We start from the raw sequence: 144,179 nt of genomic DNA on the forward strand, positions 1-144,179 counted from the left end.
TAGCCATGAGCCTTTGATAATTCTTGGTGAATTGTATTATGGGAGAGTAGCCGGTTGAGTGAAACAAGCGGCGTGCCCCTCTTAAGTAAGAATAAAAATTAAACATGGAGAGTAGCCGACTGTTTGTCAGTAGGCATGTCCCTCTTAGGTAAAAATGAAAACTAAATATGGAGAGTAGCCGACTGTTTGTTAGTAAGCGTGCCCCTCTTAGTACAAAATTGAATGAAACAGCAAACTTTATTAAGTAGCCCTTGACTATTTACATCATTCAAAAGAAATATTTCTTAAGATTATCTACATTCCAAGTTCGAGGCAACGGTTGGTCGTCTGGTGTTTCCAGACGGTAGGTACCGTCCCTGACCTCTTCACTGATTCGGTAGGGTCCTTCCCAGTTGGGAGTTAGTTTGCCAGACTCATTAGCCCTACCAACTGCTTCCATTTTTCTAAGTACAAAGTCCCCCACTTTGAGTGGACGCCTGTGTACTTTTTTGTTGTATGATCTAGTCATTCTCAGGCGGTAAATTTCATGGCGCAAGACAGCATTGCCCCTCCTTTCAGGGAGTGAGTCTAATGCCAGGCGCATGGCTTCCCAGTTTGCCTCTTCGTCATATAGCATTACTCGAAGAGTCAGCTCGTAGTGTTCTATTGGAAGAACAGCTTCCGCACCATAAGTTAGGAGGAATGGAGTTTCTCCAGTCGCCCCTTTTTCAGTCGTCCTAATGGCCCAGAGAACATGTGGTAATTCATCCGCCCATAGGCCGCCTGCTCGTTCAATCTTTTTCTTGAGACCGTCTGAGATGATTTTATTAAAGGCTTCTACCTGGCCGTTTGCTTGTGGACGACCGACAGATGCAAAGTAGTGTGCAATTCCTTGGTCACCCAACCAGCTTTTGAGAACAAGCGTCTCAAATTGGGGACCATTATCAAAAACCATAGACATGGGAACCCCGAACCGAGTGATGACATTTTTCCAAATGAATGAAATTACATCCTTCGTCTTGATTCCCTTTACAGCCTCCTCCTCTACCCATTTAGTGAAGTAGTTGACTGCAACAAGTATGTACCTCCTTCCGCCTGTAGCAAGCGTATATGGACCCACAATATCCATGCCCCACTTAGCAAACGGTAGTGGGCTGTGAATGGTAGTGAGGTCAGTAGCCGGACGGTGAATTAGCTTGCCAAACCTTTGGCACTTGTCACATTTTTTCACCATCTCCATTGCATCTGCTTCTAAAGTAGGCCAAAAGTAGCCCTGCCGCCTTGCCCGTTGAGCAAGCGTCCTACCGCCTATATGGGAAGCACAGTAACCAGAGTGAAGATCGTCTAGTATCTCTCGCCCCTTTTCTGGAGTAACACACTTCAAGAAGGGTTGAAGGTACCCCCTTTTGTGAAGTTCTCCCTTTATCATTTCAAAACTGGTTGCTCGTTTTTTCAGTGCTGCCGCCTGTTGATGATCATCCGGCAGGGTATCGTTTGTCAGATATGCCCTGATTGGATCCATCCAGGTTGAGCTTCTGTCTAGGATTCCAATAGGATCTTCCTCGATGCTTCTCTTCTCCATTACTTCCCAAAAAACAGTTCGAGGAGTATCACAAGAAGCGGATGATGCTAATTTTGAAAGTGCATCCGCCTGGTTGTTTTCTGATCTCGGCACTTGAGTCAGACAAAAATCTTCAAGGGATCCGACCGCCTGTCGTACCGCCTGTAAATACTTGATCATGGCTGGATGGGTTGCTTCGTATTCGCCATTATACTGACTCACTATGAATTGTGAATCGGAACAGGCGTCTATCTTTCGTGCCCCTGCCGCCTTGCACATGCGGATTCCAGCTAGTAAAGCTTCATATTCTGCCTCATTGTTTGAGGCCTAAAAACTGAAACGTAGAGCATACTCGTACCTGTCGCCCTCTGGCGACTGACATATGACGCCTGCTCCACAACCATTTGATGTAGAGCTTCTATCCACATATACCTTCCAGACTTGGTCTGGATCTCGAGAATCAGGGGGACAAGTCATCTCAACAATAAAGTCAGCAAAGGCTTGCCCCTTCACTGCTTTTCTAGGCTCGAAAGTAACTTCGAGGCTCTGTATTTCTATGGCCCATTTGATCATTCGGCCTGACGACTCCATGGTGGTCAGTGGCCGCTTGATAGGTTGATCTGTATACACGATGACTGCATGTGCCAAAAAGTAGGGCTTCAATTTTTTAACAGCCATGAAGAGTGCAAGACCAAATTTCTCCACTAAGGGATACCTCAACTCGGCATTTTTCAGTACATGACTGACAAAGTAGACCGGGAGCTGACAATCGTCTCTTTCAGCAAGAAGAACAACGCTTAACGCATGATCAGAGACGGCCAGGTACATGTAAAGTACTTCTTTGGGTAAAGGGCTGACCAGCCTCGACAAAGAATGCAAGTGAACTTTCAATTTCTGGAAGGCCGCCTCAGCATCCGGCCCCCATTCAAACCTTGCCTTCTTCTTAATTGCCTGGAAAAAGTATAGACATTTGTCGCCTGATCGGCTTAGAAATCTTCCCAAGGCCGCCAGACAACCTGTTAACTTCTGAACCTCTCGGATTGTACGAGGCGACTGCATGTCGATGACCGCCTGCACCTTCTCAGGGTTCGCCTCTATTCCTCTCTGATTGATAAGGAATCCGAGAAATTTCCCAGACTCAACTCCAAAGACACATTTCTTGGGATTGAGCATGACATGGTGCCGCCTGAGTGTGGAGAAAGTTTCTTGGAGGTCCGACATATGATCTTTCTGAAGTTTAGACTTGACAATCATATCATCAATATATGCCTCGACATTTCTCCCAATCTGATCAAAGAACACAGTGTTTATCATTCGCTGGAAAGTGGCCGGGGCATTCTTAAGACCAAACGGCATGACCGTGTAACAGTATAACCCTTGATCAGTGACGAAGGCCGTCTTCTCCTGATCTTTCTTCCATAAAGGAATTTGATGGAAACTAGAGTAGGCGTCCATAAAGCTCATCAAAGCATGGTCGGCTGTTGAGTCGACCAGGTTATCAATTTTAGGCAGAGGGTAACTGTCTTTGGGGCACGCCTTGTTTAAGTCTGTGTAGTCTACACACATTCGCCAGGTGCCATTCGGCTTTTTAACAAGCACCACATTTGCAACCCAGTCTGGGAAGTAACATTGCCGGATGAACCCTGCATCAAGTAATTTTTTAACTTCGGCGGCTGCCGCCTGACTTCTTTCTTCGCCATGGTTCCGCTTCTTCTGCCTTACCGGCTTCTTTTTCGGATCCACGGCCAGTTTATGTACCGCCAGATCAGGACTGATGCCTGGCATTTCATGGACTTCGAATGCAAATATGTCCTTGTATTATTTCAATAGTTTGTGAAAGTCGTCACCCAGGACCCTTAGAGCAGTCGTCCCAACTTTGACTGCTCTGTCAGGACGCGAGTCATCTAAGATCAGGTCCGTATGCTCACCAGCTGGCTGAGGGCGGAATTCATCCGACCGCTCCTCTGCCAATGATTGCTATTTTCTGTCTTTTCTTGCGGCCCCCGACTGGGATGCCTTTCTCTTCTTGCAGCCTGCTTCTTGAGCAGGCGCACTCTCCTTGACATTGTCAAGGTCTATTTTTCCACCACTCGACCCGGCGGTCATAACGGTGGGCTTGACATCCGAGAGATAGCACTCTCGGGCCATCCTCTGATCTCCCCTTAGGGACCCGACTGTTCCATTATCCCTCTCAAACTTGAGCAACATAAGAGATGGGATTATAACAGCCTTGGAATTATTCAAGGTTGGTCGTCCCAGAATCATGTTGTAGGCCGAGAGTTCTTCTACTACCAGGAACCGGACTACCATGTGTCGTCCTTCCCCTTTTTCACCCAGGCGGATGGGTAAATCCACTCGTCCCACTGGGTGGACGACTCCTCCTCCAAACCCTACTAAAGGGTGGGATGCCGGATGTATGCAATCAGTCTGATATTTTAGTTTCGACAGACATTTGCTACTGATGAGATCTGAGGAGCTTCCAGTATCTATGAGGATTCGACCAACTCTCTGGTTGGCCACTTTACATTCAATAACGATAGGGTCGTCATGCGGCCCTCTTACCCCTCCTAGATCTTCTTCAGTGATGACAATCTCAGGAAATGAATATTTGGAGGGCCGTTCTTGGTGAACGGAATTTACATCTAGCCGTCTGATATTGTCTTTGTTGCCCCTAATAGTGGGGCCGCCTCCTGAGAAGCCGCCTGCAATCGTGTAGACGACTGCATCATCTGTATCGGAGCTGTCGGCCTGTTGATTCTTTTTGGTCGACTGCTTTTTCGAGGAAGTGTTCCCCGTAGATTTCTTGACATAAGTGTCAAGATCACCTTGCTCAGCCAGACGGTCCAGATACCGCATGAGACTGATGCATTCATTGGTGTGATGACCAACATCTTCATGATAATCACAGAATTTTTCTTGGTTCCGATTGTTTGCAGAACCCTTCATGGGGACCGGCTTCTCAATTGAGATCCGTCCCTTGATTTCCTTTAGGATAAATTGGCTATCCTTGTTAAACGCATACTTTGGGGAGTATGGTTTGTATTCTTTTTTCTTCTTCTGGGCCGGCTGTTTAGAGGAATCAGTTGCCCAGACCTCTTTTCTCTTCTCGTCTTTGTTTGACGACTGTTTTTGTCGTCCTTCTCTTTTGTCGGACCTTTTCCCGTCTGACTGTTTTACCGTACTACAAAGATCAGTCGCCTGTATATAGGCTTCCGCCTCAATCAAGGCCTCTTGAAGAGTCGCCACCCTCTTTCGGACCAAATCAAATTTGAAGGTCGACCCGTCTTTGAGACCTCTGAAAAAGTCAGTGTAGGCTACTTCATCCGGTAACCCTTAAATCTGTATTCTCATCAGGTTAAACCGCCTGATGTAAGAACGAAGCCCCTCCTTCTCGCCCTGCTGAATCGTTCCTAAATCAAGGGTCATCTTCTTCGCAGGGATGTTCATGGCGAAGTTGGAGGTGAATAAGTAAGCAAGCGTCCTGAAGTTATTTACACAACCAGTCGGCAGGTTGCCGAACCATTGTTGTGCGATTCCTTTGAGAGTCGCTGGGAAACACTTGCACCAAGTGGGATCATCCAACCCTTGAAGGTACATCAGGTTGGTGAATGCCATCAGATGGTCTTCTGGGTTAGTAGTGCCGTCATAGGCGCCTACTAATACATTTTTCACTTTGGCCGGCTGAGCGGCTTCAGTTATTTCCTTGGAGAAGGCCGACGGCTGTTCGCCCAGTCTAAGTAACCGTAGCTGCCAGTCCATAGGTTGGACATTTTTTGCTGCATGTCCACCAAACGGAGGTGGCTGCAAAAAATACTGTTGTTGCGGTACAAACGGTAAGTTTGGTACCGCCTGGTCTCTATGAAAGCCGGACTGACGGGAGGTGCCGCCTGACTGACTCTCATGATACGACTGAGTATGCCTCATCGAGGTATTGCGCAGACTGTCTTGGAAGTTTGAAGTAGAGGCCGACTCTGACAATTGGTCACTCTTCTTCTGCTCTAGCAGTAGCCGAGCATCTGCGTATGTTTTCCTCGACCCGTCCGCCTGAATATGACGAACATGTTTCCTCTTTCCTGGAGTAGGAAAATGGTATTTTGTGAAATCAAGGGCAGGTAGTTCCCACTTCCTAGATTTAGGATGAGGGGTCGCCTCTCGCCCTTGAACTGGCTTCCTCTTCCGTGAAGTGGAGGGTTTCTTAGCCGACTGCTCCTTGTCCAGAGCAGGCGGCTTCTTGTTGATCAACTCTTGAATTTCTCCCTTGAAGTCCCTCATGAAGGTCATGAGTTCGTTCCTTGTGATGGGAGCAGACCCATCAGTCAGCTGCTGCCGAACAGGCGGTGCGCCTGCTGGCTCACTTCCAGTTTGAAGATGTTCCCGTTCCCTCCTTTCGGTATGACGGGTACGTCGGGCCCTTAGGGTCCCATCTGAAGCTGTGTGAGCTTCAACTTCAAATTCATTCTCAGTATCGTGGTCCGACTGAACTAAAGGGTCGTCCAGGGGACGTCTCTCTTCAGGAGCCGGTACAAACGTGGATGCCATCTCAGAAGTACTCTCCCCACAGACGGCGCCAAAATCTTTCGGGGTTTTCTGATGTCCTGCGGGAGAGTTACAATTCCGAGACTGGAACCGGACGCCTGTACCTGCAAAACAAACGGATGCTCCGGATGATTGGAGATCCGCCTCCGACGGCCAAGTTAGTACTTGATTAAGGAGTAATTAATGTGGAAATTAAAGTGATTGGGTCTCTCTAGGTGAGAGTGTTTAATGTGTGTAACCTGCGTAATCTCCCTTAATGAGGATTAAGGGGGGTATTTATAACCTCGGGAAACGTGCCAATCCTAGGTTTAGGTTAACCTTGGGCTGATTGGGCTTCCCTCGGAAGTTGGGCCTAGGTGGCCGACTTCTCCATTAGGCATGGAGTATGCCACGTGTCATGACATAATAGGTCCAGGGTGGACGAATAAGCGTGTGCCACGTGGCAAGCCTTGAGAGGTCCAACTGGGGGACACTTGGCAGGACCTGATTGGCCCACGTGGCGCATTCCGATTGGTGGGAGCAAAATCCCGTAATCACCGGGGGTGGACGAGATAGGCGTGACCATATCTCTGAAAGGTAGCCATGCCCATATCTCGCACCCGCTCGACTTGTGCTCTGGGCGGCTCAGTTATGCCTGGAAGGACGTCCGACAGTGCGTCAACCATCGCCGTCATATCCAACGCCTGCAGTAATTAAGGATGAGTTAGTTGAATGATATACAAATTTAAAATTGATAAAAATAAGTTAATCAAATACACTTACATATCCCCTGATCACGTCAAAGGATGGATGGTAATGTGCGGATGGCGGTGTGTAGCTGGGGTTGATGAAACGCCGTGTAATTCGCATGTACCACTCCATGTATGGATCGTATGGATCCATAACGCCGTAGATGGGGTCACCAGTGACGACGAACTCCAACCGTTGATGCCACAAGTCAATGTACTGGGCATGCTCCGTCCGCCAGTTCCTGTCGCTCTTTCCCCGACGGTCAATGCCGTGCAGCCGGGCACTAGTGTCACACTGCTGGGGGACAGTCTGTCGTAGTCCAAACTGTCGCATGACTCGATCTGGTAGGTGACCCTCGACGACCTCAAAACAGATCAGGGGGACCCTAGAACGCCACTGCGCCTGATGATCTAGCAGATGTGGAGGCATGGCAGCAACTAAATCAGCTTCATACGGGTCCCATGTCATCTGCGATAACACATAAAAAGTAACATAACAAACAGGTTAGTGCATATTAAATATGTTAAGAGTATACATAATAAATAACAATTTCATAAACAAATTAAAGATTTCACCTGATCCTCGGTCAGTCGATCAAGGGCGTCTCGGTAGTACGGCAGGCCCCTCGCCGCATGCGCATATGTCAGCTTGGGGACCGCCCATCTGCAAGCGTACGCCTCGTCAGCGGAAGGCCGTGGTGGAGGAATGTACCGCTCATACTGCTGGTCCTGATCCTGCTGCCCCTGACGATGTATAGCAGGCCTACCTGGCCTGCCTACATGGATGTGCTCCCAAGACCAATACTGGACATCAAACACACAAAACTAGGTTAATTGTAACTAAGTAAGAACTTTCCGAATTAAATTGTTAACAGATAGGTAGGTTACCTGAAGCAAAAATAACGGTCCGCTGATCTCACGAGAACCCCGGCGGGATGCTCTAACCATGGCCTCCCCACCTTCCATGTCTGTAGGATCAACATCCATGTTATCCAGAATTGTTTCCTCCTCTTCGCTCTCAGCCTCATCATTTGTTTCCCGGAGCGCATCATACAGAGACAACTCGTTATTCACCATATGTTGTAGATTTTCAAGATGATTCACCAATGGTTGAGACGGAAATGTATGATCATCATGCTGCGTAGGTTAATAACTTTGGAGTTGCATGGGAGAAGATATAACTGTGTTCGATGTCGAAGGCCCAGATTGGCCAAACATTGTCGTGGATGTTCCACCATATACAGGTGAAGCTATATGTGAACTCAACGGCATCTGGAACCGATCGTCATGAAGCAGTCTGCTGAAGGACCCCATCCCATATTCAGTTGATGGAATGTCTTGTGAGGGCATTCGGAAGGACTCTGTGTAACCGGAAAAATTGGTAACTTGTTGATCTGGTCGAGTACTTTGTTGCGTACACGTATACACTATTTCTACATATATCTCATGTGGATAACCCCTCATTAAAACAACGCTCCTCAAAGCTTTCAAATGTCTATCGTTAGAACAAGGTAACACTTGAACCGCATTATTAGTCTCAAACCTCATTTGAATGTTAAGTTGTACATTCATTCAGTTTAAGCCAATAATGCTATGAACCTCGTTCATCAGATCGTTGAAAGTCATGTCTGGTCCAAGTGGCAATGGTTCCATATTTCCACCACTATACTGGACATTCGGTCCATCAGACACAAATTCACCCCCCCATCGGCATAACAAAGCTGCGTTTTGTGCAGCCATATTCTATACAACAACCAAAAACACATCTTAATTGCATGCAATCTCCACCAATTCGCACAATAACAACCAAGAAATTCACACTACAAACATAATTAACCATATTCACATAACAACCAAAACAAAGTACACAACGAACATATTCACACTAACAACCAACGTATTCTACATAACATAATTTTCGTAATTAAACGACAATTTAGGCTATTTTATCAAATTAAAACAACAATTTCATCAACAATATCAACAATTTCATCAACATTTTCAACATTTTTACCAAACATTCCCACAATTTCATCATAAACTTTCTTACTAAACTAACATCAATTTAGGGCTTTTATACTAAACTATTATCAAATTACAACAAACTAACTTAGAATTATCAACATAATTATCAATTTACATCAAACTAACTTAGAATAATCAACAACATTATCAAATTAAAACAATGTACTATATAATTATCAAACTAACCTAGGTTTTAAAATTTTAAAAACAAATAAGTGAGAAGTACCAAAAATGTGATTATAAAGAAGAGGAGAGGCGCGGCGGCAGCAGGCAGTAGGCGGCGGCGACGGTGGCAGGCAGCAGCGGCAGCGACGGCAACGGCAGAGCTTTGAGGAAGAGAGAGTTTGAGTTTTTAGTTTTGAGGAAGAGTGAATGCATTGCGTCTGCCTGGAAGAATATACCAGGCAAAACCGCTGACTGAGGCAGCGTGTTTCTAGTATTAATGAAACGCTGCCTGAGTCAGCGTTTTAAGGCCTGTTATAGCCTAACACAAAAACGCTGACTGAGGCAGCGTTTTTGTGTATTTCAGTTTTTTTTATTTTTTATTTTGTATTTCACAAAAGACATAATTCAAAACAAATTAAATAAATAAAAATGAGGAAAAACGCTGACCGAGGCAGCGTTTTACCTCAGAAGCCCAGTTTCGTAAATAGTTTGGCCACGCGTCTATATTCGTAAATAGTTTACCAATAACGCTTAGTTTCGTAAAACGTAGTTTAAGTGCTCAAAGTCAAAACGTTTTCCAACAGCAACTTCTTGAATCATCGCCCTAATTTTTTCCATCTTCCTCCTTACACTACTGACTACCCACTATTCTCTCTCCCCCTTCAAATTAGATTATCCCCAATTTTCAAACCCTAATTTCCCAAACCCTAAATTAATCCCACACTATTCTTAACCACATTCAATAGTTCCTGCAATTCAAATTCAGGCGATGTCGACGGTACCTTCATCGTCATCTGCGTCAATTTCTTCGCAGTTTACATACTCAAACGGATCGTATTTTCCGACGCCGTTTCATCTCCAACAAACTCAATACGCTGCGCCGCCGCAACCGCCGCTTCCTGCCGCCGTCCCCGTCATTCCTACGGCTGCTCCCGTCGTCCCTTCAGCGTATCCTGCCGCACCTGGGGTTTATACGCTCTCCCAATTTCAGCAGGTTGTTAAAGATTTTGATTTCAATCTTTTTTTTTTCTTGTGAATTTTTTATGATATTGCATGGTTTTGTTGTCAGTTTTTAGATATTATGTTAAATTGATAGGTTTTTAAGCTTTATTGTTATTTAAAAATTGAAATTTGATGAATTGTTCGGTGTTGAATGTTGTGGGTAGTTGATATTTTATGGAATTGGAACTTATTAAGGTTAGGATTCAATGTTAGGTTTTTCGGGTGGTGGTTATTTTTATTATGACCCGCGTAATTTACGGGTTTCTAAGTTTTTGTCGAGTAAATGTTGATTCAGTTGTGGTTGTCAAACCATTATTGAAACCAATTTATTGAGTAATTTAGTTTACACTCCTTGGGTTAGGCAGCTTAGCTGCATCCAAATTATCCAGCTTTGCATGGGTTTTGTTGTCAGTTTTTAGAATTATGCTAAATTGATAGGTTTTTAAGCTATTGTTATTTAAAAATTGAAATTTGATGAATTGTTCGGTGTTTAATGTTGTGGGTGGTTGATATTTTATGGAATTGGAACTGGTTAGGGTTAGGAAGGCTAGGTTGTTTCAGGTGGTGGTTGTTTTAATTATAAAATGTTAAATTGACGGGTTAGTGGTGGGTTACTAAGTTTTTTTTGTTGAGTAATTGTTGATTTTCCAGTCGAGGAGGATGGAAGAAATATTAGACGGTAGAAAAAATTGAATATTTGAGATGATAGAACGGTTTTGATTTCTGTTTTTGTGCTTTCCATGGCACAAATTAACATGGGAAGTGGTCTTGTATGGATCTTGTGTAGACATTAGAAAATATCGAATATTTGAGAGGGATAGAACAGGTTAGATTTCTGTTAAATTGTGCTTTCCAGGGCACCCATAATCATAGGAAGTGATCCTGTTTGGATTCGCTGTATCATCTACAACGGCTTGCTTGAAGTGCTTTGTGTTAATCATGGAAAGTCATTTGTTGTTTTCAGGTTAAGTTTTGTCTCTGGTCAACACACGTTAGTTTTGTTGATTCCTAATATATAAGGCTATACTTGATTCTTGCTTTCTTTTTTTTTTTTTTTTTTTTTTTTTTTAAAAACCATACGGCAAATCAGTTATTTCCTTATCCATCATATAATATGTGGTGGTTCTCAAACCATTACTGAAACCAATTATTGAGTAAGATAGTTTACACCTAGGAATGGCAACGGATCGGATTCGGGTCGGATGCGGCTAAATCCGAATCCGAAAAATCCGAATCCGAGTCCGATCCGACTCATAATTTTCAGATCCGAATCCGGTCCGTTTATTCGGACCTCCGAAATGATCCAAATATTTTTGTTCTTTTTTTTTAAATGTGTGATATAGCTATAATTGCGTGTATTGTCATACTGAGTAAAGTATAAACATAATATATTTTTTAAAATATGAACTAAGTTGCATAGCAAAATTTTGCTACAAAACAAGCAAGCAATTGTCAAAAGTTATAAAGCATGTGCTCATACTCTCAGACTCGGGTCGGACTTGGTTGGACTTTGCGTAGGGTTCAAGTCCGATCCACCTCCTATTCGGATTCAGATTATTTTATCGGATTCGGACTAATTTTAAACAGATTCAGATCGGATTTTTTTTCTTTGGATCGGATCGGATTCGAATCAAACTCGGATTAAATTGCCATCCTTATTTACACCCCTTGGGTTGGCAGCTTTGGAGCATCCAAATTTCCACTGGCACAACAAAGATAGAGAGGTTTTAGGGGCAGCAAGGGGGTGGATTGCTGCATTGCTTCCCATCCCTCTGTTGAACTCTGCCTTGCTGCTTTCTTCCCATTGCCACCTTGAATTTCTCCTAGCCAATCTTCCCAGCAGTCAACTATGCCATCCTAAATTTCAATGTAGGAATTTTTTATGGTTGGAAAGTTATTTGCTGTTGTTGTGAATTAAATAGAAGTTGAAATGGACAGAAATACAAGATATCGGGTATCCTACCAATAGCTTTAACGATAGATGTAAGCTGACATCTTATTTTGAGGTTATAATCAGACAGGTCACAATGGAAGTTGTTTGGTTGGTATATGAACTCATAGATTTGGGTTAGTTAATATGAAAGAAATGCAGGGATTATGATGAGTTCTTTTATTTTTAAGTAATTATGGTGGAATGACAAGCTAAATTAATGGAAATAGAATTACCTTTTTTACATGAAAAGAGAGAGAGAGAGAGAGCGAGAGAGAGAGTTTTATTATCCAGGAGAGGATGTTTTTTTTAAGAGATTGTGGATACGGTTGGGTTCAACAAGTGGGACATAATGGTAATATTCATATTTATTACTCCCTCCGTTTTTAAATACTTGCTCCATTTTCCATTTCTTGCCGATTTTAAATACTTGCTCCATTTCCTTATTTGAAAAGTTTTATAATATTTTTTCATTTCTCTCAACTAGTAGACCCAACATAAATTATGTTTTATTAATTTCATATTCTCTCTCCTCCAATTCTCTCAACTACTTTTGCTTTTTACAATTTTTTATTCTTCCACCTGCCCCACTACCTCCATATTTTATTACTGTATCTAATTTTTCCTAAAACTTCACGTATAGAGAAATGGAGCAAGTATTTAAAAACGAAGGGAGTAGAAAGAATAGGTCCAACAAACATATGGTATCTCGAACCAAGTTCCAAGAGAAATGGAGCAAGTATTTAAAAACGAAGGGAGTAGAAAGAATAGGTCCAACAAACATATGGTATCTCGAACCAAGTTCCAAAAGAATACTATTTTGGTCTTATTCCTAATTCCAAATGCATACCATTTGTGTTACTAAATGGCTTTTTTGTCTTTTGGGTGAGAAATAGGAGTTGTCTTCTGGTTGAGTGAGCTCTTAAATAGGCAATACTGAAGTAGTTTAAGAGGTTTTTTGTGACTTTTTAGTTGACCATGTATAGGTATATTATATTTGTCTGTTTTGAATGGGATACCAATTTTGGTGTGGATTCAAGGAGATGAGAGTGGACCCTCGTTTTTTGGAGCTCTTATATACAATATGAATGAATATAAATGGTATACTCTTTAATGTGGATGTAATGTCGTAATGTCAATGTTGTCAATGCCATTGATTTTAACTATTAGAAGTTGTATTAGAAAAATTGAAATTTTGGCGTGGCTTCCTCTCCTCTTTCTTCTTCTATGTAATTATGTAATGGTGGATGGGAAAGCCAACCTTTCCCCCTTTTTTTTTTTTATTTTTTAATTATTAATTTTTTTTACGGTAAGATAAGATTTATCGAAAAGTTATATATGTTTGGGTAGTTCAATCGCTTTGTTTGGTGACTTTGGTAGCCATGTCTTACGATGCTTCCTGTCTGGTACATTATTTTTGTGGAGCGATGTGAAAGGGTATCAATGCCTCATTATTATTTTAAACTTGAACCAAACAAAATCATGGTTGTTATTAGCTGCACTGCTGGAGAATCTTTGGGATATATGTTTATAGTATTATTACTTTTGTCACTGTATTTTATTTATAATGTTATTGGTTTATATTACAGGCACATCAGCTATTTCAAAAGGATGCACAAACTATCACTCCTGAAGCTCTAGAGAGTGTCAAAGCAGCTCTTGCAAGCAGTGACATTGAACATAAAGCGGAAACAAAGAAGAAAGCAGTGCCTCGTAGAGCAGCTGGTCAGGCATGGGAGGATCCAACACTTGCCGAATGGCCAGAAAGTATGTTTATTCTTTTCCTTTTCTGATATACCCTGTATTGGTCTAGTTGTATGTTTCTTGGAATCTTGTTTGGGCGCTACCAACCTGTAAATACAATAATCACTTTTGATTTTAATAATATAGAATTATTGTTGCTATGTCATAAAGAATTATTTTCTCCAACTCTACATCAGTGCCTCACCCTCAGACTATTAACCCTCTGAAATTTGGCAGCCCTTGCATTCTGATCTGGACCTGTACACTAATGAATCTTATGCTTATTTGGTTTTTGACTCGTGCATATTTTGGATGTGTTGTCCACAAATTACGACAAAAGAGTACTGTCAGCTGGGGAACGGCCAAATCTATTGAATATATGTTCAGACCATCGTGTAAGCTGATTTGTTGTCACAATTGTAATTGCATGTAGTTAGTATGTAATTATCACTCACATTGTTTTCACCGACTCGCCTACATCTCATTCTTTTGAAGTTTTTCTGTATCCTTATCAGTGAGGATTCATTGTACTTTAGTACCTTTTCTTGCTTAAATTACCATCTATTAGAATCATTTAAGAGCTGTATATTGGTGTGTTAACCAGGCAACAGCTGGGAATTAAACATGGTAGTCTGAAGCTGAGTGATGGTGAGTAAATTCCTGTAAATGCTACAGAGTTCTTGATGTAGCCAGTTCAATTGATGTCCAAAAAATTGGTTCTTTTATCTCTTCTTCCACAGGAAATTTAGGTTCATTCACTGCTGTCACAAGACTATCTTTTGCAGTTTTGCTTGATTGGGTAAATGTGATATTTCAGACTTCTTTGGTAATAGAGTAATCGTGCAAGGTCTGTGTATTCCAAGAAATCCAGAATTTTGAGTTCTTGTATTGCTAATTTGTCTTTGTGTCTCGTGTATGCAATCTTTTGACACATGTTTCTCATGCTGCTGTATTTGAATTTTGTCGCTGACTGATTTGTATTCTTCAGATGACTATCGCCTATTTTGTGGTGACCTTGGAAATGAGGTGAATGATGATGTCTTATCGAAAGCATTTTCACGCTTTCCTTCCTTTAACATGGCCAAAGTAAGCTACTGTATTTTGTGGTTTTTGTCTGATTTTTCCCATTCCCTTGTTTGTGGAAGCGATTAACTAGGTTTATTTTATTTTTTTTATAGGTGGTTAGAGATAAACGGACTGGTAAGACTAAGGGTTATGGATTTGTGAGCTTTGCCAACCCGACGGATCTTGCTGCCGCTCTAAAAGAAATGAATGGTATGTATATCTATATCTAAAATGGTGATGTGGTGTCAACCGTCTTTCACTGTTTATATTTTTTATTCTATTTAAAGAATGTCTAGCCAATTGTGTGATTGCCTGTTTTAAGATTTTCATTTAATTACATGCATTTAGTTTTTTTTTTTTATCTCATTGCTTCCCGTTCTTCGCCGCTCACCGTGCCTGTTGCTAGAATTTGCAGCCTTGCTGCCAGCTTACAATGGGTTTATTTGAATCCATTACTTGATTTGTTTGGCCGAATTGCATAATTGTGTGATCGTTGCATTCAATTCTTAGATATGTTGTGGTTTGATCATGTAGAAACATATTGTCTTTGAATATAGAGTGATGCATTCTGCTTCTTGCCAATAGTAGAGTTGTATTAGTTGGAAATAGTTTGGAATTGTATCTAATTTATCGACAAATTTTTAAGCTTTCACCCTTGTCAGTTTGTACATTGTTTATAGAATCTGTCTCACACAATTTTTTTTTAAAATTTTATAAAATTCCTGTTTGGCAGGTAAATATGTTGGAAACCGGCCAATTAAACTACGCAAAAGCAACTGGAAGGAGAGAATAGACCAGGAGGCTTTGGAAAGGCAAAAGGTAGTGCTTAATTCCTAAATGTTAGGCATTCTGCATTTGGCATTATTTTCTATTACTAACTTAAACTATAATTTATGTTTCAGCACCAATCCTACAAGAAGCCTAAGCTGGCTAAGAAGAGTGTATTGCACAAGTGACTACAAGCAGTATTTTGATGTAGTAAGTTGCTTCTTTTTACTGTTGCTTTGGGATATCTTACTAAGTAACTTAAGCACTACGTATTTGAACAGAATTAATATTGCTACGTTGCTTATTTTATCTTAATATGAAGTACTTTGTAAGTTCAAAGTTCTTTGGTCTCCCCACATTGTGGCTGAATTGTAGTCTACTCCATTTGCAACAACTTTGCTTCTATACCAGATCTTGTCATGTTTATAATTAGTTTAAATTGAATGCCATCAAGTAAATTTCAGATTCTAACATCCATTGAAGACTTGAAGTCCTAAGTGGTTGTGTGTAAGCTTTCTTGGTAGGTTAACACTCTTAGTAAATTAGATTGTTGTCCTTGATTTATTTTTATTACTGATGATCCTATGCCAAATTCTAAGCTAAAATAGATAAGCAAAATTAGTATGATCAATATTGGTTTGATCTGAACTCAGCAGGGTCGAAAAATAGTACTCTTATTTTTTAATAGAAGTCTCAATTTACCCAAAAAACTTGTCCTTCAATTAAAGTTTTGTTTAATCATCTTTTATTTTACCACCTCCGTTTCGTATTATCTGCAACAAACTTGGTTGCATAATCCCCAAAACAAAATTTCTTAAGCAAAGATTAGTAAAAAAGGGCATGTGATTAATTGGATGAGAGAGAAAATAAACACCACCAGTACCCACCTTGTAACCACCCTCTCACCACCACTAATATCTGAAACCCCACCACAACCACCCAAAACCCACCCAACCAACTCGCACCACCACCAATCGAAGCCCCACGTCATCGGTGACCACCAACGAACGTCACCAGCGACCACCAACGAACCGAAACAACCACCTTACCACCTCCAACAAACCGAAACCCCAACTAACCACCTCTAATTTAGATCTAAACCCCAACTTACCACCACCAAGGAAACGAATTGAAATTCCACCTCACCACTGAAACCCCACCTCACCACCACCAAGATCCGAAACACAGCACCGCCAATACCTCACCCCTTATTGGTTAAAAAAACCATCGAACTATACCTTTCCCAAATTGCGGGTCATAATATGATAAAAGTGTGAACGACGACTTTGAAAAGGGAAAAAGAGGCGGCGGCGGCGAACTGGCAAGGATGAGGTGAAAGGGCGGCGACTTGATCTGAGTGGTGGTGGTGGTTTGGTGGTTGTGAGAGAAGAGTGTTGGTGGTGGTGGTGGTTGAGAAGGAGGAGAGAAAAATTGGTGATGTTGGTGGTGGATGTGGTTGTGAGGGAGGAAAGAGAATGTGGGTTAGGGTTTTAATTATGGATAAATTAATTTGGGTTAAAGAGTTAATATGTTTATTGAAGTTAAGTAAAATTAAGTAAGGGTATGGTGGTAATTTTACACATAAAAAATTACTAAAAGAGGAAACTTTTGGTTTGTTGCAGATGTGTAGCATCCATTTTTGGAAAATGTAGATAATACAAAATTGAGGTAGTATTTTTTTTTTAATTTTTTTTTACTCACAACTTATCAACCAAAACCTCTTGTTTTTCGTATTCTCCTTTGTTCTATTAAACTCCAATATCCTTAAATATTGCACTATTTTTACCTTTAAGGAAGTTTCACAAATATTGTACCATACCCATTTTATAAAAACAAATACCCAATTACCATTTGCTTTGGAGTAATACCCAATGAAATGGGCAAGTTTGTATTTTTCATCTCTCTTTTCTTCCACTACCTAGAATGTCTTAATATTTAACCTTTCTTTGTTGGTGTGCAAAAGACAAACAAGATTTTAATTTGGGGATGGAGGGAGTATGACCAATATTTGATTGATTAATATTAAGCCAACTAGTTATGACAATTTCGTGACTTAAGGCGTGTTTTTTTCATTTTAAGAACATAAGCTTCATGCCCAATAAGTTCAAATAAGTTACAATCAGTTCCTATAAGTTCCCCTAAATTCTAATTAGATTGGGTATATTAAGTTCTAAGGGGCCGTTTGGTTCGCAGGGGGTAATCGGAATGGAATGAACAAAGGGAATAAAAGAGAATGGAATGAAAAACCTTTCCAAGTAGTATGTTGTTTGTTTTTAAAAAAAAAAGAAAAGGAATGAGCCACCAGTCCACCACCACACCACCACCACACAATCAACTCATTCCTTCAAATTTCCAGCCATCACCCAGCGAGCCCACCACCTAGTCACACTCGCCGCCCCTAGTCGCACCTCCCCCACCCATCGCCGCCGTTCTTCGCCACCCAAAAACCCTTCCCCTCCCCCCAAAAAACCGCCAACCTAGGGTTTCGAGGGTGGCCGACGGTTTTTACAGGGTGCAGGAGGGATTTCTAGGGTTTTTTGAGGGGAGGGGAAGGTTTTCGGGGGGAGGGGAAGGGTTTTTGGGCGGCGAAGAAGGGCGACGAGAGGAAGGAATGGTGGGGTTATTTGTGCGGTGGGGGAAGGCTTTTAGGGGAGGGGAGGCTTATTGGTGGGCGGCGATGGTTGGGGAAGGGGCGGCGACGGCGGTGGAGGTGCGATTGGGTGGTGGGGGTAAGGTAAAAGGGTGGTGGCTAGTGTGTGTGGTGGTGGTGGAGGGGTGGCTAGGGGAAAGTGAATGCAAAAGGTGGGGGGGGGGGTGGGGAATGACTTTAGAACAATTTTGGGTAAACCCAAAAATAAAAATGGAGAATGGGAATGACGAAACATGCAAAACAAACACTTACAAAGGGAATCATTTCCATTCCCTTTCCCCATTACAGCGAACCAAACGGCCCCTAATTAAATTTGATATGTAGTAATGTTTGAATATGACATTGCTTGCATGCTAATGTGCTTTTTTTTTTTTTTTTTGCTTTGCAGACAACTGGTGTCAATTGAAATTTGAGGAACCCTTATGTTCCTATGATTGGTTGGATATGAGAATAACAGCTGGTCGATGGATACTAAAAGAATAGCAAGATTCCTGTATTTTGTATCCTAGTTTATTTGAATGTATATGTTATGGATCTTGCATTTGAAATGATATAGAAATTGCCTGTTACGCTGATTGTCTGATTGACTCCTACAATTCAGTCTGAACTTTAAAGTTCTATTGTCAATGCTAATACTATGCTTGAATATTGTAGAATATCATTTTCTTGTCTGCCACTCAATAGTAATAACATTTACAATAATTGAAAGACCATTCTAACAGATTGGTTTATCTGCTACGTTTTTTTTTTTATTTGTTGTGTGCGTGTAAGCGTGTTTGCTTGTGTGTGCAAGGATTATTGCTGGTCCAAATTTGAAATGTTAAAAAATAAAAATAAAAATTCTGGTCACTGTCTCACAAGGCAAATCATCATCTATTGTTGTAATTTTTCTGGTCAGTGATTCTACTGTGAATTGTCAAGTCCACTTAACAATTTGAGAAAAAAAACTATACATCTATGAAGACCATTCTTAAGAATAGTAGTTGATAGAGGTGTCCACCGTACGGGTTGTGCGAGCTGGGTTAGGGTTAGGTGGGTTGGGGTTTCATGACCCGACACGACCCATGTAAGGTAGAGTGGGCCGGGTCGTGTTGGGATAGAGAAATTGGACACACCAGGGTTGGGTTCGTGGGTTTGATGGGTCGTGGATGGGTCGAGCTGGGTTCGTGGGTTAGACGAGTCGTGGGTGGGTCGAGCTGGGTTCGTGGGTTACGTGGGTTGGAGGGTGGGTCGAGATGGGTCGGAGGATGGGTCGAGCTGGGTGGGTTAGGGTCGGGTGGGTTCGTGGGTTAGGGTCGGATGGGCCAAATGGCTAAGTGGGTTGTGTGGGTCAAATATCTAAATATGTTTTTTTTAATAGTTTTGAACTTTTTTTTCTGAAATAATATTTTGCACATTTTTATTTTTAAGGTTGTTTAATTTTTACAAAATTAATAATTTGACGGCTTGCTCTTAATTAAGATGCCTACGTATCCTTGTATCACAAAATAAGGAATCAAAACCAACGTAATTCTTATAATTCTAAAAGATTTTCCAAACCTTCAGCTTTGACATCGGGGTCAAGAATAACAGTGATTCCATAAATAATTGGGAATTCACTAAAATAAGTATGTCACTTACATTTCATGCTATCAAGAATAGGATGAAGTCTATCAATTTTCATATGCTCTTCGATGGTGTGAACAACTTTAACACACTCCAATATGACTAAATGGATGTCAGGCTCATAGATATAAGAGAAAATATAAGTTGCATCATCAAAAGCATTTAAAACATCACGAACAAAAGAGGCATTAGTCCAATGACTTTCGAATATTAACTTACTAGGATCAACACAGGTCTCATTGTAAAGTTGGGTCAAAACGTCACGATACTTTATAGCATCATTCAACAAATTGAAAGTACAATTATATTCCAACGGGTAGGGGTATCAATAGATCATTGTCTTTTCTTAAGACCTCTCTCTTTACTCGTAGCCATGTACTTCCATCTAACTGAAAAAGTTTAATTCATTTTATAACAGTTTGATCTAATTGAGTTTAGCAATGGTTGCAACTCACCGAGACCCTCTTGAACAGACAAATTCAAAATATGTGCACAACATCTAACGTGCAAGAGATTACCACCCAACAACAGATTCAACTTAGAGGCATTTTTCAAATAGTCAATACACATTGTGATTGCAGTTATATTATCAAGAGACAAAGAAAAAACTTTACCATTCAAGTGAAATCCTCTTAAACAATCCATAATACGAACTTTGATGTTAAAACCGGTATGCCTTTCTTCCATTGCTTGAAAACAAAGTATATGTTTTTTAATAAACCAATCATCATCCACCCAATGAGCAGTAATGCAAAGAAAAGATTCGCTAAAACAAGAAGTTCATGTATCACTTGTAAAGCTAACACAACCATCAAAAGTACAAAATAATTCAATCAAACCACTCCTATACTTATAATAAGAAGTTTATGTGGGCCGTGCGGGTTGGGTGGGCATGCCATGTGGGTTAGGTGGGTCGTGCGTGCGGGTGGGCTGAGTTGTGGGCCGTGCGGGTTGGGCGTGCAAGGTGGGTTGGGTTGTGCAAGCTGGGTCGGGTTGGGTGGGTTCACAGGCTAGGTGTGTTGAATTAAATGGGTCAAAACAAATTGTGCGAGTTGGGCCGAATCAAACGGGTTAAAGCGAGTTGGGTTGAAATGGGTTGTGTCGAAAATTTTGGACCCACGACACAACCCTGGCTAAACTCGGGCTGTGCTGGGTTGGTACCGAGTTGAAACCGGGTCGGACCCACGTGACCACCAGCCGTGGGGTCAGGGTGGGCTGGGTCCAACTCGGCCCATTGACCACCTCTGGTAGTTGACAATGTGATTTATTTGAATATATTCCTTTCATCCCTTGTAAATAGCCCAATCACAATTGTTTAAGTTGAGTTTTAAGATTTTCCGTTTGATTCATAGAAAATGATATTGGAGATGGAATCTACTTTCTCCATTCAACAAATATTGGAACAACCGTTTTAGGAAATTTCATAATTATTGTAACATTTTCTTATTTGCACATGTATTCTTTCTCTCTCTTTTCATCACTAGTCTCTATCTTTATTCCTCTCTATCTCTCATCTTCTTATAATCCGTATCCCATCCACATGTTGCAATATTTTGGAAACGGAAGTATTATTTTAAGAAAAAATATACGAAGTATATATATACTTCAAACATAATGTGAATTTGGTTAGTTTTGCCTAGATGTTAAGCAACTAACAAAAGATTGATAATCAAAATAGTTTCTAAAGAACCCATGTAAACTTTGACAAGTAGCTCTAATCAAAGTTGAACAAAATTTGGAAGGGTTAATTCCAACTCTGACAGCAAGATTCAGTTATAATTTAAATTTTAATCTACTTTAATTTCATTTTTTCTTTTTTTAGAGGGAGAACTCAACTTTACTCGAGGATAAGAATGTGATCATTGCATGCATAAGTTGATGGTTTCCAACCCTCATTCCTATCTCCTCCACATCTACCTCTCTTTTTTTTTTTTGGTAGAATCTCCCTCTCTTCTACTCTCTTTGTTTCAAAATAATCCAACGTTAAATTTTTAAATAATTATTATACGGTTTTGTTGAAATTTGGCAACCGGACCGAAGTTGGATTGAGTAGAAGTCTATACCAAAAGTCTCCTGCCATTATAACAGAAAATCAAATGTAAAACCATTTTGTGGTCTACTAATTACCGGGTAAATTAATCAGCCAAACAAACAGTTATTAAGCGACTTGAAAACTGTTTACAATGTAGATGACAGCTAATCTGCCTCCTATCTTCAAGGCCTCAATGAAAGAAAAAGAAAACAAAGGGCCTTCATCTAAATAGAATGGACAATATTTGATATAAATTTTCTAAAAAAATTTCCTAATCACTATATTTAAAGCTTACTAGTATGTTGTATAATATTTAACCAACCTGTGTTAATGGGTGAAGATGATAGGCATATATACAGCAGCTATTGAAGAGACCAAAAAAAATGAAATCTTCCACCTTATGGATGCTTCTCAACAATCCCCCCCCTCAAAAAATCAAAAAGATTGTGCTTCCTCGAAAATTTATGTCATACCATTCGCAGAAAGCCACGGACTTCAACCAAGAATTCAAGAAGATTTTTTCTGAACCTTTGGTGATTAATACGATCCAGTGTGGAAGAAAGCTGGTTAGAGCTAGTAAGAGCATGTAATGCATTTGTTAGTCTGGTCTGGAACGCTGGATTTGTTTGTTTATCTATCAGCTCACTGCATAACCGCTGAAATAGCAGAAAGTTTTAAAGATTAGTAACAGCAAATACGTCCAAAGAAGATTTAGAAGAGTAGCTTTGCCTCAAAACAAATCAAGTAGCATAACACAAGTTTTTGAGCACCAATACAAAGATGATTTAACATGTGATAGGGGTAGAAAAACCATGTTCCCATCATGCAGAATCTAGTCCAAGCTGATTTAACACAATTTTCATTGTCCTCGCTCATAAAAATCCTCACCTAATTTACCACACAAACCACTAAATTATCATAATTTATACTCCTATTTGTTGTTTCTATTTGGAACATGGGTACAAACCAAGGAAAAGTGGATAGAGATTATATAAATTGTGTTAGTAGAACGGAAGGAGTATCAAAATAATGTAAAGTTAGTAGAGTTAGTGTCATAAGTAACTAGCAATTAAGATCATCGGTATCTTTTAATATTTATTTTCACTTTTCATCAGCCATTAAGACAGGTCATCATTTTGTGTTTGAGAAATGCAAAATTTTTCTGATAATTCAATATATCAATAGAGATCGAAGACAAAGCCCAGCCAGCAACTGGAATTATGCTTGTAGCAAGACAAGAGCTCTACATACCCCTTATGAGTTATGAACATATGAGACCAAGATATCTAGAATATATAAACTTCTATAGTACACAGCCACAACAAACAGACATCCAATATTTCAATACCTTAAATGGATGAAATGAATTGACGCCAAATTTGATCTCAAAAAAGGTACCAAATCCTTCAATAGTAATCTTAAAGTCTATAATTCATATTTCAAACTTGGCCTCAACTTTGAGTGATTTATGCCAACCACAAAATCTGCAGATATGCCGGGACAGAGTTCAATGTGCTATAAGATGAGATGGTTACCTGATATAGACTTGGCTCACAAAGAATTAAAGGAAGGAGAGCATCTGCTGCTGCACTCACCAAGTCAGTGCTAAAGTCCCCAAAAAAGGAAAAGAACAAAAAGAAAAAAGGTGAAGTTAGAAAGTCAATGAAATGCCCAAAACATGTCAGAAAAAGTAAAAAAAACAGCCTACAACAGGAGATTAGAACAGAGATTTATATGATACAATACCATTTACATATCCATACCATAAAAGTAAGTTTTGTAGTTACTACAATTCTTGTCATCCTTAAGCAGTTTTACTAATCAGTTGCCTGATTCTACAAGCTTCAACTCATGTAGGTCAATCTATTGTACACGGAGATCATTATGAGTTGCCTGAAGATCTCACCTCAAAGTGTTTGTTTCTTATATGGAGTGTGGGTAAGTCTATTAACTCCATGAGTAGCCTGAATTTAATGACGAAATCATATCTACTTTGCCTGGAGGCCCCTTACTACAAAATTACGTAGTGTTCATGATGAATGGAAGAAGGGAAAACCTTTATACCTAAATGATGCCCCCATAATAGGCCAGGATGGTAGGAGATTATATCCTTAGCCACGAAGATAGCAAAATTTAGAGTGGAGGCAACTGTTCTTAAAGGTTGCCTGATGCAAAAAAAAAAAAAAAAAAAAGAAGCTAAAATTATCAATTTATCGACAAACTTATACCTGTAATCCTCAAACAGAAGTAACTGCAGCAGGGAAGGAAGGAAGCGACTCAAAATTCCTTCCTGAACATTCTCCCCCGTATCCTTGACACCACTAGCAGCATGTGAGCCTAGACCCACGTTTCCAGCAATAGTTTCTTTATAATGAAATGAAGCAAGGGCTTTCAAAGCTCTCAGGCACTTGTAAAAAATTTCAGAATCCTGCACCACAACAACGTAGAGGAACAGATGCATCAATGCCTGGTATATTAATAAGAAAACAGAACTTTATCGGTGGTTCTCCAACTATACTGAAGCTAAAAATGACAGCCTCGCTAACAAAGTAACATCCAGTGGATATCTGATTCACCCAAAACTAATTGGACTGGAAGTCAATGATCCTTGATGGTTTTCTTTATTTTTTATTTTTATTGTACAAATCTATTGTTTTTCCTTTTGAAGACTGGGTTGAAAACAGATGTATATTTCACAAGTAGAACATGAATGAAGCTCCATCATTCATTCATTCATTCAATGTCGAATTTCTTTTGTTCTGCAGTCAACTGTGTAGTAAATTGCAACTTGATTATAGTTTAAAGATACTTATGGTGCATTTGAAAGTAAACATATAAGTAGAAGGCTAGGATCAATACCATCTTTATATTCCTTCTTTCTTACTCCCAACGTTTCATATTGTTCTTCTCACAAAGAATCTTTTTGTGAGACAAATTTGGTCAAAGTAGGAAGAACAACATGAAACAGAGGGAGTATTATTCAACCTTGAGATAAATAAAATGCACTTCCCTGACTTGGTAATACTTCCAAGAAAATAAAAACCCTTACCTGATGGCGAATGCCAAAGTCCAAGGTTCCAATTATATGCGCCAAAGCTTCTGCATTAAGTTGACCAACCATTTCTGGATAAACCTCCAACATGTGTGACATCAATGAGAAGTACTGCACAAGAGATCACTGAAATATCAAATTCCATAAGTAAATTCTAAAGCTTGCAATGTACACATGCAGAGTAAACAAACTTACATCATGACATAATTTAGGGTACTTCAAAAGGTCAATAGATATCAAAGGAGTGATTATGTGGAGACCAACAAAGACAACCTGCATCAAATTAGACACAAAAGTCATCGTCATTAATATCATCACAATTGTCAGTATGCTCATCCACTTTATGACGTGTCCAGTTCTATTATTAGTTAATTGACACTTGTCACAGCCAGTAAGGAGTAAAAATAGCTTTAGTTAAGTGGAGGTGAATATAAACCTGAGCAATGCTTATAGCCTCTGACTGGACAGAGTCAGTTGAGAAGTCAATCTGTAAATTATCAATACTCAGTCACAACTTGCAGAGAATGGGTATGTAATTAGATTCATTCTGACTTGCAGAAGCAATCATACCAGATCTTTTGTGCAGAGGCTTGCAAGTAGCTGAATTAAAGCACGCAGATCCTTATATTTCTCAGTATTTGCTTCGCTGGCTAAGGTCTTTGAATGACTAATGGAAATCTAAATCAACAGGAGGAAAAGTATGTGTTCAATACCAAGACAACAAAAATGCACAATTATAAAATATACATTGGGAGACCGTCACAACAGGATTCTGTGAGCATAGTAAATTGGATCCTAGTGAGCACAATAAATTGTTAGCTTATCAAAATCATAAGCAACAGGAAAGCCAGTAGGTTTCTAATTCTTTCTAAGTTACGAATCAACATTATGATCAAACAGGAAGCATACCAACCAAAACACTTTTGGATTGGAAATGACTAAAGAGGAAAGGAGTCAATTCTTGGCCTTTCTGACTAGTTTCATCTGTATTAAAAAAACACATGATAACAATTGAGGCAGGCTATAAATGTCAGGACTTGACCCAATGATAAGCGACTACAGTTAGTTTCTTTTGTAATTGGATGTACTAGAATTTGAATAAACACTCTCCTAAATAATTTGGTCCAGCTCCTTTTAAAATATACTAGCCCTTCAGAAAATGATTGGTTCCAGCAACCACTCGTGGTATTAGCAAATATTTATAATTTTTCTATCCAAAGGCATTGTCCATACAACAAACCTTCAGCTCACACCCAAGTTTATAACCTTTGATTTACAATAACCCCTCCTCGCCAACCAACCCCCCCCCCCCCCCGACGCAAAAAAATAAAAATAAAAAATAAAAAATCCCAGAAGACTCCCTTGACAACATCCATCCTAACAGTCGTGAAAAAAGCTTATGTCAAATCCAACAACTCATAAAATCACACAGCCCTTCAATCCTCCACCTCTTCAATACATTCATTTTAAACTAGTAAGATAATTTTAAAATTCAACGACAGCCAGCACAATAAAGATTCAATTTCAATCTACTATGGCACTAATCTTAAATCTATAAAAGTTATATTATAAAGAGTAATAGTATGCTGCACAAGAAAAACGGTAGTTACATTTCCAAGATAAAACCTTTCCTATATTGTATTCACCTCTTTGTCTCTACCTCCACTCTCCACAATTGTCATTGTTGACCATGACATGACTTGTCATCATCTCTCTTTCATAATCAAAAGCCATAAAATCTCAAATTCTCAATATAACATCTCGACAATTGGAGGCTTAAATAGTAATTCAAAGGAATTTTTTTATGTAAACCCTTGAACTGACATAGGCGGACTCTTTTAGCAGGAAAACAAAGTATGGACAGCAAGGTTGATTAAAGTTTGTGAAAAGAGCAGGTAAATAAGATTTATCCTGTCAGGCATCTTAGTCTGGTCTTACCCTTGCTGCTCCCATGTCCATATCCAGATCATCGCAGGTCATTGTGGATGTGGTATAACAGCAGATTCCAAGAATCAGATTTCAACCCCTTGATTTAACTATTCATACCGGGCATCCTTAAGGATACAAGAGTATTACTTGCACCATTTCAGCCTCACATTCTCACCCTTACTCATGGCCTCACCCTTTCGCCCAAAATTAATCGTCTAAGTCGATTGCAAAATGAATCACTCCACTTTGCAGGCTTTACGAATACACCAATTTCCATAAATCTCATCACTAGGTGCCAATACTTCTAGTTCATATTCTCATCTCTGTTATAACTAAACAACTTTGGTTTGTACTGGAGGCAATGCAACTGACATATGAGCAGCTCACCAAAATTGAATATAAGGGTGTTAGTACGTCAGGGGTGTTTTATGCTTGTTGTGGATTTAGAACCTTGGTTGTAGGTCTTTGGTCTTTGCACCACAAAATTGTGATTTTTCCAAAAAAAAGAGGATCGATTTAATGATCCAGCTACACCAATTAGCAATATAAGTTCAATGTCTCTTTTCAAAAACACATTTGTAAAGATAATAATAAAATATAAAAATGAAAAAGGAAGAGTGATGAATAAAGTGTTTTGTAATTCACACTTATTTTAATCACAGATATACGTTTAGGCAAAGAAAACTTGAATAATCTTTAATTAGATTTAAAAGTTAAAACACTGCACATACCCAAAAAAAAAAAAGGTTCACGGGGTAGCACAAGCACAAATAATATCATAAAGGGGAGCATAAACAGTTGCATCTATCTTTGTCACATGTCTTCCTTTATTTTGGCAATGTCAAAATATTAATTCATATAGTAGGACATAAACAATACTTACAGAGATATAATCCATTCGTAATGAATATTATTCACTATTGCATTTTCCAACATCTAACAAAAACAATTTAGGATAGATCATTGCTGAATTAGATTAGATTGCAGAAAGATAACATTAAGTGTCATCCCATTTTATTATAACTAATTTCCCTATTGCCAATAATTTCTTCTACTCTTCAGAGCACTGCCCCCCATGCAAATAAAGAGGAGTTTTAATTACCACAAAAATCTTGTTCATCATTCCTAAAACCAGGGTAATGCATTCATAAAGCCGAGGACAAACACAAGCTTTAGAAATTTACCTTGCCAATGTTGTGGGAGGAGTATATCTGAAGCAAACGCATACAGAAGTTGATGAGAGTAGCAGTTTCTTGAGCCTCCAGGTAACTAATTTGGCCACTTACCCACTGGACAACAAATTTGAGCAGCAAATAGACAACTGCAGGCTAAAGAAATACTAACATTAGCTCTGATAATAGAGCATGTAGAATTTTTTTTATACAAAAAAGTGAAATCTTAATAAGTGATTAATCTAAAACCAGTAGAAAGAGTCTCCTTCAAATGATGCAACCAACATAAATACTTATGTCTCCTAACAAAGGTTCACCAAATCCTTTCAAAGTTCCACCTTATTCATGCATCATATATTCCATTAGCATCATTATTATTTCAAACAGCAAGTTCCATCAGCTAAATATAATTACCACCTCAAACTTTCTATTTTGTCAAAGCTTGGCCAAGTACTACCAAAGAAAGAAAATCAAGAGCCTTTGTAATTTAATGCTCATATTTTAAACATTATGATTTTGCTTGAGAGTTTAGATGGTAGTATAAAGTAATGTGATAAGCAGTGCAGAACTGTAACAGGAATTAAGCAGTGCAGAAGGAAGCTGGCTTTCAAACCAGATCACAAGGATCACAAATCAATCAAGGTCCAATTAAGATCAATACCAAAACTGTAACAGGAATTAAGCAGTGCAGAAGGAAGCTGGCTTTCAAACCAGATCACAAGGATCACAAATCAATCAAGGTCCAATTAAGATCAATACCAAAACTGTAACAGGAATTAAGCAGTGCAGAAGGAAGCTGGCTTTCAAACCAGATCACAAGGATCACAAATCAATCAAGGTCCAATTAAGATGAAACCAAGGTTATAATAAGCAATTTTAATAAAATTAGAGGTCCAATCATCACAAAGAATAAGATTGAGGGGAATGATTGTAAGGTTATCACATAACTTTTTATTAACATTGCCTCTGTTATACACTATTATCTTTCTCCATATTTCTATATTCCAAACTGATTTGTCTTAAATGATCACAACCAATCTATATCTTTAACTCATTGGCCCGCCAAGCAATTCCATCCCAAAATAAAGAAAAAATTTACTACTGGCATGGGTATTAAGAGTGCTCATGTGACTAGAACTCTTTCCCTTCACTTACCTTAATCCAAACCTTTTTAAATTGGAGGGGCATAGTGAAGAAAGCATAACTTTAGCAACCTTGAAAAAGAAAGTGAAGGAAGTAACACTATTCTTTCACCCTAAAATTGGAAAAAAAAAAAAAGCTAAACAAATTATTACTAGATAAATATCATCATTACCTCATTCTTGTAAACTTCAAGAAGTTTTATAATAGAATCCATTACAGAAACTCCCATCTCATAAATTGCCCTTTGTGTCCGAGGTTCTGAGGCACTAGCAGATCCACGTAGCCGCTCCAGTAAGCAACACACCTGTGAATCCAAAAACAACATCAAAAAATTTACAAATCAGGAAAGTTCTCTTTCTCATAGGTGGTCACTTACCACCATGATAGTCTCTGGTTGCTGAGAGACATTCTTGATATCATGTTTTCCCGACAAATCCAGAAGATAAGCCGTCATATGATTCATGAGATCTCGAACATACCTTCAATATACCATACCATGTTATCACTATATGTCCAATTAATCATCCATCAGAGTTTAGAGTAAAAGGTGTCTTCTGAACCAAGGGCCTGAATTCTTAATTGTGTGACTCAAGATCTCCTTTGGATACAGACATCCCATGTGTGTCTTTCAAAATAAATATCTTCATTGCTTCAAAGAAAAGGAGTCTTACTGATTTGATGTCTCAAGATCTCTCAGTGCAGAAGCCGAAAGAACAAGAGTTCGTGCAAGGGATCGCTGCATAGATAATGTGGATATTACAATAATAGTCAGTATTCTTCAACATTTAGATAATAAGAAGCCCATAGGTTGGATACTTACTTGGTGAGGAGCACTCAGTGAGAACAAATTTCTTTCATTGACAAAACATTTTGCCAACTCACGCCATGAATCCTACAGTATACAAAATTAAAACTTAATTCCAGTTCTGTGTTTTGCCTCCAGAGAACAACAAAGGTAATTTAGTTTGTGTTTGTGTGTAATTCTCTATCTTCCTAGAAGCAAACCAGCCAGCTTCCCAAAGAGCTTAGAAGCTAATTTCAACAAGCAAGAACTTCAATGTAAAAGCTGTAGGGATATACACTTCAGATATAAACTTGCACAAGTTGAAGCAGCCTTTACTAAGTGAGATTCTTTCAATTTCGCCATCTCATTTCAACACAACAGTACTATGGTTGGAGCATATCAAATTTTATACCAGGCACTGAAAATTAAAACACTCTTTCCAATGAAACCTCCAGGGTTTAAAATCAAATCTTCATTCAATCCTAATAATATACTGTGCTACATATATTTTTACCTACATACATTTATTCCACTAGTAAGACACTTGGAGCAATTTTAAAAAAAAAATACATTAGTAAAAGAGAAGAGAACCAAAATCATATTAATAGTTAGAATTTCCAGATTCCCTGGTACACCCAGACATACAACAGACAAAAATGAATTCTCAAAACACCTGCAGCAGAAATCTTAATCCATACAAACCACTATGTGCATTTCTACAAATCTACCCTCCTCGTCCCACCCCCTCCATGCCACTCTGATAAAAAGAGAAGAAAATTCAGTCTGCCCTTAATACTTGAGAAATAGAGGGGGCTAGCAATACCAAATACACATGCACGAACTCTATGAATCAGGCGCTAAGTGAATTTGATATCACAAAAAAAATTAAATTTAGGTGGTCAATTGTTACATAGCAGCAAAGCAATAGACAGTAAAACAGTTAGAACTAGAAACTACCAGAATATCTTGATTCCCAGCAAACTCAAATCTTAGTCAATGCCAGTATGACAAAACCATCAAACATAATAAAAATGTCAAAGGGGTGCAAAGAAATAAATTTTGAGTTATGTAAATATAGAGTAGAGTGCTGCACATTACTCACCAAATAAACAAGGTGGGCACCAATATCCCGATACCCAACTAGTCCATTGAGTAGATGGCGACAGGTAAGCTCCTGAAAGTCAATGCGACATCAGATGTAAGATATGGCTGAAGAGTAGCAGTGAGAAAGCTGAATAGTAGCAGTGAGAAATTATATTTTGAATCTTTTTATGCACTATGATTCGATAGTGAATCCTTAAGTATTACAGGAAGGTGAATCAGATAACAAGATCACCTATTATCAAGGAAATTCAAACATCCTCACCACTACAAACAAAAGAAGGATATAAAGAATTTGATGTTGAAAGTCATAGAGAAATATGTAAATAGACACCAAAAAGGTGTCACTCACATACAAAAGGAGAGCTAAGGATCACCTACCCACCCCCTACCCCCACCCAAAAAAAAAATAAAAAAAAAAATCCCAGAACAGTTATGATTGCCAGATCAAGAAGCATCAAGAGTCAAAATTAACTCTAGGCAAAAGGCTTCACAACTTGCATACTGCTAATTTCTACATTTATTAATAAATCAGCAGCAAATCATTCGCCAATATGTATCCTAAATACAAGTTCATAAATCATTGAGGATTTCCAACATTAGTACAAATAAAATAAAAAATAATTAATCCAAACAACTACAGCTCAAGAAGGGTGAACAACTCAAAACTGAATAGATGGTTTTTGTTACAAAAATGCACTGAAATACAATCAGGCAGTATTTTTCCAGGGCTATGGATAAATGAAATCCAGAGAAGAATCCAGATGCAACACTTGAGGATGCCTAGAAATGCAATTAGATATTAGTGTACAGAGGATATTATTCATTAAAAAGAAAAGACCACAGTTAAAACAATTGTAAGGCAATTAGCAGCTCCCTCACTACCTGCAAATCCTTCTCCCCTGGATAAGAAATCAATGTCGTCATGGATATTCGAACAACAAGATCAAGGACAAGTTTTCCTTGATTAAGTTCTCCAAAAAAGTCCATCAATACTTTTTTAGAATGCTGAAGCTGCTCCGGAACATGAATATTAGCATTATTCCCACAACCTTCAGGTGACATCAGATACGTACGAGACCATCGGGCAAGGAACCATATTACTGCCTGAAAATACCGTCTGTTACTGCTCAAATAAACACTGAAAGACTTTACACGTATACAGCAAGGGAGGACCTTGTCTACTAAGTATATCCATGACAAGTTGACAACTACATGGATAATTTCCATACATCAAGGACATACATGCCATCACACTCAATTTATAAATGAAATTTCCAGTAATGAAGTTGCCCCTCTCCCTCTTCTTTCTCTTGAATTTATCATCAATTCCAGGCCAATCATTGATCATCAATAGCTAAAACTAAATAAAAAAGGAACATGTATGTGTGCATCATATTATGCGTAAATGCACCTGGACGTGTGAACAAATACTATTATACTGGAGTGTGACCTGTACACAGGTCATATTTATCATTTTGGACCAAAAAAACATGGATAATTTCCATATAAAATCTGAGTCTGACACTAAGCCAAATCCCCGTGTAGGACAAAGGTATGCACAATTTAAATAGAACAAATATATATACATAAGCAATTTTGTATGTATAAATCTATATTTGTAATGATTTAGAGATTAGATTTTTCAAGACAAATCATCAGGCACATTCAAACAACATAAAATACAAGTTGGGTTATTTTGATATGGCAGAGATTAGCTGTTCCTAAGCATAGATTTACAGCATAAATAGCCAATCAACATAGGCTACCTACTAAGGAGAGGTTATATAAAATTAGGGTTATCCAGATGATATTTGCCTCATTTGTAGGAATGCAACTGAAACTCGGAGTCACATGCTTTTTGATTGTCAGTGCAGCAAGAATTGCCTCATTAAGTGTTGCCATGGTATGGCTGAACATTAGACGACAATTTAAGAACTTTACAGGCCTGGTCAGATGGACCTGAAGGAGGCAGTGAGGGAATAAAAATAATCTTGAAAAGGGGTGATTCTCACTGGAATGCTAGCCATTGATTATTTTTTTGTGGGCCTCTGGAATCCCAAAATTCATAGAGGATATACTAGTAAAGCACAAGATACATGATAATTGAAATAGGGTAAATGGTATAATTAATCAGAAAATCAATCCTAGTGACAAAGCTTAATTTGCATCATTGTATTGTAGATAGTTTGTACAGGCTTTTTAGCTTGGTTGTTTTGTCCTGTATCCTGGTCCTTTCTAGAAGGTTTGAAAGATTGGTGAAGAGTATAAAAGCTAAAGCTTTCTTACCAGGGAACTTGGGGAACATGCCAATGAAGGCAAAATTAGAAAAGCTAGTATTTTTGGATTAAGTCAGGAGCTCAGGACATCATAATACTGAACTGACTACCTACATACACTTTGGTGCTCACCAGCGTAATACATCAGCAGTATACTATTGTAACAGGATGAACAAAAGGAAATGGCACATCATGACATCATGTTTAGTGTCTGCACATTAGTGTTAGAAGACAGACAGGCAAACAGGACCGATTATAATAGCAAAGTCTCAACACCAATCATCGCAGAAGAATTGTATCCCACAGGCCACAAGAAAGAAAACACCAAGGAAATTTTTTAAAACTCACAGCACATTGTTAGCATATGAAAGTTTTGTCATCAAGGTTGTACCTCCATAAGACGAGGGCTAAAAATCGATGCTCTAACTTCTGGATCAATACTCTGCTCAGCAAAACGTAAAATGGAACTGCATCAAACAACAAAGCCAACATGGATATATGATACACCAATAAAGATAAAACCAATGTCAAGCACATGTGACTCATCAGTTATCACAAAACATAAAATTAATTAGACTAGTCTCAAGTCAGAAGAATGTGGCACTAGAAGGCCAAAATAATGCAAGAAAGCACAGATGAACTCTGCAGGCTTTGGCCTTGGCATAACAAAAGAGGATGGAGTCAACAAAAGCAAGAATAAGAAATCCATCAAAGACACTATTGTCATCTTTCAAATCAAGGGTTTAAGGAAAACAGTTTCTTGGCAATTGTAGCTGTTAGGTGTAACACCCTTCCACATTGAGAGACTAAGAACAGAATATCTTATCCATCCAAGATCCAGCATCCAGCAAAAGTCCATAAGAGTTGCCTTTTCGAACTAAAGTGGTCCTTTTCTAAAGCATCTAATGTCGCAGGGGACTGATCTTCCCAGTTCTCACCAGTGAGATGTGTTGCCAAAGCTTAGTGTTTAATTATAATTAATACTGCCTCTTTAAAGGTTGGATAGAATTTGATGCTTTAGAACCAATGCCCAACAATGAATTAAGCATGCAAATTAGTTCAACTAATTAAAATTTGTCAAAAAATGTTTCTAGCCGAAAATTGTCATTTACACATGAAGGCAGCAATAAATTCCACAAAATTCCAAGTCTAACATGAGAAGTCACTAAAGAGACAGCCACCATCAATCAAATTCATGTGCAGTATAGGTTATATTGTGAATTGGCTAATTAATGATCTCTTATAACAATTCATAGCAATTCAAGCTCCAACGAATTTCAAAAATAGCATAGTAAGAATGAGTATAGCATATCTCAATATTAAAAATATAAAAAAAAAAAAAAAAAACTGAAAGTTTCATAGCATTATTTCCAAAGGACTTCTATAGTTAATCACCAACTAAATCTACCTTAGCAATCTCTTTCCCTCTTTATCCTCCGTTTCTCTTTCCTTTCTCTTTCCATAGCCCCTGATTGGCTCTTTTTTTTTTTTTTTTTTTTTCCCTTTGATAAACTCATTATGTACTTTGGTTTCAGCCAACCATCATTACAACTTCCCTCAAATGCCTTTCATGATCATATGATCAAAGCCAATTATCCAGCATGAAAAAATCTAGCACCATTTAAACAGCTGCTTACTTATTAACAATATACACATCTTCATCTACCAATGTTGTACCAAAACCCTGTGTGTCTAGACTGTCTACCTAGTACCTACCAACTTCATAGATAGCCATTACCAGTCCCTCACGTTTTGGATAAAACAAACAAAATGATCAGAGGTCAAAAGTTGAAAAAGATACATATTCACATAGATGTTCATCCCTAACACTTACTATTTCTACTTCCAAGCCAAGAAGACAACTATTAACAGAAGAGAAACAAAGGTTATGGATGAGGCTGGCTATTTATATGGCTTGACAAGAAGAAGATTAAGTTACAATTGCTATGTTGACTTGAGACTGCAGAAGCGGGATGGAGGAAAGCAAGCAGCTGGAATAAATAACCTACAGGGAAGGCAGAGCTGAAGCTTGGTTCTGCTACATGTATGAGGAATTGAGCACCAAATAATTCAGAAGTTTATGCATGATAGAGGCAAGAGGAGATAGATAGACCTTGAGTTATACGCAAACTTTAGTGTATAAAAGGGATGACTACATTGCACATATTGTCATAGATGCAAAAGGAGATGGATAAAACTTGAAATATACACTAGCTTTTACGTCATAATAGGACTATAGGAATAATCACATTGTACATTATATTCCTATTCCAGTTAAGATATCATCTACAACCAAATTCCAATCCACCAGCTAATTTCAGTAATTGTAATGACAAGCAGAATTTTAACCATCCTGTGTAAAAAGATGGAAGCACCACAAAAAATCTGCAAGAGTTTTACACGTTTACCTGGAAAGTATGACTACTGGATGCTTGTCACCTTCTACACTATCCAAAAAGTGTGTTTGTATGGCCTCTGGAACCTAATCACAACAAAGATTATGTGAAACAAATACAGAAAAATAGACAACATACGCTAATAACTATGAAGGAATAGCTTTTAGCACTGTCATTTTACTCAAAATTACTTCTGTATTTTTTTGATGCATTTATGAAACAAAGTACAACATATAACTCAGATTAAACGCTCCCCTCTCATTTTCATTCAGATCTTGGGAAGGGCAGGTGGCCACTCTGATTCAGTGGAACAATCCAATATGGTATATGATGATAATTACAAGCAACCATTTCAGCTATTGAAAAAATAACTATAGGCTCAAATATAACAATCCAATGCTTAAGAACTGCCTCTCTTTTTCATCAAAATTTTGGAAAGGGGAGGTGGCCACTGAGTTCAGCGGAACAATCCAATATGGTAACTAAAAGCAACCATTTCAGCCCTTTGAAAATACAACTATAGGCTGAAATACAACAATCCAATGCTTACTGTAAAAAAAAAAAAAATTAACTCTTCTGCCCTTGGGTTCTTTCTCTTGAGCTCTTATGACTAATAATTTGTTTAGGATGAGCTGTTGAGCCGTGTTGAACACCATCCATATGGCAACCGTCTATTAAATATTTTCAAGAAATGTTGTTCAAAATTTCAAATTGGCTTGATTAACATGATTAACCTCTCCTTCCTCTCTCATTGACCAGCCACAAAATATTATTAGGCAGCAGAAGATCAATAATAAAAAGATAAAGGCAACTTTTCAACTGCTGGAACATAAAAAAAAGCTATTAGCTACTTTATATACCCTTATGGTTGTCATTGACTAAAGGCACTGGATAAGTAAAACTGACAAATATAAGCCAATTTTTAGCAAAACGTGAACGGAAGGTCACCATGTAAATTGACATACAAATAGATTAAAATTGTCTACCATAAAAATGTCAAAAAACACAAGGAGCCATGTAGAATTTTCCGAAAGGAAGATAAAAACAAGAGAAGAAAAACAGGAAACTACCAAAGGTAACTCTCCTTCTCCCTCGTCGGCTAGGACTTGTCCAGTTATGAGTAAAAGAGAGTAAATTTCTTCCAAGATTGCAGTTGGATCAGATCTGCCTCTGACCTGAAACAAAAAGAATAAAGTTTAAAGTAAAAGGAATGGGAAGTTCAATAAGTAAACAAACTGCAGAGCTAATTTCATAAAAGTACTTAGCTTGTTTCCAGATTAAGACAATACATGCCAAATGCATACTACATAATTGTTCGTCTGGAAGGATTTTTTTTTTTTTAAATTTAACCTGTTCTTAAAACAGAAACATAAGGATTGGGTTATACAACCATGTATTAGTTATGTTGCTTCTATAATTCTGGTTATATATTATTTAAGTCCACTAGCTACAAATATACCTTAACTCTGCTGCCCTACTACTACAACAACAACAAAGCCTTAGTCCCAATATGATTTGGGGTCGGCTAACATGAATCGTCATACAGAATCGTACGATAAAAAGAAAAGGACATAACAAAATAATCAAAAAGTTACATCAAAATAATCAGACTCTATTGCCCTACTATTGTAGATAAATCATAAATGTTACATCAAAAACCAGACAAAGTCCATTAAAATAGGAAAAAGGGGGATTGGTAGGGTACATAATTGCAACATTGCAACAAACCACCAAGATGGCTGAGAAGTATATAAAAAGAAAAATTCCCACAAAAACTTTCACAGTGATTTAAGGCAGGAAAAAACAAATAAAATAACAATAAAATAAAATAAAAAAGAAGAGTTGTGTAAGCTGTTCAAAGGTAATAATGGAATAAGATGATTCAACACTGACCAACAATACAAATTGCAATACAAGCCACGCAACTATTATAAATCCAGGGTATAATAAAATAAGAACATATAATTCAATGATTAAGAACGTACCTTATAGAAGTATAAGAAAATAAACATAGAAAAAATATAAAGAACACACAGGGGTAATTAAAATCATATGCATGGCATTAAAATAACAAAAAAAAAACAAAAGGATATATGCTTTAAAGGATATGAGCATACATTATAAAGGTATGGTAAATGAATGTGGAAAACTTGAGCAAAGAAAATGTAGGCATAATGAAACGAATATGCAATGGACCAGAAGCGTCCAGAACGCAGATCACCCCCCAGGTCCATAAAACCAAGTAAGTCAACTACCTGCTGAAGTTGAGCGAGGCGTTCCAAAAAGACTTTTGTAAGAAAAGGAACTGAATACTCAATTGATGCCCTTGCAATAAGACCATAAGAATTCAACCTTTCATCCATGCCTGTAAAAGAAGTAAATTGACAGAAACTAAGCTGGAAAAGATGAAGATGACAGCAAGACAACATCAAACACCTGAGGAAGGCAAATGTAATGTGGAGATTTAACAGCTATCATGTGTACCAAAAATTGAAGCCTGGAGATAATCATTGCTATCATCATCATTGAATGCTGTTGCAGAGGCAGCTGCATTAAATATAGAACAGATATTAAACATAAAAACATTAACAGATGTACGAGGGATACAGACCAAAACATGATATTCTAGACATCATACTAACTCTTCAGTTCAGACTCCACAATCAATGCAAACAGAGAGGCAGCCGCACTAATTCCTTCTAATGGGATCGATGGAGCCCCATCACTACTGCCAGAAGGCTGCAAAGGAAACACAAAAACAATAAACAAAGTAACAAAATGCATAACAACAGTGAAAGTAGTGGTCACCAAGAAAAAAGAAAAACGCAATGAAATCATACATACGCAATCTTCGAAATCGAAAAGTGCAGCAGAAATGCTGAAGTTACACACAAACACACAGCAGTATAAACAAACTGAACTTTGAAAGGTCTAAAATCTAAATACAATGATGGGCGATTCGTTTGAATTTGCAATCAATATTTTCAGGCAAAGCAAAACAGTACAAGCCAAAAGCCTTAAACCAATGGTATAAATTTGATTCTGATGGAAAAAACCCTAACCTTATGGAAAGACATCAGAACTGCAAGAGCCCCTAGGACGCTAGGAGTGAAAATTCCAGTCATAAATTGAGATAATCAATGTGGTATATGTGTTTTACAGAACAAAAGAACCTCTGGATGATAAAGAACTTGATTGTAAGGTGCTTATCTTATTTGTTTAAGAAATTATTTAACCTTGCATTAGAGAGGCAAGTTAAGTCTCTAACTTTATAGCTAAAATTGAGCTTGACAAAAGCATTAACACATAACCCCAACTATAATATCAACACAACTCCTAGAAATTTCTCGAACATCAAGTAGGAAAAAAGAAACAGGGGGCGCTTGGTTCACATAGTAATATGGAGTTAAAATCATAAATGAAACTATGATGCATGGGTTTGGAACTTGATTCTTGATACCATGTGTTTGGTTGCTTTGATTCATTTCTAGAATGACTTTTTTTTTTTTTTTTTCATCTTTTATCTGATTCTTAATACCATGTGTTTTGGTTCATTAAAGGACTTTATTTTCATTTATAATACCTAAAGTATTGGTATGAGCCATACCCACCTCCCTCCAAGGTTCCTAAATTCCATACGTTGGGGATTTGAGGTATAGGTTTAAAACTTTTAAATCATCAACCAAACACATGGTATGTGTTTAGACCATTCTAAACCCATAACTCGTACCTAGGTTTCATAAACTAAACACCCCTAAGAGAGTTATTGGATAAGCTATCAGGTACCCAAAAATTCTAAAATGATAACTATACCGTACCCGACAGCTTAATTTTCGGATTGGGTACTGATGATATTTATAATGGTTTGAGTACCTTATTTTTTATTGAATAACAGATCAATTGGAATTTCTGATACTCTTGCGCGAGCCAGAATTTATCCCCATTTATAGGTTTGATTTGACAGCATTATTGCTAGCCTTTCTACTCTTATTATAATAGCAGATCAACCTAATCGAGAGGGGAGGAACCACATTACAAAGAAAGATACAGATTCATACCGTAAGAATTGCAGTCCAAGTATCTAACAAGATATCACGTGCTACCCAACCCCATGTTTCCTCATCAGTGCCAGTCGACATAAGTACTTTAACAACTTCACTCATCAAGCCAGATAACAGATTTATTGTTCCAAAAGGGCTGCAAAAAAAAAGCGAAAATATTATGAATAAAATAATAACTGTAAAGATAACCCTTTCCTAGAAAAGTAAACAAAACACAGTCAAGATCAGGAACTAACCATATGGATTTCAAGAGTTGGTCATACATAAATGGGGATGTTACAGTTGCTACAGCCAATAATGCTCGGCATCCATCAAGAAACTCACTAAACAAGCAACACAATAAGAAAATTTTATCTGAGATTTACATGTATCATATGATTACCTACGACCAAATTTCAAAGACAACAACAGTACAAAAAACAATTGTTACAGGTCAACAAATACTAGGACAAAAAGAACCAAGGGAGGGGTTTAAAAAGCATGTCCTTTAGACCTTTCACTTTTCCCAGATTCAATTGCCCTTGATATAACATCTGGGGGATGAATCCATTGTATGATTCCAGATAGCAATTGTACTAGGTGGTGTTCTCGCATTTGAACATTATCTGCATAGCATAAAATGTAGACGAAAAGAACAAGTCAGCAAGCCATGAAGATGCTTGTGAAACAAATATTAGATTCCGTACAATATGTAATTCCCTACCAATTTATTAAAAATGGGCCAAAAATTGCCACATTTTGCAGTATAATTTGCTCTTGTCAATATACAGTATGCGGGGAGTATAGAGTATTATTAGCCCTTTATAACTAAACAAAACCATAATGGTAAGTAAGAGCGAACAACAGTGGTTGCTTATGCCAAATTGCCATATCATGACCAGCAGACTGGCATGCTTTTAGTAATTCTGCTCTTTATTAATTCTTAGAGGTTTCCTTGTCCTCTAGTGGTAATCATACTTCTAAGTATATTGGTTACTATCTAACAAAATAACCTTTCTTTGGGGAGGTACAGTGAACTGAATTATCTATCTTAATAATACATTTTTTCATTCGTGGTGCATTTGCCACTAAAGAAAACGCATAGGTTAATTATAGGTAAAAGGTAATCCCTAAAAATATCATCAGGACAGCAAGAAAGATTTTCCCATATGATCACAGAATAAAATAGAATATAAACAGAATATAGAGACAGGTACCGACCATATATAATAAGGGCTAGGAGAAAAAACATTCCCACCATCAGATTAAAAAAAAACAACAAAATACCAACACCCACCAATCAAAGAAAATGACAAGTACTCACACAATAAATCACATTGCACCAAAATAGCCTCTAGGAAGGGTATATACTTTGTATATCCCTATTATTACCACATTGTGCCTTCTAAATAAATATGGGAAGCCCAAGAAATAGGCAGTTTTAGGCACTTTTTTATAGAGAAGTAGGTAATGCAATTGAAATTGCAAATGATGCAAAAATAATATGAAGCATACGAAAGGATTGACAGAATAGCAGTAGAAAGCAATATCATAAACAATAACAGTAGTAGTAAAACTGGTATTTGTAGTTGAAATAATGATAGTAGTACTAGTAGAAGTAATAGTATTAGTGACAAAAGTATGACACAGGAAGGGTAGAATTCATAGTAGAAGCTTGGCTGTGAAAGTTAATTTTCATATTTATGATGGAGATTTTATCCTTCCGGTCAGCAATTTTTTAAGAGCTTCAAGACCATAGTTTATAAAGTGCCCCTGAGATAGGCACCTAAGCAAGAGGCAAAGCTCACAAACCTTTTGGCAACATGGGCTACGGGTGAAGTTAAATAGGCACGGAAAAGTGCACCCTTCCAGCCACCTTCAACCAGGTGCAGCACCTTGGGCCCTATTTGTCTGGTGAAACATGTGCGCATGAGAGAGGAAGAGTGAGCTAGCAAAAGCTCTGGGTTAATTGTGAAGATTTTGCTTCAATTTGAACCCAATATCAAAAGCACTGATCACTGAAAACTCTTCTTTGTGAGTTAACTAGAAAGAATAAATATTGGCTGACAGCAGAGCTCTTTGATTTTATCTGTCTTTAATATTCTCCGTTACTCTCCCTAAACTCTTTCAATCTGTTTCTTCTGTGTCAATCATCGTTTTCATTCTTCCCTTTTTGTCCTTTCTCATCCTCTTTGATCTGCTATTAGCTCAAAAGCCCCCTGCTTGTGATGTGAAAATGCCAGGCAACAATTTTAATATTTTGTTCTTACTTTTTCCTCCCTTTTTCTTTTATTGTGTGCTAGGTAGGTAAGATCCCCAGTTCCCCACCCTCCTTGTCATTGAAACAATCACAAAACCCCTTTCTCTTTTTTTAAATTTACCAAATAGCAATTTATCATGGTTATACGTTTGTATTTGGGTGGCTCTTCTTCAGAGATTTAATGCCATAATAGCCAGAAATATTAAGGTGCACCCCCATGCAAGAGGTGCTTGCCTTTTTCCTTGCACCTATGCTCCAGGGACCCTTTGCACCTCATACAGTCATACAATTAAATTCTAATTTCGGACATGCCATAGTTCAAAATACACAATTTTTGTCACAATTGCGGGAACGGCATGCTGTCACGGTAACGAATTTTATATGTTAATCACACATCATGTCATGGTTGCCGCGATGCGAATTTGAATTCAAAGTCTTTTAGGTTTTATGATAGATGTAATTTGGGGAGAGATGAGGAATCTTTCACTGTATCTCCAAATAGCAAGTAACTTTTTGGTGAAACAAGGGATATCATGTTCAATGCAGCCAATGCAGGGTGATTTGGGGAATTGGGGTTGGAACATCTGATACAGACAAGATCTTGGGTTTTAGAAAAACACCGTGATTGATTTCGGTTTGGTTAATTGAAAATCCTTTACAATACGGCCCAGCCGAAACAATGTGGCCGTATTTTTGCATCATGAGACAAACACAACTTCAATCTGGCCATCCATATTAAAAGTGGTAAAACTGGTAAATTCAGGCTCTCCATTCTTATGATGATCAAATTTTTATGGCAGGTGTACAAAAATAAGTTCCAGTTCATACACCATAGCAGAAAATTACTCCTTCAAACTTTAACCACAATCCTCAAATCAACAAGATAGATAATATATTTCCAGTTAAAGAGCAAAGTTGCACAATAAAAAATGTGCTCCGTTAGCTGCCTATAAAAAATTACAACCTCAAAGCTACAAAACATACCTGATGGAAATATATTTCCAGTTAAAGAGCAAAGTTGCACAATAAGCTTCCGAGCAGAAACTGCAATTGGACAGTCAAGCCAGTAGCCTTTGAGTGAGAACTTATGCCTCAAAGCTCCGTAGAGATTCAAAACCCAGCTAACATGCCCACTTGAAAGCAAGATCTGCTGCCATGAAGGACCAGGCTACAGGAAGAATAAATGTAAACAATATGAGACAAGAGCCACGCCATGGTTATGAGCTTATTGGATTCTGATTTAATACCAATTCATAATCTAGTCAGCAGCATACACAACCCTGTTTAAGATCTTACTATGATAAAATTGATGAGAAAGTAGTATCCATAAAGGCAATGAAACAGATAAGCATACTACAATACAAGAGCCGGCAACAGATATCAGCAGAGTTATCGTTTTATGCAAAACAAACAAGGGACATAACCTCGATACCGACATACACAACCCTAGTTAACATGATCTTAGACTACATATGGGTTCCTTTTTTAATATGCTGTTCGGAATATGCTGTGCTAACAAGAAACAAAATGCATAGAAGTTCACAAAATCAAGTTCCTTTATAATAGTGCTGAAATAAAGTATGTCAAGAGATGCTTCAGTTATGATTATGAGAAAGAAATACCGCATAAAAAACAAGTGACAAATGAACTCCGTCAAATAAAAATAAAATTTATGAGGACAAACAGCATTACCTGTACTATAACACATTCAGACCGCCAAGAAAAGACCGCATCATTTCTAGCTTTCACAGAAAAGACATCTACATTCGTTTTAGCACTGTCATCGGAGCTGTAACGGAAGTCCCAATTCAAAATTTGAAGCATTAGACGCATGGAAGCTGTGCAAACTTTAACTTCAGGGACCTCGGAATCAGATTCCACTATTCTGTTTGTAACACTTGCAGCAGCTTCCTGTGCCCAACTATAGAAAATCTAAGTAAAAATAAATAAAAATAAAAAAGGTTAGAATAAAAGATCAGAAGAGAATATTAATGTGCAAATTTGGACATACACACATATGGGATCAAATTAGATGTAGCGTTAAATGTGAAGACTGCAACGGATTTCAAACCATGATTAATTACATCTATGGCTAAACCACTGAAGAGAAGCATGTGTGAGAAAGAAAACATATACTATACGTAAATAATAAGTTATTAAGTGTTTTTTGTTTATATGTACAATATGTTGCTTAGGCTTGGCTGGTAATGTTAGATATATGTATCAAGCCATATGAGTTAATTGATTCTTTATATAATGCATATTCTTGGTCCAAGATGAAAGAGTCCACAAACATGTTGGTATACTGAAAATCAGACTCTGGGAGTTGAAAGGAAATGTAGAATCTATGTAATATTACAGCAAGTATGAATGTATGTATAGGTGACCCAACATGCGTGAAGGGTTTAAGTTGATAAGGACCTCAAGCCATCAGATCTGAAATATTCAGTAGCTTGGATTATACGAAGTATTTGTGCAGTCCTTGGCATTTCCACTCAAATAATTTAAATGCACATATTTTCTTCAATTTAAGTCTACAATACATTCAGACTTCTTCTTCCTCCTATCAAATAAAATTCAAACCATCAACACACTTCTTCCTCCTACAATGACATACTCCCTCCATTTCACAATAACTGATAATAGTTTCAAATAAATAATTGCACTTTACTTTTTGTTTCTAACTTTATCCCACTTCCCTACCACTCAACATTTTCATTGTACTTTTCCCACTTCTCTCTCACTTAGCAATCTTTTTCTTGGTTCTTGTGGAAAGTGAAATACAAATATATAATTGAAAAGGAGGGAGTAAATGATTTCTAATTTTCTAGTGATTACTTGTCAAATTTCCTGCAAAATAAGTTGCTTCACATTTGCACATCTTGATGTCCTTTGCAACTCAAACCCCTAAAAGCTCCATTTCCTCTTTTTATTATATCTCTCCTCTCCTTCCTCTCCATTATCTTAGTTGGCAAGCAATCCATCAATCTACAGTTAAGCTAGATAATCCATAGCGCCTGTCCAGCCATACCCTCCATTAACAACGGTGACTCTACCAAACGACAGAGGCAAGCATAGGGCCATGCTGAGCAATTACTATTATAATATTCTATTGGTGTCTTATCTTCATAAAACTCCTAATTTTTTATATAATTTTGTTTATTGAAATTCCTGTAATTAACTCTGCAATTATGATGTAGGTTTCATGCTTGATCAGAGTTTGTAAGATATTGCCAAGTTTAATGTTATTAAGGATATGCTATATTGAATTATGGGCTTCTCCTATGCCTGCTTCTCTATTTTTTTGAAATGCTCCCCAATTGGACCAGAACTTAGGCTCTCTGCTCTTCATCTTTGTAAATGTAGACTAAATCCTTTTCATGAAAACTTTCCAATAACTTAGCCACCAGAATTAAGTCAATTTACAGAAGACCATAGCTAGACTTTAAAATAAGAGGAGATTTGGTGGGTTATAAACTCCGATGAAAAAAGAGAAAATTGATGCAGAAAAATGTTGAAAATTCTGAAAATATAGAAGAATTATGGAAAAACTAACACCGGACAAGTGGTTAAAAATTTGCTCAACTCCCAAGGCTCGGCAACCTCCAAGGCTCAAGTCTGGTCATGATGACTTAATAGCTTTAGGGTAACTTCCCATAGGAAGAAGTGAAAGGTGGGAGAGAGGGTTTTGCATACTTTTACCATCCCCAAATGAGGGAAAACAAGCACTCATACCTCTTATAAAACAAATAGTGCTGTTTACAAAATATTCCACTAGTGAGACTCTTATATCAGCCATCAGATTAACATATTGGCTCTTTTCAGTTTATCTTACATGCATATATTAGAGTGCATATGTTTGTATACTCATGCGCACATGTTTTTAGAGTGTGCACATATGTGTGTAATCACTACAATGTAAGGAAAGACAAGAATATTTCAAATAATAAAATGATAACCTTCAGGTAGTCCAGCTCCAGTGACATCCTGCACTGCTCATGGAACTCTCTAGGAAGGCCCATGGCAGTTGAAGTGGAAGGAGAAAATTCAGATACCTGAAAAGAAAATGTAAGTTCATATTATATGCTCATAATAGTTCCTTTCTTCAGAAGAAGGCCAAGGGGAAATTAAGAAAAGTGTCAGAATATAATAGATAGAATAGCAAGAATTACCAGAGATTCAAGGAAATTTATACCAGTGAATTGAACATCCACACCATGACAGCCAGTAATTGCCTGCTTTATCTGCAAAATCAACGTAAAACATGACATGAGTTTGTTTATGACCATCGACTAGGGCATAAAACTGAATATAAAGGGTGGGAATTGGGGATAGGATAGAGAACAATGGAAGGGGGGATGGACCCTGGTGGTAGCAAGGGAGGGTGATCACTAACCCCAAAAAAAAACATTGCCCGTATATCAAGTCAAAGGTCATAAGGACAAATATGAGAAGACACTCCCCATTGTTGGGCTTTATCCTAGCTAAAAAAAACATGGACAATTCAAAGAAGGGGCTAAAAAATCAATATTGGACTCCTCTGCAAAATTGCAAGTGCTAGCCAAACGCTTTACACAGATATATTAGACTACATCTGTTTCATAATATTCTAAATACATTCCTTATAGTCCATTTCAAATAGTTCTTAACACTTAACTTTTATTCCATTTTTGGCAAACTCCTTTTACTACCTTCCCCCTTTTACCTCACATTATTTACACCCTTGCACTCACCTTCTCTTATTTTATTTTATTTTATCTTACACCCACCATCATTTTTACACTTCCTCTCTTACTTTATACACCTTTTTCTAACACCACCCACATTTTTACCGACTCTTTCTTTTATTTTTTAATTTTTTTAATATATGTACAAATAGGAAATGTTAAGAACATTATAAAACAGAGTTAGTAGAACTTAAGCAGATTCATAACACGAAAATTATAAGAAAATAAAAAGGGGCAAAAAATGAGTACGAAAATCAAAACAAACTTAATAAAGCTAGCATATGTTACCATCAGTTGCCATCTCAGAGTCAATGAAATCAGTAGGATATGAGAAAAGGAGTTTGTATCAATGTTTTTTTTTTTTATTAAATTACATGGTACTAAAAAAGCAGGAGGACATATGAGCCATGTGCATTGTGCTTCCAGGAGCATAATATTATTCGCTAATAAAAACCTTCCAACATCTCAAAAGAGCTCAATGAGGGCAAATAAAACAAATCACTAACAAGCAAACCACTCAATGACTCCCAAACAATGAAGACAGCGTCGCCATAGTTCTTCAAGAAGCAACATGTCAATCTAAGAGTTATCATATGTTTCTATGTTTCCAAGAGACAGAGAGACTTCATAGAGAGCAGTAGTTGGTCAGCAGCTCACACATGTAGTAAGGGATCTAAGTCATCTAACAACTAACAAAGAAATTTTAAGTAAATCCCAACTAACTTCTAGCTAAGTGGAAAAAACTTAACTGAACACCAAACAATAATGGTATACAAGATATGTTTGAACCCCCTCTTTCCCTCTCACTCCGATGATAGGCATACCTTTTATCATACTAAGTTTAACGCAAGGAAAACAAGTTTAGAATAATACAAGTCTTAAGTAAAACCATTAATCATGTAACCCAAATAAAAATGCATTACAGTGATCAAACTAATCGGCATCGTATATCTCCTGCATATACAAAGTAAATGAGAATGACAAACAAAGAGAAAGGTAAAACATGTGTACTGATCACAGGGCTAAAACAGATAAAAGCTTGGAAATGAAAAATACAGAATATTTTGGTTCTTTCATAAAGTAAACATTCATAACAAATGCTAATATTGAGGAGTCGTCTATGCAGAAAAGAAAAGGAAGAAGAAATCCAGATCCATTTTAGATATAAAAAAGCTTTTAGCTGTACAAAAAAAAAAAGTGTTAGTTCAGTGGAAACAATCTTTTGTACCTGAAATAGAAATGCCTCCTTCTCAGAAGCCACAAACTCTAACCTGCACACAGAGCATTTTTCTTTAAGTTTAATCTAAATAGATAATGATTCAACTTAGCAAACTCACAAAATCAATTCAGTTAAGCAATTTGGTCCCTTAGAAAAAGTTCATATCTCACTTATGGCCAAAAAAAAAAAATGAAGCATAAGCTTCTGCAAAAGTATTGTTTAACTTAGTAGCATGCCTCTGCTCTCTCTATCTCTCACAAGGTTTCTTAAACTAAACAATCTACATCCCCAATTTATGCCGCCAGAGGCCAGATTCCTTTTGCACAACCTGCATTTTTCCTCAGGCTTGAATGTTTTGAAGGTCCAGTTTATCTTCTTATGCTGGCAAAATCATCTTCATGGTATTTTCATTTCTGACCCTTTTTCGCCAATTTCTGCTGTACAAAATTCTAACGTCAGGAAACTTGAGATTTCCTTTCTGTTGCTTAATGCATAAAGGGCCAAAGGGGCCATATGTCCCATTGTGATAATAGAACTATATTTTCCATCAAATGCTCTGCTTCCATTTCAATATTCTGAGCTCTCCCCTGTTTCCTCTATATGTCCCTTGCCTAGTGGCACTAAACTAAGTGCATTCTTGCGGCCAGTATCCCCGGTAACCCCTGCTAGTTTGTTGGTAAGAGGAAGAGCAACATACTTTTCAAGGTTAATGTAGCATTCTCAATGGAATAGGAACAAGAGTCGAGAACATCTAGCTTGATAGCAGGAATGATTCTCTAAATAAATTTTTTTAAAATAGAATTGAGAGTATCTACAAATATAAGTATATAAGCAAGTGTAAAAGCCTAAGTAAGCTTGGAATAGTATTAAAATAAGATTAAAGACAAAAAGGTAGTAGAATAATTGCTATCTGGTGATGTGACAAGAGTCACAAGACCCACACTGAGGATTGAAGACAAGTACACTCCCCATGGTCTGTACTCAAATAAGGTTAGTTTAGACTTAAAAGGTCAAGGTTATGTAGATGACATCAATAGTGGCAAAAATGACCTAAAAGACCATAAGAAAAAAAAAATCTTAGACCAATATTATGTCATAAGATTTTTTTAAAAAAAATATCTATGTTTTGTATATGGCACCTGTAATGATTTATCCGGCCTAAAAAACCATACAAAAATTAATAAAAAAGAAAAATAAAAATCAAGGTTCCAACCGCAACTGTAGCAATGTAGGGCCTGTTCTGTTCACCTTATTTTTACTTACCTCAAGAAAAGTAAGTTCAGATAAGATAAGTTCAAGAAAAATAAGTTCTAGTTAGGGTTGACAAGAGTTACCCAAGTTCAAATTACAACTAATAAGGTCTAATAAGGATAATAAGTGAAAATAAGCGAAAATTAGGTAAATAGAGCATGCCCATCCAATCATACATTGTGTTGTGTTACATTGCACAGTTAGCATGTTTCAGCCACTGCAGTGTGAATTAACAGGTTATAAAACTGCAGTTGTAATTTATTACTATCCTCCTCGAAATTCAATGTCAGTCATAGGTTTTTTAAGTATAAGCCGCAGATATCCTTGACCACGATATCCACCTTCTTGCAATGGCATATTTTCCTGTCACATCACCAGTCTTAAAAAAATTGAAAAAAAAAAAAAAAAAACAATGACCTACCTATTACAGTCAATCTCTAGGTAGAAATTAATGAATTCACACTGAGGCATTTCTTTCTTTCTTTCTTCTTTTTACTTTGGGCATGTTTGGACAGCTCAAAAGTGAAATACGCCAAAAACGAATAACTATAAAGAAGAAACTTCTGACTTAGCAGGTTATTAGTCTTCTTTAATCCACCTACAAAATGGTTTATATACCTTAGCCAAAATGCAGTCCCTCAATCAGTGAGTTTCTCTTTGTCTATGTGTTTAAGTGCCACAAAAAGTATATAAATTAATAAAAATAAAATAATCCTTGAAAATATGGAGACAAAAAGAGGGGAGGAGTTCGAATGTAAATTATCTAGTTATTCTACATTTAAATAACTACCCAGAGTAATTTACTGGACACATTTAAACCCTTGAGATTTAATTCACATCGCTTCTCCTAAAGGAAATTTAGCGTCTCATTTCACAATGCAAATACCCAAATACACCCTTATTAATAATTGACATGCCTTTTGTGGTCCCTATCACCTTTTACCCACTTTCTTAATTTCAGTGCCCACCCCACCCCCCAAATATAACAATTTATCTAGAACGGAAGAAGTATAAATTTCACAACAACAAAAAAATATTAATAATTTCAGTGGAGAAAAATAAAAGACCAAACTCAATACTCTTCAACTACTTTATACAATTTCCAATTTAAAAGATTTTTATAGCCTAAACAACCTTTTTTATTTTTGAGGTGATAAGGTTAAAAATGGAAAAACTACCAAATGCATAGGAAAGGTCAAAGGACAATATCTTGAAAATGGACAATATGAAAAACTGCCTTTCCACACAAAAACACATGCAAATTTCAAAGAAAAGGAAACAGTAAAGAGTTCACTCTTAGTCAATGTGGGTGCTCTCTCTTGTCCACGTAAGTTTCCATGTTTGTGCTCACTCTTAGTCCATGTGAGTTTGCACTTTCCACATCCAATCCCTCTTTTTACAACCAACAAACGAGAGAGAGAGAGAGAGAGAGAGAGAACTGGACAAAAGTCAGACAACCATAGAAACAAGTCGCCAACAAAATTCACATCACTGGCTCAAATTAACCTCCCAATAAAAAGCACAGCCACTAAACAAAACATTTGCCTCATTACAGGTTTTGCTACTCAAATCTAGATCTAGTAGCTATTGAATTGTTGTTCCCAACCTTACAATTAACCTATCAAATAAAGACAGAAAGTGACTAGTGTAATTTTGGTGTGACAAATTGGACGATCCAGCTCGCACACCATGAAAATTCATAGACCTTAAAACTCACCAGCCTCTTTTTAATAACTGAGCAGCCACAGAAGAAACCTTTGTTTGAACATAACCTTCAGACGAACTTGCATGCTGCATGACAAAGCACAAACAGAAACTGGAAGAAGGAAGAGAAAAGTAAGTAAAACAAAGGCCAAATTGTTCATCTGAACAAGATACATCAAGGTTAAGCAAAATTTTGCTATTTCAAGGAGGAAATACAATCAACAGTTTTATGACCAACAAGGTCTATTCAAGATGTTTCCTCATAATAAAGCTGTTTGATGATTAAAATAATTAATTATAAAAATTAAATAAACTAAATTAAATTCAAAGCAATGCCATATTCTTTACATAATCAACAAATTTGATAGAATGTTCAGACTTGGTAGTAACATGTCAATGTGTACAAGAAATGAAGTAAGTTAGCTTCAACCCATAAATTCAGACAACTGAACCTGATGCTGTTTATGTTCTGTAAGTCTCATGCTTATGGATTTATGGCAAAAGTTGATTGTCATGGGCCCATCCTAACTGAAAGTAGCATAGTCCAAATTTTAGAGATTTAAAACATATAAAAACCATCCTTGGTCAGAGAAAATTGTGAATGAAAGATTATACTGTAGCATATTGTCTCACTTTGCTGGTGTCTACTATAGCATATTGTAGCATAAAATATTAAAAATGATTTTTCACCATATACCCCTGAGTTTTTTGTTTATTCACCAAATAGCCCTGAGTTGTTACAAATATTCACCATATACCCCTAAACAAGATGAGTGGAATTTTGTTAATTATGCATTGAAACCACCTTAGATCTCTACCCCATCCCTGAAACCACTCCTCTTCTTTCTCCAACCCCCGAAACCACTCCAAATCTCCATAACCATATCCATATGATTGATTTTGAGGATGAGAAAAGGAAATTTGGGGTGGTTTTAGGGGTGGGAAAAAGGAATGTGGGTGGTTTCAGGGGTAGGGGAATATATTTAAGGTGGTTTCGGGTCATAATTAACCCTAATGACTGACGAAGTTAACAAATCATTAGACATCAAGGGTATATGGTGTATTTTTGTAAAAACTTGGGGGTATATGATGAATTTAAAAAAGTTCAGGGTTATATGGTGAATAAACAAAAAACTCAGGGGTATATGGTGAAAAAACCGTTTTAAAAAATTTGCATAATGTACTGTAGCATAAATTATAAAAAATTTGCATGTTCCAGACTTCCAGGTCCAAACTGAAGTGTCAAGTAACCATGGGAGTCACTGAGTCACAATACAAGTACTTTAGAAAAAATTCAAAGTTTCTAGCATACATCAAAATGTTTACAAAAAGCACAAAAACACGACTGGAAAAATGTTTTCGAACTCTAGCACAATCAAAAGTAGTCAAATTGCTAATTCAACAAATAAACTCACTTAATCAAGCTTCCTTTATCCACAGATGTGAGAATCCCCCATTCCCTAAGAGCTGCATCTCGAATTGCAGCAGCAGCCTGAAACCTTGCATTTGCCACTTGAGAATTCTCTGGTGTGAAGGGAAAAAAAGGGAAGTTTAGTATTAGACAAAAAATAAAAAGATAAACTGACAAAAACTTTGGCAAAAACACAGCCATTGCCAAAGCCCAGCCAAGGCTATAGATTATACTTAGTTTTTGGTTTCATTATAGGTGTATCCAGCTTAACAAAAAGGGTGAAAACGTTTGATTAATTATACTAGGTGCATGTAATCCAACTGCCCAATCAACCTTCTTCCATCCATACAATATCCTACAAGACTTTCACAATCACAAGTTCCCAAAAATTCTCCCAGTTTATATTTCCTCTATAGGGTACACCCAAGTAATCGGAAGGGTATTCAAATACCAATTAAACAGCAAGCTCTCCAACAAGTTGAAGACTTAAAATAAGAGATCAATGTTTGATCTTTTGATCTTGAAATCGACTCAATTCCGCAAATTCATGAACACCTTCTAATCCTAAAATAAATAGTATATCATACACATTCATCTGAAAGACAATTACGTTTCCTCTTACTCCCTAAAGTTTTAAATCCCTCCGTAGTACCCTCTAGTCACTCTGTTGCATCCTCTCAAGCAGGCATACTAACCACAATGGTAATAAAATATCACCCTCTTCAAAAGCACATTGGCATTGCAAAATGGTGTTAAATCTGAAAAGAACATCTCCTAACGGGTTATTTAGCACTTTGAAACCTTCATGTGGATCTTATAAACAGTGGTGAGCAAAATGACCTAAACTTACTTAGCCAATCCTTTTCAAGAAAAGAGTGATAAAATTGTAGTTATGATTTTCCCAATAGCAATAACCTAAGGTAACTCAACTAAAATGGCCATTAAAGCATCACATCCCAACCATCCTAGGCCAAGACATCCCAACTATTTCTCCGACCATCCTCCCACTAAATCTTCCTATCTAGGCCAATATCAAAATCTTGTACAATGACAAGATTTCTCTATTAACGGCATCATTATTTTATAATAGGTGAGTCAGTGACAACCTCCCCAAAAAAAAACTCCCTAACTCCTTAAGAACTCATATAAACGGCATCATTATTTTATAATAGGTGAGTCAGTGACAATCATAGTTCTTACTTCTCCTCCCATTTACTACAAATAATGAAATAAGTATACCCCTCTCTCGCCCATTAAACATTCAACATTTCACAACTTCATCTTCAAAGCTCATACTATGTTTTTCTCTCAAAAGCACCTCTTTCACTTCATTCTTAAGATCCATGGCATTAATTCTTTCTTCCTCAAAACATTAATGATCAACCCATGCAATCTCCCTCAAAAGTTAGACCCTTCATTCCCGAGATCCCAAAAACCCTCCTTTATAAATTCATTCTCATAATCATAAATCTTACTCAACCTAGCCTCCTCCAACCATCCAAATTAGAAGCCCACATTTTGAGGAATAGCCTCTTTGATATCGTGTGAAACTATTAACTTGCCCTGTCAACAAAATGGCTGGAAAAGGTACTTCAATAAGATGCAATACAGTTGTCAAGACACTGACATTCAATTCCATCACCAACAAGCATCACAATTCACAAGCATGCTCCTCCATCAAGAAATATATATTATTTCTTTCTACCAAAGAGCTAAACTGGACGGGGGCCAAAAACCAAATATAAATAAATCAACAAAACTTATGCTCACCAAGAATAAATTTGCAAGCTTGATATGGCTGAGGAGATTGACTGAGTGACAAAATAGTAGCCTCGGCGGCAGCAGGATTTACATGCATCTGAAAGAGATGCGAGGAAAGTGGCAACTATAATCATGTTCTATAGAATGAAGCAGTGCGAGGAGATAGTAGAAACACATTTAATCATGTGAGGCATGTACATTTCAGTTCAATCAAACAGCAGTGCATTAGAGAATCAAAACAAAGAGGGGAAATGTTCAATTGAATGTACAATTCCAAATTCTAATCAAACCAAAAATGGCATGAGCTTAGGCACTCAGTGCATAGTCGGAAAAATTTAGGCGAAAACAAAATTACAAACTATACTAACAATTCATACTCCAAACAAATACACAAAAAAAATGGGGATAACAAAAATCAGGCGAAAACAATGTTACAGATCATAACACAAAAATCCAATTACAATAATGCCAATAACAATTAGTACTCTACAAACAAAATGGGGGTGACAAAATTCAGTCGAAAACCGATATTACATATTAAACAGAGCTCCAAATTTCAAACTAAACTAAATTCACAAAAATAGCAGTAAAAGAAAAACCTGAATTGAACTGCAAGCAAGTTCAATAGTACGCATGATAGATTGAAGGCGACCCAAATCATTGCCATTATCTCCTTGCATACTTCAAAATTTGAATACCTTAACAAAAAAAAAAATTATTGAAGATTCAAATTCGATAAATTGTACGATGTAGGAATAAAATAAAAATGGTAGATGAACTAACCAATGATTGCAAAGAAATTGAAGAAATTAAAGAAGAAGAGTGAGCCGCTTCTAACGGCCGTGCGGTGGTACTATAATTGAAACAGTAGGCCGTGTTTGAAGCTCGAAGTGTTAAGACGACGATTTCCGGCGAGTGTTGGTTGCGTCTTCGACGGATGGCTTTTTCAGTGTTTTGGGGTTTGTGGTGGTGGTCGTATTTAGAAAGTGATTTAAAATTGGAAATTTTGTTAATTAATACTTCAACAACAGGCTTTGTGAATTATTACCCCTAAAACAAAAAAAATTTAATTAGTACCCCTAATTCACCTAAATAGGACCGATTATTACCCAATTGCACTTTTCGGTGATTTAACTCACCTTATGACGTCATTACTCCGATTAAACCACAGTTCACCCTTTCTGCGCCCGTGGCCTGGACACCCGCGCCCGCGGCTACCTGCAAACAAAGCCACGAAAACCCGCGCCCGCGGCCTTGTGTGCCGCGCCCGGATGACTTGGGAGAGCCCTCTCCAAGGGCGCGACCAGCCTTCTACAAGTTCAAAAGATGAGCTCCAATTCACTCTGTCCGCGCCTGCGGCCTGAACACCCGCGCACGCGGATGACTGGGAAGAGCCCTCCAAGGGCGCGACCAGCCTTCTACAGGTTCAAAAGATAAGCTCCAATTCACCATGTCCGCGCCCGCGGCCTGGACACCCACGCTCGCAGCTCCCTGCAAACAAAGCCACGAATAACTCTAATATAATTAAACTAACTAACCCAAAAAAATAATTAAAAAAAAAAAAAGAAGAAAGAAAAGGTAAATTCCCTCATCTCTCTCTCTCCTGTACTCTTCTTCTTCTGTTCTTCCCTAACAAAACCCATCTAAAACCCAGAATTCATGTTTGTGTTCGCAGTAATGCAATTGCATGCTTAAAATTTGCCCTAATTAACAAAGTTACTTGCTTGTAAACAACATTAGTCGTGTATTGAGCCAAAAATGGGGAAGAATAAAGGAATTGTCATTGGAGGAGAAACGAGAAAGGCCCCTGTAATAGTTGGTTCCAAGTAAGTAAAGTTATTGTCTTTATGCGCTTAACACTATTCAAATCGTTTTGCATAATTGAAATAGACGAGTAATTGGAATACGTGCTTAAACCTAGGTTTGAATTGATTTTCAATTGTATAATTGAGGTAGTTGTTGTTTATGGTGGTACTGTGAAATTACTTGTTTGATGCAATAGAATAGAAAAGTTGAAATGGATTCCTTCTTGTAGCTTGTTGAATGCTTTTAAAATTGTACAGGGTTGTTCAGAAAAAAAATTCCACCCTATATTGGTATTCAAATGTTTTATGGGGGGAATTTTAAGACCAGTAGGAGTGTGGTGTTTTGGAGTGGGGGTGAAATGTTGTTAGAGGCTCAGGTGTCTACAAGGACCATGAGCATTGGGTCTTTAAATAGGCTTGTAGTAGATAGGTTCAAAGTCAAAACTAGGGAGTACAAAATTTGGTACAGAAAATTTGGCAAGAGTTTGAACACTAGGAGAAAGGTGTTGCTTGACCAGTGGGACATTGATAATTTGTTGAAAGGTGTTGGGCAATCAGATGTAATTACTTTGTATGTTGTGTTTGAGTGTGATGAATGGCAAATGTTCAATGCAGGCCATATACAAAGTAATTCAATAATGGTAGTTGGTGCACAAAAAGATGATGTTTGCATTGAAAAAACAGCTCAAAAGATACCCCCACCTCAGAAAAACCCTTCCCCAAAACACCCTCCACTACTAACAGCTAAAATAGAAAGGGGTACCACTTCTTCAAACCCTCACCCAAACCCTTGTAAAGCCTACCTCTTCTCAATCCCACCGGTTCACAAGATCTAAACTACCTGTACTGAGAGGTATCCTTGGCAGTTGACAAGGATACCATGCCACCATGCATATGCTTGTATTTTGTACATGAGAGGGGATTTAGAGGATTATGTGGATGCAACTTATTCAAGGGACAAGTACCTAGCTGCCTATTCCCCTATATTGATGCCTATGCTAGGGCCTAAGCAATGGGAAAAGACCTCTTTCCCTGAGCCCTTTCCACCCTCATTTAAGGTCATGCCACGCAGGCCATCAAAGAAGAAAAGGAAGAAGGAAGTTGGAGAGGATGCTGAGAGGGTTGCTGACCTTGCAGAGAAGGCTGCAAGAATGGGTGGGAAGCCATACAAGTGTTCTAATTGCAAGCAATATGGACATAACATCAAGAGATGAAAGAACCCAACCCTTGACACCTCATCTGAACCCAAGAATAAGGGTAGGAAACCATTCTCTGATGACCCATGGGTGGTGCATAGCAGAGCAATGAGGGCTGCAAGGAAGGGAAAGAGGTCTAAAGACAAGGTACTTGTATATCTCTTTTGGTGTTTTTGGCCCCCCTTACAAAATTTTCTTTCTTAATTTGGTGGTGGATTGTAGGGTAACAACCAGCAGGCAACACAAGCTAAGGTTGGAGAGAGCTCATCCCAAGCATCAACTGTCATAGCAGTAGGGCAGTCACAGCAGCCTAGTAGTCCAACTGATGAAATGATAGGATAGTTGTTTGTTTAGGTTCAAAGTACAACTGTTATTTAGTGTGTTTGGTGTAAGGCTTCAACATTTAGCCAATTTAAGTCCTATTTTGTAGTACAATTATGGCGTGCATGCCTATTTTGCCAAGTTATGTTATGTTTTGACTATTTATGTTGGTCTTGGCAATTATAGTCAGGCTTTTGTTATTGTGTATTTATAAGTGTCATTTATGACACATTTTAGCCCTTCTTAGTAGTGTATTGATAATTGTTATTTAGGGAGTCGCGGGCGGGGGTGTCTAGGCCGCGGGCGCGGACAGGGTGAATTGGTGCTCATCTTTTGAACCTGTTGAAGGCTGGTCGCGCCCTTGGAGAGGGCTCTCCCCAGTCATCCGCGGGCGCGGGTGTTTAGGCCGCAGGCGCGGACAGGGTGAATTGGAGCTCATCTTTTGAACTTGTAGAAGGCTGGTCGCGCCCTTGGAGAAGGCTCTCCCAAGTCATCCGCGGGCGCGGGTTTTCGTGGCTTTGTTTGCAGGTAGCTTAGCCGCGGGCGCAAGTGTCCAGGCAGCGGGCGTGGAAAGGGAGAACTAAGGTTAAATCGGGTTAATGACGTCATAAGGTGAGTTAATTCACCGAAAAGTGCAATTGGGTAGTAATCGGTCCTATTTAGGTGAATTAGGGGTAGTAATTCACAAAGTCTCTGTTTTTGAGGTAGTAATTAACAAAATTTCCCTTAAAATTTTATGGTTTTAATATGTAGTACATATACAAAGTTAAATGAAAAAAATAAATAAATAAGGGTTCGTTTGACAGTGGTTTTCTGTTTTTTGGTTTTTTGATTTTCAAAATAATATGATACATGTCATATAATGAATAAAAAAATTAGTCAAACTTATTAAAATCCTGATAAATTAGAAAACTGACAAAAAAAAGTGGAAACACCTTTTTCTTGTTTCCTGTTTTTGGTTTTATAAAAAATAGAAAACTAAAAACAAAAAACAATGCCAAACAAGCCCTAAGTTTTGTGTTTTGTATGTGGTCAGTCACATGATGCGACCACATATGTTTATAAAATTTTTTAAAAAAAAATCAAGGGAAAATACAAGTTTCTCGCATGAGTGGGACCCGATTATATTTCCTTTAGTTAATTTGTTTTTAATTAAAAGTCACGACACACATTGTTGGAGTCTTCTTGCATAGGAGAGAGAAAGACAAAAGCCATTAATGGAGGTATACCTTTTGTATGCATCGGATGTACAGTAAAACATCCAAATATTCACACGTGTCTTTTGAGCACTTGCTATCATTACTCTCCTCACTCAGTTCTCTCACTCTGTTTAACCAATTTTTTTGAAATTAACCACAAATATTGCCATTAATTCAACCTTGAATATGTCGTCATAAACCAAATATTTACAAAACCAACAAACTCTATTCAATTTATGTAATAAGAAAACCTATTCATGGGTTTTCCAAAAATTTCGATGTCATTTGCTCAAATTGCTTCATTAATGGTAAATTGATTGTAAATTTGTTATAACTAACAATAATTTATAATTCTGGAAATCTGAAGTTTTTTTCACATTGAATTTGCATTTTTGCTCCAAATTATTGGGGTATTTCGTACAAATTTGATACCAAATACAGATCATGCTTTACTTATTGCTAATTGTTCGAATCTCTGGACATACTTCAGCAGCAACAAAAAATAATAGAGCAAATAAATATGATCTTAGACCGTCTACATTTCCTGTCATTAATAAAAGGAATCACATAAGTTACCCTTTTAATCACATAAGTTACCTTTAAACTCACAAAAGTTACCCATAAAATCACATAACTTACCTTTAAACTCACAAAAGTCACCCATAAAATCACATAAGTGACCTTTTGACTCACAAAAGTTACCCATAAAATCACTTAAGTTAACTTTTTACTCCCAAAAGTTACCCATAAAATCACACAAGTTACCCAATAACTCACAAATAATACTTGTAATTTCACAAAAATTGACCTTTTAAAACACTGAAAAATCAACAAAACTAATAAAAAAATATGAACAAAAAAAATAAAAAATAAACAGATCACAAATAAATTCAGAAAATATAAGTTCAATTTCGTCGTTCGAATTAGTAGAAATTAAAAATGCAATTGTCTTCTTCTTTCAATGCTTAACTTTCACTATTTTAATCAAAACTTTTTAAAAAAACTTAAAATAGGAAATGATAATAGAAAAATACATGAACATACCTCGAAGTTGATTAAAATGAAAAGATAAAGATTAAAACAGCAAGATCAATATAAATCAATGAAGAAAAAAGAGGAAGAAGGATAATAAAGTGTGCCCTGTTTCTTGTAAAAAAAAAAAGGAAGAAGGAGAGAGAAAAAGAAGAGTAGAGGAGAGAGGAAAAGAAAAAGAAGGAGAGAGAGAAAAAATTATCCATATAATTATTATAATATTACCATGAAAGAAGAGAGAGAGAAAGGAAGGTTGTAAATTGTATGGAGTAAATAGAAACTGAAAAAAGAGTTGCTCACACGTGTAAGAGAGCCCCAGTTGCTTAAGTTGGGCTGATTTACATTAATGTTACTGTGCGTCCGATTTTTTTAAATTTTTGTGTTAATGGAGAAATTTCACACGAGCAAGTACTACGTGTTTTTCCTTGCTTTTTTTTGCTTGCTTCACCATTAATGGAGAAAATTATATAATACTCCATCTTTGCTGCCATTATAGACTTTAATTAATTTACTTGCTTCACCATTAATGGAGAAATCTCACGAGCAAAGGAAAATTCGGCTTTATTGGAGAAATCAATGGAGGAGGGAAAACTCTCATACCCTTTTAGGATTAACCATGCCATTAATCCCTTTTATCTTAGGTTTTTTGTTTGAAAAGGTAATACCGATGTTGATGGTCAATGAAAATGTTGAGGTCGTTGGTCGGTAGTGAAGTCGAAGTTAGGGGACGAAGGTGAGTGGGAGAACGAAAGGCGTTGAAGAAGATGAAGCTAAGGGCGGATAGGATGATGAAGGTGAATAGCTTGGTCTTCTAAGGCCATTAAATGGACAACACAGTTACACAAATGTTATGGGTCATTATGTACGACCGTTGATCGACGTTGACGACTAAGACCAAGATACACAAGACCAAGTCAAGATGGTTACTAGTGTTTCCTGAATTCGTGGAAGGAATATTTGCCATGCACCAAGAATAAGTCATGAAAGATGTTATGATTTATGTGCACCTCAAATTAGTCCAAGTTCATCGGAAGACCTAATCAAAGAACTAACCGTCACTCCTACTTTCACGAAGGACACCCCCCCACTACTCTCCAACAACCTACCTAAATACCTTATAAATAGAAACACTTTTCTCTCACAAAGACCAATCCATTCCCACGTATAACATGTTCACTATGTAATTCCATACTACTCTTCATAAGCAAAAAAACCTTCTTTCTAGTTTCTACCTTTTATTATTAATTCTAATCCCACGGTTAACATGATCCACCTAAACCTCTCGCTAAAAGAATTCTCATTGAACTACTATATTTTATCCCTCAAATACACCTACAAGTATATGTTCCTACAAACCATGCTACGCCAAGAACTTTGTCCCATCTAATTAGCACATATATTCTTTTATACTATGCTCTTGTATATTTACGTCAAATATACAATGTAAATGTAATTAGCTTTATGTCCGTATTATAGTGGATTGGTGGACTCATAGCCACCCTGCGGTTTTTACCCATCTTCATCTGGGTTTTCCGCGTTACCACATCGTGTCTTCCCTCTCTCTCTTTATTTTCCGTCATTTACTTTTTGCATTTTCTTTCATTAAATAATCTTAGAGTCTTTTCTGTTCACCTTATTTTCACTTATTTCAGGTTTAATAAGTTCAAATAAGTTCAGATAAGAGTTAATAAGTTCAGGGTTAATAAGTTCTAAATTAATGTTCTTCTCCACTTATTATATTTATATATAATATTACTAATCAAGATCGCTTTTCACCTTCTTTTTTTCTTTTTCTTTTTTTTTAAATCATTTTTTCATATAAGAATAAAGTAACGTTTGCATAAAAAAAATAATAAATAAATAAATTAAAGTAACGTTATAATCAAAAGTTATGATAAGACTAACATGTCAATCATGTAAATTTTGCTTAAACAAAAGTCAAGCAAATAAACAAATTTACTTTTTTTGTAAAAAAAAAAACAAAAAACAAAGGGAAATTAATATTGATTAATGATAATGAAAGTCAAATCAACAAAAAAACCAAAGGAAGGTTTTTACTATTTCTAAACTATAAAATAGTAGTATCGTTAACCGTCAAGTTTTTACTTTTCCTAAGCTATAGAATAGTGCTTTTAGTTTCAGTTACCAGTAATATATATATATATATATATATATATATATATATGTATATATATATATATGTATATATATATATATGTATATATATATATATATATGTATATATATAGTCGAATAATAGGAACTAAAAACTAACGTGGACCGTCAGATCTAAGGAATGAGGCGCACGATTATCTAACGACCCAAATTCATTCAGACATTTCAAGTGTCATTTTCTCTCTCTCTCCTCCGCCATTTTTAACTGCTCAAAATCTTCGAAAAACCGCCATAACCGCCATTTTCAACTGCTTAATTACGCTATATAAGCATAATTCAAGTTCTATCATCTACATTTCTTCAGTTTCGGAACAAAAATCGCGAAAATTAGCAAAAATTGGCGAAAATTAGGTATTACTTCGAAACTTTGAAGTTCATACTCTTTCGTCTAATTTTGTTGCAATTTCTTACTTATTTTTGTGTTTTTTGCTTGAATTTGTTGAATTTGAAGTAGTAGAAGTTGAATTGGAGTAGTTCGAAGTTTAATTTTTGTGTTTTGAAGTTCAATTTGCTTGATATTCAGGTATTTTCGGAATTTTGTTTGTTTTTGTTCCAATTTCGTTTGATTTACTTTTAATTTTTGGTTATATTTGTTGTAATTTAGTTTACAATTGATTAGAAGTTAATTCGAAGTTGAATCAAAGGTTTTTTTTGTTTTTATTAATTTTTTTTACAAATTTTGCCATAAATTTAGAATAGTTTGTTTTTTTTTTTCAAATTTTGGTATAAATTTATATCAAATTTTTGTAAAGAATATTGATAAAAATTTAGATCTATTTATTTTTACGAATTTGAGTAATTTTTGTTCTACTGCTACTAATTTTGACTCATTTTAGTTAATTTTTGAGTAATTGTTGATAATAGTTAAAAGAAATCAAATAAAAGTTGATATAAAATAATTAAAAGTGAATAAAATAAAATTATTAATTTGGAGTAGTTTCCTTTGAGTTTCAGTAGTTTCCTTTAATTTTGAGTGGTTTATTTTTACAAGTAGATAGAAATTGGCTAAAAGTAACTTTAAATTGATTAAAAGTTAATAAATTATTGTATGATCTATAGCTATTATGGCTTGTGTATAAATCAAGAAATTGATGTGGTTGAAATGAGGATTGGTTTTTTGTTTCGAAATGTTGCATGTGTATAAATCATTTGTTGCTGTTATTATAATAACAAGAGTTAATTTGAAAGTATCTATATCAGGCAGTATAAAACCATCAAGTATAAATCGAGAAAGTATGATTCATTTTTGTTTTGTATTGCATGCAGATTAAAATGACGAAAAGTCCAAAGAAAAATGTTGCAAAAAAACCTCCAACACAACCTGATGCAGCAAAGAAACCTCAAAAGGAAGATCCTGCAGGGAAAAAAGCTCCTACAACACAGAAAATATCTCCAAAGAAACCTACAAATTCAAAGAAATCTCCAATTAAAGGTATATTATCTTGAAGTAAAATATTCAATTTATAAAGTGATGAGTCTATTTTATATATATTTTTATTCCCCGTTCCATGATCATATTTGTGTTTGTTTGAGCTCTACGGAGCCATTTTTATTACTAATATACGTTTTCTAATGTTTTTATAGAGTTGGTATTATTTTGTAGGAATCTGCAGATTTATGACGATTTCAGAGCTTATTGAGCCACTACAAAGTATTAGAATCGAAACGTATTTTATGATCGTATATTTAAAGCCCAAGACCGAGTTAAAGAAATTTAGCTTAGTGAATAAGGGCTCGATTAGAGAAGAGAAAGGTCCACATTATTGTTATGGATTAACAGACCAAGCACTATAGAGAAGTTGGACTCAAGTCAAGAAAATCCAAGTTTCAAAACCCAAGAATCATAGAAGCCCAGCTCGCAGCTCAAGCTAACCGGGCACGACCGGACGAGGCCTGGCCCGGTCGGGCGGATATTAGCACAGGCTCCTTGCTATTTGGGCTATTTTGATTTGGGCTTAATGTTTAATTTAGCTTTAATTTAGGATGATTGTTATGGATGATGGTAGCAGTAATGACTAATGATGGTAGCTTTAATTTACTAATGATGATGATTTAGGATGATTGTTATTTTAATTGTTATTTGGGCTATTTTAATTTGGGCTTAATGTTTAATTTACTAATGATGATTAGCAGTAATGATGATTGTTATTTGGGCTATTTTAATTTGGGCTTAATGTTTAATTTACTAATGATGATGATTTAGGATGATTGTTATGGTAGCTTTAATTTATGCAAAGGTCCACATTATTGTTATGGATGATGGTAGCAGTAATGACTAATGAGATATTAGCAGCAGTATTAATTTAGCTTTAATTTAGGATAATTTTGCATTTAGCTTTGGATTATTTTTAGTTTTATAGTACTTTTATTGTTTATGGGATTTGTGGGCTCTTTGCCTCTTCCTATTTAAGAGTAGTACTAGTTTAACGGAGGTTAGCTTACTCTTGCTTTCTTTTAGTTTTAGCTTAGGTGGTTTTAGTTTAATTAGATAATTTTAGCTTTTTGTTCTTTTAATAGTTTTGTTTAGTTTTTCATGAGTAATATCCTTTTAGATTTCATCACTTAGATTCCGGAACTTTATAGTTTTCATTGCTTTAGTTTCATTAATACTTTTGTTTTGCTTTTATTTAATTCATTGCTTTTAATGATACTTTGTTTAATTGTTTTATGTAGTTTAGATTTAATTATGTGTGAGTAGTTTATTTCTAGGGTTGCGGGGATCCAGGAATAATATGAAGGGATGATTTATTATTGTTGATTGTTAGTGTCTTAGATTAATTTCCTATTGATTGATTTACTTAGATTAGCGCTGGTTTAATTATATGAGTCACGCAATATTGATTCGAGATTCGACAGATGAGAATTGATGTTAAGGCTTAGTTTCAATAGGCAGGTTAATTTATAAATGGTTAAGTCAAGATTCGAGAAATGCGATTTAATACCGCTAAGCTAAATTGTGTGATTATAATACGTAGCAAAAGCCCTTAATAATCTGGTTAATTTATGCATTGATAATTGATTGTTGTCTTTCATCCCGAAATATTATTTATCGGTAACCCTATGCCCTAGGCTTTATTTTATTGATATTCACTTAATTTTATTTGCTTATTTTAATTAGTTCTCTTAGATTAATTCATACCAATCTTATTTGTTACTTGATAATTTAGATTATAATAATTTATTGGGAATAAAAGAACATTGTTTCCTGTGGATTCGACCTTACTTCCCTATATGTTTTAGTTAGTGGTTTTAGGAATTACTTTTGATTAGGTGATACGACTTAAGCCTGTCATAAAGTAAATAGAAACAATTATAAAGTAAACCATTTACCTTTATAAGTCTATGCTATCACTATAAATATTATAATGCATACAATTACATGATTGAATATAAAAAGTAAATGATAAGTTTAATAAAGTAAGTAAAAATACTTATAAAATAAATATATATGTATTTAAAGTTATTTAACATATTTTGTATTTATATACTCCTTGTTAAACTCATTGTTAAACTTAACTGTATTAGGTGCTAAACTTCAAAGGATTTCAAAAAAGCAAATACTAATAAATAGAAGGCTTAAGGAACTAGAACCTTCAGAAGGTTTATAAAAGTTTATTGTATTAGGTTCTAAAGTTAGATTGATATGTTGTGAATTAGGTTGTTTGTTCTTGAATATTTTAATTTTAAAAGTAAATGTTTTAATTAATATCTTCTAGGTTAACAAAATATAGGAACCAAAAAAAGAACAAAAGCTGAAGTTAAAGATAGCAATTACGAACAAGAAGAAGATAACAATGAAGAATCTGATGGATCATCAGAAGAAGACAGAAAAAATACAAAAGCTCATTTAAAGAAGAAAATGAAGCTTGACAGTTCAGATAAAGAGGTATAAGAAGTTATAGAGGTTAAAGAAGGAAATGAAAATGATGATGGTAATCTGGACATCAAGAAAACACACTGTAGACCCAATGCAGTATTTGATATTATCAAGGACTTCAGTGAGAGACAGAGATTAGATGTTATAAGTGTTGGATTTGGAGGCTTGCTTGAACTAAAACTGACAAAAGTTTTAACAAAAATGCTTCCATGGCTTTGTCATCATTTCAATGAAAAAAGTTGTATGCTCAAGATTGACATGATGAAGGAGTTCTCTGTAAGTTCCTATGATGTTCAAGATGTTTTCTTGCTTCCAAATGTAATAGAGAACAAGTTGTGTAATCCCCCATATTTTTCTTAGTAAATAATAATTATATATTTTTACGTATACGATTATTTTTAATAATTTTATATGTATATAAAAATATTTTGGAAAGAATTCATAAAATAAAAACAATAACTTATATTTCAATAGCATTCTACTCACTTTGGGCTATGATTACCATTCTAATTCTACAAAAAGATAAAAGAGCCCAAACCCTCATTTTTCTAATTAAGTAAACTTCTCTAAAAAACCCTCATACTGCTCCCCCTTATTACTCCCTTTCCCTTGCTTCCCTGCCTCATTCACGAAACACAAAAAAAAAAAAAAAAAAACTCACCTGCGCTGCTGCTCCACCACTGCCCAGCCTGCTGCCGCCGCCTGCCCTCAGCCGCAATCCACCACCGCAGCACCGTCGGGCACCAACCGGTTTCCCCTCACTTCCCTTCTCTTCTATCTTCCTCTTTTCTTGTTTAATTTCTTAAAGATTTAATCTTTATATGTTATTGATTTGATTATGCATATACATGATGAATATTGCAAATTTATTGAGTTATGTTGCGAATTTGTTGAGTTTATGATATACTAAGCACATGATTAATTTCAGATTTTATTAGCTACGAAATTAGGGTTCAAAAATCGTGATTTTTGCAAAATATAGACTTAAACCATGGATAATTGACTTAAATAATTACCTTATATTTAAACATGGTTCTACCTTTAATTTTCGATGGTTATATGTAATTTTCAGATTTTCAGAAAAGCTGATTTTGGGTTTAAACGTTGATTTTTCATGATTTTGGGCATAAAACATGAATGCTTGATTTAATTACTTACCTTGTGCTTAATTATGATCCTAACCTTGATTTTTGATGAGTATAATAATTTTCAGATTTTTAAGATAACTGAATTTTTGGGCTCAAAGCAGGAAGATTAAATTATTTAATTATAGTATGTATAAAATTATGTTTAAATTCAATTACCTTGATTATAAACTAAATTTCAGATTTCAAATTACGTATATGCTAGGGTTTAAGTTGCGAAATTTGAAAGTTTAATTGGGTATTTATGAATATAATCGAATTCTATTCCAAGTTTAGATATTTATATCCCTATATTCCACTACTAAACTAAAATTTCAGATTTTAACCCCAACTTTAAGTAGCTTTAAATCATGGTTTTATGATGGATTTTCAAGTTCTCAACATACTAACGTGCTATAACGATTATTTCAAATGAAAATGTTTATGCGGTTGTTTTGTAACTTTAAACTAAATTTTCAGATTTATAATTTTACTTTAAAGTGCTGAATTTTTATGCTATAAGCTATACTTATATGATTTTAGCATATAAACTCATAGTTCAAGTACTAAATTATTAACTTTGGCTATTGGGAATAATTTAAGAGCATTATTTCAATGATTTAAAGGATTTTTAAAATAGTTTAGTATTGCTGTAAAATAGTTTGCTTGGGTATTAATTGAGCTATTGTTGTTTTGTTTAGGAGAGGATTTCATAGAAGGTGACTTTTAGCCTTAAAGTGGCCAACCAATTTGTGTACTCAAGGTACGTACAAGAATACGAAGAACCTTGATTTTAGGAGCATGCTTAGGACTTGGAAAAACCTAGAATCATGCTAGGGAACTTGTGGATTGGTTGAAATTGTTTGGTAATGAGTTGATTGATGATCAATGTGATGATTGTTTTAATTCATGTATGAGAGATTGAATTGATTTTTTCTTATGAGTACTATTTATCAATACTTTACAAAGAGAGCTTAAAGAAGTAAAGCTACAAGTATACATATGGAATGAATCATTTTAATTACTTATTCATCTGTATTGAAATGAAATGAGTAAAGGAAGAGTTAAAGTCTTATAAGACAAGATTGTGGATATGAGGTACTTTATGCATTTAAGGTGTTTATACACCGAGGTAGTTACAGGATTCAATAATGAATGTTGTTTGTCACTAATAAATTAAGAATTTAATTGGAAACTTGAATGATTTGAATGATTGATGTATGATTGGTTGTGTTGTTTGCATATGAGTCATCACCAAATTTAAACTGGTAAATCACGTAAAGTGCAAGAAGGATGAGCAATAAAACTCTGGATTTGTGCACGTCTAGAGTAATGACAAACAGGGGTTGGGGTTCACGGGGTATTAGCCGTGCACTTTTCAGAGGCCGTCTGATCTACGAGTCTCTTGTTTTAAATTCTTTTAAAATTATAATGAGTTAGATGAGATCTCATACTAGCTATGGCCACAGAGTCGCGCTCGTCTGCCATTGGATGTTTATCAATGTCTTCCGAAAGGAGGCATAGGGCTTTCTTATTTAATGTTCCGGAATGGAGCATAGGGGGACAACCCGGTCTATTGCTTAATCGAATTAAATTAATGAAGTGATCAATATTATTTAGAGAAAATTTGTAATAAATAACAATTGAATCATGTGTTCGAGTCAATAATTATATTGTGAGTGTATGAAATGCTTGATAGTATCATGCTAAGACTTTTTATTATATTTCGTAGCTTGTATGTACTCAGCGTTGCTGATTGCGTGCTTTTGTGTGTTTCTCTTGGTTATGGCCTTCGCCTTCAATGACCCTATAATGATCCAATTCTTACATTTGTAAAATTGGGGAGCAGATTAACCACAGGTTTGAGCGTTGGCTAATCACTTAGTTTATTTTATATCATGGATTGAATTTTTATTTTGGTTCTAATTCCATTTACTTCCTATTTTACTGGATTTTGAATAAGGGTCGTTATGGTTCCAACTTGTAAGACTTTGAGTTTTGACTTCTAGTTTTGAAACTTATATTCTTTTAAAAACTAAGTTAGTTTTCCGCTGCTGATTTCTGAATCTTGCCTTAACGTTTGAACACGTGGCGGTAACACGCCAGTAATTCTCTCACAGGTTATTAAAAGTGTTAACAGGTGATTACAGGTTATACAGGTTATTACAGGTTACTACAGGTTATACAGGTTAATACAGGTTTTAAAGAGAGAATTACTAGGGTGTTACAAGTTGACTTATCAGTTAAGGAAGCAACCTATAGCAAACATCATGATTCAGAATGAGTAGAAGAAGAAGCTAAGAATTGCAGAAAACGATGACATCTTTGTGAATAATTTGGAGAACAAAATAAAGAGCCTAAAGGAAGGAGGTGATGATTTTAAAAGGTTCTTTGTGATGTATGTTTGTAGCACATTCTTGGCCCTTGTTGCAAATAGAGTGATAGATTACAAGATAATCAGCTATGCAGACAATGTAAAAGAAATACGTAACATGGATTGGTGTGGTTATGTACTCGATAACTTGTGCAAAGCAGTGGGGAGCTTCAAGAAAAACAAGCATAAGGAATCAAGAACAGGAATCAGTGGATGTGTCCTGATTCTTCAGATTGTGTACTTTCATCACCTTTCATTTAGAGGGCAGCCTGAACCAACACCATTGCCCTTGATAAAAAAATTGGACAGATGAGAAAGTAAGAAAAAGAATTTCAAGTGAAGCAAAAACATCATTTGGTCAAGGAGAAATCCAGAAAGATGTATATCCGGTTTGTAGAAAAGGAGGTCAACAATCATACTTAGGTGATGTTATTGAGACTGCATATAGGAATTTTGCTAACAGAGAGAGAAGATTAGTTTCTTTCAACCTTCCAGATGGTGTTATGACAGACAGTGAGATATATGAGGTTGTACATGATGTGAGTATTTTTTCTAGCTTGCAAAGATTTCTTGTTTATTGACTTGTTAGGTTTTTTTGTATTAACTTTTTGTATTATTCTATTTACTTTAAACTGAAATGCCTTTACTTTGATCTCATGCTTTTCTTTGGGAGTTTGATATATTGTTATTTCGTTTTGAATATGTACTTTGGTATGTATTTTGCTTTTCTTTGGCTGCAGCTGCTGCCCTGCCAAGGCTGCTGCTGCAGCTGCTTCCCTGCCAAGGCTGCTGCTGCAGCTGCTTCCCTGCCAAGGCTACTGCTGCAGCTATTGCCTTGCTATGGCTTGCTGCTGCTATGCTACTTCTCCTATGCTGCTTGTTGTTGCAATGCTAGTTCTGCTCTGCCTCTTGCTGCTGCTATGCTACTTTTGCTAGAACATTGCTGCTTGCTATGTGTTTGTTAGGCTTTAAGTAAAATTGCATTGTTTGATCTTTTAGGTTATCTCATTTTTGTGTTGCCTGATATTTTGATCGTTTTACTTGACATCTTTTGTTGTGTGAAATGTTTTTTTAATTGCCTGATATATTTTTATTGTTGTCTTATATTTTTCTTATACTGTGTGATAAGATTTTTTTGTTGGCTTGTATATGGTGATATTGATGGATGATATATGTATTGTGTTGCCTTATATAATCACATTGATGGCTTATATGATGATATTGATGGCCGACATATTTATTGTGTTGCCTTGTATAATCATTATGATTGTTTAAATTTAAGAGGCTGATTTTTTTTATATTTGCCGATATGTTCTTTTAGTTTGCTTATATGATTTATTTGTCTGGCTGGTATGTTTTTGATAATAAATTTTTGTTTGCTGATTTTGTTTTTTATTTGGTTGATATGATTTGTTTTATTTGTTAATATACTCTATTTGTTGGCTTACATCTTTTTTAAGTTGGCTGAAATCTTAAATGCTATAAGCTGAAATGTTATCTTTGCTAGCTTATATGGATTTTATGTTGGCTGATTTGTTATCTTAGTTAGCTTATATGATTTATTTGGCTAGCTGATACGTTTTTATATATATTATTTGTTGTTTGAATAGTTTTTTATTTGGCTTATATGGTCTTTTTTATTTGTTGATATACTCTATTTGTTGGCTGACATCTTTTTCAAGTTGGCTGGAATCTCAAATGCTATAAGCTTAAATGTTATCTTTGCTTGCTTATATGGATTTTATGTTGGCTTGTTATCTTAGTTATCTTATATGATTTATTTGGTTGGCTGATACGTTTTTATATATATTATTTGTTGTTTGAATATTTTTTTATTTGGCTTATATGGTCTTTATTATTTGCTGATATGTTCTATTTGTTGGCTTACATGTTTTTTAAGTTGGCTGAAATCATAACTTGCTAAGCTAAAATGTTATCTTTTTTATATGGATTTTTAGTTGTCTGATATATTATCTTTGTTTGCAGATATGTTTTATTAGTTTGACTGATACGTTTTTAATATATATTTTTTTGTTGGAGATTGGTCACAATTTCATATTTTATATTTATTTGTTCTGCTTCTAGTAGTAATAATGTTTACTAAATGATAAACTAAAAAGTAAATAAAATACAGTGCAAAGTAAACAAATTAACTTTAAAAGTAAATAGTATCATTTATCAAGAGTATTGTAATAATAAATTTTTGTTGTTTATTTGAAGGAAGTTGAAGAAGATCTAATTTAATTGGCTAGATATTCAACACTCTTTTCAATGTTACATGCCGAGCGTATAAACTGCATAACACACAGGATTAAAAAGAATCAATCAAGTGTGTCTGCATCGGAGTCTCAACTATTTTATGAAACACAAAGGCTGATAGAAGACCCTAGAGTGCAAAGGGCTATTGATGAAATAGTGAAGATTTACGATGATTTGAGAGATGTATATAATGTGTTTCTATCAACATGGGAGGAGCAGCATAAAAATTCTGAAGCTAATCCAGATTATGATGGAGATAATCAAGAAGATGCAGATGATACTTCAAATTTTGTACATAATGTTATTATTCTGGATGATGAAAATGAAGATTCTGAAAAAGAGGAGGAAAAGAAAGAGGACAAAAAGGAAGAGGAGAAGGATGAAAACAAAGAGGAGAAAAGGAAGATGAGAAGGTGAAAGAGAAGAATGAAAAGGAACAAGAGGAGGAAGTTGATATAGTGTAGCAGTTGATGCAAATACTGCAATCCAGGCATCAGAACATCCATTCAACTTTTTGAATGAATTTGCTTCTAAGATTCAGTGTTCTGTGGATTGTGGGAAAACAGGAACTGAATTGCATCAAGTGTATGAAGGGCAACAAAAGCAGAATGCAAGAAATGCCAGAATTGCATCAAGTGGTGGCTGACTATTGTTTTCTGAAAAATAAATCAATGAAAGGATAATATTATTCTTTGACTTTTAGCGTTGTTTTATTTAATTTATTTCAAATTCCTTTTAATTTATAAATATTCATAAAACAAGTTGTTTTTGTGTAATTATACAGTGAACAACTTGTTACATTTGAACATCCAATTGCAATACCAAGGGGTGATATGATACCTTTAGCACCAACAGTTCCAAATCAATTGATAAATTCAAGCATTGTTCAAGCATGGTCATTTTTAATGAATAAATCAAGATTAACGGCCAGACCATCATGCTTTTTCTTCGGAATTAACCACAATGTAAGTGATACATTGAATAAATAATAGAATATATACAAAATATATACTAAATACATAATGTATTTTGTGTTTTCATGAATATGCAGAGACCACTGAAGATTTCTCTCGCGTCTCAGAAAACTTCTCAAGAGGATAAAGATCGTTCTCCTAAATCAGTTTTGGCTGAATTAAGCCAAGCTTGGTTAGATTGGCTGCAATTATGCAATGCAAAACACCAGTTTATGGAGGTTGATTTGGTAAGTTTTCTCTAATGTAGTATTAATCTGATTTCAAAAAAAAAAAAAAATAACAAATACAATTTGAATCTCAGGTGTTTATCTCAATTCTGTGGAATATCCATTATAGTGTGGTGGTGGTGAAAATGTTGAAAGGAAGCATCCAGTACTTGGATAACAGAATTTATAAACAACTGATATGGATTACTATAAAAATGTTGCATCTACTGTGGTATGATTATATACTTAATCTGAAATCTATATTAAAAGTAAATAGCATTCTATTTTTATTATTAAGTATGAATATTTCTAAAGTTAATGATTTACATGTAATAGTAAATAATAATACTTCTAAAGTAAAAAAAAAATGATTTAATTTCAATTATTTTAGGTAGAAGAAATGTCAGAGTTAATGAACAAACTAGAGCATCCAAAAGCTGAAGATGATATAATGTCTTATGAGTTTGAAAATGTATCATTTATTTGGAAATCAACAAAACAAACACTTGATTGCGGTGTTTTCTGTATGGTACATATGTTATGCTTTAATGGGGAATCGTTTAATGGAGACTTGGAGTTGGCCAACAGATTGAAGTTGTATATGTGCTTCCCTTGTTCTGTCAGACATCAATTCAAATAGAGATGCCATTGTAGATAAAGTTTTAAAGTTCAAAGTAAGCAAAAAACTAGATGTGGATGCTGAGTTTTCAGAGTTGAAGGAAATGATATATGTGTCAGATTTCCTGAAAGAAAACAAGGACTATGTGGAAACCATGAGCTTGCAGTTTGACCAAGTGATTGACTATGTAACTATCAATGATTACAACTTGGTAAACAAAAGGTATGTAATTATTGCAAAAATTTTATTTTTTCATGTTTGCAAATAAAATTATTCTAATGATAAACATATTAAGTGAAGTTGTAGGTTGGTTGGGTGAATCAATTGAAATAACAAGAGAGGTTTGTAATTTATTGCTGGATGAATGGAAAGTTACAAATAATTTGATCACTGCTTAGGCTTTCCACCTCAACTATTACAAAAAAGAGAGAGAAAGGCCTGATAATCAGCTAGTCAGATTCTACTTTGGATTTGACCACATGGTAATTGATACAAAAATACAATAACACTTTGGGTTTACCTTCATGTTTATAGTACAAAAATACAAGCTCTGTAAATGTGCTAACTTAACTTGGAAAAAGTTTGCAGGAAGCTTTAACTGTTTGTTTGAGAGCGAATGGGAAAAAGGGAGTGACCCAACTTCAAAAGACATGGGAAGAATGGACAAAAACTCAAGCATTGGACTTGGAGCAGCTAAATGTGTAAGTTAAAGTAAACTTTTTTAAAGTGAATAAAACATTCTTTAAAGTTAAAGTAGATATCTTAAAAGTAAATAAACAATTCTTTAAATCTAAATATTGAATAATTTGGTTTGCAGGTATTTTTTCCTTTGAAGAAGGAAGATCATTATATCATTGTTGTCATAAACTTCAGAAATGAAACAGTTGATGAACTGGACAACACAGAGTACGAGGATACCGAGGAATGGGAATCAATCAAGAGTTTTATTAAGGAGACAATAAGCATAATAATATAAGTTAAATTTTAGGCAGTATATTTTGTTTCAATGTTATCTAATAACAATATATATGTTGCAGGTAAATCAAATTCAAAAATTTTTGAAGAAAAGAAAGCATCCAAAGGCAAAAGAAAAGCTGAACTACAATGTCAGATAAATAGAACTTCAATTCCAGAAAGTAAGGAAGACAATTACTCTAGAAGCTATCTATTGCTGCACATGAAGGCTTATGATGGTGTGAATGGCTTGGGACTGGGATCTATCAAACATGTGAGTTGACATTTTTGTTTTTATAAGTTTAAAAATTCATATATGTATTGTCTTAAGTTTTTGAGCGTTTTGTTTATCTTTGGTTTATTCCCAGGAATTTGAAAGATTGAAACACCATCATATAACAACACTGCTTCTAATACTTCTCAATGAAGAAAACCAAATGCAAACCAAACTACTTGCAAATGTTGAAGAATGGGAGTTAAGGAAAAATAAAGTAAGAATGATTTTTTTTTTTTCATATAAAATATAATAATTTTTGTTTTTTTACAAACTACAATTAACTCTTTAAATTCATTAATATTTTAGGAAGCAGAAGAAACCAAATCTAAGAAAGGGAAGAACAAGGAATAGATAGAAATGGTGGTGGTAAAGAAAAAGAAGATTTGTACAGCATAGATGTATAGTTTTAATATTAGTGTGTAGGATTAGTATGATATTTATATTAAAGATTTGAATTTTGTGATGTCTACAAGATTTATATGATGTTTGTAGGAAGGATTTCTAATGTCTTAGTATAGAAAAGTTTGTTTATATATGTGCATATAAGTTAAAAAGTAAACAAAACGTTTTTGAAAGTAAACAAAATATATCCTAAAGTAAAAGGATTATCTATTAAGTAATATATATTTTAATTTTCTTTATTGAGTATTCTTATATTGCAAAAAAAATGTTCCTAATATATGTGCATATAAATAAAAAAAGTAAACAAAAAGTTTTGAAAAGTAAATGAAATATCTGCTAAAGTAAAAGGATTATATATTAAAGTAAAAAAAATTATCTATTAATGTAATGCATAAAAATGAGAATAATATTGAGGATATTTTGGTTTTTAACACCAGACAAAAGCATGAAAATGGTTTTTAACACCTCCAAAAAAAAAGTTTTATTTTAACACCAGATAAAAAATTAAAACTTTGAAATTACCACCGTTTAACGGAAAGTGTGACGGAAAAGTGAGGTGGGTCCCACAATTTTGTTTTTTCCAACAATTTTCACACGACATTCTCTCTGATTTCTTTCTCTCTCCTCTCTTTCTCCTTCATTCTTTCTGATCTCTTTCTCCTTCATTCTTTCTAATCTCTTTCTCTTTCTTCTTTCTCTCTGATCTCTTTCTCCTTCTTCTTTCTCTCTCCGTCTGTTTTCAGCGATGCCTGACGAATTAAACCGCAAAAACCAGCAATTCGAAGGCGTGGAACTAGCAATTCGAAGGCAATGAAACACGCAATTCGAGGGTAAAGATCCGGCTGTGTTTGTAGATGAAGATTCGACAATTTTAGGCTGGAACTCGACGAGTTTTGCTCCTCAAAGTTTGTCGAATTCACACCTAGATCTCGGTGACTTTGCAGGCAAAAAAAAACGGCCAAGTACCGGCTGTAAACTCCGGTGATTTGGGCAGAAATCCGGGAGTTAGGGTTAGGGTCATTGAACGCCGGTGATTTGGGCAGAAATCCAGTGATTTGGGCAGAAATCCGGTGATTTAGGCAGAAATCCGGTGATTTAGATGTTCTGATATATATATATATATTATCTCTGCTATTGTTGCCTTCTTCTCGTGCCTCCAGTTAAGGTCATTGAACGCCGGAAAGTGTCTGGTGGTGGTGGTGGTCCTAATGACTATGAGTACTGGGTATGATTTCTGGGTATGGGTATGGGTATGATTTCTCTCTTTTTCGCACTCTAATTTTTTTATTTTATTCAATTTTTGGGGCATCAATTTGTTGATTGGTGATGGTCCTAAAATTGTGTAATAATTGAGAATTGAATGAAGAAGGAGGAAGAATTGTGTAATATTTGAGAATTGAATGAAGAAGGAGGAAGAAATCGTGGAATGCAGAGGTGAAAATTGGAGGAAACTCACTTTTCCATCACACTTTCCGTTAAATGGTGGTAATTTCAAAGTTTTAATTTTTTATCTGGTGTTAAAATAAAACTTTTTTTTAGGGTGTTAAAAACCATTTTCATGCTTTTGTCTGGTGTTAAAAACCAAAATATCCTAATATTTGTGTTGTGTATCTATTTTGGTTCACTTAATTTGAAGATGGCGGGGTTAGGGTTTGTTGTGGTGGCGGTGGTATTGGGCATGATGTTGGTGGTGATGGATATGGTGTTTTCTATGGTGTTACAATTCTCCCACCATTGATGATGGGAAAGGTTGAAGGAAAAGGGAGTGGTTGAGTCAACCACAAAAAAGAATAAAAAATTTACAAAGTTGCTATTATTTACAATTTTGAGAAACTGGGACAAGCTCATATATAACTACGGAAAATATTAAATTCTATTTCATGAAAAGTAAAAGTAAAAGAAATACCTATTACATGAAAAGTAAAAGAAATATCTTGAAAAGTTAAAAACAAATCACAAACTATTGGGTGCGTCCGCCTGCACCCAATAGTTTATGTGGCTGGGTTAAAATCCTGGCCAGCCCATTTACATTTTTTTTTTGAGAAAAGACCCATATAAGTTTGAACTCAACTGTCAGCCCATATTTATTTGCTTATATTCCGCCATTTTCGACTTCATTTTCTTATTCTAAAAAAACCGCCATTTTCAACTCCATTTCCTTTTCTTCTTCACTGCAGTTTCTACTAATTTTCTCTCTTTTCTTCTTCACTTCTACATTTTTTGGTTATTTTTCTTCATTTTCGTCTATATATTTCTTCTTTTATGAAAGATTTCTTAATTCAATATTTTCGTAAATCGAAAAACATAAGGTCGAAGAATGTTAATCGTTCGCCATTGAATGTTACGGAAGAACATCCTGATGATTCACTTCTTTCAAACATTAGGTATTCAATTTTTTCCTGAGTTCTTAATTTCTTACTTTGAATTGTTTTGTTTTAGGTTTTTTGTCATTTTTTTCATTATGATTCCACTTATGCTTTGTTTGTGTTTAATTAATTGAATTTTCGATATACGATATTGAAATTTAATGTATCTGCTTTTATTTTTAGCATTTGCTTTTGTTTCTTAGAATTTGTTTATACCGTATTTTGTATCCAAAGTTTCAATTAGGTCTTTGTTCAAATTTTTATGTATTTTATGTTTTTTTTATCATTTTTTTTATTTATAGAAAATCTAAAGCGGGAAAAAGTACTTCAAAAAGAAAAAATCAAACAGAATCTAGGTATGATCTATTAGGTTATCTATTTTTTGTTTTGCCTGATATATTTGTAATGACCCGTATTTTTATACTTATTTTAATTTAAATTATTAATTTATGAAGCATTTAAATAATTTGAAATGAATTATTTATGGTATTTTATTAATTTAAAAAGGCTTATTTTAATCAAAGGTCCATTTTTATTTATTTATTAATTGCCTTGAAAATATTTTATTTTATTATTTAGAAACTTTGGGGCATATTATTTTATAAAAGGAAATTTAAAGTCAATGGTATTATTATTTATAAAGTCAAATGACTAGTTTGATTAGGAGAAGGAATCATTAAGGGTAGAAGTGAAAATTTAAACTAGGAGGGTTTTGAGAGGGGGTATAAATACCATTTTATGAGCAAGTTAGATCTTGCCCAAGGTGGAGAATACCCAAAGGAGATTTCCAAGTGAGTGATTTCGTGTAGTCGTGGCAATGTTGAGATCGTATTCGAGGTATGTTCGCGTACTCGGTAATTATTTAAGTGCATAGAAGCATGCTAGGCTTTGTTTAATTAATTCCGAGGTGGCATCATGATAGGTATTGGTTGAAATTGTTGATTGGATTGATGTTGGTGATTGATTTGTGAAGTATGAATTATTTGTGGTGAATTGATGATTGGAATTAGTTATGTTGGCAAGTCGAATATGAACCACACTTTTATTATTGTCATGATTGAGAGCATGTTTAATTAAACTAAATTTTTAATTTGGTTTGGGATATAAAAATGAAATTATATTATGGTTCATATAATTTTATTGATGCTTTAAGCATGAGAATTAATCTATTAGGTGTCTTAGTACATAGGAATAAAATGTATTGCGGTGCCTAAGTGCACTTAAGGTGTTCTAAACACCGAGGGATAGGATTTGCGGTGATTTATGCGCTTAAGGTGTTATTTAATGCAAAAAAGGGTTCAACATTAAATTTATGTGGTCACTAATTATTCAAGAATTAAATTGGTGTGTTTGATTGCTTGAATGATTTATTATGAATGAATGTATTATGGTTTGAAAGTCACCAAGTCTAAAACTATGTAAATCACGTAAAGTGAAAGAGATTACACACCAAAACTCTTGGAACGTATATACCTCGAGTATGAACATATGGGGGGAGTTATGCGACTTTATATTTGACCATGACTTCTACTGGGAGTACAGGACGCTGTATTTTCCTTTATTTATTTTATGCGCAGGACGTCCATTCATTTTCATGTGGCATTTACCTACCCGGTTAGCTCCCGATGTAGTTTACCTCAATTTATTTAGGGCAGCAAATTGGTGGGAAACCCGTTCGATGCGTAATCAAATTAAATAAGCAATTTATTTAGCTATTTATTGGTTGGTTGTGTTGTATGCTTATAAACAGGTGCAACAAGGTAAGTTGTGTGTTGATAGGATGAAAGCATGTTAGTGTGTACTATTTACGCTTCTGTACTCAGCTTTGCTGATTGTGTGTTTGTATGTTTGTTTGGCCTTGTCTTTATATTGGCCCTACGACGATCCATTTCTAATGGTGAGTAGTGGGGACAAAGTAAAGAGAAGCTTTTCAGGTGATGAAGCATATTCATGATGGGCATGAGTGAAGAGCGAATCATGCTTAGTTTTTATAAGTATATGATGTGGTTTATTGTTTTGATTATAATATATTTTGCTTGTGAGACTAACACAAAGATTTTTTTTTTAAAGTTCATTTTGGGATTTGATAAGGGCCTACAATGGTTCCAAGTTGTAGGTTGACTTCTTTTAACTTGGTTTAACTTTACTTTCGTTTGGTTTGACTTTTAAGTTAACTTGTTTTGAATGATTTTTGAAGTGAGTCTTCCGCTGTGAGTCTTTGATAATTGCCTTAGCCGTTTTTACGGTGGCGGTAATGTCTTAGAATTTCCTATTTCGTATTTTAAAAGGAGCAAAACAGGCATTTTAAAGGAAAGGAATTTCTAGGGTGTTACAAAGTGGTATCTGGGAGCTTTGGTTGAGATTTCTATTACCACTAAAGCCAAAAACGTGTTTTAAACTTGGCTAAGTGTTTATTTAATCAAGTAATTTTAAAAGTGAGTTATTTTATTTCATTTTAAAAAGGACCGAATTTTATTTTTTTTGAAAGAGGGGGTCCGAATTTTTTTTTATTCTAGGAGAAATCAGAATTTTTTTTATTGAGAACAACCGAATTTTTTTATTAGGGTGTCCAAAATTTTTATTTTATTTTGGAATATCCGATTTTTTTTTAATAGGGGGGTTCTATTTTTTGTGGCCAAATATTTTGGCCTTTTTCTGAATTTATTTTTGAATTTTTTTTTTTAAAATAAACGGGGGAGTCAAAAATATTTTTTAGTTTGTTCATTGCAGGAAAGCGAAGGATTAAAGTAAGAATTATGTGTTAAAAGCTTTAAAAAGCATGTTGGTGAGCTTGGGTAGGAAAGAATATGGGCATGTAATTCAGAAATAATCATGTTCTTGTATGCATTAATATTTAGGTTGTGATATTTGATCATATGAATTGATTGATTGGAAGCATGTAATTATGTGACTAGAAATAAGTAAAATTGTTTGATTGAACATTGAACCTAAATTTATGCAAGAATTGTGTATGTTATTTTCTTTGGGAAGGGAATTTTTTTTCTAAGTCTTTTCCTTTACAGGATGCCGATCTTTCCTAGCAAACAAATTGGTACTCTAATTAAGAAAGAATATGAACATCCTTTTGACTATGTCAAGAAAATTCGTTTCTACTGTTCTCATATGAGCGATGTCCTAGGAGACAAGCATTATGACCTTCCTGACCGTGTTTTAGCTATGATAATTCATTGTCTCCCTGATGAATCACTATATCTTGCTGTCAAAGCAAAGTTTTCTGATTTTTACTTACCTGGGGACATCCCAAATTACTCCAAATACAAAGATTATTATGGACAGTGGTACCCTGACTATAGGTACTTGATTTTTTTTCTCGTTCGAGTAGAAAAATATCACTGCGAGCGTTTACATATTCCATATCCAAATTATTACTATGATAACCCAACAGGTAATAATTCCCCTTCCACTAGCAGTCAATCAGGAAGTTCTTCTCCATTACAGGGTAATCAAGCAGGAGCGAATGGATGGCAAAAGGAAGGAAAGCTAATGGATGAGAGTAACCACACTGTTGATAGTTCCATTATGGAAATTCCAAATCCAAATCCAACCCCAACTCCAACTATAATTGAAATTTCATCTGACGATGAGGAAGATGAAGAGTTCATTCAAGTAGAGCAAAATCCAAAGACACCTGAACCAATGGAGGAGGAAGATGACCCTGAATTCGATTCGGGAAGCTACAAACAATCGAAGGACAAGAAGGACAATGTTCGAAAGGACTAGATTTTTGTAGTTTCATTTCCTTTAGGATTCTTAGTTTCATTTCTGCAGTTTTAAATAATTCCTTTGTTAGTAAAATAATAAGTGGCATGGCTACAGTGAGTCAATAAACCTATTGAGTAGCGTAGGTTATTCAAACTTATTTCATTTCATCTTTCTATTCATTTTCTATTACTCAGCAATAAAAATTTTATTCATTTCCTTGCCAAATAATTCATTCCATTTCCAAATCATTCACTTCATGTCACTATATCAATGAGCCATTTCTTACTCAAGTATTCCAATAATTCATTTCTAAACTCTGGGAAATCATGGGAATTATTTTTATTAATATTGTGATCCTTTATTAAATGTATGGTTGGTTAGCAATCAAAATTTGGTTAATCAAGATGCAAAGTTGGGAATTATTATTTTGCAATCTCAATTTGTTAGCTTAAAAAAAATTAAATGTGTGTGTATGAAAGGTATAAGTTAGTTAGATGGGTGCATAATTTGAGAGCTAACCATGACCACAATTAATAAAGACCCCTTGTTTTAATTCAGGTGAAGGAAGATGGTAGGAGGAAGTGGGAGCAATAATGAAGGGAATGAGATGAGTGAGGTTGTAAGGCAATTAGCAGTGGTCGCTCAGCATTTAGCAAGAAACTCGACCAACAATGGGGATGCTCAGGGGGAGCTGTTTAAGAAGGTGGCGCAAAGAAAGCCACCAACCTATCAAGGCGAACCTGATCCAACAGTGCTGGAAAATTGGTTAAGGGAATATGAGAAACTGTTTGGGGTAGTAGGGTGCCTAGAGAATTCGAAAGTAGGCTGTGCTACCTATTACCTCAGGGGTGAAGCTAACCTTTGGTGGCAACAAAATGAGGCTACTATTAAGGCACTACCTAGGTTTAACTAGACTATGTTTCAGGAGAAGGTTAGGGACAAGTTTTACCCTAGCTTCCTACAGAAACAGAAAGCTAAGGAATTTTCCAACCTAGCAATGGGAGTTATGTCAGTCACTGAGTATTATACTAAGTTTATTGAGCTGTCAAGGTTTGTCAAAGAGTCTGTTGCTACGGAAAAGGCAAAAGCTAGGAAGTTTGAGAGTGGATTGACTACAAATCTGCAGCTAAAGTTGTGAGGACAAGTGTTCGAAACATTGGATGAAGTTTATGGGAGGTCTGCACACCTTTATGCGTTGGAGTTGAAGAAAAAGAAAGAGTTAGCGGAGGTGGAAGGGAAGGAAAAGAGAAAAGAGATGGGGCAAAACTCTGGAAACCCGCAAAGTAACCAGAACAACTTTAAGAAGCAGAAGTACTACCATAACAACATCAACTTCAACAACAACAATAACTTCTCGGGTAACAATCGCCAAGGTGGGGCGAAACTTTAATGGAGTAGCTAAGAGCTCTAACCAGGGAAATAACAAAGGACCAAGGCATTGTTATTGCAAAAAGTGTAGAAATGATCACCCTGGTAGAGACTGCGATGGTAACTTTGTTACTTGTGGCGCTTGCAACAAGTTGGGACACAAGCAGTACGAGTGCTTCTCCAAAGATTCTAATCAAAACAAGCAGGGCAATATCAAGGAGTTGTTCAAAGGAATTTTCAGGGGAATAACAACTATTCAGGAGACAAAGGGGCACAACAAACTGGGGTGAAAGGCAACTTTAATGGGAATAATCAGGTGAAGAGTGGAGCTCCAGGAAAACTAAATGTGATGAGTAGGCACGAAGTTGATACTACGAAGGATGTTATTACCGGTACTTTTTCTATTAACTCTATTCCTGTTAAAGTTTTGTTTGATACTGGTGCAACATTTTCTTTCATTTCAAAAACCACTGATTTTGTTTGTTGGCTGATTTTGTTTTTTATTTAGCTGATATGCTTTAATTTTTTTTTATTCTTTTGCTTATATGTTCTATTTATTGGCTTATGATAATATTTTTCTTGTTTTTTAATACTTTACTTGTTTTTTCAGTAAAAGTACTAGTAATGTTCTCAAAGTTGGAAAGAAGAGAAAAATTTAAAAGGAACGATTTAATTTTAGGTATTTTATTTTTCATATTCCTGATTCAAAATGGAAATGTGTTGTTCTTTAATTAACATTTTTTTTATTGATTTTTCAACAATATTACAAAATTAAAGATGATTTGTCAGATATTTCTATTGGAAGTCAATCCAATCATTCAACTATCACCAACATGGTCAAAAGTTTCATTGATCAACAAAGAGCAGTTGTTGTTGACATTGGTTTTGGTGGTTTATTAAAAATCAATCGGAAGATCTCAACAGAAAATTGTATCCATACATGGTTTTACATTACAATCCTACAGCAATGATATTGTTTGTTGGAGATAAGAGGATATCATTTAATAGTGCTGATCTACATAATGTACTTGGAATTCCTTACACTTCAACTCCTGTGATTGAGTTGTCTAAATTGAAAAATGATAAAAATCCTAACAAGGATATAATGAAGAAATGGAGGGATTATTTTGGGCTAGGCCCTATTGAAAAAACTAATGATGTTCATGCTAAGAAGCCAAGGAAAAAGAAGTTTGATTATAAGGTTAGAGAAGTTCAATATCAAGTTGAAAGAGTTGGGTTAGGTAATTTATTTTATTTTATATTTTATGTTTTGTTTTTTTTTCTTTGGAGATAAGTACCATTTTCATGGCTGATATGAATATTATACCGGGTTATTTGTTTTATTTTTTGGCTGATTTGTTTCTAGTGTTGGCTTTTTTGTTTTATTGGTTTGATTATATGCTTGTAATATTGGTTAATAATAGTTTTTTCATGTGTTTTTTTTTTTATATATTAAAGGTACAAAAACATCACTTGATGCAGAGAAATAAAAAACAAATCCAAAAGAAAATGATAGTATATTTTATTTATTATTTTTTTTTCATATATTCCTTCTTACTTAAATTATTATATTATTTAATTTATAATTTTTTTTATTTAACAGGTAAGTCTGTGAGTAAGAAGAAATATCTTTCTCTTGATGTTTAGAAGGAGAAGCTTATGGAATTCAAAGATGGTGGAGATGAATTTAAGAGGCGTTTTGTTCTCTTTGCCCTCACAATTTTTCTGACACCTTTGAGTGACAAGTCTCTAAAACTCAATGCTGTTAAATCTTTGTCTGATGTTTAGAAGATTAGGGATTTTGATTGGTGTGGCTACATTATGAAGGTCATGTGTCATTTAATTGAAGAATTTCATAAATTTTTGGTTGATAAGAAGAACAAAGACAAAACTCAAGGAAAAACTGAGGGCAGAAAAACTGCAAAAAATGTCAAAACTATTGGTGGTTGTCTCCCTGCTTTGCTGGTGGCTTTTTTTTTTTTTTTTCCAAAAAGTTCATTTTGGTGAGAGGCTAGTGGGTGTTAAGCTTCCATTCATAAACAATCGGGATTCTGAGTCCTTAAATGCTCGAATCAAGGTACAGAGTAAAGACACTTCTGTTTTTGGTTTAGGAATTGTGAAGCAAGATATTGTTGTATCTTTAAGTGTATCATTTCCTGAAGATTCGACAACTCCTAAAGAAATTGAGAAAGAAGTTCATTTAACTCTTGAATACAAGGATGGATTCCAAGTGTCAAATGACAAAGATTCAGAGTTGTATGTTCAATACAAGATTTCAAAAGGTCTTAAAACTGACAAAGAAATTCAGGCTATGGATATTTCAGTAAGTTTATCTAGTTAATAATTTAATATATTTCGTTTGTTTATACAATCATTTTGCTGCCTTATATGTTTCTTAGTTTGGCTTACATGTTTTATTTGGCTAGCTGATACGTTTTTTTATATATTTTTTTGGTGGTTGATTTTTTTTTCTTTGTTTGAAATGCTGTTTTTTATTTGCTGATATGTTTTATTTGTTGGCTTACATGTTTTTTAAATAGGCTGAAATCATATCTAGCTAAGCTGAAATATTATCTTTGCTGGCTTATATGGATTTCATATTGGTTGATATGTTTTTTTTGTTTGCTTATATGATTTATTTTTTTAGCTGATACGTTTTTTATAATAAATTTTTGTGTGCTGATTTTTTTTATTTGGTTGATATGATCTGTTTTATTTGCTGATATACTCTATTTTTTGGCTTAAATCTTTTATAAGTTAGCTGAAATGTTACCTTTGCTGGCTTATATTAATTTTATGTTGGCTGATTTGTTATCTTACTTAGCTTATATGATTTATTTGGCTGGTTGATATGTTTTTGATATTAAAATTTTGTGTGCTGATTTTTTTTTATTTGGCTGATATGATCTGTTTTATTTGGTGATATACTCTATATGTTGGCTTACATTTTTTTTTAATTTGGCTGAAATCTCAAAGATATAAGCTGAAACTTTATTTTTGTTTGCTTTTATGGATTTTATGTTGGCTTTGTTAGATTATATTGATTTCATGTTTTCTTATATGGATGATATGTTGCCTGATATGTTATTAATGTTCGCTCAATTACAAGAAATGTTAGTTGTTGTGTTATTGTTACCTAATTTTTCTATTAATATTATTATAATTTCTTTCATTTTACTTATATATTCTATTTTATTAATTGTCATTAATTTATATATATTGATATAATTTGTATCTTAATATGTTTCAGGAAGTTGATAAGAAAGTGTTGATTCTTCAACGTAATATGCAGATAGCTTGTATTGTGAATTTGGATCTACTTAAAGAGCTTAAGGAAGATTCTGATAAATTATCACAGGAAGCTTCTCAGCCAGAATCAGATTTTGATATGAATGAAGAATTCTGTGAGATGTTGGATACAGACGAATAGAATTTTAGGAAACAAAAATAATTGGTTGATCAAGGCAAAGGTCATCCTGTGAAGATTGATAAAGTTAAGAAGCATATAACAAGTTTGGAGAAATTAAATTATTATATAGAGGATGATCGGGAAATGACTGAAGATGATATTCCGGTTGATGATGAGCATAATGAAAAAGAAGATGATCTGAAGATCACTGAAGAGGATATTTTTACTTCCAAATTAGGAGTTTCTAATGATCATGTAATCATTTGGCTAATAGATTTAAAATTTTGGCTGATATTATTCATTAGTTGGATCATTTGGCTGATAGATTTAAAATTTTGGCTGATATTATTCATTAGTTGGCTCTTATAAAATTGGCTGATTTAATTAAACATTTGGCTGATGTATTTCTTTTACTATTTGATAAGATATTTTTTATATGTAAAAGTTTTTATTTTTTTTTTATTTTCTGAGTTCATCATAATGATAGGTTTATATGATATGTGTTGTCTAACAGTTATTGTTTATATCAGAATTTTGTTGGCTGAAACCATAAAATGCTAAGCTGAAACGTTATCTTTGTTAGCTTATATGGATTTTATGTTGGCTAATGTATTGTTATTTTGGCTGATATGTTAACTTAGTTGGCTGATATGTTTTTTTGGTTGGCTGATACATTTTTGTTGTATATTTTTTGTTGTCTGATTTGATTTTAATTTTGCTGATATGCTCTTTTATATATAATCATTATATTAATCATTTATTTATTTTCATTATTATATATAGGAGGTTGATGGTGACAATGTTATCGGTGAAGGCAATCCAGAAAAGAGTGGCAAAGATGATTCTACTGCTGATGATGGCAAGTCTTTAAAAAATATCTAGTTCTTCACCAGATAATATTTAAAAGAGTGGGACTAATGTTGTTGCTGCTGAAAGTGTCAGTCTTAATCAAGTTCCTGCTAATGGTTCATCATTGAAAAAGAACACTATTGATTTTCCAATTCCCTTTTTTAATCTATTTGACAATCAAGAAACTCCTCCTACCCCTCCTGTTATTTCTAATCCTACTCCAACTCCTACTATTACTCCTTTTAATCCTCCATCAAAATTGTCTAAAAATAAGAATGAGGTATGCTTAAAATAATTATCTCAAACAAATTTTTATCATTTTTGTAAAGTTGTTAGGATTTTATTTTATCAATATATTGTTTTCTCTTAGAGCATTTTTAATTCCATTTTGCAACATTTTTGTAGTTTTATTTTTAAATTTATATAATAATATATTTATTATATTAAAATATTTGGAGTTAAATTTTCCTATATAATTTTTTATTTTGGAAATTGTTTTGATTATTTTATGAAATGTTGAACTCTGATATGTTTCTTTTCTCTGTATTTTTTTTTGTATGCTTAATATTTATGTTGTTTAATGATACCATATCTTGCTAAGTTGAAATGTTATCTTTACTGGCTTATATGGATTTTATTTTGGCTGATATATTCTTTTAGTTTGCTTATATGGTTTATTTGGCTGGCTAGCTAATATGTTTTTAATAACAATTTTTTTATGCTTGATTTTTTTAATTGGCTGAGATGCTCTGTCTTATATGCTGATATACTCTATTTGTTGGCTTACATCTTTTTTAAGTTGGCTGAAATCTCAAATGCTATAAACTGAAATGTTATCTTTGTTGGCTTAATTATTATATTGATATTATGTTGGCTGATATATTATCTTAGTTTGTTGATATGATTTATTTGGATGGCTGATACGTTTTTGATATGATTTATTATCATATAATAAATCTAATGAATAATTTCATCTATTTTGTTTGTTTATACAATCTTTTTGTTGCATTATATGTTTCTTAGTTCGGCTTACATATTTTATTTGGCTGGCTGATACGTTTTTTATATATATTTTTAGGTGGTTGATTTTTTTATATTTTGTTTGAAATGTTGTTTTTCATTGTATCATTTTTTTTTCTTATATTTCTTTATTTGTAGAAGGATCCTGATATGTTAAGGCGCCTAAGTTAGATATATATTGAGGGACTTAAAGAGTATGTTACCAACCGTTTCATCTGGTGATACTGTTGTAACTCCTATTCCAGTTTCTATTCAGATGCCCATACATACATCGGGTGCTTTAAAGCTGTGTCTAAAAAATATGATGTTAGTAAATCACAGCCTATGTCAAAAGGTGTTGCAACTTCTGTGTCCAATGAAGATATAGCTAGGCTTGCTAAGGAAATTGCAGATCATCAGATAAGAGTTTAAAGAGGAGAAAAGAATTACAAGAAAAAAGGGTTGAAAAAAATGAATGTTGATCTTGCTTCTTCGCCACTAGTTAAAGTATCTACTGCCACAAGTAGTTTTATTGTGTCTAGAGCATTGCAGTATAGAAAGCAAGACTACAAATCTCTAACCCCATTAGAAAAGCAACAAGCTGATTTTCTTTTCTTTGATACTTATCAAAAGGATAAAGTTTTGGAGATTGATCCATCTCAAGAAGGAATTGCTAAAAATAAGGAGTTGGAAGTAGAGGCAAGTTTTGACATATTGGCAGAATTTGGTGTCGTAGAATCTGAAATTTGGATAACGAAGGGTGATTAGAGCTGGGCATCGTACTGTGCCGGGCCGTTGCGGACCGTGCCTCGCCGTGCTTGGAGGAGGGTCGTGCCGTGGCGTGCCGGGCCTGGGTGATGGCGGGCCACGCGTGCCGTGCCGGGCCACCAAATGGTACACCCCAACCCACGGCACGGTACGACCTACATGCCTGACGGGCCAGGTCATGCCAGGCCGCGGGGCAGCCAATTATTTTTGTTATTAATTAAATATTATTATTATTAATTAATTAATTTTAATATTTTATTATTATTATTTATAATTATTTATACTATTATGGTTCTTTTTATTATTTTTATTTTTATAATATTTATTTTTATTGTTTTTATTTTATTATTTATAGTTTATTTTAATTATTTTTATTATTATGGGTCGTGCTGGCAGGCCGTGTCGCGGGCCGTGTTGGCGGGCCAAAAGTTCGTGCTGCCCGCGAGCTCGTGTCGGGTTCGTGCCGAATTTTTATTTTTTTGTTCACGACACGGCCCATCCCTCGTTCCTCATGTCGTGCCGTGTCGCTAGCGGGCTCATGCCGTGTCGGGCCGATACCGTGTCGTGCTTGTCCGCCCGTGGGCCGGCCCGGCCCATGCCCAACTCTAAGGGTGATGTATTAAGCATGGCCCTCGGGTACTGGTTTGAAAATAATGTTATTGATAATTGTGTATATTTGTTCAATTTGAAAGAATCTGAGCTTGAAAAAGAATTTGGTGATGTTAAGAAATTACTTGATGGAAAAAAGCGGATTCGGAGATTTTGGTTTACTACAAATATATGGGTGAGTATATTTATATACATATTTTTTTTATAAATAAATTTTTTCTTCTATATTTGAATATATATAAATGTATATATTTAATCATTTAATCCACTTTTTGGTTTCAGAAAGATGTTGTGAAGAAGCATGAAAGAATACAAAACAAAGAAGCATATCATAAAAGGAAAAAAGTAGTTGAAGAGATATTTGATGATATGTATAAGACTGATCATGCAGCTAACCTGGATGCAAAAGTAAATTGGGCACAAGAAGAGAAGACATGGAAGATAGAAGATTGTTCTTCTAAGGAGGTTGAGGAAGGCATAAAAGGATGGTGCATGAAGTTTCCAGATATAAACTTCAGGAACCTTAGCTTGATATGGTAAATTCTTAAATCTTTTATATTATTTATTGTTTTTTCTACTTTGTCTACTTATATGTTTTTTATGTTCGCTTATTTGTTAAATTTTTTTATCTTATATGTTTCTTTAACTGGCTAACATGTTTTTTATTTTATCTAATATAATTCAACAATTGGCTGATATAATTCAGCTGATGACTTATGTATATCTTTTATTGTCTTATAAGATATTTTCGTTGTCTTATATCATTATTGTGTTTACATTTGAAAAGTATTTTTGTTTTCTGAGATCATCACAATTATGGTTTATATGATCTGTGTTACCTAATAGCTCTTGGCTTATATAAATATTTTGTTGGGTCATATGTATTTATCTTTGTTGCCTGATATTTCTTTTCTTATAATTTTGTTGGCTTATATCAATATTTTATATGGCTTATATGTAGTTTTTCTTGGCTTATACCATTAATTTGTGTTAGCTTATATGTTCTTTGTCTGGTTCAATTATTTTGTTTTACATGTTTCCTTTGCTATCTTATTTATCAGTTGCTACCTTATAAATTCTTAGCTTATATTATATAAATTATATATTTATATCATCTATTGCTTGGATCACAAGACCTATTAGTAGAATGATATCATCTATTTCCATGTCATATCATCAATTGGTTATATGATATTATATATTACGTGTATGTTATCATTCAATGGATGAATGATATCATTATCTTGTTAGCTGTTATCATTCACTTAATGAATGATATCATTAACTTGTTGCCTGTTATCATTCATTTAATGGATGAACTTGTAATTTTTTTTGTCTTTTTAAAATTGTTTTCCTTTTATGCAGATGTTTTTCCCTGTTCATGAGAATAATCATTATGCAATCATGGTGTTTAATGCAATTGCAACATACAAGAATAAAAAGGCAGCACTTGAGATTATAGATAATCGAAGTGATAACATTATTAAATTTAATAATAGAGAAGATTTGTTGGTAAGTAATTTATATATTTTAATTTTAAATATTGTTTTTAATTTATAATAATAAATTTGACATGATTTTTTTTTAGGCTAATGCTGTCTAAAAATCTTATAAGTTTTTCAAAAATATAAAATTCCTTAATTGTACTACTTGGAGTGACACTGTATATCGCAATTTTAAATGGAGATCAACCACTGAAGGTGAAGATTGCGTCTATATGCAGTCAAGGTTATGGAGTTATATACTGGTGGTTTTGATGAAAAACTCTATGAATTGTGTTCGGTAATATTTTTGACTTAATTTATTTTATTTCTTATTAAAATGTATTTTTCTGATTTTATTACTATATATATATATATATATATATATATATATATATATATATATATATAGGAAATTGTTTAGATGTAAGCTTGCCATTGAATTGGTGTTTCCGCGACAGAACAAATATCTTCCTAAATTTACAAAGGAACTTGCCAAGCCTGAGATTTCAAAACAGCAGAACCAAAGGAAGAAAGAAGAAATTGAGCATGATGCAAAATTATTATTGCTGGAGAAAAAGCAAAAGTCTCTTGAAGAACTTAAAAATGTAGAGGATAATATATATATATATATATATATATATATATATATATATATATATATATATATATATATATAGTTTTTACCCTAAATAATATAGAAAATCGACATTATTATACATGTATATTTTGAGTTTGATGAGAATATTGTTGGCTGATATGTTTTTTATATATATTATTTTTTGGCTTATTTGTTTTTTATTTGGCTTATATGGTTTTTTTTTTAATTTATTTTGATGGAATGTTCTATTTTTTGGCTTACATCTTTTTTAAATTGGCTGAAATCATAAAATACTAAGCTGAAATATTATTTTTGTTGGGTAATATTTTTTATTTGGCTTGTTGATACTTTTTAATATATATTTTTTGTTGGCTGATTTCTTTTTTATTTGGCTGATATGCTCTTTTTTACTTGATGATATGTTCTATTTCTTGGCTTACATCTTTTTTAAATTGGTTAAAATCATTACTTGCTAAGCTGAAATGTTATCTTTGCTGGCTTACATGGATTTTATGTTGGCTGATATATTATCTTTGTTTTCTGATATGTTTTATCAGGCTGATACGTTTTTGATATATATTATTTGTTGGCTATTTTTGTCGGGTAATATTTTTTTATTTGGCTGGCTAATACTTTTTTATATATGTTTTTTGTTGGCCGCTTTCTTTTTTATTTGGCTGATATGTTCTTTTTTACTTGTTGATATGTTCTATTTGTTGGCTTAAATCTTTTATTAAATGGCTGAAATCATTACTTGCTAAGCTAAAATGTTATCTTTGCTGGCTTAATATTCATTTAAGCCAAGATAAATATTGGATACGTCTCACACACACACACACACACATACATACATGTATACATAACACATACGTATATTATATAAATATATTATTACAGATTGTATGAAAACTTATACATTAATACCATTTTCAGCTTCAGTTGGAAGCCTTTCATTACCATCAGCACTAAAAACTCTAATGTAAGAACTTGCATCATTATCATGATAAATATCAAGTCTTTCTCCAACAACAATATTATTGGAATCTACAAAGCCAGTCCATCCTTCATCAACAAAACAACCACCAACGTTTCTTATTTCTTGATGCCACACATATCACTCTTACCTCCCAAAAACGCTCATTATTTCCACGATAGACTCTAACTGGACCTCTACATCTAAAAAGAATTCTTTTCCAAATTGCAGGAAGTGTCTGAAATAAAAAACACAAAAAAAATACAAAAAAGTTAAATATTTAATAATATAGAAAACTAATGTATAACCTCTAAAGTTAAAGTATTTACCAGACTAAGCCTATAAGGAGTTCTGTAATTCACTGAACATGATAACATATTTGCATAGAAATCATCTATAGTCTTCGAGATTTTGTAGAAGAGAAAAATATAAGTTAATAATATATGTTTTCAACCTTATATAGAAACAATAAAGCTTATTAAAGAAAGTATTTTTATAGAAAAAGCTTAAATTAAAATAACCTTTATATAGAGAAGCCTTATGTATGAACAACAATTATTATAACATATAATTGAAACGAATTAATGTAATATAACTAATGGAAATATAAACAATTTAATTTGACTAATAAAATATTCTACATGTGCGAAAAACTGTGTATGACTTTTTCATAGTGCAGAAAATTATTATGACTTAACTCAGATTTGTTGAATTTTTTTTTAAAGAATTAATTATGTATACAGTTTGAAGATAACTATTAGATTATTTTTATATATTATCTAAAATATCTATTTAAAGATCTTTACTAAGATATCTTATATAATCTTATTATTAGCTAATACCAACTAAAAGTTTGCTTATATGTGTAGTTGATGTATTATATTACTGACTAATATTTTTTTTTAAAATATTTATCTTCTTGGATTAAATGGTTTTATTAAGTGGCTTATGCTAGCTGATATGTGTTAAATAATATATTAAATTGTTTTTTATAAGTCTTATATATTTATAGTGATGCTTTTAATCATCAATTTGTTGTCTTATATGATACTTATTTTGAATATTTTGATGGCTGAAATAATCTACTTTAATAGCATGGATATAATATGAACTATAAATTGCACATAAATTATAATTACAATTATTATAGAATATTATCATAGAAGATTAATAGAGATTATTAAACAACTTATATAAAGCTTTTTGGCTTACATATTAATACCGTTTTCGATTTTAGTAGGAAGTCTTTCATTCCCATTTCTATCAAAAACTCTAATGTGAAAATTTTTATTTCTGGCGTAATAAACATCCAGTCTTTCTCCATCACCAATATTATTAGAATCTATAAAGTTAGTCCATCCTTCATCAATAAATAAACCTTCAGCACCTCTAGTGTGTTGTGGTAGAGTTATTACTCTAACATTCTAAGCACGCCCATTATGTCTACGATAAACTTTAACAGGATCTTTATTACGTATAATATATTTCCATTCTTCAGGAAGTGACTGAAATTAAAAAAAAAACAAAAATACTTGTTAATGCAGAAAATAAATGAATAAGTTACAAGATAAATTATTTACCAGACCAATCCTATAAGGACTTCTGAATTTCATGGAACTTGATAGCATATTAGCGTAAAATTCATCCATAGCGTCAAATGTTTTGTAGATAGAGAAAAATATAAGTTTACAATATACTAAGAAAATAGAAGTTAAACACAACCTTTGTATAGAAATTAATTAATTTAGTACAACTACTGGAACAATAATTATTTTAATATGACTAAAACAACTATTCTATATGTGATTTCTAAAAAGTATGTACATTGCAAAAACCTGTGTATGACTTTATTTATAATGCAGAAAACCATTATGACTTTAATTAGATTTGATTGAATTATTTTTTGGAAATATTAATATTAACAAAAAAAAAAAAATGGGGCCATGGCATGCATTGATGATATGTGTATATAGTATATAGATAACTATTAACTTATTAGATTGCCGACATTGACAACTATGGATTATATATGAGTATCATGACTTTTATAAGAATCGATGATATTTTTACTAAGATAGCTGATATGTTTTCTAGGCTGGATGATATGTTTTTTAATATATATTATTTGTTGATGGTTTTATTTTTTATTTGGCTTATATGCTCTTTATTATTTGCTTATATCTTCTATTTGTTGGCTTATATATTTATTTAATTGGCTGAAAACATATAATACTAAGCTGAAATGTTATTTTTGTTGGCTTACATATTTTATTTGGCTGGTTGATACTTTTCTATATGTGTTTTTTGTTGGCTGATTTTTTTTTTTTTTTTGGTTGATATGGTCTTTTTTACTTGCTGATATGTTTTATTTGTTGGCTTACATCTTTTTAAAATTGGCTGAATTCATAACTTGCTAAGCTAAAATGTTATCTTTGCTAGCTTATATGAATTTTATGTTGGCTGATATACAATCTTTATTTGCTAATATGGTTTATTTGCCTGGCTGATACGTTTTTGATATATATTATTTTTAATGGCTGATTTTGTTTTTTATTTGGCTGATATGCTCTTTATTTGGCTAATATGATCTTTATTTGGCTCATATGTTATCTTTATTAGCTTATATATTCCTATTTTTGGCTAATATCATTTAAATTTTGGCTTAATGTACAAGTCATGTAATTTATATTGAAACATCAACAAAACAAATAAATAATCATATTAGCCAATAGAAATTTCATACGAGGCAACATAAGTATCATATAGGCTTAGACATATAATATATTAGACAATAGAATAAACAAATCAGTCAATTGAAGAAATATATCAGCCAATATAAAATACATATAAGTCAATATCAGCTAACTATAATATTATCTATTGTATAATATATTTATAAAAATAACAAGTTTTCATTACAATTCATTTTTGAATATCATATATTTGAAAATTTTAATTACTACATAAGATAATTATCATATATTCTAAGGAATTTTAATTGATTTTCTGAATATCATATATGTGAAATTAAACCTAAGAACTTAAAAGAAAAAAAAAAGAAAAAAAAACCCTAGAATCTTAATTTTCTTCATCTTTCTTTTTGAGATTTTAATCTTGTTTTTTCTTCTGATCTTCTTCTTCTTCTTCTTCTTCTTCTTCTTCTTTTCTTCTTCTTTCTTCTTTTGTTGTTGTTCTTCTTTCTTTCTCTTGTTTTGTGGTTCCTGGAATTTGTCCTACATGTTCTCTCTTTCTCTCCTCAGTTCTTCGATTTCATTCTTTTCCACTTTCTCATAGAGCTTCATCAGTTCGTCTTTCACCCTATCTCTTCTTTGAAATAGATCATTTAATCTTTTTTCCCAGTTATCAATCACATATTCTTCTGGATCGTTTGATGAAATAGAAGACTAAGAATTGTTTTCCATTTTTAATAAGTAAGAGAAAAACGTTTATTTTAGGAGAGAGAATATTTAAAACATGCGAACTTTGTGATAAATCATTTGGTTTTATGGGAAAATAATAAAAAAAAAAAAAATCCTATCTTATTTGTTTTCCCTTTTTTATTATTAACTCTTTTGTTGGCTTATACTATCGTTTTCATGGCTGGTATTAATTTTTTAGTTTAAATTAGTTTTATTTCATTTTTATAATGTTATCACGTGCTTATTTCAAAATAGAAATTTCGGGAAAGACTGGATAAATATCCTTATTCCAAAACCCTAAACCCTAAACCCTAAGAGTATCCTTATTTTATCTTCAACCTCAAGCTAATATTCACAGAAAAAGTAAAAATAAATCAATGTCAGACTTCAAGCAAAGAGATTGGTAAAGCAAAAGCTGAAGATGTAGATGATGTAATACGAATATGGGAAATAGGATCAACTTCAGCACCATTGAGATCATTCGAAATTAAAAAAGCTTAAGAGATTTAGAAAATGTAGTTTCTAACTAGAATACAGACCTCAAAATTAACATAGGGAATTTCACCATACTCAACCACATGAAAACTTTAGTTAAAAGCCATTTAATGGCAACTCTTGTTCGAGGAAGCTTTATCGTTGTTGAAGGTATAGATTTTTACCCAATATATCCATATTTGACTCCTTTAAAAATTGGTAAATAAACATTTTTACGAAAAGAGGCATTTTGTTTGTTATACTACTTAGTCTTCGTTTATAAAATCGCGTTTAGTTTCAATTTATAGAAACTACATAACAGAATCTTAAAATGCATGAGATATCTTATATTTCACCGATATTTTATTAAGTTCATGGAGTTATTCATGCCAATAAATAAGTGGAGAGAAGAACTTATTATGATGTTAATGGAGAATGAACCATCTAACAAAATGTGGGGATTACTTGTTTTGGGGAGGGACATAATTGGGTTTAAGGAGGAAGACGATGAATGTGGTGGACAAGTCTCAAAATTACAATGGAGTGTAAGCTATGAGTGGCTAGGAACCTACAAGAAGGATCTGTATGAAAACATTATCACTGGATCAAAGTACAAGAAATTCAAGAGTATCATGTTTAGCTATACTACTAAAGTTATGGATTTCATTGCATTTGATTTCGATAATTACCCACAAGGATACTTGAGCAAGTTGAATTTGTCCCTTTATATGAATTGGTTTAGGGATGAGGCTCTGATTCAGCAACAGAGAATTACCCAAGTGATCATTGGTCATCAGATGAATGGGAAGAAATTGAAATCTGAAATCTTTTATATTACAATATAATATATAATATATACTTTTAAATCTTTTTTTGTTTTGATTGGACAATTGATATCTTTCATAGGCACATTTGTTATTTTGTTGTCTATTATAATACTTTTTTGCCTTATATAATAATTAATTGGCTTATATAATGTTTGATTTGGCTAATATGCTACTTATGTTGGCTCATATGATTGTTATTATAGATGATATAGCTGGTGTGTTTTTTTTTTTGTTCCATGTTTTAATCATTTTGATTTTGGCTAATACAATTTTTTTTTTTTTTTTTTTTTTTTTTTTTTTTTTTTTTTTTTAATTTTATGGCTTTTAAGATAATTTTATTGGCTGAAATCCTTATTTTCATTTTGTCTGATATGTTGGCTAATTCCTATCTTTTGATGGCTTTTAAGATAATTTAATTTGCTGAAATCCTTATTTTTATTTGTATAATATGTTACCTTATATTTATCTTTTGATGGCTTATAAGATAATTTTATTGGCTGAAATCCTTATGTTGTTAGCTTAAATAGTTCAATTTTTTGATTTTTTTGGCTTATAGTGAAATCAACCTAGAATATACTTTATCATGGTTTATGTTACTGTATATACTTAGGTTAGCTTATATGATAATCTTGTTGGCTAATATTATTATTTCATTAGCGTATATGTTATATATATATAAGCTTTAATGATTTTATATTATCTATGTTAGCTTAAATGAGACTATAATTGGCTTATATTATTTTTATCTTGTCTTATATTATTATTATTTTTATTATTACTACTACTACTATTATTATTATTATTATTATTATTATTATTATTATTATTATTATTATTATTATTATTATTATTATTATTATTATTATTATTATGCTTTATTCTTATTAGTAAACGTAAGTATATTTTAGGTGTTAGCTTAGATATTTATGTTGTTGCCTAATATTGTTTATTCATGAGCTAATGTGATTATCTTGTTGCACTAGTAGAAAAACACAAATGCGCACCGGTTCAAAACCCCCCTATCGCATCGGTTTTGAACCGGTCTAGATTTGAGGGATGCCAAAAAATAGAAACTTTAGCACTGGTTCAAAATCGGTGCAATTCTTAGTTTTAGCACCGGTTAACCGGTGCTAAAAAACATTGTCGCGCTTTTTTTTTGGTATTATTACAATTGACACCGGTTAACCGGTGCCATTAATCTGTATATATATATATATATATATATATATATATATACACACACACACACACACACACACAGATTAAGCAATAATAATAATATTAATACTAATAATAATAATAAAACACCTGTACATCCTGCATTAATTCTACCATTATTATAATATCTTATAATAACAATAATAATTATAATTATTATTATAATTATAATAATTATAATTATAATAATAATAATAATAATTTCTAAATTGAAATAATAACAACAATACATAGATATTAATAATCCCAAATGCAATACAATGAAGTGTCATATTTACAATTCCTCAAAAAAAAAAAGTGTCATATTTACAAACAATACTAATTAATTATGTAGTTAAAAAGTTAACAAAATCTAAATTCAAATAGAAGTGACTTTTACGAATTAAAGGTGATGAAAGACGCCAACATGTCTCGAACTTCATTAAGTTCCTTACTTGTCAACGGACCTTCCCTTTGTACCTTGCAAAACTTGGAATAAACAAAAATTATGTTAGAATTAATTACTTAGGTTATGCATGTATAAATACATTTTAAAAAAATTAAATATCAAACTTGATTTATTATAAGTGGCTCAAATATATAGAATGTTTCTATTATTTGTAAGTATAAACAAGCAAGTAATAGTCAAATTCATGCATTTACAAGTTCACTTAGGCAAAGATGGCCTACAATGGCATGTAACAGCTACTAACGTTTCCAAACTTTTCTTTTCATTCTAATTTCAATACAATGACTTATACTAAGCTTATATACCGTGTTTCTATTGTTGATAATCATAAACAAGCAACTAGGAGTCCAATTCATGCTTTTACAAGTTCACTTGGACAAAAATGGCCTAAAATGGAATGTAATAGCTTATAACGTTCCCAAAGTTGTTATTTTCTTTCTAAGTTTCAATCCAATGAGTTATACTAAGCTTATATACTAAGTTTTTATTGTTGGTAATTATAAATAAGCAATTAGGAGTCAAATTCATGCATTTACAAGTTTTGCTAGGAAAACATGGCCCAAATAAGGCTTATATGACTTCTACTTTGCCTAATTTCTACATTTCTTATCAAATGACCTCATTCTTTCTCATAACATGTCAATATTACCTAGTTAGGCGGCTAAGGCTTGAAATCACATGAAAAGAGCAATTTATCTAAGTCAATGGCATACCTCATCAATCTGTAGTGTGTCCGTACAACAACTCACTATGTCAAACATGAATCTCATCACGTATAGGCCACAATCAACTCCGTTATCTTGTTGTGCACACTAGTATAGGAACAAAGTACATGAATCAAACATGCATAGCAAATCAACAACATCTTATACATTGTTTATTACGAAATCACAATATCATGTGGCATTACCATTGGTGATTTCCATGTAGGACCCTGGGGAGCACGACAATTTAGCTTCTTCATAACACTATAGAAAAGTTCAAATTTGATTAGTATGACTAATAAATGAGTTAGGTAATGATAATCAACACTAGATAGCTATATTTACTTTTGTAGTATGGGCTTCACAAGCAACTTTTTTGGTTGAGGCAATCGAGCTGAATCAAATAGGAAGATTGTGTTATTGGTAACACAAATCACCATCAGGGTCCAATGTAAACTACATAAATTCACAATAGACAAACAAATCAATAATTAGGAGTCAACATATAATCAGGGGAAACAACTGAATTTGACATGGTTAAACGTACTCCTCATAACATGGGGGGAATATGAACTTGTCTCCCGCACGCACTGATTCCTTGATACTCTATTCAACATAGTACATCACGTCAGGGTGGTAAGCTAAGATTCTAGTAGTGGAGGTCTGCTCGGGGCATAACCACCCAAGTTGACAAGGAGAATCAATGTCACGTAAGTGCTCCTGTAGTGCTCTGCATGCATGATAATAGAATATTAATGGAAAAATGAAGGATAATCACCACTAATCCGAATAACATAATTTAAGCGGCATTGAATTACCTCATGAATGTTTGAATGAGGGAAATGTTAAGCATTGAACCACTTAGAAATTCCTTCGCATCTTCTTTGCTAATCCATGCACTTGCATTTTCATCATAGTGGAACAATGCCTTAGGTAGTGCAACTTCAATGGGATTGTCACTAGGCAACATACTAACACGATTGTGTAGAAAAGTTAAATCCTTAGAGAGTGATTGAAGGACCGTGCCTCCAACAAGTGGAATAGCTTGCATGGCTGAACCTCTCGAAGAGTTCTTCTTCGACGCTTGTTCGCTCTTCGACCGTTGTTCACTCATCTTCTTTGTAGGTTGATCAATGCTTTTAGGCTTCTCCACCCTCCTCTTTGAAGTTTGGCTTTTATTCGAAATCTGATAAAACAAGTCACGCAATTGGTTAGAAAATAAATCCATCCAACTCTAAGGAAGACAACCGCGCAAAGAGTAAAGAGTGAACCGAAGCAGCCGTGGCAGCAACTGCTCGAGCCGTAGCAGCCCAAACAGCTGCAACCCAGGTATCAGCTGCACAGGCTGCAGCAGCCCAAGCCGCAACAGCCCAGGCAGCAGTAGCCTAGGCCACAGCAACCCTTGCAGAAAATGTCGAGGCCGCAGCAGCCCAGGCAGCAGCTGCCAAGGCCAAAGCAGCCCAGGTAGCAGCAGCCGCCCAGGCCACAGCAGCCAGGCAGCGGAGATGGGGGCCGGGGAGTCTTGAGTTAAGGCAAAATTTTTGTATTTTTTTTTTTTGAGGAAAAGTGAGTTAGTGCATATTGGTTATTCAACACAAAATCTGAAAATCTTACCTCGTTGATCAACCTTACCCAAGCACGTGGCCATTGCACAAAGCTACCTTTTACTTCCCAAAGTGTAGTAATCCCATCCTCCTTTATGGGCACCGATAGTCGGATGTCATGGAACCCCACAATCAAAGAATTGATCCCGACCGAGTAATGTTGTGGCCTAAGCGATCGCAAATGAACCGCATCATAGGTCGGTTGTGCACTAGTATATGCCACCGAATGCAAATCTCCACTGTTTGATAGCCCTGGGTGTGGAAGTGCACAACGGGTCTCTTCCTACACCAATTTAGAAGATCACTTAAAAGAACCAAACATATCACAAGGGGTCTTATTCTACACAATTGATAATGTAATGAAATTCACTACGCTAGAACTAAACAAATCACTTGTAAATCTGGAAATTCATGAGGTGTTGGATTATCAAGCTCCCTCGAGTCTGCATGTGTAGGAGTACCAACCTGCAATAGTAAATTAATAATGCCACCTTAAATCTCACGTAACTCAATATGCCAAAACTAATAGATTTGAAACTACCTCATGTATCTCATCTTCTCCATGTATCTCATCTTCTCCTTGTCCTTGTGGGTGACTACATGAGTTGACAGGTGTAATCGAGGGGAACGGCAACCTCGTTAAGTCCATTTGCTTTGCCCAAGCATTGAATTCACTTACTATCTCGTTGCGTACTTGTTCCTTGATTGATGTCACCTTGGTATCCAAGTCATGTGGTGAGTTAACACTTGCTCGAGATTTTCCTAATTTGGTGTATTCTGCACCCATCATCTTTTCCCATCCTAGCAATGTCCCTCCCGAACCTACTACCCGTCCTGGATGGTAGGGCTTTCCCAAAGCAAAGGTGAAAGGGTCTTTCTCTGCAATTGGGACGAGCTTGCACCAGTTCTTCAGTGTACTCAAGCTGTAGCAAAAACAAAAAGGTAACATGAATATAGTTAATGTTTTTGTATAGTGATATTTATGCAAAAGCTTTATAAAGTTCACTAGTTCATAGTTAGCTTACAAGTTTATCTGCCATTTTTTTGGTTTCCGGAGCCTTGATGACCCATTTTTCGGTTTCCTTGTCAAGCGCATGCAGAGAACAAATGAAATCGCCAGCACGACTCACCAACGTAGTGACTGTGGAATTAGAGTGTTCTTTGGATGACCCTAGCAGTGAAGTGGGGTATACTCCCTCCTTGATCCACGTTTCCCTCCATTCACCAAATGTCATAACCCCCATACGATGGGCGTACAGCCTCTGCAATGCATTTTTTGAATTTTTCTCCCGCAGTCCCTACATAATTAGAAATGTCCCAAACTTACAATTGCTTCCTTTTGACTTCTTTGAAGAACAAAAGCTTCCCAATCATCCTTCGATACGCTTGGCCATTTTTTCCACGGGAGTTAGTCTTCCTCGATAACTTCGTCATTTCCACCTCCATTATCCTTTCCTTTGCAAGCTTTCTTCTTCTTTGGTTTTCTCACAACTTTCTTAGTGATCCATCTACGAACTAAGGTGGTCTTGAAGCCTCTGGATCTTTCCGCTTCTAAATATTCAAACACCCTTCGCTTGGCGTCATCATTACAAATATTAAACTGACTCTTCAAGCACAAATAAAAGCGATTATTAGTTTCTCCTTTCAAACAATAGTAAGGTGAAGGTATTTATAATTGTGTAAATGTGCCAACAAAACACTTGCCATTGTACCATCCCAAAATGTCTGAATCAAGCCTGGAGGTACTTGCCACCAACCAAGTGTAATGGGGATTTTGCGCGCACATATGCCAACTTGAACAACATATTTCCGACGCCATTTACCCGTAAGTTGGCCTACCTTGTCATACTTTAGGACCATGGGACCGGCGGGTTTCTTAAAACTTGTCGTCGGACCCCTACCCTTTTTCTTAGTCGGTGCCTTTACCTCCCCTCCACCACCTGTGTTGTTCATTTGACCTTGTCCTTGGCTTTGAGTTTGAGGAGTAGGATTCTCCCCAACCATATCAGAAACTGCATTTTCAATAGGAGGCACACATTCAGCTGAAATTTCAAATTCATCAAGCCTACGCTCAAACTCATTCTGATCCTGATCTTTTGGCTCACCCAAAATCATTCTCCTTGTTGACATCATAAAGCTCGTCCTCATCCTCATTGACATCATCATCATCATCCTCCATATCCTCTACACAATTAAGGTCCTCATCGTCCTCCATGAGATATAAACACCTGCCATTACAAACATAACAGGTTATTAGTTGTAAGAGAAATAAATTTATTAGGTAAGGTTGTAATCAAATATAAATTTATGAATTATAATACAAATCAAAATAGAAAATGGGCAAGTAAGTTAACATATAGGTCATTTTTATTCCATTATCACCAAAATGACTCTCTAAATCACCTAACTTGTGATTTTATGATAATGTCAACACTTAAAATATTATATCCTATCATATTTAACATGTTTTTAGAGTACTTCATTCATTTAAAAGAAAATGTGAAAAATGGGCAAGTAAGTTAACACTTTCATTCATTTTCACCAAATTAATTCTTTAAATCGCCTAACTTGTGATTTTATAATACTTTCAACGCCTACAATTTCAAAATCACAAATAATAGTACCTCAATCTAATATTCCTTCGTTGTGTTCTGATCGCATATAATTTGCTTGGTCATCTATGTCATTTGGTATAACAGGTCTAGGAACAGTGAAAGATGCTGAATCATCAAACGCGTCATATTCTTCCTCATCCTCAACATCTCCAATGCCTAGGATTCTTCTTTTGCCGGCTAGCACAGTAGACCATTTTGAATCGACTAGGTCAGTTACGTAGAACACTTGCTTAGCTTAAGATGCAAGGATGAATGGTTCCGCACTATCATTCAAGTGGCCAAGATCTACAAAAGTAAAGTCATCATATTTGACGTTACGCCTGATATTATCAACCCACTTACACTGGAAAAGAGCAATTGTGAAGTTACAATAATCAAGCTCCTATATTTCTTGAATTCGACCATAGTATGACAACTCTGCATCAACGGGTGAGTTATCCTTAGCACTTCCAAACTCCCTTGACGATGTCACAAGCGTTACACTACTGTTTTGGGTCTAGGAAGATTTCAAATCCTGCCGCTCAGTCCAAAAAGTGTACCCATTTATGTCATATCCCTCAAATGAGCGAACATCATCCCTAGGACCATAAGCAAGCCACCTTACTGTATCAGTGACACTCTCATCCAATCGACCCATCACTCGATCACGAAACCAACTCACAAACCTCTTATTATGCAACTGCATCAGTGCCCTTTAACCTTTCGATGGAAATTCATCACGCAAACTAGCCATGTGCTCGTTTAAATATGGGTGAACATCTGCAACATGGTGCAACACATATAGGTGTGCTTGTAAAAACTTATCTCGGTCAAATGACATTCGTTTCGACCCAATTGTGCCATGACCATAATGTCTCCCTTCATGTCGAGAAGTAGGAAGACCAATAGGTTCAGCAACGGCTATATAGTCGGCCACAAAATTACCAATCTTTTCACCCACGGTCCCTCGAATCATACTTCCTTCCGGGTGAGCCGGATTCCTTACTTTATTTTGCAATGTACCCATGTGTCTTTCAAAAGGATAGCACCACCTCATGAACACTGGACCGCATAACTTAATCTCACGAACCAAATGAAGAACCAGATGCACCATTATGTCAAAAAATGAGGGTGGGAAATACATCTCAAATTTGCACAAAGTCACAACCACAACCGCTTGCAAAGCATCAAGTGTACAAGGATCAAGCACTTTGCTGCATATTGTACTGAAAAACTAACAAAGGCTTGTAATAGCTTCACTCACGTGCTTCGGTAAAATAACACGTATTGCAATTGGTAGGAATACTTGCATCATAATGTGACAATCATGGGATTTCATACTTGTCAGCTTTAATTCTCCATTTAAGGATAAAAATCTTTTCAGTTCTAACCTTTTCCTAAGCCCACAATTCTGTACAAACCCCTATCTTTTCCAAATCTAACCGTGCACCCTTTCCATCCTTTGTTTTTCCTTGAATATTCATCAGCGTTCCCACAAGAGAATCACACACATTCTTCTCTATATGCATCACATTAAGACACTGCCTAACGTCATGTTCTTTCCAGTACAGAAGCTTCCAAAAGATTGATTCTTTTTTAACGAGAACAGTTGAGTCCGCAGCTTTTTCTGTTTTCCCAAATACTGTTCATATACCCTTAACTCGAGCATAAACCTCCTCACCAGTCAATTTCCTAAGCGCAATCCCCTCTTCCACTATCCCATCGAAATCCTTTTTCTGCCTACGGTACGAGTGATCGCGCCTGAGCAACCTTCGGGTCCGCACGTACACCTCTTTGTGAGAATGATCAAGGTGTATGCTTGGTATGTCATCAATACAAATGGGGCATGCTTTTTTTCCTTTGTTCTTGTACCCAGATAAGTTGCCATATGCAGGAAAATCATTAATGGTCCACATAAGAGCTACACGCAATGTGAACATCTCATTCTTATGAGCATAAAAAACGGAAACCCCTTCATCCCACATCTTTCTCAAATCGTCAACAAGTGGCGCAAGATAAACATCTATGTCGTTTCCAGGTTACCTTAGCCTCATTATTAGTAGTGAAAGCATTACATACTTACGTTTCATGCACAACCAAGGAGGCAAATTGTAGATCACTAAAAGTACCGGCCATGTGCTGTGTTGGGTACTAAGAGTGCCAAATGGATTCATCCCGTCCGTGCACAACCCAAGCCTTAAATTTCTGACTTCATCACCAAATTTCCCAAACTTCATATCAATGATCTTCCATTGCGGGGAGTCGGCTGGATGCTTTAGCATTCTATTTTTCTTTATTCCCTCTACATGCCACCTCAAGTTTTTAGCGTCTTTTGGTGTTAAGAATAGACGCTTAAACCTTGGAATAATGGGAAGATACCACAACACCTTAGCAGGAGGTCCCTTCGTACCAGCATTGCAACTCATGCGCTTGTGGCGCGACTTCTTGCATCGTGGACACTCCTCCAATTGTTCATATTCATTTCGATTAAGAATAAAATGATTAGGACATGCATGTATCTTCTTATATTCCAAACCAAATGGACACATGAGCTTCTTTGCATAATAGTAAGACTTAGGAATTTCATTCCCGTCAGACAACATCTCACTTAACGCGGTCAACAAAGAAGTAAAACTAGTGTCCGTCCTCCCATGCTTCGATTTAATGTTAAAAAGTGTTAGCACGGCTGATAGTTTGGAGTACATTTTGCACCCAGGATACAAAAGCTTTTTAGAAGCCTCCGATAATGACTCAAACACGTCACCTTCAACACCATGGATCATCTCATCCACCTCTTCATCCTCGACCTCATCCACCTGATCATCCTCAAATCCATCCTCATCACCATTATCAATAATATATTAATCATTCCCGTATTCCTCGTCCACACGAATCTCATTGCTTCTATCATGTACATCATTCCCATTAACATCCCCACTGTACTCTCCTTCTTCACCGTGCCAAATCCACACATGGTATTTAAGCCTAAACCCATGATAAATTACATGATCTCTAATGATTTCAACATTATTGACCACCTTCACATTATTACAATCAACACCCATTCTACGCTGATAAGATGAAGCCCTCTTGCAAAACTCTTGAATCCCATGCAAGAATTCCAATGTATCACGTCTAACCATACATCCAACCACGATCCTTCTCCATTTAGTAAATTGTCTCTAAACATAGTAAAATATTATGAATAATGTATAATTGCTACATATATTATGTAAATCAAATTCAAACACACACCATTCATATACCATTCATATAGTGAAAAAATGCATGCTTCCAAAGGGTCCTTATCACTCCAACCTAACCCATCCTTGAACGTCTAATCTCACTAGTGAATGTATGTCGACTTTCCAATTTTAAGGAAAATCCGGCAGCATTTCCCCCTAGTTCTCCAAGTACACAATGTAGATAATTACTTACCCACATATGTACCCAGAGAACATGGTGAGGAAATGGTAAGCCAAGATGTTCCTTAAAATCGAAAAAAAGACATACATTCACCACCTAAGTGAGAGTAAACGTTAAAGAACAGTCCCAACCGGAGACTATTCAAGACTTTCTCCTAATGAGAAAGCCTTGAACGGGTATCTAGGCATATGATGATGCAAGCATTCTATATATATAGTTGCATTTATTTGCCATTAAACAATACACAAGTTATAATAGCATGAAAAAACTTTTATTAAATGGCCTGGATAAAGAGAAAGAAATATAGCTTAGTAAAGTTTATAATTCATACCAATATATCAAGTACAATAAATGTACACTTTCTAACTTCCCACTTGAGCTAAATATGTAGTCTTCAAGCTAAACTTGTGCTTTAAATATGAATCTAAAAAAACAATAAAAAAAAACACATCATTAATTAATTAATACCTACATACATTGCTAAACTATGACACATCATTCATCAAACTAACAATTGCTAATCACTAATTTATTTAAAATTTAGAGTAATTCATGTAATTTCACTAATTTATTCGCTAATTTTTAACACAAAAGCTAATCACTAATATATAACACAATTGATAACCACTAATTCATACAAAATCAGAAAATCGGAAATTAATATAATTTTTTTAAGCTAAATTTAACCACATTATATTTTACATACCAAAATTCAACTAACTAATAAGGTTTATAATTGTTCCACATTAAAATTCAACCAACAAACAAGGTTTATTTTACATACCACATTATATTTTATATACTAATCTCTAATTTATTCAAAATTACCCTTTAAAATCACTTAAAATTCACAAATTTGGGGTTAAATTATAAAGAAACCCTAATTGTTAGTTTGCTCATATGCCCAATAATTGTTCAAAATGCAAAAGAAAATATAAGTAGAGAATTAAAAATAATTGTTCCAAATGGCAATAAAATTAAATTACCTACTAACCCTAGGTGGAAGAGGTGAGAATATCCACCATAATTGGAGGTGGAAGGGGAGGAGAGAATTATGGGCAGAGGACGGCGGCCGGTGGAGCAACGGGGAGCAGCGGCTGTGGTGAACCTCAGGGCTGCTCCAATGTCGCTGCTAAGAGGAGAATGAAGAGGTAATTGGTCGCGCTCTGGTGCGGTGGTGGAGGGACTTTCGGGATAGGTGCATGGCGGCTCTGGTGGAGGGGGTTCTGGTGCAGGTGGTGGCTCAGGTGGAGGGGGTTCCAGTGCTATGAGAAAGGAGAATGAAGAGGAGGGAACGAGAAAGAGAAAGCGGGAAATCGGAAAATGAATTCCAACGGGAACAAAGAGAAAGAAGAAAGGGGCAGATTTTTTTTTTTTTTTTGGTTTTTGTTTTTTAAATTGGCATTGGTTTGAACCGGTGCCATTACCACAAATTCACACCGGTTTGGTTTGAACCAGTGCTATTGCTATTTTATTAAAATCTGCCTATTTTTTTCGCACCGGTTTTTAAAACCGGTGCCAATTCCTCGGTGCTAATTTATGATTTTCTACTAGTGTTGGCTGATGTGTTACATGTGTACGCTGTTATAAATTTATTGTTGGCAAATATAACAATTAATAAAAAAAACTATCAAAAAATACTAACATCATATATCATTTTATCAACAAAAACTAATACCACTGTGCATGCATTTAATCAAAGAGTCAATTACAACATAATAACCTACTATATTCAATTAGATTACTCATATATAGCCTCCTCCTCTGCAAACATCTATTTCAGTCCATCAAGAAACTCTACCCAATCTTCCACCATTCTATTGTGGAAGCTATAACCATTGTGCCTCATTATATCATAGGCCACCCACCATCTTTTAGAAGCTTGGTTTTTCCTTACAACATTAGGAATCCACCATTTATAAAACAAGATATTATACCAATGCTTACAAGTACAAATGCACATGGCTTGCGCTCGATGAGGGCACCTAGGAAAAATGTGAATGCATAAAATTTCTTCTACAAATAAAGCATGGTGGGCATCCTTTAGAGCTGTCATGTGGAGTGGGTCGTTAACTAGATCCATCTAATATAACAAAACATCCAACAATAATGGTGTAAACAAAGATTTTAAATGATAATTATGAAAACAAAAATAGTGTAAAGAAGTAAAAATTATACCTTTAGTAAATGTTTTATGTGTTTGTACAAAGCTTTCTACAACTGGCTTTAGTTCAAAAAGTGATAAAATAGTTCAATAAAAATTAGAATATCCTTTGTACTTTATTTAAGTTGAGTTACTATAACCCAAAGAAGAATATGAAGGAGTATTTTTTGCCAAATTCAATGCATTTTGAGTTAAAGGGTTATTCCAATACATTTGGATCAGAAGTATCATATGAATATGATTAACCAATGTTTTTTGAAAATAGCAAAAAGAAAAGAAAAAAAATTAATTTCCTATTGGTTAACCTTATGTTTTTTGTCCCCCAGTTAATTTCTCTCACTGGAAAATTGCACCCAATAAATAAATTACACAGAAAAAAAGTTAAAATGTTAAAGTATATACATAGGTTGGCTAAAATCTTTATCTTATTGGATAAAATTCTTTTTTTAATTGGCTGATGTGTTATCTTTGTTGGCTTAAATATTATTAATGTGGTCTGATATTTTATCTTTTTTGGCTTATATATTTATTAATGTTGGCTGATATTATTAGAATGTTAGATAATATATTACTGTTATCTAATTGCTGAAATCTTTATCTTGTTAAATACAAATTCTTTTTTTAAATAGCTTAAATGATTCTATAGTTACCTTATATGACTCTTACGCTGGCTTAAATAATGGCAGTTTATACTTAGTTTTACTGATTCGTTAATTTTTTTGCCTTTATATTTTATCTATGTTAGTTTAATATATGTTATTGTTTGCTTATATGATTTATATGCATGCTCATATTATTATATGTTAAGGCTAAAATATACTAATATCAATCTTTCAATAGCAGATATAATTCTATTTTTGGCTAATATGATTCTATCGTTGACTTATATTACATTCAATACAAATCTATTTAAAATACTTATGTCATATATCATTATCATTAAATAAAAGTACAATAGTACAAAAGTAATTTCAGCAGCATTGTTTCAACAATATCAAACAAAATAATTTAATCTGTGTAGTCTACTTAAATAATTATCTTGTTGGCTTATATCATTCATGAGCTAATTTGTTTCTTTTGACACTAGTAGAAAAAATGAATTACGCAGCGCACTTTTCGCACCGGTTCTTGAAAACCGGTGGGAAAAGAAATGGGCGGGATTAGGGAAAATACTTTTCACATAGGTTCCTAATAAACCGGTGGGAAATCTTATTTTCGCACCGGTTCAAACCGGTGGGAATTACGTAATATTAGAAAGAAAAAAAAAGGGGTGGAAGGGATTTCGCACCGGTTCTGACCAAACCGGTGGTAAAACTGTTTTCGCCACCGGTTCAAACCGGTGCCAAATTTTTTTTTGCGGGCTGCTTTTCTTCTTCTTTCTTTCATTCTTTCTTTCCCTGTTCTATTTTAATTTCCCTCTCGTTTTCGCCTTCGTTCTCTTTCCAGCATCCCGAATTTTCACCTTCTCCATTGAAGTTGTTGCCCTAGCTTTCTCACTCCATTGAAGCAGCAACTCTGCCTTCTCACTCCATTGAAGCAGCAACTCCACCTTCACACTCCATTGAAGCAGCACCTCCGCCTCCATTGAATCGTGCTCTATATTCTCCATTGAAGCCGAATCTGTGTTTTCTCACCTCCATTGAAGCAAATTTGAGGTAATGTGGTCTTCTTAATCTGTCGGAATCCTTCACAATTTAAGGTTTTTCGTTGATTTGTTTATCAATTTCATAATTCTAGGGTTAGTTTGCTTTTTCACAATCCATTTTCGTTTTTTTTTATTTTTATTATTAAATAGTAGTAACAATCCTACATCAAAACCTTGAAGATAGTAAAGGGTTAGCCGCCATTGTTGATTAGTTTGAAGCTTTACATAAATGGATATTGGGTTTTGATTTTCAGTGTTTTGTTCTTCTTTCATTTTAAATTAATGTATTGTTTGGTTGATTCAATCTTTGTTATTTGTGTTTATCAATTGCGTTTTTTTATATGATTAATTGTTTACATGTAATTGTTAATTATAATGATTGTAGGGATGCAGATTCTTTAATTTGAAATCCGTGGGTCGAGTTAATCAACTGAAAGATTTGGGTAAGCTGATTATAATTTTTTTCCAGCTTATTGCAGTTTGTTATATAACTAGTCTTGGATTATATAATGTATTGTTCCTTGGTAATTTATAATCGACTTCGACATTGTATTGTATCAGTGTTGTTACCTGTCAACATGTGTTAAGCAATGCATTAGTATAAAATTGAGTTATTACCTGAAATGAATCAGTAGAGGGCAGGGGTTTAAAAGATATCGGTTTAGTCAATGGTGTTTCTTAATTGCTTACCGAGATTATGTTTTTATATAATTTCAGCACTGTTGCTAGATGCTGCAAGCAAATTTATACCTTTCGTTGTCTGCGTCTCTGGACGTGTTGGTTCTGAAACGCCAATAAAATGTGAATGTTGTTGGGTTGCGATTGTTGCTTGTACATGCTAATTATATGGTGAGTGGTGCTAGAATCATTAATGCAGAATTTCAATGCATTCATGATAGATTAGACATAGTTGTTTTCAGATTTTAGAACAAAGAAAAAGGAAGATGAACCAAGTTAGTATCAATATTACTCTCTCCGTTGAATTTAGCAATCTAGGGTTTGTCGTTAATCTAGCAATTGTGTTATAAATTAGTGGAATTACATTATGTACTTTAGCAATGTATGTAGGTATTAATTACTTACTAACTCTTGTTTTTTGTTTTTGTTTTTTCTTTTTAATTTTTTATAGATTCATATGTGAATTGAAGCACAAGTTTAGCTGCTTGAAGACTACACATTGTAGATATAGTGGGAAGTTAGAAAGAATACATCCATTGTACTTGCTATAGTGGTATGAATTATAAACTTTTCTAATCTATATATCTTTTTCTTTATTCATTTAATGAAAGTATTTTTGTGCGGTTACAACTTGTGTATTGTTTAATGACAAATAAATACAACAACATATAAATGCTTGCATCATCATATGCCTAGATACCCGTTCAAGGCTTTCTCATTAGGAGAAAGTCTTGAATAGTCCCCGGTTGGGACTGTTCTTGAATGTTTGCTCTCACTTAGGTGGTGAATGTATGTCTTCTTTTTCAAATTTAAGGAACTTCTTAGCTTAGCATTTCCTTACACTGTTCTCTGGGTACATATGTGGGTAAGTAATTATCTACATAGTGTGCTTGGAGAACTGGGGGGAAATGCTGCCGGATTTTCCTTAAAATTGGAAAATCGACATACATTCACTAGTGAGATTAGACGTTTAAGTATGGGTTAGGTTGGAGTGATAAGGACCCTTTGGAAGCATATATATATGCATTTTTTTTACAATAAGAATATTATATGCATGGTGTGTGTTTGAATTTTATTTACATATATAATATATGTAGCAATTATACATTATTCGTAATATGTTGCTATGTTTAGAGACAATTTACTCAATGGAGAAGGATCGTGCTTGGATGTATGGTAGACATGATACATTGGAATTCTTTAATGGGGTTCAAGAGTTTTGCGAGAGGGATTTATCTTACCAGTGCAGAATGGGTGTCGATTGCCTCTATTGTCCTTGTGTTGATTGTAATAATGTGAAGGTGGTCAATAGTGTTGATATCATTAGATATCATGTAGTTTGTCGTGGGTTTAGGCTTAAATACCATGTGTGGATTTGGCACGGTGAAGAAGGAGAGTATAGTGGGGATGTTGATGGGAATGATGTGCATGGTAGAAGCAATGAGATTTGTGTGGACGAGGAATACATAAATGATGAATATATTATTGATAATGGTGATGAGGATGGATTTGAGGATGATCAAGTGGATGAGGTCGAGGATGAAGGGGTGGATGAAATGATGCGTAGTGTTGAAGGTGACGTATTTGAGTCATTATCGGCCGTGCAAAAAATACTCCAAACTATCAGCCGTGCTAACACTTTTTAACATTAAGTCGAAGCATGGGTGGACGGACACTAGTTTTACTTCTTTGTTGACCACGTTAAGTGAGATGTTGCCTGACGGGAATGAAATTCCTAAGTCTTACTATTATGCAAAGAAGCTCAAGTGTCCATTTGGTTTGGAGTATAAGAAGATACATGCATGTCCCAATGATTGTATTCTTTATCGAAATGAATATGAACAACTGGAGGAGTGTCCACGATGCAAGAAGTCGCGCTACAAGCGCATGAGTTGCAATGCTAGTACGAAGGGACCTCCTGCTAAGGTGTTGTGGTATCTTCCCATCATTCCAAGGTTTAAGCGTCTTTTCTCAACACCAAAAGACGCTAAAAACTTGAGGTGGCATGCAGAGAGAAGAAAGAAAAACAGAATGTTGAAGCATCCAGCCGACTCCCCGCAATGGAAGAACATTGATATGAAGTTTGGGGAATTCAGTGATGAAGTCAGAAATTTAAGGCTTGGGTTGTGCACGGACAGGATGAATCCATTTGGCACTCTTAGTACCTAACACAGCACTTGGCTGGTACTTTTAGTGATCTATAATTTGCCTCTGTGGTTGTGCATGAAACATAAGTATATAATGCTTTCACTACTAATAACAGGGCCAAGGCAACCTGGAAACGACATAGATATTTATCTTGCACCACTTGTTGACGATTTGAGAAAGATGTGGGACGAAGGGGTTTCCGTTTTTGATGCTCATAAGAATGAGATGTTCACATTGCTTGCAGCTCTTATGTGGACCGTTAATGATTTTCCTGCATATGGCAACTTGTCTGGTTACAAGAACAAAGGAAAAAAAGCATGCCCCATTTGTATTGATGACACCCCAAGCATACACCTTGATAATTGTCACAAAGAGGTGTACGTGCGTACTCGAAGGTTGCTCAGGCGCGATCACTAGGGGTGTACACCGGTCCAAAACCGGACCGGACCTGGACCGGACCTGTTAGGACCGGGACCTGAATCAACCAATTTTGAGGACCGGGGACCGGACCTGATTCAGCAGGTCCGGGTCAGGTCCAGACCTGAGCAATCAGGTCCGGGTCAGGTCCAGACCTGAACAGACCTATTTTGTGTGTTTTTTTAAAAAAAAGAAAATAAATAACCTGTTGGACCTGTTTATAGACCTGTTTATGGACCTGTTTACATAAAACCTAAAAATATCAATAACAAAAACTACATAAAATCTCTAAGTCTCAAATATAACAAATAATTCATTAAATTACATTTGATTAGTACACTGTCCAACAAATTTACAAAAATTCACAGAATACTACATTGCATATATTCTGAAAATTCACAGAATTACCACTAATGACACAGTCATATGAAAGACATAACACACCAACAACTAAAGAGAGAAATTAGATGACAACAGCTATGAAACCTTCCTTTTCCCCTCGTCCAACCTGCGCATTTCCCTGATTTATCAATCTACTCCCAGCAAATTCACAATATAAACAGATTTTAAACTCACAAATCGAAAGAAACCAAAATTCAACATGAATTCGAAACAATTGAACTAAAAAAAATTCAAAAACAGTTACTTTAAATAAATAAAAAACTCAAAAAAAAACATGAATTTGAAAAAAATGAACTAAAAAACAGAATTTCAACATGCAAACATCAAACAATCATTATTAGCAATTGAAACATGAATAAACATATGAATGCCTCACATTTAATTCAACATTTCAAATTAAAAAAATATCCAATTCAAATATAATTCGATTTAATTAAAAAAAAAAGAACTTACAAATCCCACCGTGAAGGAGTTCGTGCAGGTGGACGAAGATGGTAGTCTGGCTGATGCAGCGTGTAGAGGTTTCCGTGCTGCTGGTCTGGTGGGTGGTGGCGACTGGTGTCTGGGCGGTGGCGACTGGTGTCTGTGCAGATCTGCTGCGTGAGGGAGTGAGTGTTGGTGTGGTGTCGGTGTCGGCTGAGAGAGAGAGTGCGTGAGTGAGGAGTGAGGAGTGAGTTAGGGTTAGTGGGTAAGTGGGTTACAAAAATGAACAGACTTGTTTTGAAATTTGGATTATTTTTTTTTTCAATAAAAAAGGCATTTTTACCGGGTTTCAGGTCCAGACCTAAAAACCCCGGGTTTGGACCTGATCCGGACCGGGACCGGGAACCTTGATTTTCAAGGACCGGGACCGGACCTGAATCTACAGGTCCGGGTCAGGTCCGGTCCAAACAGGTCCGGGTCAGGTTGGTTTTCAGGTCCGGTCCTTTTTATGTACACCCCTAGCGATCACCCGTACCATAGGCAGAAAAAAGGCTTTTGATGGGAAAGCGGAAGAGGGGATTGCGCCTAGGCCATTAACTGGTGAGGAATTTTATGCTCGAGTTAAGGGTATACGTACAGTATTTGGGAAAACAGAAAAAGTTGCGGACTCAACTGCTCTCTTCAAAAAAGAAACAATCTTTTAGAAGCTTCCATACTGGAAAGAACATGACGTCAGGCACTGTCTTGATGTAATGCATATAGAGAAGAATGTGTGTGATGCTCTTGTGGGAACGCTGATGAATATTCAAGGCAAAACAAAGGACGAAAGGGTGCACGGTTAGCATTGGAAAAGATGGGGGTTCGTCCAAAATTGTGGGCTCAGAAAAAGGTTAGAAAGGGAAAGGAACAGGAAACGGAAAACGAAATGAGTTCGAAAAAAGGAAAGGGGAAGAGAAAGGGAAAGGGAAAGGCCACGGATGTGTCGAAGAAAAAATATGCGGGAAAAGCCAAGGATGACAAGGCTTATTTACCTCAGGCTTGCTACACATTGTCAAGGGTAGAAAAACGGATGTTTTGTGCATGTCTGTACGGCATTAAGGTTCTATTAGGGTATGCATCTAACATGAAAAGATTTGTATCCTTGAATGGAGAATTGAAGCTGACAAGTATGAAATCCCACGATTGTCATGTTCTAATGCAAGTATTCCTACCAATTGCAATATGTGTTATTTTACCGAAGCACGTGAGGGAAGCTATTACAAGCCTCTGTTCGTTTTTTAATACAATATGCAGCAAAGTGCTTGATCCTTGTACACTTGATGCTTTGCAGGAGGATGTGGTTGTGACTTTGTGCAAATTTGAGATGTACTTCCCACCCTCATTTTTTGACATAATGGTGCATTTGATTCTTCATTTGGTGCGTAAGATTAAATTGTGCGGTCCAGTGTTCATGAGGTGGTGTTATCCTTTTGAAAGACACATGGGTACATTGCAAAATAAGGTAAGGAATCGGACTCACCCGGAAGGAAGTATGATTCAAGGGACTGTGGGTGAGGAGATTGGTAATTTTGTGGCCGACTATATAGCCGTTGTTGAACCTATTGGTCTTCCTACTTCTCGACATGAAGGGAGACTTGATGGTCAGGGCACAATCGGGTTGGAATGAATGTCACCTGATCGAGATAAGTTCTTACAAGCACACCTGTATGTGTTGCACCATGCTGCATATGTTCACCCATACTTAGATGAGCACATGGCTAGTTTGCGTGATGAATTCCCATCGAAAAGTGAAAGGGCATTGATGCAGTTGCACAATAAGAGGTTTGTGAGTTGGTTTCGTGATTGAGTGATGGGTAGAACGGATGAGAGTGTCACTGATACAGTGAGGTGGCTTGCTTATGGTCCTACGGATGATGTTCGCTCATTGAGGGATATGACATAAATGGGTACACTTTTTGGACTGAGCGTCAAGATTTGAAATCTTCCTCGACCCAAAACAGTGGTGTAACGCTTGTGGCATCGTCAAGGTAGTATGCAAGTGTTAAGGATAAATCACCCGTTGATACAGAGTTGTCGTACTATGGTCGAATTCAAGAAATATGGGAGCTTGATTATTGTAACTTCACGGTTGCTCTTTTCCGGTGTAAGTGGGTTGACAATATCAGGCGTAACGTCAAATATGATGACTTCACTCTTGTAGATCTTGGCCACCTGAATGACAGTGCGGAACCATTCATCCTTGCATCTCAAGCTAAGCAAGTGTTTTACGTAACTGACCCAGCCGATTCAAAATGGTCTATTGTGCTAGCCGGCAAAAGAAGAATCCTAGGCATTGGAGATGTCGAGGATGAGGAAGAATATGATGCGTTTGATGACTCAGCACCTTTCACTGTTCCTAGACCTGTTGTACCAAATGACATAGACGACCAAGCCAATTATATGCGATCAGACCACAATGAAGGAATATTAGATTGAGGAACTATTTTTCAGCAATTTTGAAATTGTAGGCGTTGAAAGTATTATTAAATCACAGGTTAGGTGAAAATGAATGAAAGTGTTAACTTACTTGCCCATTTTTCACATTTTCTTTTAAATGAATGAAGTAACTTTTAAAACATTTGAAATATGGAATAAAAACGACCTACACTTGTCCATTTTCTATGTTGATTTGTATTATAATTCAGCAATTTATATTTGATTTTATAACTTTAACTTACAAATTTATCTATATTACAACTAATATCGTGTTATGTTTGTCATGGCAGGTGTTTACATCTCATGGCGAACGATCAGGACCGTATTTGTGTCGAGGATGTAGAGGATGATGATGATGATCTCTCTGATGATGAGGACGAGCTGTATGATGCAAACAAAGAGCCTGATTTGGGTGAAGCAAAAGATCAGGCTCAGGATGAGTTGGAGCGTAGGCTTGATGAATTTGAAATTTCAGCTGAACAAGCGCCTCCTATTGAAAATCCAATTTCTGAGGCAATTGGTGAGAACCCTAATTCCCACACTCAAAGCCAACGACAAAGTGGAGGAGGGGTGAAGGCACCAGCTAAGAAAAACGTGAGGGGTCCGACGACAAGTTTCAAGAAACCCGTCGGTCCCATGGTCCTGGAGTACGACAAGGCGGGCCAACCTACAGGCAAATGGCGTCGTCAATATGCTGTTCACGTTGGCATTTGTGCGCGCAAAATCCCGATTACACTTGGTTGGCGGGAAGTAACTCCAGGCTTGATTGATACATTTTGGAATGATACAAGGGCAAGTGTTTTGTTTGCACATTTATACAGTTATAAATACCTTCACTTTATTGTTATTTAAAAGGGGAAACTAATAATTGCTTTTATTTGTGCTTGCAGAGTCTGTTTAATATTCCAAATGATGCCGCCAAGCGAAGGGTGTTTTAATCTTTACTAGCGGAAAGATTCAGAGGTTTCATGACCTCCTTAGTTCGTGGTTGGATAACAAAGACAATTGTGAAAAAACCAAAGAAGAAGAAAGAAGGTGGCAATGATGATGAAGTCATCAAGGAAGAGCAACTCCCATGGCAAAAATGGCCAAGTGCATCGAAAGATGATTGGGAAGCTTTCGTTCTTCAAAAAAGTAAAAAGGAAGCAATTGTAAGTTAAGTAAATCTGATAACAATTGTATAATCTATTAACTTTTTTTGAAGTAATGATACTAACATTTCTAATTTATGTAGGAACTGAGGGAGCAAAATTCCAAAAATGAAAGGATGAAGCAATACACCCAACGTATGGGGAACAAGACATTTGGTGAATGGAGGGAAACGTGGGTCAACGAAGGAGTATACCCCACTTCGCTTCTAGGGTCCTCCAAAGAACCCTCTGATTCCACGATCACTACGCTGGTGAGTTGTGCTGGTGATTTCTTCTGTTCTCTGCATGCGCGTGACAAGGAAACCGGAAAATGGGTCATCAAGGCTCCGGAAACCAAAGAAATGGCAAATAAGCTCGTAAGCAACTATGAACTTGTGAACTTTATGAAGCTTTTGCATGAAAATCACTTATGGTTTGCTATGGTCTTGCTTGTTGTCCTGTCTGCTGAGTGAAGCTGTGTGTTGGTTTGGATGCTGTTGGTTTCATGTTGCCTTTTTTTTTTGCTACAGATTGAACACACTGAAGAACAGGTTGAAGGCAAGCTCGTCCCAAGTGTAGAAAAAGACCCTTTCACCTTGGCTTTGGGAAAACCCTACCATCCAGGACGGGTAGTAGGTGCGGGAGGGAGATTGCTCGGATAGGAAAAGGTGATGGGTCCAGAATATACCAAATCAGGAAGATCCCGAGCAAGTGTTAACTCACCTCATGACTTGGTTTCCACGATGGCATCAATTAAGGAACAAGTGGGCAACGAGCTCGTAGGTGAATTTAATGCTTGGGTGAAGCAAATGAACTTACCGATCTTGTCGTTCCCCTCGGCTACACCAGTCGACTCATGTAGTCACCCAAAAGGACAAGGAGAAGATGAAATACATGGAGAGGATGATATACATGAGGTAGTTTCAAATCTATTAGTTTTGGCATATTGAGTTACGTGGGATCTAAGGTGGCATTAATTAATTTCCTGTTGCAGGGTGGTACTCCTACACATGCGGACTCGAGGGAGCTCGATAATCCAACACCTCAACATTTTCCATATTTACAGGTTATTTTGTTTAGTTCCAGCTTAGTGAATATGGGTACATTGAATGAAATTGTGTAGGAAACGACCCCTTGTGATATGTTTGGTTCTAATAAGTGATCTTTTAAATTGGTGTAGGAAGAGACCCGTTGTGCACTTCTACACCCGGGCGAATCTGGAGCTTTGCATGTGGTTGCATATGGTAGTGCACAACCAACCGAACAAGGTACGGTCCATTTGCGACCACTTAGGCCACAACATTACTCGGTCGGGATCAATTCTGTGATTGTCGGGTTTGAGGACATCCTAATACCGGTACCCGTAGAGGAGGATGAGTTTACTACACTTTGGGCAGAAAAAGGTAGCTTTATGCAGTGGCCATGTGCTTGGGTAAGGTTGATGAACCAGGTAATTAAGATTTTGGGTTCACTCTTTACCCTATGCCCGGTTATCTTCACAAGAGTTAGATGGATGTCTTTTCTAACCAAATTGCTTGATTTGTTATCAGATTTCGAAAAGAAAAACAACCTTCAAAGAGGAGGGTGGAGCAGCCTGAAAGCATTGATCAACCGGTGCCAAAGAAGAGGAGTGAACAAACGGTCGGAGAGTGAAATAGGGTCGAAGAAGAACTCTTCGAGAGGTTCGGCTATGCTAGCAACTCCACTTCTTGCTGAAACAGTCCTTCAAACGCTCTCTAAAGATTTAACTTTTCTACACAACCGTGTTAGTATGTTGCTTAGTGACACTCCCATTCAACCTGCACTACCTATGGAAATGTTCCACTTTGATGAGGATGCAGTTGCATGGCTTAGCAAAGAAGACGTGAAGGAATTTCTAACTGGTTCAATGCTTAACATTTCCCTCATTCAAACATTCATGAGGTAATTCAATGCCGCTTAAATTATGTTATTCAGATTAGTGGTGATTGTCGTTTATTTTTCCATTAATATTCTATTACCATGCATGCAGATCACTACAGGAGCACTTACTTGAGATTGATTCTCTGTGTCAAGTAGGGTGGTTATGCCCCGAGAAGATCCCCACAACTAGAATCTTAGGCAACTACCCTGACATGTTGTTCTATGTTAAACGAGGTATCAAAGGAATCAGTGCGTGCGGGAGACAAGTTCATATTCGCCCCATGTTTTGAGGAGTACGTCTGACCATGTCAAATTCATTTGTTTCCCCTAATTATATGTTGTACACGGCTAATTATTGATTTGTTTGTGTATTGTGAATTTATGTAGTTCACATTGGACCCTACTAGTGATTTGTGTTTCCAGTAACACAATCTTCCTTTTTGATTCAGCTCGATTGCCTCATCCAAAAAAGCTCCTCGTGAAGTCTGTACTGCGAAAGTAAATAAAGCTACCTAGTGTTGATTATCATTACCTAACTCATTTATTAGTCATACTAATCAAGTTTGAACTTAATTTTCTATAGTGTTATGAAGAAGATAAATTGTCGAGCTCCACAAGGTCCCACATGGAAATCACCGATGGTAATGCTACATGACATTGTGATTTTCGTAATAAACAATGCGTAAGATGTTGCTAATTTGCTATGCATGTTTGATTCATGTACTTTGTTCCTGTGCTAGTGCGCACAACAAGATAACGGAGTTGATTGTGGACTATACGTGATGAGATTCATGTTCGACATACTGAGTCGTTGTACAGACACACTACAGCTTGATGAGGTATGCCATTGACTTAGTTAATTTTCTCTTTTCGTGTGATTTAACAAGAAATGTAGAAAATAGGCAACCTAGTATCCATATAGGCCTTATTTTGGCCATTTTGGATGAAATTGCGTCCTAAAACACTTGAATTTCTCTTCTAATGTGATTTCAAGCCTTAGCCGCCTATAACTAGGTAATAATGACATGTTAACAGCAAGAATGATTTGATTTGATAAGAAATGTAGAAAATAGGCAACCTAGTATCCTAAAACCCTTAAAATGTAGAAATTTGGTTCATTTTGAATGAAATTGCGTCCTAAAACCCTTGAATTGCTCTTTTAATGTGATTTCAAGCCTTAGCATTCTCTAAATAGGTAATAATGACATTTTAAGAGAAAGAATGAGTTAATTTGATGAGAAATGTAGAAAATAGGCATCAAAGTAGTCATATAGGCCTTATTTGGGCCATTTTGGATGAAAATGCGTCTTAAAACCCTTGAATTGCTCTTTTAATGTGATTTCAAGCCTTAACCGCCTCTAACTACGTATTAATGACATGTTAAGAGCAAGAATGAGCTAATTTGATAAGAAATGTTGACAATAGGCATCCAAGTAATCATATAGGCCTTATTTGGGCCATTTTGGATGACAATGCGTCTTAAAACCCTTGAATTGCTCTTTTAATGTGATTTCAAGCCTTAGCCACCTCTAAATACGTAATAATGATATGTTAAGAGCAAGAATGAGCTTATTTGATAAGAAATGTAGAAAATAGGCAAAGTCGTAGTCATATAGGCCTTATTTTTGCCATTTATGATCAAATTGCGTCCTACAACCCTTCAATTGCTCTTTTAATGTGATTTCAAGCCTTAGCCGCCTATATACCTAAGTAATATTGACATGTTATGAGAAAGAATGAGTTGATTTGACAAGAAATGTAGAAAATAGGTGAAGTAGTAGTCATATAGGCCTACGTATTAAATTTTTGCCTAACTTAAATTGTAAATGTATTTTTACATACATAACCTAAGTAATTAATTCCAACATAATTTTTGTTTATCCAAGTTTTGCAAGGTACAGAAGGAGGTCCATTGACGAGCAAGGAACTGAATGAAGTTCGAGACATGTTGGCGTCTTTCATCACATATAATTTAATTTGAACTTGTTAATTACATTAATAATTAGTATTGTTTGTACATATGACACTTTTTTTTGATAAGGAGTTATATATTCTTTTTAATAATTATTATTGTTTGTAAATGTGACACTTCATTGTATTAATTAATATCTATGTATTGTTGTTATTATTTCAATTTAGAAATTATTATATTATTATTTTATTAGTATTATTAATAATATTATAATAATAGTAATTATAATAATTATTATTATTGTTATTATAATATATATTGATGGTAGAATTAATGCAGGATGTGTAGGTTTTTATTATTATTAATATATTTATTTATAGCCAAAAAAATTTTTTAAAAAAAGGGGTTTTCGCACCGGTTTTTTTTAGAACCGGTGCTAAAGGTATTTAATTTTCCAGGCACGCAAGAATTTTGGCACCGGTTCTAAGCAAAAACCGGTGCGAAAAGTTCAGTTTTTGCCACCGGTTTTCCCTAAGAACTGGTGCGAAAAGTCCTTTTTCCCACCGGTTTTGAACCGGTGCGAAATCTATGGGGTTTTAGCACCCCCCAAATACAACCCGGTTCAAAACCGGTGGGAAAGGGGGGGTTTGAACCGGTGGCGAATTCGTTTTTTCGCCTAGTGTGAATTGGCTAATTTTATTATTTTGTTGGCTGATATGTTACCTGTTTTGAATTTCACGTTATCTATGTTAACTTAAATTTTATCTTTATGGCTTATATTATTCTTATGTTGGCTTAAATGATATGAATTATAGTTTTTACTTAGATTGGCTTGATATATTAATTTTTTCCCTTACAAAATTAAATAAATTGTTGAAATTATTATTTTACCTTATATGATAATTATGTTGGATAATATCATTTTTTCATTGGCTTATATGATTCTTTTTTGTTGGCTATTATGATTTTATTGTTTGCTTATATGATAATTTATATCAGGAATCAAGTCTTCTAAAAATTGAATAAGAAATAAAATGATTTCTAATACTTAGTAGATAACGAAGTAAATTTTATTACATATATCTAACATTTACTTAGTAGATAACGAAGTAAATTTTATTACATATATCTAACATTTTTCAGGATATGAAAATACATTTAAAAAAACATTAACTTTACATCATATGAAGGATAACTACTTTGAAGATTGTCCGGGCTCCCCATTATTCTTCTGCATTTCTTCCCAAATTCTTTCACTTTCCTCTGCAGCAGCGGCAATATCATCTTCCCACACCTTTTTCTTCTTCTCTTTCACAAGGTTTTCAATCTTGAACACTTCCATTGTTAGATCAATACAAAGCTTATCCTTAGCTTTGCATCGATCAATGGCTCCTTGTAATTGACCCTTGAGATAGCCCAATTGGATCTCCAATTGTTTTAATTCCTGCATTTGCTTATCAACCGAATCATTCTTTTTTTTTCATTTCGTGATGATTTTCCGTCTTCTATTTTTGCAGAAAAAATTAAATCTAGGGTTTTTGATGTGGGTACAAAAGGATATATTTGAAATGAAATTTGATAAAGAAAAGTATCCTTTATATAGGGGGGCGTCAAGTTATATGTCGTTTAGGGTTTTTTTTTCCAAACAATGTGTCGTTTGGTTTAGGTTAAGATATTTTTAAATAATATTAATATTTTATTTAAGATATTCTTAATAATAATAATATTTTATTTAAGATATTTTATTAAATACTTTAATAAATTGTTGAAATCATTCCTTTGGCTTACATGATACTTAAATTGCCTAATATCATTCTTTCTTTGGCTTATATGAATCTTTTGTTGGCTGTTATGATTCTTTAATTGGCTTATATGAATCTATTAAATTGGATTACATGATACTTAAATTGGCTATATCATTCTTTCATTAGCATATATGAATCTGTTATTGGCTTATGTGAATCTAATTAAGGCTTTGTGCTATCTATGTTGGTTGTTATGATTCTTTAGTTGGCTTATATAATACTTAATTGGCTTATATGAATCTATTGTTGTCTACTTTGTTATCTGTGTTGGCTAATTATGGATTATTTATTTCATTTAATGGCTTATAAGATTTTATTTTTTTTGGTGTATACAGAATTTTAAATTGTTGATATTATACCTTTAGCTTATATGATAGTTATGTGTTGCCTAATTATTGTTGATGTTAACATTATTCAATGTAGGCTTAAATGATACTATTGTTGCCTTATATGATTCTTATATGAATCTAATTATGGCTTCTATGTTATCTGTGTTTTACAAAATAATAATCTTTTCTAAAAATTATATCTTTGTTAAGTTTTCCAAAAGATTTTCTTCAAAAGATTTATTTTGTAGTTGTGCTTATGAAACAACAGTTTTATGATTTCTATCTTTTGAAAATCCTACTTTACATACGATTACTTCTTGTATATAAAGTAGAGATCATAATTTGCACTGGGTGTGAGTTTATGAGTGAAAAATCTGAAGAGTGCTTAAGAGTAAGTTTTCCAAGTTTAAAACTTTGTCATATTAGTTTCGGATTTCATGTGTAGCTTTCTAATCACTTATTAGAGTCAAGAGTTTGTATTGTTTTGGTATTAGGTGTGTGATTATTCTTTGCATACAGTGAGGTAGGCTTCAAGGTTGAAGCTGAGTGTTTAGTGCTCCGGAAGTACTAAGAGAATCTAAGTCCGGGACCTAGGTTGGGTAGGATAGGGTCCTATCGTGTAGCAAGTTCAGTCTGGAACTTGTGAGAAAGGTCTAATTGTAATAGGTTATAACTAGGATTGTTTTGGTCTATTATAGTGAAGTGTTTGAGTTAAAAATCCCTTGGAGGGTCGAGGTTTTACTTCCAGTTGGGCCCTGGAAGGTTTCCTCATAAAATCCTGTGTGCATTGCAAGTTCCTTTAATATACTGTTTTATATTTCTGCAAAAAAGTACCATTAGAAACCTTATACAATTCACCTCCGCTCTTGTATATATACTTTTCAGCTTCTATGATTTACTTTTGGAACTTTTTGGTTAACTTTTGATTAACTTTTTAGCGTTTTTTCATTAATACTCTATCAGTGCTACCAAAACTGAAATATAAAATTGGTTGGGTTTGGGTGGCAGAATGTTTTTGTAAACATTCAATTGGAAACTTAAAACTCAACATGTGTCTATCTCACCTTCCGGAGTACATGTATAATATTCATTTCTTGAGGTTTGTATTTGTCTTTCTATTTTAGCTCCGATAAACTTCCAAAGTCCAATATTGTGTTGAAAAAAAATGCAAAAATCCACACTATTCAACTTAGAGAACCTGCTAGAGTGCAAGTAGTTGGCACAAAACTTTTTTTTGAGTTAATATTATTTATTTACTTTAATGATATTTAGATTTACTTTTTAGCGTTTTGTATTTACTTTTCACTTCTTATAATTTACTTTTGAAATATTTTGATCATCTACTTTTGATTTCTTTTTTTAGTTATTTTGATATACTTTAAATTTTTCTATCTACTTTTGAGACATTATGATTTACTTTTAGAATATTTTAATTTACTTTTTACGAGTAGCTTTCTATATTACTTTTGAGATGTTTTGAATTACTTTAAAGTGTTTTAAATCATATTAGGTATAATCGTATAAGCTATACATGCAACATACATCTTAATTTGTATACCTTATAGGCTTATAACTAATTTGATTTACTTTTTAGCTATTTTAATTTACTTTTGAGATATTTTTAGTTACTTTACAATTTTTTTATTTACTTTTAAAGATAACCTATGTAGGAATCTAACCTTCACTTTAAAGTATTTTTTATTCACTTCAGACTTATTTTCATTTACTTTTTTCACACCAAAAATTCACTTTCTTTCTTACATAATCTCCATATTGGGGATGTCGTGGAGCTCACACATGTACCTCAAGAGTTGATTGATTACTGCACATCTCTCAAAGCATTGAGAATTAATAGATGCCAGATCTAAGTTTTTACAATCCCTACAATAATGCTGCAAGGATATTATAAATGTTATGCCTCTCAAGCAAGATGGTGTCTCCAATATACCTAGAGGAGTATTAACTAAAATAGTGGTCTCAAACAAAGAAAGTTCAAACTTTAAAGGATGAACGTCTGCATCCTTATTATCAACTGCGAAAGTCAAAACGTGGACATTTGGGTTCCCTTGTGCAATAAAGAAGGATGCATTTGTGTACATTGACAATCTTCCTGTGTCTGTGTGGATCAACCATCCTAGAAAACAATTTAGCCTGAGCAAGCCTATACTCTTCTTTTATCCCTTGAAAATCCGTATGGTCCCTTGACAAATTAGTGAAAACCGCAATATCAAAATCAACCTCCTCACAACAGCCACGAGCCAGCTCATTAGATGAGGCCTCCATCACGACTGCTTTAGTCCTATTGTGAAGCATCTTAGTCATCAACTTCTGCACCAAAATAGCATCAGGGTTTGCTTCTGGGGACTCAGCTTGTTATCACCATTTACATAATACGCAACCGAGCTCATCATCCCATTTCTCAACCCCATGTGCCTTCACACATAGTCTTTATAGAAATACAGGCAGTCGTGGTTTTCTCATGAGTACTTGTAATCCCTATCACCAACATATGCTTAGTCGGGCACTTAAAAAACGCTGCAGCTAGTAGGAAGAGCAGCATCAGTATCCTCCACAATCACTAATGCTTTACAACCAAAACTCTCCTCAATATCAAATCTCCTTGCTAGCAACAACAACAACAACTTTTATATCAGCCTCACTCAAACACAATGCCCATCAACCTCAGTATCACTCCCAACACAACACACATACAATCACACAAATACAAAGTTAAACTAAAAAAATATATTATACCTAAAAATTAATTAACATTCATTCACAATATCACTCAATTATTCACTTAATTAAATTTGAACTCAAACTCACAAAACATCACAAAAAATTGAGCAAAAATTATCTCGACAAATTTAAATAAACAACTCAAATTCAGAAATTTTACATAAACAAGTGCATAATAAAGTGTCACAAACGAAACTTGAATTTTATTCAATTTCACACATGCAGACTTCTACATTGCAACAAGACTTGATGAATACCAAAACTGAAGCAACAATTTCCAGTAAAACATTAGAAATTCAAATTTGCAGAAAATTCAAGTCAATTTACAGTATAACATTGACAAATTATAACAAATATAGGGACAAACTTTCTAGAATTCAAAGAAAATCGAAGATAGAATATATGATATGATTATTGTTTGAAAAAAACCTAAAAACCGATATGTACCAAATTCACAACTCTTACCTCAATTATTGAGAAATTTTGCAACAAATCCAGCAAATTGTTGAAACAGTATGTAAATTGTAGCAAATTCCATATAATCGAGTTGTTGATTGAGGTGAGGAAGCATGAAAATGGTTGAGGAGAACGAAAATGGCGTCCGTGAGAATGGGAGAGAAATGGGCGGAGGAGAGAGAAAATCGCGGAGGAGAGAGAATTCGTGAATAGAACCCAGCCGTTGATCTTGCGCGCGCCCCTCCTTAGATCAGACGATTCTGATTAATTTTGATTAGTTCCTAGTTCTTATTTAGAGCTAGTTCTCATATTATATATATATATATATATATATATATATATATATATATATATATATATATATATATATATATATATGAGATCTCGTGCGAACTACCTTGAATAATAAGAACTGCAAACTAATCTTAGCCGTTTATAGCATTAGATCTAACGGTTGAAGTTTCACCCGCCTCATTAATGGCATTTTTGTAATTTTGGGCGTTGAGTGACCTTCGTTCTAACTCTCTCTCTTTCTTACTTTCTCTCTCTACATCCGATCTCTCTGAAGGTGTTGAAGGCGATTTCATTGTTCGACTTTGCTCTTCGATTTCATCGATTTTCATCTTCAATTTCGCAACTTCTTCGCTGTTTTTTCCCCGTTTTTCCTTTTTTCCCTGTGATTCGATCATTCTGGAGAGGTAATTTTTAGATTTTTTTGGTTTTGTTTATCTTCTTTATTGATTGATCATATAATTAGGGTTTTTGCTTTGTTTTTGTTCGATTTCGTTGTCGATTTCTATTATTATATCTTTCTAAATGGTAAAATTCAGAACCAGAATTGGAAATGGTACTACTGGGTCCTAAAATTTAGGAATTGAAATTGGTTCCACCGATACCAATTTCGGTTCCGAGTACCCACTTATATACATACTTGCTAATATAAAATACAAATTATAATATTTTTTTTGGTTTATTTTCATTTTTAGCGTTTAATACTTATATTTTTATATGCATTTAAGCTTTTTTTACTTATGTTAGATATTAATATTATTTATTTTTATTTTACTAATTAGATACATTCAACATATTTTTTGTTTTTTTAAATATATTTAGTTTAATATATGTAGGGTAACCGGATACCCAACCGGTTCTGGTTCCAAAAAATTGAGAATTGGAATTGGAACGGGTGGCAACCGGGTACTTAATTTATTACCCGGAATTGGAACCACTGGGTCCAATTCCAATTTCGGACCCGCCGGTTCCTAACCGGTTTCGATTCCAATTCCTGGTACCCGGAAATTTTGCTCACCCTTAGCTGGATTGTCTCCACAATCGTTTTATTATAAGGTACTTGGGCTCTACGCAGACCAGAACTGAGTACCCGCTGTCTTCAGCTCCTTGCTGAAACTCGCATGTCAAGTTCTTGTGGAACTTGTTGTCTTCGACTCAGTCCAAACTAGTCGACTTAGCTTGTTGTCAAGCTCCTCTTAGGAAACTTCTTTTTGTGTTCCGGTTAGGGATCACTTCTAGTTCCAATGAGGAACACTTCTTCTATTCATTTAACTTTCCTTTAATTCTCCTTGGATCTTCATAGGCAGGCTACACTTCCACTTCCAAAGTCAACTTCACCTGTTCTAATTCAATAATTAGAGAAATCGCATTAGTTGAAGTTTGCTTTTACTCATCATCATCAAAACTCTTAAGCTTCAACAAGTTCCAATTGTATAGAGAAAATAAGTCATATATAAAGTAAGGCAACATGAAGAATTGAGCTAGTAGGCTAGTCTATATAAAACTTTGACAGTAAAGCAAAATTTACCCAAAAGTAAACCAAAAAATCTGAAAAGTAAATAAAATATCATATAAAGTATATATTCAATCACTAGGGGTTTCAGATCATTCTTAATTAGTTCAAATAGCCAAGCTACTCAAAGGCCTGAACATCAGCATTATAGAAATGCTCAAAAATCACACCAACAACCCCATAAAAACACCCCTATCTTATAATGACAGACTTATACAAAGCAAAATTCGATAAGATGTAGTGACATATCAGAAACTGAATTGCTGGCAACTTGAGTTAGCAGCAAAGTCAAAACCTTAATAACCTTACCCGAAAGATAAATGAGATAAAGATTGACAGTACATGAAAGACTCATAATAGCAACAATGAAAGACCAAGTTTGAATAAAATTATGTAAAGATCAGACATATAATTGTTTCCAATATTTGCAAAAGTAAGCAAAGAGAAATTTAGGATTACTCATCACTTGGGCAATGAAAAGTATGCACTTGAGCATCTGACATGGTTGAATTCGGAATGTCCTGCCCCAAAATAGCCAATCTGAAAATTCTTAGCAATTAAAACCAAAGAGAAGATTAGATATAACCACATATTACATTGCAACAAATGGTAATTATATACAGAAAAGAGTGATAAATAAAAACCAAACATAATATTCATTTCATTAAATAGAGAGACAAGGTTACATTTGCATGTCAATCAAAATAAAGCATTTGGTTAAGTATGCTTTCAAATATTGGTGTGCTTTCATCAATATTGTTTCAGATACAGAGTGTTGCATAATTTTAGGGTGCATTATTTGTGCTTGGTTCTCAAAAGTAAGCTATAATAACCGAAAAGTCAAATCAAATTATCTCAAAAGTAAGCTATATACTACCTCCGTTAACGATTATCTGCATCAAATACTAAAAATGGGTGCTAACTATTATTTTCAATAAAGGGTTTTCTTTCCAATTTTAGTAACATTTTTCTGTCAAAATGACCAAAATACCCTCACTTAATAATTATTAGCACATTCTACACATATCTACAACCCTAATCTAACTTAATTATCTAAGTTTTCCTCCAAACAAATCAGATATCTTGGCAGATTTCATCTCCCTACCATCTCTCTCCTCCATCTTCATCTCTCATCTTCTTCGATCTTCCAGTTCATCATCATCATCATCTCTCATCATCTTCTTCATTGTCATCTCTCATCTCAGTTCGGGGTGGCTGTTGGTGGTTCGCGAATAGTTGCTTCGTGGGTAGGAGTCGGTGGTGGTGGTTTTGGGCGGTTCGTGGGGATAGTTTATGGATGGGTTTGGTTTTTGGGTTTCAGATCTAGTGGTTCTAGGGTGGTTTGTGGGTGACTTTCGGTGATTTGCGGGTGGCATGGATGGTGGTTCGTGGGTTTTTGTTGGCGTGTGGTGGTCTAGATCTCCTCCTTCATCATCAAAATTTCACTCCTCCATCATGGTTTTGTGGGTTTCGAGGGTGGATCTAGGTGTCGGTGATTGTGGGTCCGGATTTAGGTCTAGGTTTTGTGGTGGTTGATTCCGAGGGTGGTCGGTGGCGTGGTGTTGGGTTGCGTAGGGTAGTGGGTGGCGTGGTGTTCGGTTTCGTGGTGGTGGTGGTTTAATTGGGGCTTTGGGGTTTTGGTGGTTGTTGTCGGTGGATTTTGGTGGTTGTTTTCATTGGGATTTGGTGGTTTTCGCTGGGATTTGGTGGGTTTGGTGGTGGTTTCCAGTGGGTGGCTGGTTTTCAGTCGGTTCGGTGGTGGTGGTGGTTTACTGTGGTGGTGGTGGTTTACGGTAGTTTTCAGTGGGTTTGGTGGTGGTTTCCAGTGGGTTCCTGGGTTTTCAGTGGGTTCGGTGGTGGTGGTGGTTGTTGTTTACGGTGGGTTTGGCGGTGGTGGTGGTGATTCTGGGTTCTGGGTTTGGTTGTTTAGTGGTTTTAATTAATTGTGGGTTTTTTTTATAATTGGATTAGTGCTTAAGTACATGCCCTTATATTTCAATAATCATGTTTAAAAACTTTTGCCCTAGGCCTCCGCGAAAGGTACAATTGATGCAGATAATCGTTAACGGAGGAAGTATATTCATTCATTATTGGAGACCTATGATTATGTTGTAGAGCAATTTACAACACAATATAATCAAGTATTTGCATCGTCAAACTTAAGGTCAAGAACAAGATTCATAAGCACCAAATGCAATAAGCAGAAAACTTGCATTGTTGAAATACAACTAAAAATATCATTATAACAAACATGAGATTCAATCCACATGACATACACTTAATAAAACTAAATCAAAAGAAAAACCTAAATCAAGAAAACACAAAATAAAATAAAATCCAATAATTCCAATCGAATTCCTAGTTACCGAAATTGATTTCTATATTCTGGACGATAAATCAATATCAAAAAATTATAATGGCAGTCCAAACAACAAATTCAAATTCAAACTTCTCTAAATTCTCACATGATTCAATCAATGTACTAAAAAAAGTATACTTATCTAGCCCAAGCCCTTAGCATGTCAATCGAATTTTCCCAATCGACAATCGCATAACCTAGATTTTTGTAAAAACCCTAATTTTCGCAATCAAAATCACAAAAGCATGTTTCAAAATCGAGCAAATTCAAAATTAAACCGAAATTTACATACCTTAACAGATTATCGCGAGAAATTGATGAGCAAAAGCGAAGAAATCGAAGAGCAAAGCAATGGAAGAGCGAAGGAAAAAAATCGCCTCTTCAAAGAACTGAGAGGAAGAGAGAGAAAAAAATGAAGCGTGTGCGCGAATTAGAACAGAGGTCATCCAACGCCTGAAATTACGAAATTGCAATGAGGCGGGTGAAACTTCAGCCGTTAGATAAAGCGCGATCAACGGTCCAGATGAATTCCTAATTCCTATAATAGACCTGGGTTCTCAACATGATCTTAATTATATATATACAGATAAAGGCTCATGAGAAGGGGATGTTATGTGAGAAGGGTGAGAAGATATGTCAACCGTTGGATTAGATTAATCTGATGGCTCATATCATTCATGTGTCATTAATGGCATGATGGTAAATATGTGAATTACTATGCTCAAAGTAGTCCAGCTGTATATGAGGTACACGTGCCTTGCACTTTTCTTCCCCAAACCTCTTTTTTCCTCCATTTTTTTGGCTACCAAGCTAATACGAAATATGTTTCATACTCCTCCATTTTCAATGCTATATTTCAACGATTTATATATCAAATTTATTTTATAGTTTACGATCAAATCTGATGATGTTTTTGTTAATTCTAAATGAAATGTTATTAATGTATCTGTAAAATAAATTTGATGTATTTATTGAGCATTGTTAATGTATCTGTAAAATAATTCTAATGTATCTATACAATTCTTCTGTATTTAGCATCTTATTTATTGGCTCATCTCTGCTTCTGCACTAGTGCACTTCATATATTAGCTTTAATTTTTTTATGCCATTTTCTACCAGAGTTATTGTTTATAGCTAGTTGCTGCAAATATCATGATGTATTTGTTGGCAAGAGTGAGAAAGACGAAAAAGAGGATTTAGGGGTTTTGTTTTTCAAATTTAATAAATTAAGTTTATGATGCTAATTGAGTTCTAGCGAGACATGGGAAAGAGTTATGTAATGGGCACATGAAGGGGTCGTATTGCCGATTTGTCCGTATTTAAAAGGGAAAAGAAGGAAAAGAGTTTATGTATATATGATGTTATTTCAATGTATCTACAATGCACATTGAATGTATCCGTTTTATATTCTCAATGTATTCTGTTTCTCACGCTTCTCACCATAAACATATTTCTTACCGAATCCCAACCCTATATATATATATTTTTTTCTTATTCAAAAACTAATTTAGGTGTATTTTCACAAAACACCAAGGTACGAGAGCTTGTTTATGAGTTTCTTAGATAACTTTATTATTTTGATACTAATTTTCTATTTTCATACTATATTTTTCAGGTTTTGACGGAGGTAGTTTCAATAAGAGTGTACTTGACAAAAAAGCTTTAGGTAGGTTAGTGTAATACATGATTTTTATCTTAATTTCTGTTTTTGATTTTTATTGATTTTTTTCAATGGAATTTTTAAGCCGAATTCTAGAACAATCTTAGTTCAGTAAATTTTGGTTTTTATCTTACATTATCATTGATATTATTTTTTTCCATACATTAGTGTAATACATGATACATTAATAAGTGATATTTATGTCACTTTTAGAAGTCTTTTTAGTATCGTTTTCTTGTTATTTTTCTGATAATTTCCTTCGTTTTGACCTTTATTTCACTTATTTTTCCTTTCTCGTTCTTTGTCTTTTAATTTGATTATTTGCGTAGTTTTTAGTTTAATTTCGTTGTTTATTTTATATTTCTTTTTTTCTAATGTTCTCGTTCTCACTATTCTCTTTCTATTTATTTTCTTTTAGTTTCTAGTTTGTTTATTTCATTTGATTTTATTATTTCCTTTTGTTTTATTTTATTTTGTTTTATTATTTTATTTTTGTCCCGATAATCCCTCGTGTTTAATGTTGTGTGTAGGTACGTGATGAGAGTTTGAAGCTCGGGTTTTTTGAGTTCGAGCTACCAAAGGGACTGCTGCCCTCCTTAACCTTCACCCCACAATTCCTAATCCCACGCCATACCAACTACTCACAAACACTCACCTGCTCCAAGCGCATTCTCCCCTGCTCTTCCCCTGTACCCACGCACCAAAACTCACAACCATCTCACCAATACTGCTCTACCGCACGTCCGCACCCCTGCAATCACAACCAACAATCCCTAACCAATTAGCTGCTGCCGCATAAATCAACCACAGCCCCTACAAACAGGGGCAATCGCACCAAACATCACCAATTTCAGCCCATAATCTCCACCTCGCACCAGCCCAAAACCCCTCACCGGCACAACAACCGCAGCTACACCGTCAGCCGGCGAAACAGCCTCACAGCCATCACCGACAGCAGTGCTGGCCTCCACCACCTCCAATTCGAACAGCAATCGCTCCAATTCAGCCCGTAAATTAGCTAAAATCGATTTACAGACTGAGTGGGCGCTCCATACAAATCCAATTCGTTCATTTGAGGCAGAAAGCTCAGAGCAGCCGCTCCGATTTTTTGTGCGGCCACTCCGATTTTTCATCAAAATTCACGTGACCTGCTCGTGAATGCTTCAGCATTCTGCAATCAATGGCTATGATTTGAGGTCGGCTGGAGGTGAAGTTTGAGCCGTTTGATTATGATTATGCGATGTTGATGATGGTGAATGTGAGCAGCCAAAATGATTAAGGAAGAGGAAGGTCGGTTTGGGGGGATTTGTATGGCTGGGCTTTTTTTTTTTTTTTTTTTTCTTATTCTTTTATTTTTCTTTCCTTTTCTGTAATTATTTACTTTCTTATTTTATTTTTATTTCTTTTATTCTTCTTTTAATTAAGCCTTGTATGTAAATACCCTTTAGGGTTAATACTCTCATCAACTTTTATTCCCCAAAAAATTAGATTAGGACTCTCCTTTATTTTTTTTCTCTCTTATTTTAGGGTTAGTTTAGCTTAGGGTTCTTATTTTTTTAGAGAGAGAAAGTGAGGAAAATCAAGAAGATTGAAACTTTTGGCAATTGTTGAGTGACATAACCAATTTGAAGAAAGATTCATCTAATATTGAGCATTTTTTACTCTCTCTCCTTTTATTGCTTTATTTAGATTCATTGTTTTTGCCTTATTTTCTTAGTTTAGTTTTAGTTTATTGTTATTACTTGGTTAATTAGTTTCTTCTCTTAGTTTTTGTGCTTATTTTGTTAATATTAATCATGTTTGAGTAGCTTAATAGCTAGGGTTAGGGATAATAGGTGATTAATGATGCAAGTTGAACAATTATTAATGATTTAATTGAGATTATTGATAGGTTGAACTAATGATGATGAGTTTAATGCTTGATTTCTTTCTAGTCAATTGATTTCATGATTTGATTGCTATTATGCTAGTTGTGCGGAAGTGAGCTAGCCTAGTAGAAGAAATTCATCGCTTAGTTGACCACGACCTTATAGGCGGGATTGAGAGTTTGACTACCTAGAGTGTGCGAGAGTGACTCAGATTGTTAGACATTTCTCCATTCTATTAATTTGATCAATTAGATTATTCATGGTTGTTTGTTTGCGATGGATTAGTGCTTATGTAATGGTGTATTTGGGTATTTCTTGATAAATTGGATGTGCTCAATTGAGGTGTGCTTAATGCTTGCTTTCTTTTTGGCTAATTGAATGCATGATCTAATTGCTACTCTTTTTAGTTGCTTGGAAAAGAGCTAATTAGGTAGACGTGAGCCTCTTTGAGTTGATCACGTGTCTTTGGTCGGGGTTGGGTGCTTAATTGTGTAGTGTGCTTGGGAGAGACCTAGATGGTTAGGCAATACCCCATCTAATTGATTGAGAATGCCCATGTTCATTGTTATGTTTATGCTCGTCTCGTTAATTTCCTTGATCTCCTTTCCCTAGTACCTTCACTTCTTGTTTTATCTTCTTCTTTTGAGTTCTATTTGCTAGTTTATAGGTTGTAATTGTCTTTTATACACAAAAACCCAAAAAAATTGACCCTCAATAAGCAAATATAACTTAAAGCCGATTCATTTCACCTACTTCCTTGTGAATGATCCCTACTTCTCTATACTACTCTTTAGTGTAAAAGTTAGGGTATAATTTGACTAGGTTCCTAGACCCACGACACCTAGGGACCCGATCATACGTGAATACGTGATCGATAAATTAAGATGATCATTAGTGAGACAGAGTATAGATGCGTGCTTGCCATATTTTTTTTTTTTTTACATCACATTTGTTCATTTCTTTTACATGTACACACTTTATTTTGTAGTAGTTTTAAATTCTATATTGTACTAAAAACATATCAAATACAATAAATCATATTATGCAGTTCGTACTTGCATGAAAAGCTATAGATACAATAAGGACAACGTAGGAAATCAAATAATCATGTAAATAACATATGGTGTAGGAGTCCAAAATCATTTTTTTCCAATCACCATATATGATTAATTAAAAATAAGAACTAATTGGTAAGTGGTTTGAATTTCACTAGCTCTAAGATAAAATATGGAGGCAATGGAGCAGTTGCTTTTCTTATATTATTACAGCTTGAATGGATAGTAAAGTCATGAATTTAGGAAAAATTCATGGGAATAATCCCACCTTTGGGCCATTCGTTTTTAATAATCCCACCTTTGAGATATTTTTTGATAATCCTACCTTTACCCCCCATTCTTTTTTATTGGTCCCAACTGGTCATGTAACCTGTTATAACAGGTTACATGACACGTGACGGCCTGTGATTGGTAAAAAAAAATGAAAAAATTAAATTTTTTTTTTTCATTTCCCCTTCCCCTTTCCCTTCTTCCCTCCATAACCACCAGAGTAGAAACCACCACCAACATGACCCCCACAACCAGCCCAACCACCAACATGACCCCTACAACCCACCACAAGCAACCACCATTCCTCAACCTACCACAACCCACCACAAGCAACCACCCTCCCTCAAGCCACCACCAGTAACTCCCCTTAACCCACCAGCAGCGGTGCCCCCTTCAACACACCACCAACATGACTAATCACCCACTCCCTAAAGAACCCTCCACCACCAAAACCCACACCAACAAAACCCTCCATCAACAGCGACCCACACCAACAAAATCGAGCACTCCACCCCGTTCCTCTCCCAAATCCAACCACCCCACCCCCTTTCCCTCTCAAATCCGACCACCCCACCTTCTTCCCCTCTAAAATTCGACAACCCACCCCCTTCCCCTCCCAAATCAGACAACCCCACCCCCTTCCCCTTTGAAATCCGACCACCCACCCCTTTTCCCTCTGAAATCCGAGCAATCCACCCCCTCCCTGCCGCAGTCGTCCACCACAACCCTAAACCTTTGAAAAAAATTCGGCAACCCCCTTCTTTTTCTCTCTCCTCAAGAAGAAGAGATCGAAAATGGTTTCGACCTTCGATTTCCCCTTCGACCTTCGTCCTTGATGGTTTCATCGGAAATGGCGATGGATTGAGGAATGAGGGGAGAGAAGAAGAAGAGATCGAAAATGGGGATTGATTATTCTGGGAATTTCCAGAGAGGGAATGAAGGAGAAGGGGGCTGGGGGTTCGTGGTGGGGGCTTTAGGGTGGTGAACTGCTAAACATCGCCCGCAAATCTCTACATAAGACCCATAAATAGTAGGTGGATTGACACTTTTGCCCTTATTTGTTAAAAAAAACTCATTTTCTCTCTGCTCTCACTTCTCTTTAAAAAAAAAGTTCAAACTACGACAATGTCGAGGCGGCAAGGCAAGGAATTGGCGACGGTGGAGACGGAGGGAAGGCGGTCACACGGTGGCAAGGTAATTTTTTTTTTAAAATTAAAAAAAAAAAAAAAAAAACCTCGAATAGGGCGGGGCGCCTGGCAAGGACGTCGTGGCCACGGTGGCGGCGCCCAAGCCAGACGCCAGCACCACGGCAGCGGCGGCTGGTCGAGATGCCAAGGCCACGGTGGTGGCGTCTTGCGAGGGCACTGCGCCGTGGCTTTGGCGTCCTGCCCAGCCGCGGCCGCCGTGGGGGTGGCGGCTGGCTGGGACGTAACCTCCCTTTTTTATTTTTTTTCTTTTTTTTCTTTTTTTTGTTTATGTGTTTTTTTTTTAGTTTTCTATATTTTTTTTTTCAAAATTTTTGTTTTTTTTGTTTATGTTTATATTTTTTTTTGCAATTTTTTGCATATTTTTATGTTTATTTTTATTTTATTTTTTTTAATTTGTTGTATTTTTTTGTATTTTTATATTTCCTTTTCAATTATTTGTATGTTTTTTTGTAATTTTTTTTATGTTTATATTTATTTCGTATGTTTTGGTAATTATTTTCTTTTTATTTTGTATTCTTTTTGTTTTTATTTTTATTTTCAGTGTTTTGTTATTTTTTTTATGTCAATGTTAGGGGTGAAACAAATTTGGTTTAAAACCAAACCGAACCGAATTAGGAATATGGTTGAGTTTTTTTCTTAAGTGGTTCGGTTTCGGTTTGTAAAATGAAGAAACCGAAATTATGTGGTTCGATTTCGGTTTCAGGAAATGAAAAACCGAAAAATTGAAACCGAACCGAATTCTTGGCCCATACTATATAATAATAATAAAAAAAAAAAAAAACCTAATCCATTATCACTCTCTCTCCTCTTCTCAGCCTCTCACTCTTTCTCTCTCCTGTAATCCTCTTCTTCGGTCTTTCCGCCCTTTCTCAGTTTCTCCCTCTCAGACTCTCAGTTCTCACTCTCTCTCCTTTCCTGTTCTAGTCTTCTGATCTTCTCTACTCCATCCTTTCTCTCTCCTCTTTGATCTCTTCTCCACTTTCACTCTCCTCTCTTCTCCTCTTCGACAGTTCGACCAACAAGGCAACAATACTTAGGCAAACCGCAAACGATCAAGGACGACCACCAGTGTTTACATTCTAAAGGTTTTTCAAGTCAAATTTGACCTTTAAAACCCAAATTTGAGGTTTTTTAGTGGAATGTGAGGTATGTCTTCTTTTTCTTTCTTTAAATTTGGTTTGTTTTTTTTACTACTTTATTTTTATGTTGGTGTCTGGTGTGTGATTGAATTGTGGTGGTGAACTAGTGGTAGGAAGTTTTGGGTCGATCTAGTGTTAGGGTTTGGTTTGAACAGTTTTCGAAGAGCGTTGGGGTGGTTTCATGGATTTTTGGGTAGTTTTTGTGGGCTTATGTCGATGGTTTGAATTTCGGGGTTTCTGGGTGTGAATTTCGTCATCTGGATTCATGGTGGTGGGATGGGTGTTGGAGGCGTGTATGGCGGTGGTTATGTTGGGTGTAGGCGATGGGTTTAGTGTATTCCCCCGTATTTTTAAATATTTTATAAATGAAATTTTATTTTATTTATAATATTTATTTGTATTTTTCCATAATTTAATTTTCAAAATATTAATTTGGGTCAAAAATTATTTTAGGCTAAATTATTTTATGAAGCTATATCCTATAATCCATTGTTATAAAAACAAAGCCTAACCCATTTGTTTATTTAATTGGCCCATTATTTTCATGAGGCCTAATTTTACCCAATAATTCTCTTCTATAAATACCCCATGAATCCCCAAATTTTCCCCCACACAAAAAGGTTAATCTTATTTTCTTCCTCCCTCTTGTTTTCTCTTCTTTTGTTAATTCAACCCAAGTTTAAATCTTTATCAATTTTTGTTATTTAATTGTTATTATTATGGTTTGATTATGTATATGAATTATAAAAGATTATAAATTTATAAGTTTTATTATGTTTAAATTATGTATCAAAATTTCAGATTTATTTAGTTAAGAAATTAGGGTTTAAAACTTGATTTTCATGGTTTTAGGGCTTAAAAACGTGTTGCTAAAGCTATTCAATTAAGCATGATTATATTGTGATTCTACTATGATTATGATGATGTTTAATTCAAAAGAAAGTTTTCAGTTTTTCGTAATCAATTTCTGATTTACGTTCTTAATTTCTATTAATTACATTTTAACCACGTTTTGGCTGTAACTCGTCTGATTTTCGCAAATAAATAGTGTTTTTCATGTGTAAACAACGCTCTAATCAAAACACATTACTTTTAGTAGTGATTACCACCCTATCGTGGCCAAATTCAGCCTCTAAATATGGTTTTCGGGCAATTTTTGATTTTTAACGAAGGTTTAATGTTTAAAATAAATTTTCAGATTTTTATAAAGCTTTAAACTTGCTGTAATTTTGTGAATAAGTATGTATTTTAATGTTTTTATGTAGGAAATTTTAAGAATAATATATAAGCTTTTAATTCTAGCAAAAAGGAAGGTTTTAAAGTGTTGTCTAATTGAATTTTGAAGGTTTAATTGAGTTTTTATGAAACTAATTGAATTCTAATTATATATTTCAAGTTTAGATTGTTGTATTCATACATTCTACTATTAAATTAAATTTTCAGATTTTTAATCTTGGTTTTAAAGGTTTTAAATCATGGTTTTATGATGGATTTTTAGGTTTTTAACATACTAACCTACTATATAATGATTATTTCAAGTAGAGATGTTTATGAGGTTATTTTATATTCTTAAATTAAATTTCTAGATTATAATCCTTACTTTAAAGTTGCTGGAATTTTATGTTATAAGCTATATTTTCATGATTTTAACATATAGACTTATAGTTGAAATTATTAACTTTGACTATTATTAGTAATTTAAAAGGATTATTGCAATGGTTTAAGGGGTTTTAAAGTAAGTTAGTATTGCTGTAAATTGTATTGCTTGGGTATTGATTGAACCATTATTGTTTGGTTTAGGAGAGGACTTTGTAGAAGGCGATTTTTAGTTTCTAAAGTGGCAACCAATTCGTTTACTCAAGGTACGTACAAGGATACGAAAATCTTGACTTTAGAAGCATGTTTAAGGACTTGGAAAACCTTAGAATCATGTTAGGAAACTTGTAGATTGGTTGGAATTGTATGGTAGTAAGTTTGATTGGTGAATAATGTGATGACTGGTTTTGTTTCATGTATGAGAAATGCGTATTAATTTATCTTATAAGTATTATTTATGCATTAACATGCAAGATGAGCTTAGAGGCAAAGGTACGTGAATATGTGGAATGAATTATTGTATTACTCGTTCATGATTAATGAAATGGAATGAGTAAAGGGAGATTTAAAGTCTTATAAGACGAGGTTGACGATTGAGGTGCCCTATGCACTTAAGGTGTTTATACACCAAGGTAGTTAAAGGATTCATTACTAAATATTGTTTATCACTAATAAATCAAGAATTGAATTGGAAATTTGAATTGTTTGAATGATGGATGTATGATTCGTTGTATTGTTTTGCATTTGAGTCATCACCAAGTTTAAACTGGTAAATCACGTAAAGTGCAAGATGGATGAGCAATAAAACTCTAGATTTGTGCACATCTGGAGTATTGACAAATAGGGGTTGGGGTACACGGGGTATTAGCCGTGTACTTTTCAGAGGCCGTCTGATCTACGAGTCTCTTGTTTTCAAACACTTTTAAAATTATAATGAGTTAGATGAGATCTCATACTAGCTATGGCCACGGAGTCGCGCCCGTCTGCCATTGAATGTTTATTAATGTTTCCAAAATGAGGCATAGGGTTTTCTTTTATTAATGTTCCGAAATGGAGCATAGGGGGACAACCTGGTCTATTGCTTAATCCAATCAATGAATGAAATGAATTATTTATTATTAATTAGTGAATTCTTAGTAATGTTAACAATTGAGTCATGTGTTCGAGTCAATGATTATATTGTGTGTGTGCAGATTGATTTTTAGTAACATGCTAGGGCTCTTTGCTATATTTCGTAGCTTGTATGTACTCAGCGTTGCTGATTGCGTGCTTTTGTGTGCCTTTTCTTGGTCATGGCCTTCGCCTATCAATGACCCTGTAATGATCCAATTTTTACACTTGTAATATTGGGGAGCAGATTAATCACAGGTCTTACCTAATCAGAACTTGCATCAAGGTGATGGGATTTTGAGTGGAGTGTTGGTTAATCTCACAGTTTATTACATTTCATAAGTTTGGATACCTAATCAGAACTTTGGTTTGATTTATTTACTACTTTTATTAGGTTTTGAATAAGGGCCTTAATGGTTCCAACTTGTAAGACTAAATTTGGTTTTGATTTTTGGTTTTAAAACTTATTGATAACTGAGTTAGTTTTTCCGCTGCTAAATTCTGAACTAGCCTTAACATTTGAACACGTGGTGGTAGCACGTCAGTAATTCTCTTGCAAATTGTTAAAGCTATTTACAGGTTTTTAAAGAGAGAATTATTGGGGCGTTACATTTAGAGGGGTGTAGGTGATGGTGGGTGGGTTGCAGATGGTCAGATGATTGTAAATCATTGAACTAAATTCTTTGTATTTTATTTTTCTGGAAATTCGAATTGATAATCTTTGTAATTTAGAAATATTGATGAACTGTTACTTCATTGATTGAAGAATAAGAACATTATTTTGATTTTAATTTTTTTTTCTTTTTTGAGGAAATCTTATTTTTCTACTTTATTAAAAAATGATTATAATAAAATAATTATGAAAACCAAATAAAAATAAGATTTTCGAAACTTAGAAATTATTTTTTAGAAATTTCGGTGCGATTCCGTTTTTTTTTTTAAGAAAACCGAAATTTAGGTGGTTTGGTTTGGTTCGGTTTCAAAGCTAAAGTGGTGCGGTGTGGCCTAGTTTGCAAAATCAAGAAACCGAAATATGGTGGTTCGGTTTCGGTTTGGGCAAAAAACCAAACCGAAAACCGAACTTTCACCCCTAGTCAATGTTTGTATTTTTTTTTATGTTTATATATATTTTATATGTTTTGGCTATTTTTTTTGTTTTTGTGTGTAATTTTTTTTTTTATATTTTTTTTTTCAGTGTTTTGTTATTTTTTTTATGTCAACTTGTTAGTATTTTTTGTTTATTTGATTTTTTTTTTTTGGTTATTATTTTATTTTTATTTTTTTATGTTTATATATATCTTAATTTTTTAATGGAGTTAGGTATCGCATTTTCGACCTGGTGCGGGGAAGAGTATGGAAGTTATTAGAAGTAGAAACTACTCTATGGAGAGCTCGGAGCCCATGCACGTTAGATCCCGTGGTATTTCGGCCTCGGCTCGCAGAGAATGGGTTCACCATCCTGAGGAGGATGAAGATGATGATGGTGAGGAGGAGGAGGAGGAGGAGGATGTGAACAATTAGAGTGGACCATATGATGATTACGGTCCATTCAGTTAGAGGCTTGATGATATGTATGAGACGCATAGGGTAGATGTGCGTAAGGGTAGAGATGGTAGATTTGTTAGTAGATCTTGCACATCATCTGCGTCCACTGTGTCTGCAGTAAGTAGAAAACAGTCGAGGGCCGTTAATGATTCTTGGGTGGTGAGGGGTGAGGTGGCTGGGGGACCTGTAGATGGGAGTATGATTTCTAGCTTTCTAGGACATACAGCTACCCGTATCTGGGAGGACCAGGAGAGGGCTTTGGATACGGGCATTTTGAAATGCCAAACCCGGGAAAAGGCTTGTAACTTTTTGTGTAGATGGGTTGAGGCTTGGCCGGAGGAGAGCGATATGTTCGGTCGATTTCAGGGCACTAGAGTGAGTCACCTTCCTGCCACCATGCACAATAAGATTGACCCAACGCTGATCACGGCTTTCGTTGAGCGATGGCATCCGGATACGAACTCTTTCCACCTTCTGTTCGGTGAGATGACGATCATGTTGCATGACGTCGAGGCCATCCTTGGAATTTGCGCAGAGGGAAAACGACTTTCTGTTGTGACTGATGCTGATCAGATAGAGTTGTTGGCGGAGCTGTTGGCGGTGGACAGGGCTGCGCTGTACACTGGGGCGCTTGGTGTTTGGGATCACGGCGGTGTGAAGATCGCATCCGTCTTGTAGCGTTGTTTGCACCCCACTGCACGTAGGACACATGACGCACAGCTGGCTGCATATGTTTTTCTTCTCCTTGGGTGTACCTTGTTTCTAGATAAGAGCGGAAACAAGCTCAGGCCACGCGACATAGTTGACGCGTGTGAGCCTGACAGAGTAAGCCAGTTTTCTTGGGGGTCAGCTACTTTGGTGTATCTGTATCGCCAACTACGATTTTCGAGTCGGGCTGACGCGACAGGTATCACTAGATGTCTGACTTTATTACAAACCTGAATATACGAGTATTTTCCTGCATTTCGACCACACCGCGACCCGGTTCCTATTAGGGATGGGATGCCACGTGCCAGGGCGTGGAGTCCGCCGTTCGAGAAGAAGTCCGTTGACCGCCTTCGATCGATACGGTTATTGCTTGACAGGATGTCCCCTTTAGAGGTAAAGTGTATAAATTATTTCTAATTTTATATTGTGATGCATTTATTATATGAATCTTACTAATTTGAAAAAATGTGCAGGTGAACTGGATGTCTTTCGGCCAGAACCCTAGTAATAGGGTACCTAGGACCCTTTACACGGGACTCATTCAGTATCGTGAGATCGTA

General features: G+C 35.1%; 3 protein-coding genes and 1 long non-coding RNA gene across 10 annotated transcripts; 2 read left to right on the forward strand and 2 right to left on the reverse strand.

Annotated features, from left to right (window-relative positions):
• Positions 1–9,572: 9,572 nt before the first annotated feature.
• Positions 9,573–18,873, forward strand: LOC110704558 (RNA-binding protein 42-like). Its single transcript, XM_021882364.1, has 7 exons — positions 9,573–9,988; positions 13,516–13,693; positions 14,658–14,755; positions 14,848–14,944; positions 15,468–15,553; positions 15,637–15,712; positions 18,541–18,873. The coding sequence occupies exons 1-6, from the start codon at positions 9,764–9,766 to the stop codon at positions 15,688–15,690; spliced, it is 738 nt and encodes a 245-aa protein (XP_021738056.1). The 5' UTR covers positions 9,573–9,763; the 3' UTR covers positions 15,691–15,712; positions 18,541–18,873.
• Positions 18,874–21,892: 3,019 nt separating this feature from the next.
• On the reverse strand, positions 21,893–55,839 carry LOC110704559 (exportin-4-like). 6 transcript variants are annotated; one of them, XM_021882365.1, is made up of 33 exons: positions 54,802–55,824; positions 54,618–54,716; positions 54,028–54,115; positions 52,262–52,370; positions 50,860–50,958; positions 47,901–47,943; positions 46,118–46,189; positions 45,905–46,000; positions 43,638–43,877; positions 42,930–43,113; positions 40,200–40,311; positions 39,943–40,029; positions 39,704–39,842; positions 38,288–38,384; positions 38,130–38,192; positions 37,901–38,010; positions 36,716–36,820; positions 35,658–35,731; positions 33,641–33,716; positions 31,856–32,077; positions 30,972–31,043; positions 29,906–29,977; positions 29,757–29,821; positions 29,462–29,564; positions 29,258–29,389; positions 27,955–28,098; positions 25,412–25,519; positions 25,278–25,328; positions 25,037–25,114; positions 24,839–24,952; positions 24,018–24,217; positions 23,325–23,394; positions 21,893–22,445 (listed from the first exon to the last, which is right to left on the reverse strand). In XM_021882365.1, exons 2-33 carry the CDS (start codon positions 54,696–54,698, stop codon positions 22,257–22,259), a joined length of 3,495 nt encoding a protein of 1,164 aa, XP_021738057.1. In that variant the 5' UTR covers positions 54,699–54,716; positions 54,802–55,824; the 3' UTR covers positions 21,893–22,256. The 6 variants fall into 6 exon arrangements, 5 of the variants coding, with proteins under 5 accessions (XP_021738057.1, XP_021738058.1, XP_021738060.1 ...); XM_021882366.1 differs by lacking the exons at positions 54,028–54,115; positions 54,802–55,824 and having other exon boundaries at positions 54,618–54,695; XM_021882368.1 differs by lacking the exons at positions 52,262–52,370; positions 54,028–54,115; positions 54,618–54,716; positions 54,802–55,824 and having other exon boundaries at positions 46,141–46,189; positions 50,860–50,922.
• Positions 55,840–61,833: 5,994 nt separating this feature from the next.
• LOC110704543 lies at positions 61,834–64,371 on the forward strand. Of its 2 annotated transcripts, XR_002507970.1 has the most exons (3): positions 61,834–62,097; positions 63,013–63,178; positions 63,350–64,371. XR_002507970.1 is itself a non-coding variant. In XM_021882344.1 (2 exons), exons 1-2 carry the CDS (start codon positions 63,007–63,009, stop codon positions 63,538–63,540), a joined length of 363 nt encoding a protein of 120 aa, XP_021738036.1. In that variant the 5' UTR covers positions 62,695–63,006; the 3' UTR covers positions 63,541–64,371. The 2 variants fall into 2 exon arrangements, 1 of the variants encoding a protein (XP_021738036.1); XM_021882344.1 differs by lacking the exon at positions 61,834–62,097 and having other exon boundaries at positions 62,695–63,178.
• Positions 64,372–125,900: 61,529 nt separating this feature from the next.
• Positions 125,901–127,598, reverse strand: LOC110704560. Its single transcript, XR_002507974.1, has 2 exons — positions 127,307–127,598; positions 125,901–126,725 (listed from the first exon to the last, which is right to left on the reverse strand). It is a non-coding gene; the product is annotated as an uncharacterized LOC110704560 (long non-coding RNA).
• Positions 127,599–144,179: the final 16,581 nt, after the last annotated feature.

This window comes from Chenopodium quinoa, unplaced genomic scaffold (assembly GCF_001683475.1).
Source record: "Chenopodium quinoa cultivar QQ74 unplaced genomic scaffold, ASM168347v1, whole genome shotgun sequence".
Lineage (NCBI taxonomy): Eukaryota > Viridiplantae > Streptophyta > Magnoliopsida > Caryophyllales > Amaranthaceae > Chenopodium > Chenopodium quinoa.

Coding starts and splice junctions, on each gene's coding strand:
- LOC110704543 (XM_021882344.1), top strand. CDS start 63,007: ATGCAGATTAAAATGACGAAAAGTCCAAAGAAAAATGTTGCAAAAAAA. Junction 63,179..63,349: donor AAAGAAATCTCCAATTAAAG/GTATATTATCTT, acceptor ATTATTTTGTAG/GAATCTGCAGATTTATGACG.
- LOC110704558 (XM_021882364.1), top strand. CDS start 9,764: ATGTCGACGGTACCTTCATCGTCATCTGCGTCAATTTCTTCGCAGTTT. Junction 13,694..14,657: donor ACTTGCCGAATGGCCAGAAA/GTATGTTTATTC, acceptor TGTATTCTTCAG/ATGACTATCGCCTATTTTGT. Junction 14,756..14,847: donor CTTCCTTTAACATGGCCAAA/GTAAGCTACTGT, acceptor TTTTTTTTATAG/GTGGTTAGAGATAAACGGAC.
- LOC110704559 (XM_021882365.1), bottom strand. CDS start 54,698: ATGCAAGGAGATAATGGCAATGATTTGGGTCGCCTTCAATCTATCATG. Junction 46,190..47,900: donor AGGAGGCATTTCTATTTCAG/GTACAAAAGATT, acceptor TTGATTTTGCAG/ATAAAGCAGGCAATTACTGG. Junction 28,099..29,257: donor TTGAAGTTTACAAGAATGAG/GTAATGATGATA, acceptor GTATTTCTTTAG/CCTGCAGTTGTCTATTTGCT.